This window comes from Solanum dulcamara, chromosome 6, assembly GCF_947179165.1.
Source record: "Solanum dulcamara chromosome 6, daSolDulc1.2, whole genome shotgun sequence".
Taxonomy (NCBI): domain Eukaryota; kingdom Viridiplantae; phylum Streptophyta; class Magnoliopsida; order Solanales; family Solanaceae; genus Solanum; species Solanum dulcamara.
In genome coordinates, this window is record NC_077242.1 from 37,179,902 (window position 1) to 37,324,080 (window position 144,179).

The window sequence follows — 144,179 nt, forward strand, 5'->3', positions numbered from 1 at the left end:
TTGCGTAAGCTACCAACTTGGATGTCCTACGTGATTAAGCTACTTAAGTACACATCGAGCTTAAGTAGCAAGGAGTACATAGGCTCTTAAAGTAATATGAGATTACGAATCCACGAAAGAGGCGGAAGGAGGCATAACACCTACTTGGAAGCAAGTAGGTGATGCACCTACTTGGAAGAAAGTAGGTGATGCACCTGCTTGGGGTAGACCCCATACTGCCATGTGGCAGCATATGAGTGGCCGCATAAATGAGGTGGTGCCTAGGGGGCTGCCACATGACACCCCTAGGGGGATGCCACATGTCACCTTTTAGGGAGGTGTATATATATACTACATGCTGTACTTATCTTATTTCAGCACTTAGAATAAAAGAAACTAAGAGAGAAACCCTAAGAGACTAAGAGAGGGTACCTACGGCCCTAGCCTCTACAAGGTAAGTTCTTCGATTTTTCTCCATGACTTAATTATATAAGGTATTCCTCAACTAAGTGGGGGTGTTTAACAACGAAAATTGATAGTTGGGGAAGCAAGATAGGGCTGCAAATAGCCACCAAAGCTCAACCGCGTTAAGGAGTTTCCGAAGTTAATTTTCAGCAAGTTTGGGAAGCCATTTGTTAAGGTATTTCTTAATTATATTATCCCATATTTTGCTAAAGGTTTAAGAATGTTATGGGTGTGTAAACATGATTCTGAGATGTGAAAATATGGACGTTACGGCTGAAACAAGTTGCAGGTCGTGTAGGGACTATTCTGACGTATTCTAGTGGCTGAAAATATAACTAGTATCATTATTATTGTAGTGTCGTATTTGGAATTGTTTTATGGTGTTGAAGGGATGTAAACAGGTCTAGATATGTGTATAAGTTCTGCTGATTGCAGCCACTTGACACCCCATTTTGTGTGGTTAAGATTTTACAAAATAACGATTGAAAACCATATTTTTGGAGTCGTAGTTTTGAGAAGGCTGTTTGGGACTTGTTTGGTGTGATGTTGAGGTGGTATAATTCTATATATATGCTGATTATTGTTGTTGCGGTTGGGTTCTAATGTTTGGGGGTTAAATTGAAAGTTCGGATAGGGCAAGTTATAGAGGAGATGCTGCCCGATTTCCGTTAACTCCTTAACTAGCTAATAGACTAGTCGAGAAAAGTGAATAAGGAATTGATTCCTATGGGTGATTGGTTGTGGCTTTAGAAGCTGGAAGATCGAAGGTTACTAACATTAGTATTACTTTCGTGTTAAATAGGTTAAAGGAGTACCGAAGCGAGTTTGAATGCGATTAGTCCATAACAGGTATGTAGAGCTATTCTTCTTTTCTTTGGCATGTCTTAGATGTAAGTTATGATTGATATGTATAAGAAATGTGGGGATAATTCTACTTATAGAACCCCAAGTATGATTCATAAGTCTTGCCCACTTCTTGATGTTAGAACTCCTGCAATAGCTGAGTTATTGTCTTTAAGTCTTCTATATGATGAAAAGTAGTACATGTAAAGCCTATCTCTTTGTTCCTTTGGAATGGCTTAATTGTAAGTGAAATTATATATGATATGGGTTTAAAGGTAATTCCAATTATAAGCTACGAGTATAACTCGTGACTTGTAGTCACTTCTGAACATTAAAAGTATGAAAGTAGCTAAACTACTATTCTTGAGGCTCTATATAGTGAATAGTAAGTGGAGGTACTAGCTCCTCTTCCTAAAGGCTCTACAGTGATAATGGTCTTTGATTGCATAAGTTGTGTCTTTGTTTGCATGAGCTATGTGGTATTATCTTGATGCATGTCTGTGATTCCTGAGGCCCCAATTGATGTAATCCCTAATGACATCTAAAGGGCACTTCGAATAATTACTTTCTTGGTCTTCAAGTGATGGTTCACTTAACTATTTCATTGAGTCTTAGAGGGTGACTTAGTTGCATATGGTTTCTCACTACTCTACTCGTGCATGCTATAACCCTTATTTCTCAGCATCTCACGATGGTCCAGATATTATATCAGGCACAACTTTACTACTTCTTTCACCGAGTCTCGGGCCGAGTACGTATAATTCCATATACTAGGAGATGATTCTGTATGTGAGGAATTGTAATATGTTATGAAAATACGATTATTCATCGAGTCCTGGGTCGGGTACGATATATAATGGTATGTGTTGTAATATGATGGTACGTGTGTGATGGTATGTATGGAAAAATAAGGAAGGGGTATCGAGTCCCTCACTAGAGGGCCGGGTACATATTTATATGATGCTGGTACACTATAACATACACCACTTCCTTCACTGAGTCCCTCACTAAATGGATGGATACCTTATGTAGGCATACATATGAAAATATAGTGATACATTTGTGACCCCGAGCCCCGTAATGAATCAGATGTAATGTGATAACAGATACGATAAGATTATACCGTATATAATGATATGATGCCGTATACCATGATGTTATAAAGTGGTATACATGATGATATGATGACATGTTAAGATGATGAAATGATTATGACACCAAGTTCACTAGAGGGCCGGGTGCAGTGTATGAGAATATATATGACTACATGTCCTAAGATGCAGATACAATGAGTTGTTAAATGTTATATTTATTTCCTGCATCTCTGTTTCAGTTATTATCTCAGTTATGTTATCTTATGCTTTATATACTCAATACATATATTGTACTGACCCCCTTTTCTATAGGGGGCTGCATTTTATGCCCGCAGGCATAGATGTTCATTTTAGAGATCCTCTAGCTTAGGATTTCCGCTCAGCTATGTTGGAAGGGCTCCACTATTCTGGAGTCTAGCTCTTGGTGCTGGTTATTTAATGTCGGCATTTGTTTATTCAGGGGTACGATGGGGGCTCTGTCTCGCCATATGTTACCATTTATAACTCTTAGAGGTTTGTAGACATGTGTATGTGGGTTGTTTATAAGTTTGTTTTAGCTATGCCTGTATGTCAAGCTATAAATGTTTTTATATTACAGTAGCCTTGTCGGCTTGCATGCCCTTTCATGATATGGTACGAATGAAAGAGGCTAGAGGTACCTGAAAAAGTTTTGACTCATTGGGATTTTTGTGTATAGTATCACATCATACGTAGTTCAACTTGACTATAGCTTATAGATACGTATACGGGGGTCCAGGTCGGACCCCAGTCGTGGCCTATGGGATTGGGTCGTAACATTTCCAAATTTTCCAAACTAAAACCAAGATGTTTAGAGACTAAAATTAATCCCTTATCAGTATCCAATGAGGTTTTTTCCTCATTAGCACTTATAATATTTTGCAAGCGAGGATTGGAGAGAAGAGAAAATACTAGGGTTCAAGGTTTTCAAGCAAGATCTTCAAGATGCGCTTAGATAATTGACATTCCAGAGATGTAAGGCTAATCATAACATTGTATTAAGTTCGTCCTCATGCCCAACATCTTCATTCGGTTGAGTTGATCTTTGAGTTTTAGTTTCAAGCTTGTTAAATTGAGTTCTTGAATTATCTATGAAATTCCTTATTGAGTTTTTTGTATATATAAATATATTATGATGATTCCCATGAATTGAGTTCTTAAATTGTCATTCATGTCTAATTCACATGAACCCTATTTTAGAAAGTTGCACTAATTAATTTATGCATTGTTTTGAGTTTAAAGAATGATACATTTCATCTTTAATTGAGAAAGAGTTTGAGCATGAGTTTGAGTTCTGAGAAGTCTTTATTCACTATTTTGAGCACGATTATTATTGAGTCTAAATGAGTTGAGTAATAATGAAACTACATATGTATTTTGAGATTGATTTCAGAAATCAACTCATGCTTTTAAATTCATTCATTGAGTTGGTAATATAACTAAATCAACTTATACTTTTAAATGCATTCATTGAGTTGATAATATAACTATCTTAAAGAGAAGAAATGAGTTGAGAATAGTTGAGCTTATTGAGTAAAGTCCAATGTGACTAAATGAGTTATTTGAGTATATACACTCACTTGAGGAATGCACATAATAAATATATTTTGAGAGTAGTATTGTGCATCAATTTGGGTAAGAATATAGAACAACTCGAACCCCATAAAACTATGTATCCAGCATAGGATAGGATCATGCCGTTCATTCAGGCAACTCTTCATAGCCTCATCGAGGGCTTTTATATGCATCCACGAGATGAGTTGCATCCCTTATCCTGGCAAGGTATTCGATAGCTGTGGCAATGACAACAGTTTGTTGTATAATCATGTAGCTCACAAGTGATGGTTGTTGGTTTGAGAAAATCCCCAAGAGTAATATATTATTTTTATACCAAGTTGCATTATTTATCTATGTTTTAAAACATTGTCTAATTCATTGTTGCATTCTTTAATGAATATTCATTTTTTGAGTTGAGTTGAACCTTCTCAAGTTAGTTTCTTTTCATCTATTTTACATATCATAAGTTCCATGTACTGACATCATATGGTGCTGCATAGTTTTATGATGCTGACATAGATGATAAAGATCCTTAATAGGCGCATAGTTAGAGGCTGGACTAGACACAAATAAAGTTGAGTTATTGAGTTTCATCTTTTTGAGTTCATGTTTTTCTAAGCATTAAAATGACATGGTCTATTTAGAGGGAGATTGCATGATGTATGCTATTTTCGGATGACATAGTACGGATTGAAAGGAGACAGAACAGAGTTAATGGTAGGTTGGAGGTTTGGAGATAAACTCTGGAGTCCAAATTGTGTGGTACCAAAATAGAATACTTGGAGTGCAAATTCAGTATTGCAATGGATAAAGAGGGCAATGAAGTGAGGCTTGACACTCAACCTATTCCCAAGAGAGAAATCTTTAAATATATTGGGTCTGTCATCCAGAGTAATAGGGACATCGACGATTATTTTGCGCATCACATTAGGACAACATGGATGAAATAGAGGCTTGCCTCTAGAGTTCTATGTGATAAGAAGGTACTACCTAAATTTATAGGTAAGTTCTATAGAATAATGGTTAGACCGTCTTTGTTATATGGGGTAGAGTTCTGGCCAGTAAAGAACTCAGATGTTTAGAAGATGCATGTTACAGAGATGATGATGTTGAGATGGATGTGTGGACATACTGAGTGACAAAATTAGGAATGTGGTTATTCAGGAGAAGATGGGAGTGGCTTATATGACAGACAAGATGAGAGAAGCGAGACTGAGATGGTTTGGGAATATGCAGAAAAGGTGTGTCAACCCCCTATTTAGAGGTGGGAGTGGTTGGATTTAGGGGTTACATAGATGGGTAAGGGTAGACTGAAAAAGTATTGGGGAGCTATTATTAGACAAGATATGGTAGTGCTTCATATTATTGAGACATGGCATTAGATAGAAAGGAGTGGAGGTCGTGTCTAAGTAAGGGTTGCAAATGTGCGAGTTAGGTTAAGTTTGGGTGGATCATAGTGGGTCAAGACAATAATTGGGTCAAGACCTAACCTAATCTAAATTTGTATGAGTCAAAATGAGTTGGGTCAAAATGGTTAGATAATGGGTTATATAACGGATCAAGATCCAACCCAACCTAATTTTTACTAAGCTTAATTATTTTATTTGTTCTCTTAAACTATTTTAGTACCTAATAAAATTATTGTTTTTCTTTATTATCACTATATATAATATATCAAATTGAAAACAAAGTTTAAAAAAATATTTTAACAATATTTCTCATAAGCCAATTCGGATTATATATCAACCCAATTTTTAATAGGTTGAAACAAGTTGAAATGGGTTGAGCTAATGAATGGATGAGTCAATAACCAAACAAAACTTAAATGGGTTGAGAGGGTTGGGTTTGATTTTTCCAACACTATGTATTAATATAGAAGGCTAGTAGGGGTAGAATGTGGTCTTGCCTTGCGATAGTTTAAGGTTGGTCATTGATCTAGTCATACCGTTATAGTTGTGTTGTTATTGCCTTTTGATCATCACATTAATTTGCTATTAATATTGTTTTTGTCTTGTAGAATTTATATTGCTCTTCATTTTTGCCTCTATGCTATACCTATTATTTTTTCTCTTACTCGGGGCTGATACATTTGAGCTGAGAATCTTTCGAAAATAACCTCTCTATCTCCATGAGGTAATGATAAGGTCCGCATACACTCTACCCTTCCTAGATTCTACTTGTGAGATTTCACTGGGTAAGTTGTTGTTGTTGTAGTATATTTTGATACTTTATTATGAGAAGTGCATTTTTATAAATCTGCATGCCCATCCTGAGTTCTACTACTATGAGTTAAGTCTTCTGCATAGTAGTTAGCTAGGCTAAGGTTTTTCTTGGAAACCAACAATAGTATCTGCATTCCGACCACCCCTAGGGTATAGACTTAAGGCATGCAAAATTTGGTATCAGACCACAAAGTTTAAGAGTCCTAGGACATAAAGACATGTCTAGTAGAGTGCTTCTTATGGGTGTGAAGTACGCCACATCTATAATGGGGAGTCTACAAGACTTAAAGAATTATTTTACTTCTTTCTTACTCTAATTCATGCGATAGAGTTTAACTCTATGAAATCTCCTTCTAATTTGTGTGTTTCACAATTTTAGATCATGTATTCTAAACATACATTGAGCCAGAGGAACATCACCAATGATGAGATCCCACAACCATCATAAATGTAGACCAGAAACCAAACTCAAACCAATGCAAATGAGAATGGAACTGAAGAGGTTCCATAAACTACTCAGCCTTTCATGATGTCTGAGGCAATGTTTAGAGGAGCAATTGCTTTTCTCACATAGTTTATGGCTACTCATTCTGGTCGTTATAGTACCCCAATTCCTAGCTCTAGTTCTCAATAGTTGTCTACTGCTATGAGGATTAGAGACTTTCTGAGAATGAACTCACCAGTCTTTACTGGTTCAGAGTTAAAGATGTCTACAAATATTTATTGATGAGATGTAGAAGATTTTAAAAGCAATGCATGTGAAAATAAATTAAGGGAGTTGAGTTTGTTTCCTATTAGCTGAAGGATGTTGCAAATATTTGGAATAACCAGTTAAAATGGAGCCGTGGTGAGGATGTTGAGCCGGCCATTTGGGATAAGTTTGAAAATGTATTCTAAGACCACTTTTTTCAAAGAGAGATGAGGGAAGCAAAGGTTGAGGAGTTTGTGAATCTGAAGCCAGAGGGGTTGAACATGAAAGAGTACAACCTCAAGTTCATTCAACTATCACATGTGAGAGAAAATATGAGGGATTTGTTTCCGGCCTAAGTAAACATGTAAAGAAGGAGGTCAGGCAGCCTTGTTGATCTCAGATATGGATACCTCTAGACTTTTGGTGTATGCTCAACAAGTTGAGAAGAACAGGAGGAAGGATAGGAAGGAGCAGCAGATCAAGAAAGCTAAGTCTGTAGGCAATGAGACTCAATTTTAGAAGAGTGGGAATGAAAAATGCTTTTTCATTTAGAAGAGGTCTTTGGGATATGCACCATCATCAGCTAGTGCACTTGTATTACCAGAGATCTCATAACAACCAGAATTTCAAAGCGTAAGGCTCTTATTCTTAAGGAAGTATTACTCAATGTTCTTCACGCACGCGGCCTTAAGGTAAGTGTAGAAGAGTTCACTTGGGAGAGTGTCATGATGGCAGTAATGGTTGCTATAAGTATTGCTAGATGGGTCACTTTATGAGGGATTATTTGTCAGATCAGTAGGGTAATAGGGGCAACATAGTCCAATCTTCTTCAACAACACCAATAGGTAGGGGTATTTTGAGAGGTTCTACTTTGGGAACAAAGAGAGGTTTAAACCACCTGTATGGTTTAGCTAGCCTCCAAGACTAAGAAAACTCGCTATATGTTGTCACTGGTAGGCTTTGAGTCTTTACTCATGATGTATATGCATTACTTCATCCAGGTACTACCTTGTATTTTGTGAATCCTTATGTAGCATTTAAGTTTGGGATCTTTCTCGAGTCTTTTAGAGCACTTTAATGTTTCTGCTCCTGTTGGTGAGTTAATTCTATCGAAAAAAGTCTATCAAGATTGTACTATTTCTATCTATCATAAAAACACTTTAGAAGAACTAGTTGAGTTAGACATGATTGATTTTGATGTCATCATTGGCATGTATTGGCTTTATGCCTATTATTCCTTAGTTGATTGTAGAACCTGAGTCGTCAGATTTTAATTTTTGAATGAGCCAATCATAGAGTGGAAGGATAGTCCAACAAAGCCTAAGTTTCGATTCATTTCATACCTTAAGGCTAGAAGTTAGTCTCTAAAGGGTGTATCTGCCACATTGTTCAAGTTAGAGATAATAGTATAGAGGAACCATCCCTTCAGTCAGTTCTAGTTGTGAGTAATTTCTTGAAGTCTTTCTTGAGAATTTACCTGAGTCCATCTCAATAGAGAGATAGACTTTAGAATAGATATTCTTCCTAATACTCAACTTGTCTCTAGTTTGCTATATAGAATGGCCCCAGTCGAGCTAAAATAGTTGAAAGAGCAGTTGAGAGATCCTTTAGATAATGAATTCATTAGGCCGAGTGTCTCACCTTGGGGTGCTCCTGTCTTATTCATGCGAAAGAAAGATGGTTTCGTAAGAATGTGCATTAACTATCATCAGGTTAACAAGGTCCCATAAAGAATAAGTACCACCTTTCCTGAATAGATGACCTATTCGACTAACATCAGGTGCCATTTTTCTCTAAGATAGACCTCTGATCAGGATATCATTAGTTGAAATTGAGAGAAAGTGAAATTCTAAAGATGGCCTTCAGAACCAGGTATGGTCACTATGAGTTCCTAGTTATGTCACTTCATTTTACTAACACTCCTGCATCATTTATGGACCTCATAAATAGAGTGTTCAAGTAGTATCTAGACATGTTATTATCATGTTTATCAATGATATTTTGATCTATTTAAGAAATAAGGAGGAGCATGCCAATCATCTCATAATTGTTCTCCAAACTCTTAAGGACTGAGAGTTGTAAAACAAGTTTTGAAACTTCGTGTTTTGTCTTACATATGTGGAATTCCTAGGCCACATCGTTTCTGGTAGTGGTATTCAAGTTGATTCACAGAAAATTGAAGTTTTAAAGAACTTACCCACACTAATATCTCTGATGGACATAAGAAGTTTCTTGAGCTTGGCCGATTATTGTAGGAGGTTTGTTGAAGGATTTACTTCTATATAAACTCCATCAACTAAGCTGACTCAGAAGAAGACTAAGTTTCAATGGCCAGATAATTATGAGAAAAGTTTTTAAGAGTTGAAAATGAGATTGACTATTGCTCCAGTTTTGTCCCTACCCAAGAGAATAGATGCTTTCGTCATTTATTATGATGCTTCTAAAGTTGGATTGGGTTGTGTGTTGGTGCAAAAAGGTAAAGTTATATTGTATGCTTCTAGGCAACTTAAGATAAACAAGAGGAATTATCCGACTCATGATCTAGAGTTGGCATCTATAGTATTTGCTCTCAAGATTTGATATCACATCACTATGGAGTGCGTGTAGATATATTCACAAGAGCCTGTATATGTGCTTAGTCAAGGAAAATTATGTGTTTTTAGTGTTGATGGTCTTCCATATAGAATAATGGCAGAAGTCCATAACTCTAAAGTTTTAATACATCCAGGTTCTATCAAAAGGTACCATCACTTGAGAGAAGTATAATGGTGGAATTGTATGAAGAGAGACATTGCAGATTTTGTTTCCAAGTGCCTGAAGTGCCAATAAGTCAAGGTTAAGAATCAAAGGACTTATGGTGTAGCTCAAATTATAGAGTTTCTAGATTAGAAATGGGAGATGATTAATGTGGATTTTATTATAGGTCTACCGTGACCCCACAAGAAGCATGACTCTATTTTCTAATTGTAGATGTGATGACCAAATCAACCTACTTCTTACCCGTTAAGGCTACATATTCAACCGCGGAATATGCAAGGTTGTACATTTGAGAGATAGTTTGACTTCATGGAGTTCCATTGTCTTATCATCTCAAACAGTGGTACTCAATTTAGTGCTCACTTTTTGAAGTCATTTCACAAAGGATTGGGTTTCAAGGTGAATCTTAGTACCGCCTTCCATCTTCAGACAAATGGTCTAGAAGAGCGTACAATCTAGACTCTTAAGAATATGTTAAGAGCTTGTGTTATTAAATTCAAAGGTAACTGGGATACCATTTGCCTCTTATTGAGTTTGCTTACAATAATAATTTTCATTCGATCATTTAAACGGCTCTTTATGAGGCACTTTATGGGAGGAGATGTAGATCGCCAATTGGTTGGTTCGAAGTTGGTGAAGCTAAGTTGATAGGGACAGACTTAGTTCATAAGCTATTGAGAAGCTGAAAATCATTCAAGAGAAGTTGAACACCACACAAAGTCATAAAAAATCCTACACTGATGTTAGGAGAAGAGACTTGGAGTTTGAGCTAAGTAATTGGGTGTATCTAAAAGTTTTGCCCATAAAGGGTGGAATAAGGTTCAGGAAGAAGGGGAAGCTAAGTCCCCGATATATTGGTCCTTACCAGATCATTAAGAGAGTTGGCAATGTCTTCTATGAGTTAGAGCTACCATCAGAGTTAGATGTCGTTTATCCAATGTTCCATATTTCCATGCTTAAGAAGTGCTTGGGAGATCTTTCACTTATTGTTCTTGTAGAAAACATTGGAGTGGAATATAGATTTTCCTATGAGGAGATTCCTATCCAAATTCTTAATTGTCAAGTTGGTAAATTAATGACCAAAGAGGTTGCTTCAGTCAAAGTCTTATCGAGAAATTAATTTGTTAAGGAGGCTACCTAGGAAGACGAGGAGGATATAAAAGCCAAGTGCCCGTATCTATTCATTTCTCCTAGTTTCGATGTTGAAAGTAATATTTTTATTCATATCTCAGAGTTTATTACTTTCTTGAGTTTTGAGTATTTGAGTAGTTATTCTTGACTTTGATACTTTGAGTTCTTACACTGTATTGATGTTTTGAGTAAATTCTTAGATTGGTTATCATTTGAGGATGAATAATCTCAAGGGGGGAGATAGTGTAGCACCCCGTGCTATTTTAACTTAGATTAATTATGAGAGCCCTAAGAAAAAGTTGAGAAAAGGAACTGTTAGTTAAACCACGGGTCATTCCACGAGCTATGGAAGCTACCACAAGCCATGAAAATGAGCCGTGAAGCCTTCATCCCAGAACCCAGAGTCCTTTCCTATATGGGCACTTGTACAGCTCGTCAAAAGCACCCATGGAAGTGAACCCAGGACCCCTTTTCTCAGTGACCTTCTACGATGCGTTCCACGATCCGTCGAGAGGCCTATGGACCATAGAGGATTTTGTAGACCATAATCCCCCTAAGAACCCTTAGTGTACCTCTACAAGTAGCATCTAAAACCCATGATTCTCTCTATAGACCATAAAAAGAGTCCAGTAGACCTAACCCTTTTAAGATAAATTTCAGTAGCCTTTTTACGGACACCTTAACGGGCCGTAAAGGGTTGTATGGTCCGTAAAGGTCTCCCGTAGACAGCTTCACATTGTTTTCATGAAGGACATTTCAGTCTTTTTTCACTTTTTCTAAGCTAAAACCAACACATTTTGGGACTAAAATTATTCCCTTATCAGTACCCAATGAGGCTTTTCCTTCATTAACACTTAGAATATTTAGAAAGCGAGGATTGGAGAGAAGAAGTAAAACTAGGGTTCAACAGTTTCAAACAAGATCTTCCGATTGTACTTAGATAATCATCATTCTAGGTATGTAAACCTAATCATAATATTGGACTAAGTTCGTCGTCATGCCCTACATCTTCATTTAGTCGAGTAGAGTTTTAAGTTTGACTTTCAAGCCTGTTAAAATTAGTTCTTGAGTTATCTATGAAATTCCTTATAGAGTTGTTTTCTATATGTAAATATATTGTGATGATTCCCATAAATTGAGTTCTTAAATTATTATTTAATTTGTATTCACATGAACCCTAGTTTACAAAGTTGCATTAATTAATTTTATCCATTGTTTTGAGTTAAAGAATGATATATACTACCTTTTAATTGAGAAAGAGTTTGAGCACGAGTTTGAGTTTTGAGAAGTCTTTATTCACTCTTTTGACCTTGATTATTATTCAGTCTAAATGAGTTGAGTAATAATGACATTAAATATCTATTTTGGGATTGAGTTGAGAAATCAAGTTATGCTTTTAAATACATTCATTGAGTTGAGAATATAACTACCTTAAAGAGAAGAGATGATTAGAGAAGAGTGGAGCTAATTGAGTAAAGTCTAATGAGACTGAGTTATTTGAGTAAATTTACTCACTTGAGGTGTGTACATAATAAATATATTTTGGAAGTAGTATTGAGCACTGATTTGAGTATGAGTATAGAACAACTTGAACCCATAAACTACATAGCAAGTGTAGGATAGAATTGTGTTGTTCATTCGGGCGACTCTTCATAGACTCATTGAGGAATTTTATATGGATTTATGAGATGAGTTGTGCCCCTTCCCTAGCAATGTATTGAACGGTTGTGGCAAAGACAGCAGTTCATTGTATCATCAAATAACTCATAAGTGATGGATGTCAATTAAAGAAACTCCCTAAGAGTAAAATATTATATTTATACAGAGTTATATTATTTATCTATATTTTAAAGCATTGTCTAATTTGTTATTGCATGCTTTACTGAGGTGAGGTTATTGAGAGTATCCATTTATTGATTTGAGTTGAGCCTTCTCGAGTTAGTTTTTTTTCACCTAGTATATGGAATCTGTTTGGAAATGATATTTCGGACTTGATGGTGCAGTCGAAAATCCTATCATAGATGGTTACAATAAAATGTAGGTCCCACCTTTGAATATCAAAATCCACCGAAGGGGTCAAATTGAACCCAGAAGTCTCGAGGACCAAACAAAAGGTCGTTCTCGACTAAACTCGATGTTCCAAAGCTAACCGCTCTATTAAAATTCTCATTCTTGTGCATTTTCCAAGAATATTCACCAAAGTCAACCATAGGCTAACCTTCAAAGTCAAAAGAGCCAAATGACCCCAAACTCGTATAGATTGCCTAGAAACTCATACCGATTATGCTCCTAGACTAATTTGACCATTTGATCAAAAACTAATTTTCTTTGTAGGATAGAGTCGTAGTCTTAGTTAAGTGACGTTGGTTGATGATGGATGGATGAAGACAAACTTAAGGGTACTTTTGTCAAAGTGTCTTTTGTATCAAAGTATTTATGCTAAGGCTACATGACTATAAAATGCAAAATTTATGAAAGGTTGAGGTGAACTATGTTTAGAGAATCTTAGGCTAATTTGTTGATTTAAAATTGACTTAAGCTTAATATGAATTCTTACATCTGATGAACTCCAAAATTTAGAGTGATCCTGCCTGGTTTGAACATGTGCCAATGTGTGGTAAGGTTTAGATATTTTGTGTTCCAACATGATGTCTAGAACTTACCTGGTGTGTGTGTAAAGAGAAATACAAAGTCTTGCTCTGTTAGAATGTGATAGGCCTTCCTTGATATATCTTGTAAAGTTAGCCTATTTAGATAGCGTATCACTAGTTAGCCCTTTTGAGCCAGTAGTTTTTTTGATAGCCATGTAATTTTCTTTATCCATTTTCTTGAATTTCTAGCTTTTACACTTAGCTTCCTTAAGCACTGTAGCATAGATGTATTCTAATTGTTCATCTGAAGAAAAGGGAAAGGTTGAGTGGAACCATTTTAAGCTACAAAGTGATGAAAAAGTCCTCTCGAAAGATTGAAAAAGAAGAAGATACAAATAGAAGAATCATTTGAAAAATAAATAAATAATATGATTCATTCTTGATTAGAGGGGGGTTACTGAAGATATGATTGTTAAGGAGGGGGATGAAACTAAAAAAGAATGAAATAATGGGTAATGAAGTTGAAAAGTGCAAAGTTCATAGGAAAGTGTAAGTCACTAATATATAGTTTTCATACTTATTCCCTAGCCCACATTATAACTCGAAAAATTCCTATTTCATTCTAGTCTAGCATACTAAGTTAGTGGAGCATCACACTAAATGCAAGCCTATGGTTTGTTATGTGTAATGTGTGAATTTGTTTGTAGAGTGAATGTGCAGCTATGTTTACGTCATTTCTTGAAGATATATTGCTATAATGTGAGTGAACATTAGGAGATTATTTTTGTGGTGAGGGTGCATGTTTATTGAAGGATAGATGATCAAGAAGATATATTGAGTAAAGTTTATGGTTGAGTTTGCAAAAAATTGTGAGTTGTTTCTTGCGGTAAACAGGTTTCAATGTAGTTGTTATGTGATAAATATGATGTTATACCTTGTTTGATTTTAAAAATTAAAGGCCTCATTCATTATATTCCGTATTTTTGCATCTTTGACTATTCATGAGCTAATGAACATAAATTCAAGTACTTTTAATTTTGAATTTTAAAATGGCATGAATTGTTTGTAAATGACAAGTTATATGGATAATATATGTGAAGTTAAACACAACTCAAGAAGGACCCTTGATCCAATTCAAAGTGAAAGCCATCAAAAAGATTTTTTTTAAGTCACGTTTTCGGGTGATCTGACTTTAGGAGGCCATAACCCCTTTAGAATTTGAGAATTTGGGAAAACTCTCAAAATGAAAGTTGTATATAATTGAAATAAATTTCCAACCATAGGCCGTGGGTCAGAATGTAACATCGGGATAAGAAGATATGGAAGTTTTAAGTATGATAGGCCAAACTAAATAGTGGATTCAACCCAACCCGATTCCAACTCGGGTTAGGCCCAATACCCATACCATTAAATAGAATTTTTTATCTTTTCCTTCAGATTTTAGACCAAAACATGTCCAGAAATTTCTAGATAGAGTGAGAGAAGAGAACCCTAGAGAGAAACACCAAAATTTATCACAATTGAAGCCTCGAATCTCGAAGCTCATAACGAGGAAAGTATTGTACGTTGCGTTGCCTTTAATTTGAGCTAAAAATTAGCCAAGAAGGAGAAGTTTTAATGTGGTTTATGCATACTTGAGGTAATATTAATGTCTCTTTTTCATTGTTAACAAATTTATTTAGAGTTTTAATAGATTAGAATGGAGAAAATAGCGTTATAAAATCATTTGTTGTTTTGTTGAGATTTATGGATTAAGGGGTTGTTTTAAGTGGATTAAATGGATGCAATTAGCTGTGTGATTATGTATAATAATTGTTGGTATTGTTTTGATATTGTTGATGAGTTGTTGTTCTTGAATTTAGAAGACTAAAGTGTATGAAGATATTGTATATATTTTGGAGTTTTTTGGTATGATATTTATGACTTGTGGTAGAACTTGGTGTAACATTAACATGGTTTTCTTGCATTTAAATGGGTGATATTACTGTCATGGGGCTGCTGTGATATGCCATCAAATTAGATGAAAAGATTGTATGAAATAATGTATAAAAAATTAGAGGCGGTTTGCTTGGCATGTTGTAGGTGTTCATAAGGTTTTTTAAGTATCTTTATGTGGTTAATTAGGGGCTGTTTTTTATGTTGTTATTTTTCTTGTTGAGATTGGAAGATTTATGATAGTTAAGGTTAAATATTGTGTTGTATGTTGGTTGAGTTTTTGTAGCAATGTTTCAATAAAAATGCTAAGACTATGGATCATTAAAGATGACTTTAGATGTAATAGTTGTATGTGGATTTGGATAATTGTTGGATGTTATGAATGTGGGATTCTTTAATCTAGAATAATCTTATGATGAAGAGATTAACTTGTATTAAATTGAATTGGATGTAAGAAAATTTCATGATTAGCATTGGTGTTGGAATGGATAGAATTGGAGTTTCTTGAATTAGATTGGGATGATTGTTGTTGTTGATATTATTGTTATGGATTATGTGTTAAAAGTGATGGGATTGTATATGTTAATATTAGATTTTCTTTGAGGTCGTCTGGGGGAATAATGGTGGATTAATTTCAATTAATATTGTAGCTATTATTGTGGTTGATTATATTATGAAAATGGAAGAATTCGATATGTCAAGTTGAAGTTGTAATTGAGTTAAGGGTTGGTTGTAACGTGTGTCTTCTTGTGTTTAATTGATGGATTAAGTGTAGTTATGATTATTCATTGTATGGTTAATTGTTGTGCTGTTATAAATCATTTTGATAAGTTGTGATGGCTGCACCCTATTCAGAAAAATTCGGTAGCACCATAGTTGTCATGTAGATAATTAACAAAAGTTGAATGTTATGTGAGTTGTTTGGGGTATTTTTGAATATTATCTTGTCTTGTCTTGACATGGCATTTGAATGTGTGATTGTTGATATTGCTTGGTGATTGTATGACTGGTTTGGAAGTGGGGAAAGGTGAGCGGTATAAGGGAGGTGCTGTCCAAATTTTTTAAAATAACCTACTAACGATAAAATATGTTTTATGCCTTTCCCTAGCTTAACCTTAGTGCTTATAATTTTAATATAGGTTGGAACAATATTAGGAAGCATATACATATTATGTGCAAGTGAACGCTAAAGATATGTAAAGCTAAACTTTCTTTCTTTTGGCATAACCTTATCAAACAAACGGAGAACGAATGTATAAATTCCAAAGAAGCTCTTATTCATAGATATACTAGGAGGGCTAATATTCTTGTTTTTCAGAATTTATATCATTATATCTTGACTCATATGTATGATTGCAACCATCCTAGTTGGTAAAATTCATATTTTAGTACGTTCATGCTTCGGTATAATTTATATTTGGCATGATTTATAATGACAATAGAAGAGTACTTGGAATGACTATTGTCTTGGTTTTCAAATGATGATTTGTTTTTCTTATTCCATTAAGTCTCCGATAATGATCAAGTTAGACATGGTTGCTAATGATATACTATTTGTGCATATTGTTATTGTATTAACAACCGAGTCTTACGATAGGCTGGGTATGTTATCATGTATGGATTCCACTATATTATTCACTGAGTCCCTTACTAGAGGGCCGGGTATGTGATATGATAATATGATGTTATGATGATATGATGATACAATTATGGCACCGAGTCCCATGATGAGCCGGGTACGATATACGTGTACATGACTTTATTCACCAAGTCCCATAGTGGGTTAGGTACGACATATGATCACGATATATATGACCTTATTTATAAAATACAGGTACACTAATTTCTTGGTTTTTATACTTGCCTCCTGATCCTCTATTTCAGATGTGATCTCCTTTATGGTATTTTATGCTTTATATACTCGGTACATATTTCGTACTGACCCTCCTCTCTTTAGGGGGATGCATTTTATGCCCACAGGTACAGATAATCATTTTGGGGATCCGCCAGCTTAGGATTTCCACTCAGCTATTTTGGAGTGCTCCATCATTCTGGAGCATAGACTTTTGGTACCGATCTCTTATCTAGGAACCTCATAATTATAATATGCAAGTATTATTTGTAATGATGAAAGGCCAATACTCACATTACAATTATGATATGAAATGAGCTACTCTATGATTTTTAAAACCTATGATCATGTCTATGATATATGTTCATTATGATTTCTATGCTATGTTATGTATTTCATCGGATTTGACTTAGCACCTAGCGGACTTGAGGTGGGGGTCCTACCAAAAGTTTTAATATCAGCCTCAAGTTCCTTAAATTATGTGCCACCATAGGTTTGCCTTCATGTCTTATCTAGTGGATCCATATATAGCGTATGTACGTGACCCGCCTAGTAGGGTAGAGTATACCTTAACAAGAAGATTACCCTTTCTTATGTTGTATGGGGAAACATTAAGATTCTATGATATATCTCAGATGGTATTATTATCGGTTATGGTTTCTATTCCACATATATATATGCTCATCATGTTATTTTATGATTTTCAACTGTCCCATAAATGCTTTTATCATCATGCTGTTATCATGGCTTTAGTGAACCTCTTTATTATGTATGTTCTTATGCATTGCATCTTATGATTCATATTACATATCATGCCAACATACTTAGTATATTCAAACTTACTAACACATATTTGTTTCCTATATTATCTCATAAAGTAGGAGTTGAGGTTGAGGATCATATCCATACACGTGACTAGTTCTTTCTTATTGACAGAGTTGTGGTGAGACACCATCTATTGAGGACTATTTGTGACTTATTGTTTCTCACTTCAAAATACTTTGTTATGTTCTATTTTGTGGGTGAGCTAGGGACATGCCTTTATCTTCGCCCATTTTTTTATTAGTAGACGCATTTGTTGGAAAGAACATGTAGAGTCTATGTGGTTAGATTATATTCCCTTAATGTGTTATGTTAGACTATTTCTTTTGCTATGTTCCATTTTATTTTACCTTATGAATGCTTATGATATGTCAAGAGGATTGGTTGGAGCCCTTCGGGGTTTCGATCGCTGTGTTACGACTAGGATCTAGGTCAGGTCATGACAAACTTGGTATCAGAGCACAACATTTAAGATGTCCTAGAGTGTCCAACATGCCGCATTACGTAGAGTCTTATTCATGGATTTGCAGCATGCCACATTTATAAATAGGAGCCTATATGGAGTTTTAGGAATTCTCACTTCTTTCATGATCTATGTCATGCGATAGAGTATGTTCTAAGACTTTCTTTCCCTAACATTTTCCTTTGTGATTTTCAGAAAAAAATGCCTCCAAAAAGACCACCTTTTTCAAGAGGGATCAATGCTAATGAAGCCCAAGCTCCTCCGGCTCCTCAAGGCAAAGGTCTTTTGATCAATGAAGTGACTAATGCAGAGTTTAGGACCACTTTTTTCCAGGCTACCCTAAGTAGTGGCTAACTAAGGGGTTACGACTCCTCCTAATATTCCTATACCAGCTTCTAGAGTGAGGGACATTGGAAGGATAAACCCTCCCAAGTTTTATGGTTTCAAAGTTGATAAGGACCCAAAGAGTTCGTTGATGAGGTTTATAAAATAGTGAGTATCATGGGGGTTACTTCGGAAGAAAAAGCGGAGTTGAAGGCTTACCAACTCAATGGTGTTGCTCAAGTTTGGTACACTCAATGGAGGTTGGAGAGGGTAGATGAAGTTCCTATTGAATGGAAAGCCTTCAAACTTGCTTTCCTTGATCGTTTTTTCCCTCTTTATCTAAGGAAAGCTAAAGTCTTGGAGTTCATTAATCTTTGAAAAGGCAACATAGGAATGAAGGACTATGCCCTCAAGTTTACTAAGCTATCCAAGTATACTCCTTTATTGATTATCGATCCACATGCCAAAATGAGTCAATTTATATAGGGGGTGTCCGACTTGGTTTCTAAGGAATGTCGTACCACTATTCTTGTTAAGGATATGGACATATCTGAGCTCATGAATTTCATCAAACAAATTAAAGGAGAAAAGCTCAAGGAGATGAGGATGAGGGATTCTAAGAGGGCCTGATATGAAGGTGAGTTCTCCAATACTAAGACCTGTGGTGGTAGTAGTGGCCGCTCTCAACAAGTATAAGGTTTAAGGAGGAGGTTTGCTAAGGATAGGGTGCCATATCCTAAAGTTCAAGGAAGAGGAGGTGTGAATGCTAGTAGCCCTTCTTTTCCTAAATGTGCAAAGTGTTGAAAGAATCTTGGAGGGAAATGTTGTATGGGAATGGGTGCTTGTTATTTATGTGGCAAGATGGGCCATAAGAAATCTGAGTTACTTCATGTTGCCAACAACGGTGGAGAAAGTCATCATCAAGGAGTCCAAGTGCAATAAGGTGCGCAAGCTCAATCTAAGGGTGGCCAACACAACAACTGATTCTATGCTCTTCAAGCTAGGCAAGATGTGAATGAGACTCCCGATATGGTCACGGGTATGTTATGGTTCTTTAACTTTGATGTTTATGAATTGCTTAATATGGGTGCCAACTTGTCTTTTGTTACTCCTTTCCTTGCTATGAGATTTGATGTGTGCCCCGAAGTGTTATCAGAACCTATTCTAGTTTATACTCCCATTGGTGAGTTGGTCTTGGCCAAGAGAGTTTATAGAAATTGTCCCATATTGGTCCTGCACAAAGTTATTCCATGTGATCTTGTTGAACTTGACATGATCGATTTTTACATCATTCTTGGTATAGATTTTTTACATGTCGTTTATGCATCTATTGATTGTAGAACCCCTAGGGTCAAGTTTTAATTTCCTAATGATCCTACTCTTGAATGGAAGGGTAATGATTTGGTGATTAAGGGTCGATTCATCTCATGTATTAAGGCTAGAAAATGATTTTCAAAGGGTGAATTTATCATATTGTACGATTTAGGGACATTGATTCCAAAACTTCTACTCTTGATTCGGTCCCTATAGTTAATGAATTTTTTGATGTATTTCTTGATGACTTGCTCAGTGTTCCTCCTAAGAGGGAAATTAATTTTGACATAGATCTCCTTCCCGATACCCAACCTATTTCTATTCCTCCTTACCATATGGCTCCGGTAGAACTTAAGGAATCGAAAAAGAAATTGAAAGATTTGTTGGATAAGTATTTTATAAGGCCAAGTATATCACCATGGGGTGGTCCCGTGTTGTTTGATAGGAAGAAAAATGGGTTACTGCGAATGTGTATAGACTTATAGACTACTGACAATTGAATAAGGCACCGTAAAAAACAAGTATCCAATTTTGAAGATAGATGACTTGTTTGACCAATTACAAGGAGCAAGTTACTTCTCAAAGATTGATCTTCATTCTGATTACCATCAACTAAAGGGAAGGGAGTGCGATATTCCTAAGATGATATTTCAAACAAGGTATGCTCATTTTGAATTTGTAGTCATGTTGTTTGGGTTGACTAATGCTCCCACTATTTCTATGGATTTGATGAATTGTATTTTCAAGACATAGTTGAACATATTTGTAGTGGTGTTTATTGATGACATCTTGATTTACTCTCGAAATAAGGAGGACCATATGGATCAATTGAGAATTGTGTTGCAAATATTGAGATATAAGCAACTATTTTCCAAGTTTAATAGGTGAAATTTTTTGCAAACCGAAGTGGAATTTGTTGGACATATAGTGTCCGATGATGGATTAAGGTTAATACAAAGAAAATGGAGGCGGTAAATGATTGGCCTAGACCATTGTCTCCTTCGGACATTAGAAGTTTTTTGGGCTTGGTTGGATACTATAGAAGGTTTGTTAAAGGGTTTTCTTCAATTACTTCGCCTTTGACTAAGTTGACCCAAAATAAAGTGAAATTTCAGTGGTTGGAAGAATGTGAGAAAAGTTTTCAAATAATGAAGGATCATCTTACGTCGGCTCCTATTTTGACGTTGCCCGAAGGTTCGAAGGGGTTTGGTTTTTATTGTGATGCCACATATGTTGGTTTAGTTTTTTTTTTTCATGAAACATGGTAAGATTATATCTTATGCTTCTAGGCAACTTAAGGTAAATGAAAGAAACTACCCAACCCATAATTTTGAACTTGCGGCGGCTGTGTTTGCTTTGAACTCTAACTTGAAAAGATTATGACATGAGTGTAGTATACCATCCGAGTAAGGAAAATATTGTAGCCAATGCTCTTATTCAGTTGTCCATGGATAGTGTTATGGATAGTGTTGCATATACTGAGAAACATAAGAGGGAGATTGTTAAATGTGTCCATAGATTGGCACGTTTAGGTATGCATTTGGTTGACCCCAATGACGGAGGTGTTCTTGTACATAATGGCTCAGAATCATCTCTTGTGGCGGATGTTAAGACCAAACAAGTTGTCATGACCCAAGCCTAGGGCCTAGACTTGGGACGGCGAATGCGATATCCAGAGGTACCTCACCCAAGCCTCTTAGCATTCATTAAGAATTTCATTGGTAATGATAAATAAATCAAATAGCAACATAAGGGATATAGGGACTAAGGGTCTTCACATAATATGAGTCAAAGACAACGTAACATCCTTCATTATTTCCAACAATATCTTCTACATTAAGACTTAGCAGGCGCTAAGATATGTCCCTAGCTCACCCTCAATATTAAGTCAAAATACCAAACTTGATTTAAATGTCTAAACATAACATAAGCAAGATAAGATAGGAGTGTCATTCCTGGAACATGGAAACTCACCAAGGTGGTAACCTTCAACGCTTAACTTAGCCACGGAGAGGAGAGTGTGGAGCGACGCCGGTCCCTACATGGTTATATCATGTAGGCAAAATTATGCGTTAGTACTTTGAATGTGCTAAGTATGTGAGTATGCTATGAAATGAAGAACATAAGAGAGAGACATGCATAGGCAATATGCATAAGTGAATGCATGCATGAGAAATCATCATGTGAATTCTTAAAACATTCATTTTTTGGGGAAGAGACCATAACCGACATTTAAGATAATATGAGCTATTACATGGAATCCAACATAACCCCTACATTGGCATAGAGAGACTACTTGCCGGGTAGAACTCCATCAACTTTAAGCATTCTTTAACTTTAACTTTAATGGATAATCGTGGATCCACTAGCCTAAAATAGCCTACAAGGGCCCTTATGATGCCACATAGTTAATGCAACATGAGACTTTACTTAAGGAACCCTTCGGTCGATCCCTCATCTACATGCTACATTCGGTGTTAGGTCAAGTCCCACAGAATAATATTTAAACATTAATATAACAAAAGCATTATATAACTTTAATATTAAAACATCAATTGGTGGAATAGCTCATTAAAACCTTTCATTTGATTCAATGCAAGAATTGTCCTTTCACATTGAAACCTTACTTTAGCTAAGAATCCCTTCATCAATCAATCATTTCATAAAGACTCCCTTCCATAAGCATTTACTTCATAACATTCGTTCGAAGTCATATTTCATTTCAGCTTTGCTTTATCATAAGAAACTAGGTAGGTTCATTTTGTAAACACCCTTCAATGCCTTTAAACAATTCTTGTGCATGAGAGTAATGGAAATGCATAAAATACACATTCTTAAAGTAACCTACCATATATGTCTTAAAACTCTTTTCAAGCCTTCATATAGAAACTTTAATAACATCATAACTTCAAGAAATCAATAGTCAATATCTATCAATATTTGCAAAGAAACTTAAAATATATCATAATCTATGCATTTAAAGACATCATGTAAAAGGCCATAAGATTTCATTATCTGGAATTGAAATGCTTAGTTCAAAAAACATTTGGGCTCCATGGGTGAAAAGACCTATGGATTAAAACCCACATACCTTTAGGGAAATCAAATCCGTAAGAATACTTGAGGAAGAAAGGAGACTTGAATGCCTTGAATTTGAAAAGCATAGTCTTGGCTTGAAGCTATTAGAAGAACTTGAGAGGGGAGGATTTGTGTTGGAGAAGTTAGAATAAAAGAAATGAGGGCTTTGAAGAGTCTAGGGTATTTACATTGGTGAATATTTGCCCTCAAAATGATACCACTTTTGGTTATAATTCGGGAAAAGACCAAAATATCCCTTTAAAGATCTGGCCATAAGAGACTTCGCGGGGACCCTTGACGGTCCATTGTGCTCATCACCATCCATTGTGGGGTATCGTGATAAGGGACTTAGAGAAATTTAGAAAAGGGACTTGTAGGATAGACCCTGAAGTTTCTTCACGGACAACTTGACGGTCTGTGAAACACATCACGACCCATCTAGGGTGACCGTGGTATAGGTACTGTAGAAGGTCTGCAGAAGTGGACACCACAGACTACTACACGGTACGTGAAATCTTCACGGCGAGTGGTGGTCGTCCGTGGACCCTTCCTTGGGAAAATTCTTGAGGACTTTGGAGAGGTCTCACCACAGATGGCTTCATGGCACATGGTACTCAGAATGGTTCATTGTCCTCCATTGTGGTTCATCCTCTGTAGACTGAGCCTCTGAATCTCTATCATGGTTTCACACCACGGCTTGTGGTGCCTACCACAGTCTGTGAAGGCTTTTATGGTCAACTTTTGGTGCTAGTTTTCTGTGCCTTTTCTGAGAATTCATCCTTGGTTCCTTGGTTTAGGACCTTTCACATTATCAGGGTCTTACATTATCTCCCCCTTGGAATATTCATCCTTGAATGAGAATTATTGACATAGAAAAGGATATGACACGATGAATAGAAACCCAACATATATACAATGACACTTGAAATGCATCAACCATGAGATCTTTTAACTTAATCATAAAACATAACTTTAAAATTCAACTTCATGAACATGCATGCATATGAATACTTAAGAAAAACTGAAACATAAGATCTTAAACATTTGAACATGAATGAATTATTACCTTAGGCTTTAGAAGAATGAAAAAGATGATGATAACGTTTCATCATATCCGCTTCCATTTCCCATGTAGAACTTTTGACTTGTTGATTCCTCCGAAGGACTTAAATGGAGGCAACTTTTTTGTTACTCAACCTTTTGACTTGCCGGTCCAAAATTACAACTGGGACTTCTTCATAGGTCAAATTCTCCTCAACATTCACTGCCTCCAAAGGCAAAATGGAGTTAGGGTCTCCCACACATTTCTTCAACATTGACACATGGAACACCGGGTGAATCATGGTTATTTCCGAAGGTAATTCCAACTCATACGCAACTTTTTCAACCCACTTTAGGATTTTATAAGTCCCTACATACCTACGACTCAATTTTCCTTTCTTAACAAATAGAACCACACCCTTCGTGGGTAAAACCTTCAAATACACCCAATCACATATATTAAATTTAAGATCTCTTCATCTAGTGTCAGAATACGACTTTTGACGACTCTGAGCCATATTCAACCTTTCTCTAATGATCTTCACTTTCTCCAAAGAATTAAGTACCAAATTGGGACTTAACAAGGTCATCTTGCCTGCTTCAAACCAACCAACTGGGGATCTACATCACCTCCCATAAAAATCCTCAAACAGCCACATCTCAATACTCGAGTGGTATCTATTATTGTAAGCAAATTCAATAAGCAGTAGGTAATCATCCTAACTACCTTTGAACTCCATCACACAAGACCTTAACATATCCTTTAGGGTTTGAATTGTCCTTTCAGCTTGCCCATCGGTTTGAGGATGGAACACGATGCTTAACTTTACTTTATTACCGAGGCCCTTTTTGAATGATCTCCAAAAATGAGAAGTGAATTGAGTACCACGATCCAAAATGATTGAAAATAGCACACCATGCAATATCACTATCTCCCGAATATACAACTTTGCATAATATTTGGCGCTATAGAAAGTCTTAACCTATAGAAAGTGAGTCGACTTAGTTATTCTATCAACAATCACCTAAATAGAATCATGTCACTTCCGAGTGTGAGGCAAACCCACTATGAATTCCATATTCACATCTTCCCATTTTCAAGTAGGTATTTCAATATCTTGGGCTAGACCACCCGACCTTTGATGTTTGGCCTTCACTTGTTGACAATTTGGATATTCAAACACGAACCTTGCTATGTCCTTCTTCATGCCACCCCACCAATACAACTTTTTCAAGTCTCGATACATTTTTGTTGAACCGGGGTGAATGTAGTATGCAGAATTATGTGCCTCCATCAAGATCAAACTTCTTAGGCCATCCACATACGAAACACATAACTGACCATTGTAATATAACACCCCATCAACCCCTTGTGAAAATACCTCTACCTTCTTTTCCTTCACCAACTTCTTTAACTCGACAAGTGTTTGGTCAAGGTCTTTTTTTGACTTGACATTCACTACCAAAGAGGATTCAGACCCTTTTTGGACAACTATACCACCACGATCAGTACCGCGCAACTTTACCCTTAACCTAGATAATTGGTGAACATCTTTCACCATCTCTCTCTTTTCTTTATCAACATGGGCCACACTCTCCATAGAATCTCTGCAAGTGCATCAGCAATCACATTGGCTTTACCCACATGATAATGCACATTCATGTCATAGTCCTTGAGGAGATCTAGCCACCTTTTTTGTCATAGATTGAGGTCTTTTTGGTTGAACACATATTGATAGTTTTTATGATCGGTATACACATCTACATGTACCCCATAGAGGTAGTGCCGCCAAATTTTCAAAGCAAAAACCATGGCTGCCAACTCAAGATCATGGGTAGGGTAGTTACGCTAATGCACTTTTAATTGCCTAGAAGCATAGGCTATGACCTTACCGTTTTACATTAAAGGACAACCAAAACCAATCATCGAAGCATCACAATAAACCACAAACCCTTATAATTCTTTTGGTAGAATTAAAATAGTAGAGGAGGTAAGTTGATCTTTCAAAGTTTGGAAACTCCTTTCACACTCATTTGTCTATATGAATTTTGCCTTCTTTTGAGTCAACTTTGTCATAGGAGATAAGATGGAAGAAAACCCTTCGACGAATCTTTTATAGTAACTGTCTAGACCAAGAAGCTCCTAATATCCGAAGGAGACAATGGTCTAGGCCAATTCTTGACCGCTTTTATTTTCTTAGGAACTACCTTGATCCCCTCGCCGGACACCATGTGACCAAAAAAGGCCACCTCCTACATCTAAAACTCACACTTGCTAAATTTTGCAAATAATTACCTAGCCCTCAACGTTTGGAGAACAACCCTCAAGTGATCCTTATGTTCTTCCTTACTCGGAGAGTAAATCAAAACATCATCAATGAACACCCAATTCATTAGGTCCATAAATACCGCTGGCGCATTCATCAATCCAAAACTTATTACCACAAAATCGAAGTGACCATACCATGTCTGGAATGTTGTCTTGGGAATGTCACACTCCCTCAACCTTAGTTGGTGATAGCCAAACCGAAGGTCGATATTGGAGAAGTGACTCGCCCCTTACAGTTGATCAAACAAGTCATTTATCCTAGGAAGTGGATACTTATTCGTAATAGTCACCTTATTCAATTGCCGATAGTCTATGTACATTCGAAGAGACCCATCCTTCTTTCTTACAAATAGGATGGAGGCACCCTACGATGAAATACCTGGCCTTATGAACCTCTTTTATAATAAAACCTTTAATTGTTCCTTCAACTCCTTCAATTTCTTCTAGGCCATTCAGTAAGGAGGAATAGAAATATGTTGGGTATCGAGGAGGAGATCGATACCAAAATCAACTTCTATTTCGGGAAGGACACCGGGAAGATCATCGGGAAAGGCATCGGGAAACTCATTGATTATGGGACCTGACTCAAGAGGAGGACTTTCAGAGTAGACATCCCTAACTCTCTCTATGTGGTAAATACAACCCTTAGCAATCAATTTTTAAGCCTCGAGACAAGAAATGAATCTATCCTTCACCACCAAATCACAACCCTTCTATTATAGAACAAACTTATTTGAGAATGAAAACTTGACTCAATGAGCCCTATAATCTATGGTAGCATAAGATGCATGTCACAAATCCATCCTATGGATGACATCGAAATATATCATGTCAAGCTCTATAAGATCAAAAGGAATGACTTTATGCAAGATGGACACGGGCTAACCCTTATAGACCTTTCCAGCCATAACCGACTCACCCATGAGGGTAGACACCAAATAAGGCTCTACTAACATTTCAAGCAATATATCAAACTGATTAGCTAAGAATGGAGTAACAAATGATATATTTACACCTGGATCCAATAATAGATACACATTAAAAGTAAAGACCTTCAACATATCGGTAACAACATTTGGTGCTTCCTCAACCTCTTGCCTCACATGAAAAACATAGAAACAGTTGGTGCATTGGCCACCTCCTTGAGCTGGTTGTCCTTGAGAAACTTGGCCTTTAGGCCTATTACCTCCACCACCTTTACAATCCTTAGAATGGTGACTCAGTCCTGATTTATTGCATTTGAAGCATGCATTTGAGCCCGCCAAACACTCCCCTTTGTGGGTCCTCTCACACTTATTATATGAGGGGAAAGCTTAGGTGCCAACATTCTCTCTTGGAACCATTTGGTTGGGACCTTTGTCGTTATTGAACTTGGAAGGACGAGTATTGGTGGAACCTTGTCCCATAAACCATTGCCTAACTTGACTATTTCCATTGCTACCATGACCAGACCTTTGAGGGTTGGGCCCTCCACCATCCACTCTTTCTTTCTTGAACCCTTTAGACCTCTCCTTCAAATTCTCGTCTTTGATTTGTTTGACAAAAGTCATCAACCAGGAGATTTCCATCTCTTTAACCAACATGGCTGTTTTGCATTCCTTGGACACCAAGCTTGAGACGCTAGAAAAGAACTTACTCATCCTTGCTCGGGGGTTGGAGACCATAAAGAGAGCATAGTTGGATAGTTTTGTGAACTTAAGGGCATACGCTATCACACTCATACTCCCTTGACGGAGGTTGATGAACTATTGGATTTTGGCCTCCCTATGATCCAATGGAAAGAAATGGTCTAGAAAGGCACTTTGAACTCTTCACATTCTAGTGGTCTCCTTTCTTCATTCCTCTCAACAATTCATTTCTCATACCACACTCGAGCCACACCTTTTAGTTGGTAAGTCACTAGTTTAACCTTTTCATTCGGTGAAACACCCATGATAGCCACAATCTGGTACACCTCATTGATAAACTCCATAGGGTCCTCATCTAGCTTAGAACCATCAAAATTGGGTGAATTCATCCTTTGAAAAACTTGAATCATGGAGGTTGGATTTTGCACTTGAAAAGGAGGGATACCTTGATATCCTTGGTGGGTTACAACTTAAGCCAATAATGTGATGATATTGTGGAACTCGATATGAGTTACCCCTTTCTCATGATGTGGGGTATGCAGAATTAGAGAAGCTTGGTCCTCATCATCAATCCTTGCTCTTGGAGGTTCTTTTCCACTAGACATTATCTAAATAACATAAAATCAGTTGTTAGTTAGAGGAAAATAGGACACTCTAGAAGAAGACATGAATTGAAGGAAGTGAAGACTTTCCTGAATGTCCCGTAGTCTTCTATTCAAAGTTGTGGCCTGCTTTACAATCATGAACAGTGTCCTATTTGACGAGGTATGTTGGATGCCAAAGACCATTTCAAAACCTTGTGCTCTAATACCAAGTTTGTTACGACCCAAGCCTAGGGCCTAGACTTGAGACGACGAAGGAGATACCTAGAGGTACCTCACCCAAGACTCTTAGCATTCCTTAAACATTTCATTGGTAATGATAAATAAATAAAGTAGCAACATAAGGTATATAGGGATTAAGGGGCTTCACAATAATAAGAGTCAAAGACAATATAACATCCTTCACTATGCCCAACAATATCTTCTACATTAAAACTTAGCAGGGGCTAAGATATGTCCCTAGACCACCCTTAAGATTAAGTAAAAATACAAAACATGATATAAATGTCTAAACATGACATAAGCTAGATAAGATAAAAGTGTCGTTCCCAAAACCTCACCAAGGTGGTAGCCATCAATGCTCAACTTATCCATGGGGAGGAGAGTGTAGAGCGACATTGGTCCCTACATGGTGATATCATGTACGTAAAAGTATGTGTTAGTACTTTAAATGTACTAAGTATCACGACCCAACCCCGTAGGCCGCGACTGGGGTCCGACTTGGACCCCCTTATGCATATATCAACTACACTTAAGTTGAACTGTGTGTGGTGTGATACTATATACAAACTCCAGTGGGTCAAAAACTTTTTTTCAAGAACCTGTAGCCTCATTCACCTATATCACAACAGGAAAGGGCACGCGAGCCGATGAGGCTGCCATACCAAAAAAATATTTGCAATACATCGTAGGAGCACAACTGAAACAAACTTACAAATAATCCACATACACATGTCTACAGACCTCTAAGAGTAATAACTGCATCATATGGTGGGACAAGGCCCCCGCCGTACCCCTGAATAAATAAATATGTATATTAAATAATCAGTATAAAAAATTAGGCTCCAGGACAGTGAAGCACTTCCGACATAGCTGAGAGGAACTCCTAAGCTGACTGATCTCTAGATGAACATCTGTACCTGCGGGCATAAAATGCAGCCCCCTGAAGAACGAGGGGTCAGTACGACATATATACTGAGTATATAAAGCATAACATATCATAACTAAAACAACAACTGAAATGGGGATACAAAAAATATGTATAACAGTTAACAGATTATTGTACCTGCAGATTAGGACATGCGGTCATATACCTTATCATACCCTATACCCGGCCCTCTAGTGAACTCGGTATTAATATCGTTTCATAGGACGTGGTGAATGATCATTGCATCATATATCATGCCTGGCCCTTCATGGGAGGCGGTGAATTTATCATGCCCGGCCCTTTATGGGACATGGTGAATTTATCATGCCCGGCCCTTCATGGGATGCGGTGAATTTATGATGCTCGGCCCTTTATGGGACGTGGTGAGTTTATCATGCCAGGCCCTTGATGGGACGCGGTGAGTTTATCATGCCCGGCCCTTCATGGGATGCGTTGAATTTATCATGCCCGGCCCTTTATGGGATGCGGTGAATTTATCATGCCCGACCCTTCATGGGATGCGGTGAGTTTATCATGCCCAGCCCTTCATGGGACGCGGTGAGTTTTTCATGCCCGGCCTTTAATGGGACGCGGTGAATTTATCATGCCCAACCCTTCATGGGATGCGGTGAGTTTATCATGCCCAGCCCTTCATGGGACACGATGAATTTATCCTGCCCGGCCATTCGTGGGACGCGGTGAGTGACGTATTAACAGCCTGCACGAGTAAAGTAATAATGAACCATATGCAATTAGTTCATCCTCTGAGATTTGGTATAACAACCGTCATGGATTATCATTTGAGGATCAAAACTATCATCGTCTCACATATCCTCTAACTTCCATTAGGGGCCACATCGACGGAGTCTCAAGAGTCCTAGGCTTTTATTAAGGTAATACCAAACGACATATGCAATCAGAGACACTTGTCATTTTAGAGTTCTTAGGCATGATATCTCATACATTCAATTAGTATTCATCATATAGGGACTCGAGGGTAGCAGTTCAACTACTTCAAGAACTTCAATATTAAGAAATGAATAGGAGTTATAGTTCATGCTTCCCATGCATCTGGTTACTATTTCCTATATAGAAGGCTTGAGGGTGATAGCTCAGCTACCTTAATAGCCTTATCATTTAGAAGTGAACACGATTCAATAGGCTCTACATATATTACCTTTTATCCTATAGAAGCCTTAAAAAGGCAATTACTCAACTATTACAGGAGTTCTACCATTACGAAGTGGATAAGAATTATGGACTGTACTGGGAGCTTTACGAATGGAACTATCCCCAAGTTCCATATACAAACCATTTATAACTTATATCTAAGACATTCCAAAATAAATAAGAATAGCTTTACCTACTTATGCCAAAAACATGCCAAAAGAAAGCTTCACATACCTGTTATGGGTTAGTCTTTGTCCCGGTCGCCTTGTCGTCCCGTGAACCTAGGTAATATGAAATAAATACCAACATCAAACTTTTTATACCTTTCAGCATCTTACATTACTTAAGAGTATTCATAAACCCCATTTCCTCGCTCGCCTTCTCTACTAGTTCCTTAACTAGTTAAGGTATTAACAAAAATTGGACAGTACCTCCCCTATAATGTGCCCTATCCAAATTTCCAATCACGTCCCTAATATCTACAGCCAACCAACAACATAACCATCAGCTCGTATATATAGAAAACTTTGCAACATTATACATTACAACCTCCGAATAACTCGCTCGAAATTACGATATCCAAAATAGGGTTTCTAGTTTCTATTTTGCGAAACCTTTAATCGTACGAAGCGTGGAATCATGTGGATGCAACCAGAAACTTCCACACCTATTTTAGAACACATTTATACCCTTCCAAATATACCACCCAACCAGCAGCAGCCTCCAAACACACCACGCCTCATTTTGACTACAATTTAACTACGGCGACTTCAATTTAGATTGTTTCTTTCGCTGAGCATCCCCATGATTTTTCCATAATTAAAGCAGTATAAAAGGTACATAATACACTCCATAACAAACTCATAATGTAAAAATTTAAAGGAGAAACCTTACCTTACCCGAAATTGGCCAAACTAGCCAAAATCGCGCCTCGGAACCCTTCTTAGCGTGCTGAAACTGTGTGGACTGGTTGCTGTCCGTTTTGGCTGTACCAAGCCGTTATTTTATACTTATAATACCTCCATATCATCGTGGTATATTCTAGATAATTAATTTATGGAATGAAATTGGGACTTACCTCTTTTTTCCCTCCTAGCCGTCGCTAGTTTCTCTCTAAACTAGGGTTTTGTTCTTGAGTTTTTGAGGAAGTTTAATGGATCAGAACTGAAGTAAAAGACACATATACATGTATATATGTGGTCCTAGGTGGTAACACGTGTCATCCCCATATGGTGACATGTGTCTAGCCCCTATTAGGCCATAGATCCATGCCTTACCCCTAGGCTGCTACGTGTCCTTGTGGGACCGACCTCCCAAGTAGGTGGGTAACCTACTTGACCCTAAGTAGGTGGGTCACCTAATTGACCCTAAGTAGGTGGGCCACCTGCTTGCTTGATGTGCTGCCAGGTGTCGCTCCTCCATTGGCTTCTACGTGTCATCTTTTCCCCTTCCTCGTGGATTCGTAATCTCGTCTTATTTTAGGTGCCTATGTAATCCATGCTACGTAAGCTTAGTATGTCCTCAAGTATCACAAGTATGTAAGACCTCTAAGTTGGTAGCTTACGTGGGTAAATCTTGTCCTACGACTCGTTATTTGGCCTCCAATTCCTTCCGGATTCTTATGACTCTATTTTCAACCTTCTCTACTATGGGGTAACACATTCTCCTTTCCTTAGAGTCATTTGATAGTGTCGTAGCTTATCCGGCTCACATGATAATGTCTAAAGAACTTAAGAGACATTCTGAGCTCGAGAGTGTGGGGTGTAACATCCTTCCCCCTTTAGAACATTCATCCCCAAATGTTGAATAAAACTTCCCTTAAGACTTTATACAAACTGTAGGGAGATTCCTTTCTATTGCAATCACATACATTTTCATCCACGTAATTAATATATGAGTTCCAGGAGTGGGGGTTTACCCGTAGGCATTTGGAAATAGGTATGGATACTTGTGTTTCATGTCCTCTTCAGCTTCCCAAGTTATTTATTCATGATTCTTATTCCGCCATGGCACCTTGACAAAAGCTACGTCCTTAGTTCGCACTCCTTTTAATCTGCCGATCCAGAATGGCAATAAGTTGTCCCTTATAGGATAACTCCCTATTACATAGAGCTCCTCTCCGGGAAATATTCTGGGAGGGTCATTTATATACTTGCAGAGCATTGATCTGCAAAAACTGAATGTATTACTTCAAATCGGACAGTAGGTCCCACTCATAGGCAGCTTTATCCATTATAACCCATATAAACTTATACTTCTATAGAGTGTGAGGTTATCTTGGACTATAACCTACCTTAATTTCCTTCAATTTCTAAGTCGGGATTCCCATCCCCCGTAACATGCTATCAAGCCTCTGATGCTCCACTTTGTTTAAGCTATTATACAATTTCTCTTAATTCAACCTGTAACACCTTAGGTATGCTATCTTGCTCTTTTACTCAGATCTTCTTTCCAGTTTTATTACCAAACATTATGTTGTAATTCTTACACAAACATGTGTAGGTACTCAGAGAAATTCAAAAAATGCCTTAGCGTCGCTATACTAGCGGCTTACCTCCTTTAGTCGAGGTCAGGGCTCCACTATGACGTTTGTCCTTAATATCGATTATATCTTACTAGTTCTGTCTCGAACCATCTTACACTTTTCCTTAATCGATTCTATATGTGGCCATCACATTGCTATTACCGACTTCTTTTTATCGAGTAATCCCTTGATCTTACTCTTAATATGCCAATGTTCGTAGGCCGCACAACTATTCCTGTGCTATTTGCATGAAGTGCGTTCCATTTTAGTTTTAATCTTTCCTGCTCTTTGCTTACTCTACTCTACATGTGTCATTGTACTACTGCGCACTTACAATCTCTTTTGTCATACTTGTTTTGTTTCCTTTTTAATTTCCCAGGGGATCACCCATCCCAGTGCTACTCTTACCCAAGAATGCTTAACTTCGGAGTTTTGCCAAAATCTGATGCATTAGTGAGGGTATGATTGTGTCCATCCCCTATGGGGTCTCATTTAAAGTTTAAGCGTTCCCATTTACATACGATAGCGTTGGTTGATTTTCTCTTACGCTTGTACTTCTATTGTCCACTTCCCCCCTTTTAGGGTGTACCCATGTCATCCTCCGTTTATTTCCAGCTATTCACACGCAAATGATTCTACTCCAACCTATTTAACGTGCCGCACGATATCTACATTTTTTGTTAAATCATCGATACGTTAGGTTGCCTTTATAGGAAACCCTAGTACAACCATAAGGTGCTTTAGTCTTCGGAATATATCCTATAAAATCTCATCTAATAGTTGATACTCGAGTAATATTCGTCATGTAGCAGTGCATTCAAAGCCTCATTCCATTCATCCCAATCAGTAATTAGCTCGTGCTCATAATTGGTTCAAATTCTCCAATTGGGAGTACTCATACTTTGATGATCCGTGTTTCCAGCTCCGCCATTATACTAACCTTATTCTAGTGGATACCACTTATCCTTCTAATAACCTCGTAATACAGTAGTTTTTCTGCAAATCTTTCAACTATAACTTGTCATAGTTTATCCCTATATATCAATTCAGGTGATGACTTACTATATTATTTTATCCCGATCGATCAGTCTTCTCTAAGTCGTCTTCTTTGGTCTATATGTCCTTCCCAGCTTCATTCTATTATACCCATATCGACCTCCTAGTTTTTATTACCATTAATTAAGCAATTAACTCATTTCTCGAGGTCAACCATACTCATTTAGTCAAATCTCATCATTGTTGTGAGCACAACCTTTCAAGACATACTACAACCCTGTATCTTATTCTCTTTTTATTTCTACGAAAATCTGGGCAGAGTTTCCTCTGTATTTCTTACTATCTCAACACCTGCACTCAGAAAATACCAACAATGTCTCACAGGGCACACATATATATATATTCATATTGTATAACATCTCAGCCACACAGGGAACATATATATAGTCATATAATCTCATATCACAGCCGCACAGGGCGCCCATAATTAGCAGTATGAAAATGGACTTACCTCATATGTCCACTCGAACTGCACCTATTGCACTTTCCTGTATACTTTTCCTTTTATTTTTCAGCTTTATATATCAATCGTATTGCAACGCCTTACCTGACATAGGTCCTTCATGCCTTTGCTTACCTGCGTGCTTTGTAACTTTCAATATCGTCAGTTACTTTCTTCTATCGATATTGTCTTTCTGCTGAAATCACAAGTTAGTATGAGGAATTTCATTTCCTATGACTCAGCTCTATCGCACGATTCTAGATATGAAAGAAAGTAACATCCTAAATGTCCTATAGCCTCTTGTTTATAGATGTGGTGCACAACACACCGATAAACAAGACTCTACTAGACACGGTCTGTAGACATTCCAAGGACGAACTGCTCTGATACCACTTCTGTCACGACCAACCCCATAGGCCGCGACTGGGGTCCGACTTGGACCCCCTTATGCGTATCTATCAGCTACCCCAGTGGGTCAAAAACTTTTTTTCAGGAACCTGTAGCCTCATTCACATGTATCATAATAGGAAAGGGCATGCGAGCCAATGAGGCTGCCATACCACGAAAATATTTGCAATACGTCGTATGAGCACAACTGAAACAAATGTACAAATAATCCACATACACATGTCTACAGACCTCTAAGAGTAATAACTGCATCATATGGCGGGACAAGGCCCCGCCGTACCCCTGAATAAATAAATATGTATATTAAATAATCAGTATAAAAAATTAGGCTCCAGGACAGTGAAGCACTTCCGACATAGCTGAGAGAAACTCCTAGCTGACCGATCTCCAAAATGAACATCTGTACCTGTGGGCATGAAAAGCAGCCCCCCGAAGAATGAAGGGTCAGTACGATATATGTACTGAGTATATAAAGCATAACATATCATAACCGAAACAACAACTGAAATGGGGATACAGAAAACATGTATAACAGTTAACAGATTACTGTACCTGCAGCATAGGACATGCGGTCATATACCTTATCATACCCTGTACCCAGCCCTCTAGTAAACTCGGTATCAATATTGTTTCATCATAATCATGACCAGCCCTTCATGGGACATGGTGAATGATCATTGCATCATATATCATGCCTGGCCCTTCATGGGACGCGGTGAATTTATCATGCCCGGCCCTTCATGGGATGCGGTGAATTTATCATGCCCGGCCCTTCATGGGACGTGGTGAGTTTATCATGCCCGTCCCTTCATGGGATGCAAAGAGTTTATCATGCCCGACCCTTTATGGGATGCGGTGAATTTATCATGCCCGGCCCTTCATGGGACCTAGTGAGTTTATCATGCCCGGCCCTTCATGGGACGCGGTGAGTTTATCATGCCCGGCCCTTTATGGGACGCGGTGAATTTATCATGCCCGACCCTTCATGGGATGCGGTGAGTTTATCATGCCCGACCCTTCATGGGATGCGGTGAATTTATCTTGCCCAGCCCTTCATGGGACGCGGTGAGTGACATATTAACAGCCTGCATGAGTAAAGTAGTGAAGAACCATATGCAATTAGTTCATCCTCTGAGATTTGGTATAACAACCGTCATGGATTATCATTTGATGATCAAAACTATCATCGTCTCACGTATCCTCTAACTTCCATTAGGGGCCACATCAACGGAGTCTCAAGAGTCCTAGGCTTTTATTAAGGTAATACCAAACGACTTATGCAATCAGAGACACTTGTCATTATAGAGTTATTAGGCATGGGAGCTCATACATTCAATTAGTATTCATCATATAGGGACTCAAGGGTGGAAGTTCAACTACTTCAAGAACTTCGATATTAAGAAATGAATAGGAGTTATAGTTCATGCTTCCCATGCATCTAGTTACTATTTCCTGTATAGAAGGCTTGAGGGTGATAGCTCAGCTACCTTAAGAGCCTTAGCATTTAGAAGTGAACACGAGTCAATAGGCTCTACATATATTACCTTTTATCCTATAGAGGCCTTCAAAAGGCAATATCGCAACTATTATAGGAGTTCTACCATTACGAAGTGGATAAGAATTATGGACTGTACTATGAGCTTTACGAATGGAACTATCCCCAAATTCCATATACAAACCATTTATAACTTATATCTAAGACACGCCAAAATAAAGAAGAATAGCTTTACCTACTTATGCCATAAACATGCCAAAAGAAAGCTTCACATACCTGTTATGGGTTAGTCTTTGTCCCGGTCGCCTTTTCATCCCATTAACCTAGGTAACATGAAATCAATACGAACATCAACCTTTTTAGACCTTTCAGCGTCTTACATTACTTAAGAGTATTCATAAACCCCATTCCCTCACTCGCCTTCTCGACTAGTTCCTTAACTAGTTAAGGTGTTAACGAAAATTGGACAGCACCTCCCCTATAATGTGCCCTATCCAAATTCCAAATCATGTCCCTAATATCTACATCCAACCAAAAACATAACCATCAGCTCGTATATATAGAAAACTTTGCAATATTATACATTACAACCTCTGAACGACTCGCTCGAAATTACGATATCCAAAATAGGGTTTCTAGTTTCTATTTTGCGAAACCTTTAATCGTACGAAGCATGGAATCATGTGGATTCAACCAGAAAATTCCGTACCTACTTTATAACACATTTATACCCTTCCAAATACACCACCCAACCAGCAGCAGCCTCCAAACACACCACGCCTCATTTCGACTACAATTTAACTACGGCGACTTCAATTTAGATTGTTTCTTTCGCTAAGCATCCCCATGATTTTTTCATAATTCCAGCAGTATAAAAGGTACATAATACACTCCATAACAAACTCATATAGTAAAAATTTAAAGGAGAAACCTTACCTTACCCGAAATTGGCCAAACTAGCGAAAATTGTACCTCGGAACCCTTCTTAGCGTGCTGAAACTGTGTGGACTGGTTGCTGTCCGTTTTAGCTGCACCAAGCCGTGATTTTATACTTCTAATACCTCCATATCATCGTGGTATATGCTAGATAATTAATATACGGAACGAAATCGGGACTTACCTCTTTTTTTCCTCCTAGCCGTCGCTAGTTTCTCTCTAAACTAGGGTTTTGTTCTTGAGTTTTTGCTGAAGTTTAATGGATCAAAAATGAAGTATAAGACATATATACATGTATATATGCGGTCCTAGGTGGTGACACGTGTCATCCGCATATGGTGACACGTGTCCAACCCCTATTGGGCCACAGATCCATGCCTTACCCCTAGGCTGCCATGTGTCCTTGTGGGCCCCACCTCCCAAGTAGGTGGGTGACCTACTTGACCCTAAGTAGGTGGGTCACCTACTTGCTTGAGGTGCTGCCATGTGTCACTCCTCTATTGGCTTCTACGTGTCGTCTTTTCCCCTTCCTCTTTGGTTCGTAATCTCGTCTTATTTTAGGTGCCTATGTAATCCATGCTAAATAAGCTTAGTATGTCCTCAAGTAGCTCAAGTATGTAAGACCTCTAATTTGGTATCTTGCGTGGGTAAATAGTGTCCTACGACTCATTATTTGGCCTCCAATTCCTTTCGGATTCTTATGACTCTATTTTCAACCTTCTCTACTATAGGGTAACACATTCTCCTTTTCTTAGAGTCATTTGATAGTTTCGTAGCTTATCCGGCTCACATGATAATGTCTAAAGAACTTAAGAGACAATCCGAGCTCGAGAGTGTGGGGTATAAGACTAAGTGTGTGAGTATGCTATGAAATGAAGAACATAAGAGAGACACATACATAGGCAATATGCATAAGTAAATGCATGCATGGTAAATCATCATGTGAATACTTAAAACATTCATTTTTTAGGGAAGAAACCATAACCGACATTTAAGACATGTGAGCTATTACATGGAATCCAACATAACCCCCTACGTTGGCACATAGAGACTACTTGACGGGTAGAACTCCGTCAACTTTAAACATTCTTTAACTTTACCTTTAATGGCTAATCGTAGATCTACTAGCCTAAAATAGCTGACAATGGCCCCTATGGTGGCACATAGTTAATGCAACATGAGACTTTACTTAAGGACCCCTTCGGTCGAGCCCCCATCAACATGCTATATTTGGTGCTAGGTCAAGTCCCACAAAATAACATTTAAACATTAATATAACATAAGCATTATATAACTTTAATATTAAATCATCAATCGGTGGAATAGCTCATTAAAACCTTTCATTTGATTCAATGCAAGAAATATCCTTTTACATTGAAACCTTACTTTAGCTAAGAAGCCCTTCATCAATCAATCATTTCATAAAGACTCCCTTCCATAAGCATTTAATTCATAATATTCATTTGGAGTCAAACTTCATTTTAACTTTGATTTATCATAAGAAACTTGGTGGGTTCATTTCGTAAACACCTTCAATGCCTTTAAAGAATTCTTGCATGCATGAGAGTAATGGAAATGCATAAAATACACATTCTTAAAGCAACCCACCATATATGTCTTAAAACTCTTTTCAAGTCTTTATATATGCACTTTAATAATATCATAACTTCAAGAAATCAAGAGTCAATAAATATTAATATATGTAAAAAAACTTCAAATATATCATAATCTATGTATTTAAAGTCATCACGTAAAAGTCCATAAGATTTTTTCATTTGAAAATGAAATGCTAGGTTGAGAAAACATTTGGGCTCCATGGGTGGAAAGACCCATGGATGAAAACCCACAAACCTTTAGGGAAACCAAATTCCTAAGAATACTTGATGAAGAAAGAAGACTTGAATGCCTTGAAGTTGAAAACCCTAGTCTTGTCTTGAAGCCATGGAAGAACTTGAGAGGGGAGGATTTGTGTTGGATAAGTTAGAGTGAAATAAATGAGGGCTTTAAAGGGTCTAGGGTCTTTAGATAGGTGAATTTTTGCACTCAAAATGACACCACTTTGGGTTAAAACACAGGAAAATACCAAAATGTTCCTTTAATGATCTTGCCAGAAGAGACTTCACGAGGACCCTTCACGGTTCGTGGTTCTCACCACGGTCCATGGGGGGCCCATGATAAGGGAATTCGAGAAATTTAGAAAAGGGACTTGTAGGGTAGTCTCTGAAGTTTCTTCACGGACACCTTGAATACCTGTGAAATGCATCACGGCCCATGTAGGGTGACCGTGGTGCAGATCCTGTAGGAGGCCTGCAGAAGTGGCCACCACGGACTACTACAAAGTCCGTGAAAGTCTTCATGGCCCGTGGTGGTCTTTCGTGGACCCTGCCTTGGGAAAATTCCTGAGGACTTTGTGGAGATCTCACCACGGAGGGCTTCACGGCCCGTAGTTCTCACCATGGTCTGTGGTCCTCTATTGTGGTTCGTCCTTTATAGACTGAGCTTCTGAATCTCTAGAACGGTTGCACACCACGGTTCGTGGTGCCTACAATGGTCCGTGAAGGCTTCCGTGGTAAGCTTCTGGTGCCAGTTTTTTGCAACTTTTCTGAGAACTTGTCCTTGGTTCCTTGGTTTAGGAGCTTTCACATTTCTGGGGTCTTACATAAATCAATGATCCACTGTTGGTTAAATTGAAGAAATCGGTGTTGACACCCATTTTTGACCATCTACAATGCGAATTACTTATATGAGAGTCAATTTTGCACATTTTGAAATAATTAGTTTTTATAAAAATTAAAATATTTTCAAGTTATTCTTAACTAATTTTGTCTTCTTTTATTTTACAATTTTAGGATACTATATATATTTCTATATAATTATGTCCCTGATTACTACTTTTAGATTATTCGAAAATCTTCTCAAATTGTTTTTATTTTTAACTAAATATTATGTTAATTAGGTTAATTTAATAATAGTTTATATATTAAAAATAAATTAGTTTATAGCTAAAAAAAACTAAATATTACACTTCTCCCACATCAAAAATCTTTGAAGAATTTGGGGTTTTTGGAGTATATAAAAAGGATCATATTCTCTTTGAGAAGAGGGGAAGAAGAGGAACGTTTTTGGCAACCCCAAAATTAAAAAATTTCTTTACTTGGCTAATATTTTGGACTCTTTCCCTAGTCTAAACGTTGTGAAAATTTCTAGCTCTCAATCTATATTTTTTTTCAGAGGAAAATAGGAGTTTGAAGTCGAAATTTATGCTAAGAACAAAGTTCTTATAAAGTCAAAACCACGAAGGTTTGAGTATAAATTTTCAAGTTTTCTTTTGTGTATTGGACATTTGTCGATCTCTTGGATGGTGGTGAAGTCGTCTTCAGCTCGTCGTCTTCAATCCCGCTGCCCGAAAAAAGGTAAAATCTTTTCTTGACTTTATTTTATTTAGTGTATAATTATTTCATGTCTTTATTTAGTTGATTCATAATCTTGGTTTTGTTAGCATGTGTTAGAATTAATTAGGATTAATAGTTGATTCATAATCTTGTTTTTAGTTATCATATTATTTAGATTTCATATTCATTATAAATGCATACTATGTTTTTCGTTAGATAATAATAATAATAAAAAATAAAATAAAAAAATTAAGTAGTAATTTGTTTCATAAATGATAATAGTTAAGTGTTCTTTATCTTATTTTAGAATCATATCTTCACCTCATTTGTCCTTCTCTGCTCACTACTAACAGAGCATATCCTTTGATTATGATGCCTAATTTGCTTGATGTAGGTCTGAATGGAGTAGTCATTGTTTAAAATTAGCAATGACTAATTAACCCTAATGTGATTATTTTGAGTGGTCTTAGTTGGTATGTTCAAAAATTTGTATTTGAGTCTTAAGTTTTGGTTGATATTAATTCTAGCTATTTGGTTGCCTCCTATTGATATTAAGTTTTGATATGTGCTCATCTCTATTTTAATAATTTTATATTTTAAGTTGATGAGTTGTTACTTATGTATTTCATTTGGCTGTGTTGCATGTAAACACTGGTGGAGTCCATTGGATTCAACTCTTCTTTGCACATTTTGGGTTGTTTGAAACCTAAACCCTTATGGAATCATCCTTGATCTCATTTGGGTGGAAAAGGAAGCTGATATAGGTGTAAGGGATGTTGATTTACAGGTCGTTGGATCTGAAAATAGGTTGTATACACTGTATATATAATCCAAATATATAGCAAAATGCTATTGTATACATTAATATATAGTGTATATACAACTGCGATATATAGATGAATTGGGCCTAAGGCCCAAAATGGTGATAGACCAACAGGTTTGTCCAAGCGTACAAAAACTAAGTGTCGTGCCATATTTTCATGTGTTATTTACTGTTTATTTATATTGATTCGGGTTGTAATAATTTAATTGCTTATGTTATTTATGTTTGCTTAGATATTATTTTTACTTTGATTTAACTTAATTAGATTCCCTCAAAGATAAATCAATTCATATTAATTTACTCTTTAAATAATTTTCTACCTTTACTTTGTCATTTGATAAACTTTTGTTTTTTTCATATGTATATTATTTCCAATGTTTAAGTTTGATCATTTTTTCAACATACTGTTAAAGTCTTTATTATCTTTTAAATTAATATTTTCAAAACTTAATCAAATAATTTTTTAAATAGTCGGATAACCACACGTTAGCAATCACTTTGAATACTAACACCTTCTCAAAGTGGAAATAAGAACCTCTTACCCATTTTCTCTAATTTTTTAAGACTTAATCTGTTAGAATCTTTTAAATTAAGTTTTCTTAGTTTCTTTAAAAAAATTAAGTGGCGATACTTTTTCTAAAATTGATTTATTCTCTAAAAGTTGAAATTAATTTTAAAACCGTCTCTTATCGACATAACAGAAATGACGACTCCACTAGAGATTTAATTAGTTTCTAACCATTAGATTTGTCTGACTTATTTGACTAACTATTTGAGAATGTAATAATTAGTAATTTATTTTTAGTTATTTGCATTTTATGTATTTAAATTACGAATATTAAATTTTTATTGTATGCATAACATCCCTTCCGTCATTTGGCCTTTTATTTTCTTACTTAAATGACGGTTATGGGGTCGCAACTGTTGAATCCAAATGTTCCTAGGGGGTATCCTGGCGAAATGATTTGGCTACTGGATGGTCAACGGTCGCTAACTTCCCCCATCCCAAGTTGTCCGCTTAGGTCACCGGTCCACTTCAAAATAAAGCCCACTCTTAGTCAACTAGTGTAGAGCGAAGCCAAAACCTTGATTTAGCGCATTGGCCTAAGTTAACCCCAACACCCAAGGCGTGTTGGGCCCATTAGAAAGACCACCTTGATTCCGAAATGACCCTCGATCAAAATGGACGGTCATACATATATGTTTAAATTTGAAAGGTTGTATACCTCATTTGGCAAATCATTGTCACTTAGGGTTGAAGAAGGGTCTTCACAAGCTGCTACTTCATCCAAAAGTCATTGGCATTCAGAGATTTCATGAAGTCAAAAATGAAGGTTCTTTCATGGAGGAATAATATAGGATCGTACCCTGGCGTGAGACTAATTATTTATATCTCATTTTCCCTATTATGTATTCCTATTCAGTTTATTCATAAAGCTTGTATAAATATGATTTTTGGGGTAACGTAATGTTTTAAATGAAGTCATACATCATTCAAATCATTAGGCCTAACATTGGCACAAAGGAACACATATCTGATTAGGATGCACAATAATTGTTTATCTGCTATATGTTATAACTATTTGAGTGAATGTGTTGCTTTACTTGAAGACCTTCTAGCCCACTTGTTTTTCTAATTTCTTCTAGAACTCCCAAAGAACAAATATCAAGTCACTAATATTGTGCATCCAAATACTTCTTGAGTTTTTAGTTTTCCAACAAAATTTGAGCTTCGCTCTCAAATCCTAAATCTTACTCTCTTCTCACAAAAGGTTTATTTATCATCTGAAGTTGAAAAGAGGTTCAAGTTGGTCAAACTATGTAGGACCTGAATTCTCCTTTGTGAGATACGTAGGTAGCCTTTCAAAGCTCGGTTCCTCTCTTTGAAGTTTTTAGTTTTTCCTCATTCTTACAAAGAAACTAAAAGCTTTGTCTACATCTAAGAAAAATGAGGTGCAAGAAATCCTTGATTCAATGCAAGTCAACCCTTCTGACACACATTGAAATGGGAAAATTCCTGTTTATATAGCCTTTTTTCACTGGTGGATTAGCTTATCTTCAAATAAAGCAAAACTTATGTGTGTAGTTCTTTGTGTGATATTTTCCATTGATTATTACAAAAATAAACTAATACTTTTATTTTTGAGTTATTCTTCTTTTTTTCAGGGAGAGATTGGTTTGTGTCGGAAATTAAACCTGCTTACTTCTAAAAGATCGAGGCAAAGACACTTTCAAATCCTCACAATCTCATCATTGTCTATTCAGACCATTAAAGACTCATTTCAATATGGATCTCAATCTGGTTCACAGAGTTTCTTTAGTTGATTCAATCTTCACACACTTCATTACTTCGACGAGGTGCCTTATAGGTTCAGTCATATTCCTTGGAAGTTTCCCATCTTCTGTTATGATGGACACTAGACATAATTTTTGAGAGGATATCACAAATTCTATAAAGAAGATGACATTTGATACAAGATTGAATTCAAGAGGTTTTTGAGAAATTGAGGCAGATTGTTTTGAGAAGATCTCAAAATATTCCATACCAGCTATATCGGGATTCATAAAGGAGCTCAAAAGTTCTTCAATATCCTATGTAGATTTTGAGGAAGGTCCTAAAAAAATCCCACTAAGCCGCACTTTGAGGCCGAATAAATTTGCAAATCAAATGCAAGAAGGAGAAACAATACACCAAGGCAAAGTCCTTACAAATAAGTCTCTCAAACTAAGAATATTTCTTTGAATGTAGGGTTCAACAAAATTCGATTCTTTTTCCCTTTGCAGAGGCTATTATCAAAGGACATTATTTAATAAACAATTGGATCTTAATTTCGATAGGTCAATATCTTTTCTCTACACTAAGAAGTTTTCTTTGTATGCAGGAGAGACAATGTTATTTGTAGAGAGGCAATCGCAGCAATCCCAAATCGAATGCAATATTCAGCCACAAACTCTAACCCTAATCTCTTTCAATTCTTTAATCTAAGAGGAATCATAGCCCTTTCTCTTATGGATTTTGTAAGGGCAAAGAGTTCATGGAAAATAGCGTTATGGCCTTGAATTTCACAAGACACCAAAACACAGTCTCAAAGATAAATCAGGGGAGTCTTTGACTATGAAGTCTTACTCCTATATTCTGTTACTTATTTTTTTTATAATGGCATCGCTTTCACACTATTCTCATATCTTTGTAGGAAAATCATCCCTGATAATAATTGGTGATGGTTATAACAATGTATGGTTCTCCTGAATATTTGAAAGAACTCAAGTTATAAGAGACAATCTCCAAAAAGAACACAACAATAATTGATTCTGGGAGTAAATTGGAAGACCACACCAATGCATAATCTCTGAAGAATATCTGAAAAATAATACAATGATAGGTGTACTCACCGATAGTTGAAATAACACAAAATGTATTGGTGAAAATAGTCAAAATACACTCTTCAACTGAAGATGTCAACAAGCACTAGACTTACAAGACGTCACTCTGAGTTTGGCTAAATCTTTAAATTATTTTATGCATTATCCGTAAGAACTACGCACACATGATTCTCATCTCAATAAGATACGTAGGCAGTCCTTCTTAGATTTTGTATTCCTTTTTCAACAAAATAAAAATAAAACAATAAAAAATATGTTTTACACACTTTAAGAGTCATTTTTTCTTGATTGGGATGAATATAGTTAGGAGCATATGAAATATTTGGTATGATGAAAATGATTAGCTTTGTGATAAACCATACACTCTTTTAGTACCTTTTATTTATAATTTTAAAATGCTTAAAAATTCTCGTGCAGACATTCAAGATAAAAATAAAACCAACTTCATGGATTCATGTGCATTGTGTGGTGAGCTTTAGATTAAAATTTAATTACATCGTATTGTTGATCTAGAACTTGACCTGAATGTTTGTTGAGACGAAATCCTATGTAATTTTTGATTTGGGAAATGATCGTAGGTTTTCTTTGACCCGATTGTGCCTTTCAAAATCTAACAAATAACATTCATTCCTAGTTTTCCCCATATTTAGCCTAAAGCCTTTTGTTTGGACAACCACATCTTAGACCTTTCCTTTTTAAGTGCTTACATGCACTACCCCTCTATTGGCCCAACCTTCTTGAGTGCACCGAAGACGTGTAAGTTATAGAAGAAGATCCAACTTTGAAATTGCCAAAGAAAAAAGATGCAATGTCTTCATATTCAAGAAAGTGAATACAACTTCTATAAAAAAATAATAAGTACAAAAATATCCCTACAGTTCAATTAGAAACAAGCAGGAAAATTGTCACGGCCCAACCCCATGGGCCGCGACTGGGGTCCAACCTAGACCTCCATATACATATCTATCAGATGTAACAATCAATATAAGAACTATACATAAGAACCCAGTGGGTCATAATATTTTCATATACCTGTAGCCTCTTTTATTTGTATCCTATCATGAAAGGGCGTGCAAGCCGATAAGGCTTCAATAGTATGTTAATATTTACAATACATCATATAGACATAACTGAACAAAACTTACACGTATAACCCACACACATGTCTATAGACCTCTAAGAATATTAACAGTAACATATGGCGGGATAGGTCCCCCACCGTACCCCTAAATAAACAAATATATACATAGGAGGTTTGGAACCATGACTCGGCTCTGAATCAATGGAGCTTCTTCCACACTTGCTGAGTGGAATCCTAAGCTGGCGGACTCTCAAAATTTGTGGTTGTACCTGCGGGCATGAAATGCAGCCCCCGAAGAATGGGGGATCAGTACAATATATGTACTGAGTATATAAGCATAACATAACCGAGATAACAACTGAAATAGGGATACATGAAACCAAGCATAATATCTAATAGGGTGCCGTACCTGCACCTCACAAAATAAATTCATGTATACCATTATCACGTATCGTATCCGGCCCACTCGAGGATTCGGTGTTACAAATACATCATGTATCATGATAGCCATATATATGCCATTAGTGCTATAGAACGTACAGCCCGATCCATGTATATGGCAAGTAAACGCTGAGGAACAACGACCCAATCCACATATCGTACAATAATGTCGAGGAATGATGGCCCAATCCGTATGCATACATATCATTTAATAGTGTTGAGCAATGACGACCCGATCCACATATCACATAACAATGCATATACATGCATGTAAGACTTGGTAACATATTAAACATCCCCCAGGTATCACCATAAAGTATGTTCAAGAGCTCCTAGGTATAAGAGCTTACACATTCCATCACTATTCAGCCTATAGAAGGCTCGAGGGTCGTAGTTCAACTACATTAAGACTCTTATCATTCAAAAGTTAGTACAACTCATGAGTCACATCCAGAACCTATAAATGGAACTTTCTCTAACTCATATTATACGTCGTTTCACTTATATTAAGCCATTTCAAGAAAAGGGAGTGATAGGCTTCACGTGTATTACTTTTTATCACGTAGAAGGCTTACAAGACCATAACTCAATCATCGCGGGAGTTCTAACATCAAGAAGTTAATAAGATTAATGAGTCATGCTTGGGGTTCTAATAATGGAACTAGCTCCACATTACATATACCAACCACTTATGTCCAAGATATGCCAAGAGAAAAGAAGAGTTAAGCTTTACATACTCGTCCCTTCCTAACGTAAGGAAGGCTTAAGAAGCCCTAGTTTAATTACTGTAAGAGTTCCATCATCAAGAGGTAAATAATAACTATGAATTATTCTTGGCATATATGAGTGGATTTACCCTTAAGCTCCTATCATTCATTACTTAACTGGAAGACATGCCAAAAGAAAGGAAAGACAGGCTTTACATACACTACTTTTCAGTATATAGAGGACTTGAGGAATAAGAGCTTAACTACTTAAGAGTCTTAACATTCAGAAGTGAACACGAATTATTAATCATGAGTCATGTTCAGAGCTCATGAATAGAATTACCCCAATCTTCATACACATATCATTTGTAGCTCGATTGTAGTCTAGCTTGTTTTGTTTCTCCTTTAACCTATTTAACATGAAAGTTATAACAAGATTACTAACTTTCAACTTTAAAGCTTCCAAATCTATACTCAAGTATTTATAGGCACCATTTCCTTACTTGCCTTCCTCGACTAGTCTATTGGCTAGCTCCGAAGTTAACGGAAATCGTGCAACATCTCCCCTATTACTTGCCCTATCCGAACTTCCAATTTTAACCTCTAACCTTAGAAGACACACCAAAAACAACAAGAATCAGCCATACACCCTCAAATCACTATTGTATCAGGAAATACAAGTTCCACACAACTCACCCAAAACTATGATGCTAAAGTAGGGTTTTAGCTCTTTATTTCGCAAAACCTTAACCATATGAAATGGAGGATTAGGAGGCTGAAAAAATCGGCCTATATAATCATATTTAACCATGTTCCATACCTACAACATGGATAAAACACCTCCAAATACAACACCTCGCTAACGACAAGATTAGCCAACTTTAACTTGCTAGAATAGCGTCAAAACAGTCCCTACGTGACATGCCACATCCTTCACTGTAATGTGCATATGTTCACGTTTAAAACTCATATTTATACACCCAAACATGTTTAAACACTTTCCCAAATGTGGGAGAAGGGAGTCAAACCATACCTTAGCAAACGGGCTTCCAAAACATGTCGAAAATCGACTTCAGAGATCCTTGACGCGACTGAACTTTGGTGGCTGCTAGCTTCTCTATCTTGCTGACCCTAATGATAATTTTTTGATATTAAACACCGGTATATAACCATAGGATACATTAAATAATTAATTTATGGATCAAAAGTTGGAGGCTTACCTTAAATTAGCCAAACCCGTGGCTGCCCTTCTTCCCTCTCTCACGTTTTCTCTCAACTCTTTTAAGCCAAGATGAATATTTGAAGTGTAAACTGAAGTTTACTCATATTTAAATGTGTATATACACTCCCTTAGGAGGTGACATGTGTCATCCCCTAAGGGTGACACATGTCAAGCCCTTATTGGGACACCTCAACCATACAACCACCCCTAGGCTACCACGTGGTAGTGGGGTCCACCCCCAAGTAGGTTTATCACCTACTTGGTTCAAGTATGTGCATCACCTACTCAGTCCAAGTAGGTACATCACCTACTTAGTCCAAGTAGGCGCATCACCTACTTGCTTCCGAGTAGGTGCTATGCCTCCTTCCGCCTCTTTCGTGGGTTCGTAATCTTGTCTCACTTTAAGAACCTATGAAATCCTTGCTATGTGAGCTCAAAATTTACTCCAATAGCTTGAGTATGTAATACATCCAAGTTTGTAGCTTACACATATAAGTCGACTCCCACGACTCTTTATTTTCGCCCCCAACTCGCTTCAAATCCTTATAGCCCTATTTCCAACCTTCACTCCTATGGGGCATCATGTCCTCCCTTCCTTATAGTTATTTGATAATATTATAGATAATCTAGGTCATAGGACAATTTTAAAGAAACTTAAAAAGACATTTCGAAGCACAAAGGTACGGGGTATAACAAAAATACTCCAATGAAAAAGGAGATAGGGGTAAAAAGAGAAAAATCTCTAACAAGTAAAATAAACAAAAAGAGTTCAAACAAATAAAGAGATGAAAAGAGGAAATGCACCATCGAATAAGTACTCAAAAGAAGTTAAAATCAAAGAAAGGAGTAACAAATGGATCCGACGACAAAGGCGTATCAATTGTCAAAACCACCAATTCGGTGTGATGCTGAAGGAGGGACTAAGTCATTTTTATCCCAAATGAATATCCTATATGTCCACAAATCCATAATACAATCCAATGACAAGCCCTACATGATCTTATTCTAAATATTCTCACATCAGTGGAGACTTACATACAGGCCAAGCATATGATATCATAGTTGCATGCGTTGAACATTCATGAGAGTGTGAGTGCACTTTGAAAAATGTCCTAAAATCAAATACTTCAAATATGTGTGAAATATGACTTTGTTTATTGTGAGGGCACTTAAAACATTAGGATTGGTATAATTCTAAACTTTGGTTTGAAGCAAGATGAATAAATCTTATCGACACTCAAGTATGTTTGAGGTACCACTTGAAACTATATAAATTATCTCGAAGTCAATCTCAATTATAAGAAATAAAATGACAAAATCTTTATGCAATCCTAATTGTTGGTACCAATTGTAGTCAAAATTTGACTGTCTCTTTACATTCTTTATTTCTTAAAAAAATACAACTTTCCTTTGAAATTGGATGGTTTTCTCCAAATAATGTGGCATTAGGCTAATACCTCCGGTCTGAGATGCCTATTTTACTTCATTGGATCGTCTATCTCAAAGGGTGGCATATCTCTTATTTTTAAGCGGTCAATATTGCAAGGAATACATCTTTTCATTTCATTGTGCTCATATTACACATCTGTCTACTGATGATCTTCTCTCAGATTTAGTAGTATTGATCATCCACAGTATTGACGCTATATTTAACCTGATTCCTCCACCAATAGGATATGTAAGCGCCATAATGGCTCAATCATGTTTTCCATAAGATTTCCATTTCTTCCTTACAATGAAAACTAGGACAAATTTTTTGAGAAGATCTCAAAAATTCACAAGAATAAAATATCTTCATCTAGTAAAGATTGGAGATCATGTCAGTATAAGCAACTAGAAAGACTTTGAGAAAACTCAAAAATTCCACAAGAGTATCAAAAGATCTAACTAGGACAAAATTTTTCAGAAAGACCTCAAAAATTCCATCAATTATTGTCAGAAGTTCGAAGTCAATATAAATGATCTCCAGTATCGCCAGAAAAGAGCAAATACAAATTCAGGATGCGAGCCTCTTATACATTTTCAGCAAGACATGAGTCCCAATGAACACAAAGTGTTCAAGAGAAAAATAAAGGAAAATATGAAAGCATCGAGAGGATGAAACTTTTACAATCGTCAATCCATCCACCTCGTTACAATGGACAATTATCGAGCCATCCACCTCGTTACAGTGGACAATCATCCAGCCATCCACCTCTTTATAGTGGACAATCATTGAGCTATCCAGCTCGTTATAGTGGACAATCATCGAGCCATCAACCTCATTTATAGTGGACAATCATTCAAATCATCCAAGAGGATGACATTTGCATATTTAGTTGTCAAGAGGGCTATTTTATTATATTGCATTGCCAAGAGGGTTGTGCATCATTCAAATCATCAAAGAGGATGACATTTGCATATTTATTTGTCAAGAGGTCCATTTTATTTCATTGTATTGTCAAGAGGGTCGTGCATTATTCAAACCATCCAAGAGGATGACATTTTTATATTTATTTGCCAATAGGGCCATTTCATTACATTGCATTGCCAAGAGGGTCATACATGATTCAAATCATCCAAAAGGATGACATTTAAATATTTATTTTCTGAGAGGGACATTTTATTACATTGCATTGCCAATAGGGTCGTGCATCATTCAAATTATCCAAGAAGATAACATTTGCACATTTATTTGCCAAGAGGGTCGTGCATCATTCAAATCATCAAAGAGGATGACATTGGCATATTTATTTACCGGGAGGGCTATTGTATATTTGATCTTATCGAAGATAAACATCAATATTTTTTAGCGTTATAAATAATTGAAGGGCATACGTAAGACACATAAAATATCAAAGAAGATTTTATATTCACCTTGCTCAATATACATTGTCATGCTGTAAATCGACGAGACATGGAAATTTAAAGGATATTCTTCAGTCACATTAATACCAGATATTGCAATGTGCAAATGATATTGAAGCCGCACATCATCCTATAGATAGAGCAGCGTATATCTTACCAATGGATCATCATCCTCCCGATGGAGCAGCATGGATGAGTCATCTTTATTCTTCCTACCGATGGACATGCATTTATTTTGTGAAATATCCTATCAATATTTCATCATCATATTGATGGAGAAGCATATATCCTAATAATGGATCATCTTCCTATGTATGGAGAAGATATATCCTACAGATGGATCATCTTTATTCGTCTTATCGATGGATATGCATTTATTTTATAATGTATCCTAGCATAATCATCATCCTATCGATGGAGCAACATATATCCTATGAATGGATCATTATCCTACCAATGGAGCAGCATATATCCTATGAATGGATCATCATCCTACCAATGGAGCAGCATATATCCTACCAATGGATCAACATCCTACTGATGGAGTAGCATATATCCTGCAGATGGATCTTTTTTATTCTTCCTACCGATGTACATGCATTTATTTTGCTAAGTATCCTATAATGTATCATCATCCTACCAATGGAGCAGCATTATCCTATAGATGGATCATCTTTATTTGTCCTATCGATGGACATGCATTTATTTTGCGAAGTATCCTATCAATGTATCATCCTCCTACCAATGGAGCAACATTATCCTACAAACAAATCATCTTTATTCGTCCTACCTATGGAAATACATTTATTTTGCCAAGTATCCTAACATAATCATCATCCTATTAATGGAGAAACATATACCCTATCAACTGATCATCATCATACTTATGAAGAAACATTATCCTACCAATGGATCAATGAAGATTTTCAACATTCAAAGAGGATGAAAAGAAAGTACCATAAGAGATGCCACCCTTTTCTTTCATTTTGCTTATAGTAATCAATTTTATCTTAGTTTTTTCGAGAGCATCCAAGAGGATGAATTATCTAACAAACCATAAAGTGCAAATGATGTCAAAGAGGATGCAGCACAATGTGGAATCTTTTCTTAGCAGCCGACTAACACACAATTTGAAGAGGAATATCAAACTCATATGACACTAATTCCACCACAATCAAACCATACCCCTATCAAAACGCATGTGGTATTTCAAGGTCCGACCATAATTTCAAAATCCATACCAACCCCCTTTTCAGAAAGATGAAGATGGAGTCGGACAAAATTAGATTTATCAATTTTGTTTGTCCATGATCTCTTTCATCAACCCTATCCAAAGAAAGGGACAATTATTGACACCCAATTTTGAACTTCCACAATATGAATTAGTCATATGAGAGTCAATTTTGCACATTTTGAAATAATTAGCTTTTATAAAAATTAAAATATTTTCAAGTTATTCTTAACTAATTTCGTCTCTTTTTGACAATTTTGGCTACTATATATATTTCTATATAATTATGTCCTTGATGACTACTTTTAGATTATTCGAAAATCATCTCAAAAAGATTTTATTTTTAACTAAATATTATGTTAATTAGGTTTTGTTTAATTATAGTTTATATTTTCAAAATTAATTAGTTTATAATTAAAAACAAAATTGAAAATTGTACTTCTCCCACATCAAAAATCTTTGAAGGATTTGGGGTTTTTTGAGCCTATATAAAGGCTCATATTATTTTGAGAAGAGGGGAAGAAGAGGGGGATTTTTGGCCACCCCGAAGTTAGAAATTTCTTTACTTGGCTAGTATTTTGGACTCTTGTCCCCAGCCTAAAAGTTGTGAAAATTTCTAATTCTCAATCTATATTTTTCTTTTTCGAGGAAAATAGGAGATTGAAGTCGAAATTTAGGCTAAGAACATAGTTCTTATAATGTCGAATCCACGAAGGTTTGAGTCTAAATTTTAAATTTTTCTTTTGTGTATTGGAGCTTCGTCGAGCTCTTGGGTGGTGGTGAAATCATCTTCAGCTCGTCGTTTCAGTCTCCCTGCCTAGAAAAAGGTAAAAAAAATTCTCAAATTTATTTTATTTAATTTATAATTATTTCATGTCTTTATTTAGTTTATTCGTAATCTTGTTTTTGTTAGCATGTGTTATAATTAATTAGGATTAATACTTGATTCATAATCTTGTTTTTAGTAATCATATTACTTCGATTTTGTATTTATTATAAACGCACACTATGTATTTCTTTAGTTAAAAAATAAAATATTATTATTATTAATAATAATAATAATAATAATAATTAAAAATAATTTTAAAAATAAAAAATTAAGTAGTAATTTGTTTCATAAATGGTAATGGTTAAGTGTTCTTTATCTTATTTTTGAATCATGTCTTCACTTCATTTTCCCTTCTCTATTCAGTACTAACAGAGCATGTCTTCTGATTATGATACCTAATGTGCTTGATGTGGGTCTGAATGGAGTAGTAATTGTTTAAGATTCACAATGACTAATTAACCCTGATGTTATTACTTTGAGTGGTCTTAGTTGGTATGTTCAAAAATTAGTATTTGATTCATATGTTTTGGTTAATATGAATGCTAGTTGTCTGGTTGCCTACTGTTGATATTAAGTTTTGATATGTCCTCATCTCTATTTTAATAATTTTCTATTCTAAGTTGATGAGTTGTTACTTATGTATTTCATTTGATTGTGTTGTATGTTAACATCAGAATCCATTGGATTCAACTCTTCTTTGCACATTTTAGGTTTTTTTGAAATCTAAATCCTTATGGAGTCATCTTTGATCTTGTTCAGGTGGAAAAGGAAGCTGATATGGGTGTAAGGAATATTGATTTATAGGTTGTTGAAGCTCAAAATAGGTTGTATACACTGCATATACAGTCCAATATATAGGAAAATATTGTTGTATACATTGAATATCAATGTATATATAGAGGAATTGCGCCTAAGGTCCAAAATTGAGATGACCCAACAGCTTAGTCCAGGCGTACAAAAACTAAGTATCGAGCCATATTTTCATGTGTTATATACTCTTTATTTAGATGTTGGTGAAAAGTATCCTTTGAACTTTCTGGGCTCTCTCTTCTCTCTTCTCTCTCTTCTTTCTCACTCTAAGTTGCTGCTAACTATACTAATCTGAAGGAGTCTACAAAGAGTAATTGTCTCTAACTCTGTGGTATTCGAGATCTGAGTTGTGTCTTTCCACCGATGCTCTTCCTTTTCCTACTTCATTTGCTGCAGGCATTCATTTTCTTTTTTTTTTGTAGTAATGATTTTAGGGATCGGTTACTTCACGACATTTTCTGCAGTTTTTGCTGATGTATTTGGTGTTTATTTCTCTCTGTTTGTCGATGAAATGATGTTTTTGTAGTTAATGCTTTAAGGACTTAAATTCCTTGTTCATTTCCATTTTTTATTTTATTTTATTTTATATTTTTGAAGTTTTTTTGTTTGAAAATGATTTTGTTTCTTCAGGTGAGGATCGCTTTCTTCACGACATTTTTTTTCCTGATATTTCTTCTCTTCTTCTCCGACAACTTTTGCTTTGTTCTATTTTATCTTTGATATTTACAGGAATAAGAGTATTTGTTTCCTCTATAGTTTCTAGCTTATTGGGTGTGGGGTTGTTTTGAATGCACCCCATCTGTTTGATAAATTATCTAAAAGGGAAAAGAGCTTTTTGGTAAGCCGAAGTGAATGGTAACTCCGATGTGAATAGTACTTCCGAAGTGAATAGTGTTTTTCTGCGGCAATTAGGTTCATTTCAACTGGAGTTGGTACCTCTGGTTTCCGATTTCCATATCTTCCCATATCTATTCTTTGTTTCTTACACTTGTAATTATATTTTGCTAACTTTAGACCTTAGAATAATTTAGTAGTCCTTAAACATTTTCGTGGCTTTGGATAGTGATGGTAGAATAGGGTCATGTTCTCACTCAAAGATGGGGATGGGGACGAGGGTAAGGAGGGGTAAATGGGTTAAAGTAGTGTCTACACTGATATTAGGTTCTTGGAACATTGGGATGTTAACGGCAAAATCCATAGAACTAGTTAAGATTCTTAAGAAGAGGAAGATTAATATAGCCTGTGTCCAAGAGACCAAATGGGTAGGTTCTAAAGCTAAGGAGATAGACAGGTATAAGTTTTGGTTATCTGGTAGATCGAAGTATAGGAATGGGGTAGGAATTTTAGTAGATACCGATTTAAAGGATCAAGTGTGGAGGTTAGGAGAGTCAATAATAGGATGATGTCGATTAATGGTCATTAAAGGGATCACGTTGAACATTATTTGTGCTTATGCACCATAAGCTGGCTTAGACGAAGAGGTTAAGAGGTGCTTTTGGAAGGATTTGGATGAATTAGTTGGAGGCATACCACCTACTGAGAAGCTTTTCATGTGAGGGGATTTCAATTGGCACATTGGGTCTATTTTGGGAGGGTATGATGATGTGCATGGAGGCTTTGGCTTCGGGGACAGAAATGGAGGTGGAGTCTCACTTTTGGATTTTGCAAAAGCTTTTGGGCCAGAGATAGACAATTCGAGTTTCCCAAAGAAGGAGGACCATTTGGTAACCTTCCGTAGTTCGGTTGCTAAGACCCAGATAGATTTTCTACTCCTTAGAAAGGACGATAAAGGTATGTGCAAAGACTGTAAGGTCATTCCGATCGACAACCTAACAACCCGATATAAGCTCTTGGTGATGGATTTAGGGATCGAGATGATGAGGAAGAAGAGGGTCGGGGATGACTGACCTAGGATCAATGGGGGAGTTTGACCACGGCTAGTGCCCTAGAGATGGGAGAGAAATTGAAGGATATGGGGGCCTGGGATAGTAGTGGGGATTGTAGTGGGGATGCGACCAATATGTGGTTAAGATGGCCAGTTGTATTAAGGCTGTAGAAAGGGAAGTGTTAGGAGTCTCAACAGGTAGTCGTAGCCGGCATCAAGAGGACTAGTGGTGGAATGGAGAAGTGCAAGGGAATATGAAAGCAAAGAAAATGGCGTATGCAAAGTTGATAGAAAGCAAAGATAAGGTAGAGAAGTGGATGAATGGGGAAATTTATAAGATAGTGAGGAAGGAGGCGAAGTCAGCAGTTTCAATCGCAAAATAGCAGCTTTTGAATGCCTTTATGTTGAACTAGAAGAAAAAGGCAGAGATAGGAAATTATTCAGGCTAGCCAGGGTGCGGGAGAGAAGGGCAAGCAATGTGGATCAAGTTAAGTGTATTAAGGAAGAGCATGGAGAAGTATTGGTAGAGGAGACCCTCAGTAAATAAAGATGGCAGTCCTACTTCCATAAACTCTTCAATGAAGAAGGGGACAGAGACATTCTGTTGGGAGATTTGGAACATACAGGGAGGAGTTGCAATCTTGGGTGTTGCAGGAGTATTACGGTCGAGGAGGTTAAGGATGTTGTTCGTAGAATGCATCGGGGTAGAGCGACCGGACCCTACGAGGTTCTTGTGGAATTTTGGAAGAGTGCGACCTTGGTAGGTTTGGAGTGGCTAACTAGGCTATTTAATGTCATCCTTAAGATAGCAACGATGCTCGAAGAATGGAGGTCAAGCTTAATGATCTCCCTATACAAGAATAAGGGGGATATCTAGAGCTGTAATAACTATAGAGGTATCAAGCTTCTAAGTCATACTATGAAAGTATGGGAAAGAGTGGTGGAGATGAGAGTGAGGAGAGGAGTGTCTATTTCAGAGAACCAGTTTGGATTTATATCGGGTTGCTCAACTACATAAGCCATCCATCTTATGAGGATCAGCTCTCAGTCCATTTTATTTTCCTTGGTGATGGATGGATTGATGTGATAAATTCAAGGTGAGGTGCCATGGTGTATGCTTTTCGCGGATGACGTAGTCCTGATCGATGAGATCCATAGTGGAGTTAACGCTAAGTGGGAGGATTGGAGACATACCTTAGAATATAAAGGGTTTAAGCTGAGTAGGACCAAGACAAAGTACTTAGAGTGCAAGTTTAGTGAGACACTTCAGGAGGCTGGCGCGGAAGTTAGGCTTGGAGACCAGGTCATCCAAAAGAAAAGTAGTTTCAAGTACCTTGGGTCTATTATGCAAGAAAGTGGAGAGATTGAAAAAGATGTCACACACCGTATTGGGGCAGGGTGGATGAAATAGAGGCTCACTTCTGGTGTGCTATGTGATAAGAGGGTTCCACCATAACTTAAAGGCAAGATCTACAAAGTGGTGGTTGGACCTGCCATATTATATGGGGTGGAGTGTTAGCCAGTTAAGGTCTCCCACATTTAAAAGATGAAAGTTACCGAGATGAGAATATTGATATGGATGTGTGGGCATATCAGGAGAGATATAATTAGGAACGAGGCTATTCAGGATAAGGTAGGAGTGGCCTCGGTGGAAGACAAGATGCGGGAAATGCGACTGAGATGGTTTGGGCATGTGAAGAGGAGAGACACAGATGCCCCAGTGCGAAGGTGTGAGAGGTTGGCCGTGGATGATTTCAAAAGAGGTAGAGGTAGGCCGAAGAAATATTGGGGAGAAGTGATTAGATAGGACATGGCGTAGCTGTAGCTGACCGAGGACATGACCTTAGATAGGAGGGTATAGAGGAACCACATTAGGGTAGAAGACTAGTACATAGTCACGGTTGTCTATCATATTAGTGGACGCTTTAGCACAGTATAACGTCGTGCTCTCTAATGTCTGCTATTATATATTACTTTCCGTACTTCCCGTCCTTTGATTACTCTATTTTATTTTTAGCGTCCCCATTATGTGCCTTATCATATAGCTTTGAACTTATTGACCTCTTCACTTTTTAGCCTTATCTAACATCTTTTATGCTTTATTGAGCCGAGAATCTCTCAGAAACAGCCGTCCTACTTTTGTAGGAGTAAGGTCTGCATACAATTTACCCTCCCTAGATCTCACGTTGTGGAATTACACTAGGTTGTTGTTGTTGTTGTATTTACTCTTTATTTATATTGATTGGGGTTGTAATAATATATTTACTTATGTTATTTATGTTTGCTTAGATATTAATTGTAGTTTGGTTTAACATAATTAGATTTCCCTAAAGATAAACCAATTCATGTTAATTTACTCTTTAAATGATTTTCTACCTTTACTTAGTCATTTGATAAACTTTTACTTTATTTTTTATATATGTATATTATTACCAATGTTTACGTTTGATTATTTTTTTCAAAATAATTTTAAAGTCTAAATTTCCTTTTAAATTAATATTTTCAAAAGTTAGTCAAATAATTTTTAACTTGTCTGACCTTTTTCTATGCTTTTATTGAGCCGAGGGTCTTTCGGAAACAGCCGTCCTACATTGGTAGGAGTCAGGTCTGCGTACACTCTACCCTCCCCAGACCCCACGATGTGGGATTTCACTGGGTTGTTGTTGTTGTTGTTGTAGTCAAATAATTTTTAAATCGTCGGATAACCGCGCATTAGCGGCCGTTTTGAATGCTAATACCTTCTCAAAGTGAAAATAAGAACCTCTTACCTATTTTCTCTAATTTGTTAAGACTTAATCTGTTAGAGTCTTTTAAATTAAGTTTTCTTATTTTCTTTGAAAAAAATTAAGTGGTGACTCTTTTTCTAAAATTGATTTTTTCTCTAAAAGTTGAAATTAATTTTAAAACCGTCTCTTTCCGACATAACAATCGGTTGTCAAAAAATCCATTGAAGCTTTCTTCCAAGGGGGAGATGGGGTGGTACGTTACCAAGGTTGTCTAATGTTGATGGATTAAGGGAAATAGTATTGAATGAGGCCCCTAGTTCTCAGTATTCAACTCATTCGGGATCCACGAAGATGTATCGTGATTTGAGGGAAGTGTATTGGTATAATGGCATGAAAAAGATTATATTGGATAGAGGTACTCAATTTACTTTATGGAAGTCATTTCAAAATGGTCTTGGTACAAAGGTTAATATACGTACCGCTTTTCATCCTCAAATTGATGGACAAGCCAAAAGAATGATAAAAAATCTGAAGAATATGTTGAGGACGTGTGTGATTGTCTTTAAAGAAAGTGAGGATGATCATATGCCATTTATTGAGTTTTCCTACAATAATAGTTATCACTCTAAAATCCAAATGTATCCTTTTGAATCCTTATATTGAAGAAGATGTAGGTCCCCGGTGGATGGTCTTAACTGGGTGAGATGGCATTGATTGGTCCTGATTTTGTAGTTGATGCAATGGAGAAAGTAAGGCTCTTAAGGGAATGATTAAAGACAGCTCAAAGCTGTCAAAAGTCCTATTCAGAGATTAGAATAGAGAGCTTGAATTTGATGTGGACAATTGGGTATTTTTGAAGGTTTTACCTATGAAGGGTGTAATGCATTTTGGTAAGAAAGAGAAACTGAGTCCTAGATATGTTGGCTTATGAGTTAGACTTTCCATTTGAGTTGGCTATGGTTCATTCAGTATTTCATGTATCGATGTTGAGAAAATTTATGGGTGACCCAAACTCTTTTTTGCCATTAGAAAGTGTGAATGTTGAAGAGAATTCACTTATGAGGAGGTTCCGGTGGAAATCTTAGACCGGCAAGTAAAAAGATTAAGAAATAAAGATGTTGCATCCGTCAAAGTGTTATGGATAAATCAACAAGTAGAGAGTGCTACATGGGAAGTGGAAGTAGATATGATAAGTCGTTTTCCGTATCTCTTTCCTTTCACTTAAGCCTAAGGTACTAAATTGCTCCTGATCAATTCAATTAAAAACTTCTACATTTCAGTTTCACATGTCATTCATATGCATGCATATTATTGAAAGTTGATTTAAAAGTCATGGTTTATGCGAAGATTGAAAATCCCATGGTTTATGTCTTTCTATGAGTCATCCTATTCATGTTGGATTGCTAGTCCTCGTTCCACCTATTTTCTATGTTAAGTTAATCTCATTCGAGGATGAATTTTACCAAAGGGGAGATATTGTAAGGCTCCAAAAGTTGAAAAGTTGAAAAAACGAGAATTCAAGTTCATGAATGAGTTTACGACTCATAAAGGTTCTTACGTGTCGTAAAGATGACTCGTGGGAACTGAATCTTAAGTTGAAAATTTAATAAAGAGAGTTTGTGGGTCTATATGTTATTCGACCACTCATAAGGAAGTCTATGACTCGTAGACACCATTCGTAGTGCAGGGTTTGAACACCTACAACTACTGAACCTTAGGACTTCATCTAGAATTAACAGGATGAGTCTTAGAGAATATTACAACTCATAGAAATGAGTCGTATAGACAATTAAAGGTGCATGAGCGTAACTACCCTACCCATGACCTTGAATTGATGGTCATTGTTTTTTCTCTGAAGATTTGAAGACATTACCACTATGGGGTGCATGTGGATGTATATATTGATCATAAAAGTCTTCAATGTATGGCAAATGAGGTGGCTAGAACTCCTTAAGGACTATGACATGAGTGTGCACTATCATCCGAGTAAAGCCAATGTGGTTGTCGATACGCTTAATAGAGTGTCTATGGGGAGTGTGACCCATGTGGATAAAGGAAAGAGGGAGTTGGTGAAAGATGTTCACCGATTGGCTAAATTAGGGGTGAAGTTGTGTGGTACTGATGATAGTGTTATGGTTGTTCAGAATAGGTCTGAATCCTCTTTGGTAGTGGATGTTAAATAAAATCAAGATCTTGACCCGGCGTTTATCAAGTTAAAGAAGTCGATGAAGGAAAAGAAGATAGAGGTCTTTTTCCAAGTGGGATATGGGGTGCTATACTACCAAGGTCGGCTATGTGTTCCGGATGTTGATGGTCTAAGGAGTTTGATCTTGATTTTTTACATAGTCTATTTATCCAGTTCGACAAAAATCTACCGAGACTTAAAATAAGTTCTATTAGTGGGGTGGCATGAAGAAGGACATAGCAAGGTTCATGTCTGAATGAATGAATTGCCAACAAGTGAAGGTCGAACATCAAAGGCCGAATAGCCTAGACCAAGACATTGAAATCCCTACTTGGAAGTGGGAAGATGTGAATATGGATTTTGTAGTGGGTTTGCCTCATACCCAAAAGCGTCATGATTCAATTTGGGTAATTATTGATAGAATGACTAAGTCAACTTACTTCCTATAGGTTAAGACTTCCTATAGTGATGATGACTATGCCAAGTTTTATATTCGGGAGTTGTTAAGGTTGTATGGTATGCCACTATCCATTATTTTAGATCGTGTACCCAATTCACTACTTATATTTGGAGATTGTTTCAAAAGGTCTTCGGTACTAAGGTAAAATTGAGCACCGCATTCCATTCTCAAATATATGGGAAAGCCGAAAAGACGATTCAAACAGTAGAGGATATGTTAAGGGCTTGTGTGTTGGTGTTTAAAGGAAATTGGGATGATCATCTACCGCTTATTGAGTTTGCCTATAATAATAGTTATCACTCAAGTATTGAGATGACGAAGTTTGAGGCTTTGTATGGGGGATGATATAGATCCCCGATTGGTTGGTTCGAAGTAGGTGATATGACCTTGTTGGGACCCCATTTGGTACTTGATGCTTTAGAGAAGGTGAAGATTATTAGAGAAAGGTTGAAGATGGCTCAAAGTCATCAAAAGTCCTATTCCAACACTAGAAGAAGGGATCTTGAATTTAATGTGGACGATTAGGTGTATGTGAAGGTTTCATCCATGAAAGGTGTGGTTCGGTTTGGTAAGAAAGAGAAATTGAGCCCTAGGTATGTAGGGCCTAATAGAATTGTGAGATGTGTTGGCAAGGTTGCATATGAGTTGGAGTTGCCATTAGAAATGGCCATGGTTCATCCGATGTTCCATGTGTCTATGTTGAGAAAATGTGTTAGTGATCCTAGTTTCATTGTTCCTTTAAGAGTTGTGAATGTTGAAGAAAACTTGAACTTTGAAGAAGTTCCGGTTGAAATTTTAGACTAGCAAGTTAAGAGATTGAGGAACAAAGAAGTTGCATCTGCTAAAGTCCTTTGGAGGAATCAACAAATCAAAAGTGCTACATGGGAAGTGGAAGAGGATATGATTCATCGATACCCTTATCTTTTTCCCTCTACCCAAATCTAAGATATTAAGTTGTCCTTACTCAATTACTTGAAATCCTTGGATTTCAACTTTTCTTGTCATAGGCATGCAAAATTATGAAATATGTTTCGAACAACGTTTTAAATTGCACTATTGCATTAATGATGGGTTATTAGTTTACACTCTACTCTACTCAATCTAAGCCTTTCCTCATTCGAGGATCAATGTTCCCAAAGGGGAGATAATGTAACAACCCCTAAAAACATTGTATATGATGTTCCAATTCTCAATGAAAATGATACAGCTTATGTATTTTCGTCATACCTTTTCATAGGTGGTTCAAATTAGGTGGTTAAAATTTCTGAATAACTCCAACATCATTACCTACAATTTTTGTGAAGACCATATTTTATGTTTTGGAGGTTAAGTAGGTTAAATAACTTAATTGTTGTAAGACATAGTGCTGTGATGAAATAGAGTATGAGTAGAAGAAAATGTATATCTCAGTGAAGGATGATCCAAATTGATTGATTCTTGAATGACATGAAAGTAGACTTCTAGTTCAACAATTTATATGAGACACCAAATCCTAATGAGGAAGTATCTTGTTCAAACACAGATCCAAAAAAGAGTATTCCGTTAAAAGAAGGTTCATCTCACTAACCATTGAAAGATCTAGATCCATTTGACATCACTCATGACATCAATAGTCCTCCATTTGATATCACCCATTACATCATAATCTTTCATTAAATTTTTAGATTTTTATTTATAATTATTTTAATTATTTTTAGGTCCCTCCTTCACACCTATAAATACCCACCTTATTTCATCATTTTATTCATCAAGATTTCTCAAGCAACTCTTCTCTGTATGCACTCCTTTACTCATTCTCAAAATATAGTTTTAGTTCTTAGTAGTATAGAAATACTATTTCGGTGATTCATATACTCCAGATAGTACAAAACTACTCCGGCGAGGAGAAAAGGTTAGGATTCAAGAGTGTTCATTAATTCCTTCGATTCTGAGTAACGCTTCATATTCCAGATATGTAAGGCTTCAATAAGAGTATTCCTTCCACTCTCATGCGTAAAGTATTTTGATTATATGATAAATTGTGTTTATTTTCTTTAAGCTTTATTCTAAGTTATGTGGGTATTGATTCATTGATTCTTTCATCCATGAAGCCCAAATGAATTATCAAAGTCTTCTATTTAATTCAAGTATGAAACTTTATGGGTTTTCATATCATAATTCCAAATCTATAGAATATTAAGTATTTGAAGTTTAATTACCTATCTTATATTAGCGTATCTAAGGTTTCAATGAGAGTATTCCTTCCACTCTCATGCCTAAATTATTTTGATTATATGATAAATTATGTTTATTTTGTTTAAGCTTTACTCTAAGGTATGTAGGTGTTTATCCATGGGTTCTTCCACCCACGGAGTCCAAAACTCTTTCAACTAAATCTCTTGATTTCAAATAAGATTCTCTTATGGGTAATTCTTATTTCTACTTAATAGCATGAATCATGGTTAAACTAAAGATTATTGGTCTATTTTGATGCAAAATGATTTCATATGCATGAATTGATGGTTTGCAAGTATTTTCTCTATTTAGCTCTTTAAAAGTTCTTGAAATTCATGCTGGGTTGTTAAAAGCATGATTTTTAATTGATTTATTTTAAAGTATTTATGTAGAATTTCATTTACATTCATGTTTGAAAGTTGAAGTAATTTGAATCCACCTAGTTTTACTATGTTTTCAATAAAATTTGACTTGAAATCTTTGACTCCAAATAAATATTTATGAAAGTAATATCTATGATCTAAAGGTAGTCTTATGAAATAAAAGAATGATGAGATGATATGAATGATGAATTCTTTATGAAATAAGGACAATTCTTGCATATTTGAATTACCAAATATTTTAATGAGCTATTCTACTGAATATGATATTTTGAATTCTCAAGCTATATGTTATGACTATTTTGAAGTATTAAACTATTCCGTGGGATTGATTTAGCACCAAATGGGTCATTGAGTTAGGTTTCGATAAGGGAATCTTAGTAGCAATCCCTTGTCTCATTAACTATTGCCAACATGGAGCCCTTGTAGGCTTAGGCTAATGGATCCATGATAGCCCTTAAAGTTAAAGTTAAAGAAATGAATAAAGTTGATGGAGTTCTACCCGGAAAGTAGTCTCCCCGGCCAATGTAGGGGATTATTTTGGATTCCATGTAATAGCTCACATGATCTTAAATATTAGTTACAGTCATTTTCCATAAAATTAATGTTTTAAAGGATATCTATATTATTGATTATGCATGCATTGCATTATGTTTCATATTATATAAATATTTTAATGTTTCCTTAATGTTCATGCATTCTTAAATACTTATTACATTCAAAGTACTAACGCATTCTCTTTTGCCTACATGATATCACCATGCAGGTATCGATGCTCCTCCTCGTTCTCCTCCACGTGGCTAGTTGAGATTTCATTTGAAGACTACTTTTGGTGAGTTCCTATGTCCTGAGAACAATAGTCATTTATCTTTATAGCTTATGATATGTTGAGATCTTTAGAAACTTACTATGACATTTCTTTCTATTACGATTGAGGGTGAGTTAGGGACTTGTCTTAGCCCCATTAAATCTAAAAGTTAGAGGTATCATTGGACATATGTAAGTTGAAGATTTAGTATTATAATTTCTGCTTGTTTATTTATTGTCATTACCTATGAAAGGCTAAAAGAATGCTAAGAGGCTTGTTTGAGGTACTTTTGGGTTCGTTATTGGCTATGTCATGTCTAGGCCCTAGGCTTGGGTCGTGACAATGACTTAGCTCCCTGTAGACCATAATAACATACTTGGGTTTAGTATATTGAGCCTTACTTTAGGCATATCCTTACCTTTGGCAGTCCTCTACCCTTTCTCTCTCATCTTAGGACTCGTTCATGGATGATTTGAACTTTTGGGCCTCGCTTGATGATTCAGAATTTGGGTACGGTTTGAGCTTGAAGTGTTTGGTTGATTATCTAAAAGTGGATATCGCTCCATGATTATTTTATGATGAAGGGATGATATTATATCACTTGGAAATTATTAGCATTGAAGATGTAAGCTCTAGTTATGTTGCTCCCTTATCCTCTAAGGAGATGATTCACCTGGCTTCAGACTATTGCCCCTTTGAGATACATCCATATATAGAGGTTTGGGCACTGGACTTCTTAGTTGGGTTTTCCGTACTTGAATATTTGGATACAATAATCGATTTTCCCCTTTGAGACATATTTATGGTTCGAAGTTCAGGTGTTGGACTTTTTACCCGAGCCATTACTGTTGGTTACTTGGAGGTTATCCATGGTTTGAGGTCCAACCTATGCTCTTCTAACTCTGGACTTACCATTACCATTTCTTAGTAGTGTTATCAATTCTGTGTACTCCTTGGTTTTATGGGGGTTTGGTTTTGTTTTACATAAACTTATGTACGAGTGTACCTTCTAGCTTATGAGGGCCAGTCAGGTTTAGTTAGCTATACTTAGTTCCATTATTTCATAAACTTATGTGAATTACCTTTACCTTCTGTTGACTTTGTGTATCTTAAATTCAATCTTTTGTTACTGCTTTGAATTTTCAAGATCAGTCGGCTTATGATGCCGACTAGGTGCATGTTGTTTTTGGTACTCATACTTTACTCTACATCTATTTTTGTGATGCTGGCTCGAGCACTAGTTACCAGCTTGATTGGGTGAGTTGCAGTCTATATTAGAGGCGAGGGTAAGCACTTGACATTTTGGGTTCTTTTTATCTCTATCTGCATATAGTTGACCAGTCTTTTTCTTTTTAGATAAGTCTTTATTTCTGTCGTCCACTTTTGTGTATTGTTTCTATTTTGTTACAACTTAGTAATAGTGACTTACAGGTTCTAGGAAGGACCTTCATGTTTTTTTATATATATTTGATGTTCTTCCACTTATTCATGTTATTCCTACTATTGTTTTATTACTGGTTAGTTTTTACCCTTAAATCCCATTGCTCGCTATTTTGGGATACAAGTTGGCTTACCTACGAGTGGGTTATAGTAGGTGCCATCATAACTCGAGGAATCGGGTCGTGATAAGTTGGAATCAGAGGCCAAGGTTCACCGGTTTCACTAGCACATAGCTTATATCTAGTAGAGTCCTGCGGATAGGTGTTGTCTGTAACTTATCTTCTAGAGGCTACATGATGTCGTTAGGAACATGTCCTCTTTTGTGTCATTTTCGGGCAATGTGTCTTATTAGTTTCATGAATCTTACTTATTCCATTTTTTATAGGAAGTCTCACTGCATGGTACTACGGCTAGGGATGATGCAACCAGGCTCTTTGATAGAGACCTAACTAGGGGTAGAGGCCAATATGAGTTTTTTCTAGGGCTGTAGCACCAACTAATGATGGAGAGTAAATTCTAGAGGAGGAGGAAGAGCAACATATAGATCCACTTCAACACTAGTCGGTGGGTCTGGGGCCAGCCTTGAAACCACTGCACCATTTATGGCTCTTGAGCTATAAGCGGCCATTGCTCAACTATTGATAGTACTAGGGGGTATCTAGTAGTAGGGACTAGTTCCAGCCATATTCGTGCCAGTACAGCGGTTAGCCTGCAGTAGCAGCTCTAGAAGTTTAGTGGCCACCAGCCCCTGCTGCCGATCAGCCAGTTATAGCGGATCGGGCCATATCTTTATGAAAGGATAAGATGCTCGGGGTGTTTTAGAGGTTGTCACCACAAGATGTTTTAAAGCGATAAAGGAGGATACCTAGGAGTTGTTTATGACTTTCTAAGAGAAGCTGCAGTCCTTGGGTATTATGGAGTTGAGAGGAGCCAAATTTAGTGCTCACTAGTTTTGCAGGCTAGCCAAGCAGTGGTGGTGCTAGTACTTATAGAGTAGGCTAGCTGGGTTGCCACGATATCATAGGATGAGTTTTCATACACCTTCTTGGTCAGGTAGATACCATAGATCGTCAGGGAAAGGCTTTGTGACCAGTTTTCTAGGTTGAAGTAGGGATCCATGACTGTCTCAGAGTATAAGGCAAGGTTCCATGAGCTATCCCATTATACCACCATGATATTACCCACCTAGGAGGAGAGAGTCTGTTGTTTCATGCGTGCGTTAAGATTTTAGTTGAGGATTGAAACACAGCCTATAACATTAACATGGCAATTATTTATGGATGTAGTTAATCATGCCTGCACCATGGAGCATATTCATCATAAGCTCCATGGGGGAAGTGAAAATACGGCTCACTACAGGGAAACTACAGCTGGTCCCGATCTATGCTCAATGACTCTTATGATAGGTCTCATCCCAAGTTTTAGTAGGGTCAGTCTTGCCGTCCCGTTCAAGAAGCAAGAAGCATTACCTACTTTAAAGAGAAGCCAATAGTGTATGAGTGAACCTAGCACAGGCCCAAATTTGTGGGAATCAGGTTTAAGTTCTACAGACTGCGGTGGTTGATTTTATGTGGTTCGTTCCTCCAAGGTTACTATGATTGTGATGAGTTAGACCACACATCTTGGGATTTCCCCCATCATAGGATAGTTTCTCCCGCTCGTCTTGCAGCTATCCTACTATAAACAGTACCCCCTCTAGCTAGAGGTGATGGTCAAGATCAGGATTTTCGAGGCAGCCGATACGGTGCTAGAGGTACAGCATGGGGAGCCAAGTTAGGCAGTAGATTAGATGCACCGAGTAGAGGTATGATGGGCCATTTTTATGTATCCTCAGTGAGGGCGGAGGTGGAGACATCTGATAATATCTTTATAAGTACGCTTCTTTTATGCCATCAGCCCACCATAACTTTATTTGATCTAAGCTCTACATTTTCATATATATATATATATATATATATATTATGCTCCCCAATTGTGTATGAGTTCATAGCCCTTGGCAGAGCTGATTCGTGTTTCGACCTCGGTGGGAGTCCTTAGTAGTGGATCGGGTATTGCAATATTTTTAGTAACTATCCAGGGTTATGACACTCTTGTTGATCTTATGTTACTAGGCATGGTAGATTTTGATGTGATTCTAGGCATGGACTGATATCCCTCTACCATGTGGTCTTACATTGCTATGCTATGACCATTACCTTAGCCATGCCTGACATTCCTTTTATGTTGTGGCAGGGAGCTTATAGTGGCCACCTACAAAGATTATCTCTTTTATTCAGGCTCAATGGCTGGTTGCTGTTGAGTATTTAACTTATTTGTCCTAAGTACGAGATATTGGTTGGGATGACCCTTCGGTTGATTTGATTCTTATGGTTTGAGATTTTGTAAATATGCTTCCTATTGACCTACCTATCCTATCCCCATAGTGTCATATTGATTTGTCCATAGACTTAAAGCCAAGCACCCATCCTATTTTATGCCAAGTTCTCAAAGTGCTGATTTTGGCTTAATTATATAACATTCTTACGACACATGGTGTCCAAGGATGGAATCATGGTAGATCCGATGAAGATTGTGGCTACTCAAGATTGTACCAAGACCACCTCTGTTACTGAGATTCTTAGCTTCGTCAAAAAACAAGTTACTATTATAGCTTTGTTGTGGGATTCTCTACCATTGCAAAAGCATTGACTCAGTTGACTCTCCAAGATATTCCATTTGAGTTTTCTGAAGAGTGTGAGTTGAGATTTTGGAAGCTTAAGGAGATACTTACAACCACTCCCATATTGACTCTTCTAGTTGAGGTCGAGGGCTTCACGGTATATTGTGACATATACGATATCAGTTTGAATTGTATATTAATGCAGCATGGCCGGGTGATAGCATATGCATTGAGGAAACTTAAGCTGCATGAGTGTAACTACCCTACTCATAGATTGGATTTGGTGGTGATAGTTGTTGTGCTTATAATTTGGAGGCATTACCTATATGCAGTTCATTGTGAGATCTATACTGATAACATGACCCTTTATTATATATTATGTGCCAGAGGGACCTTAATTTGAGGCAGCTTCATTAGATTTATTTAGTACCTTTAAGAAATATAATTATTCACCGTTAGTCAGTAATGTGGGTTGGTTGTATTACTTAGTATTGCATTCCTAGGAAGGAAGCGCGCTTTGGGATGCAGAGGGGCTATTATCATCCAGCTCCATAACCTAAAACGGCATCAGGTTTGGATCATAGGGAATTGTAGCACGAGAGGACATCTAATCATTTTTCCACCACAAGGTTGGCTAATCATACGCAACAGGCTTAAATACCCCTTGTTCTGGAAGGCATATGAGTCTGAACGCTATGTTGGATGTGCAACCTTTGGCTTTGAATATTCAGTCCTTGGCCAATAACATGATTTGGCTTGATATTTTAGATTCCAGGCATGTGCTAGCCTTTGTGGGAGTTAAGTCATCTTTATTAGATCGGATTCATCATCGATAGTTCGAGGATAAGGAGATTGTAGCTCTTTAACATTGAGCTTTGAGAGGTGATGCTAGTCAGGCTACCTTAAATCTAGATAAGGTATTGAGTTTTGATGGTCTTCTATGTATTCTATGAGTTGGGGGTTTTATTTTGTTGATCTCTAACAAGGACCTAGATTCCATATACTCTATCCATTCGGCATCGCTGAGAGGTATCATGAATTGAGGCAACATTACTAGTGGAGTGGTATGAGGAGAGATATTGCATACTATGTGTCTCATTGTTTGAGTTCTCAGCAGGTGAAGGCTAAGCATTTGAGGCATGGTGGTAAGTTTCAGATATTACCTATTCCTGAGTGGAAGTGGGAACATATCCTTGTGGACTTCATTATGGGGTGGCTTTACACTTCTAATGGTTTTTATAGTATTTGGGTCATCGTTGATTGATTGGATAAGTCAGCACACTTTCTTCTCATTCATCCTTCCTTCAGTGCTGAGAGATTGGCTCGTATCTATGTTTGAGAAATGGTTCTTCATCATGGTTTGCCTGTATCTATTATCTCATATCGGGGCTCATTGGGCATCCATATCGACCTTAGCCTAGCTTTTCACCCACAGATTGATGGTCAGTCAGAGCGCACTATTCAGGTTCTTGAGGATATGTTTTGGGCTTGTGTTTTGGATTTTGGAGGTCAATGGGACCAGTTCTTGCCATTTGCAGAGTTTGCATACAGCAACAACTACCACTTTATTATTCAGATGGACCTATTCGAGGCCTTATATAGTAGGCATAATTGCTCTCTGGTTGATTGGTTAGAGTCTATGGAGCCTAGGTTGTATAGAACATATTATCATGTGAGGGTCATTTAAAATAGGCTCAGGATGGCTCAGAGTAGCCACCAGAATTATGCTGATCGCAGACATCGGTCATTGAGATTTGTTGTTGATGACAGAGTATTTATTCGAGTATCATCTTTGAAGTGCGTGATGATATTTATGAGGTGCGACAAGCTTAGCCTCAGATACATTGGGCCTTTTGAGATTTTTATGATAGTTGGTAGTGTTTCCTATGAGTTAGCCTTGCCTCTAGCATTCTCAGCTATCCATCTTATTTTCTATGTCTCGATGCTTATGATTTAGATAAGTTGCATGTGGTCCAGTATGATTCAGTTGAGTTAGATGATCGTCTGACCTTTGTTGAGGAGCTAATTCCCAATCTAGCTAGAGATGTGTGGTTGCAATCTAGAGCCATTCCTATGGTTAAAATTTGATGGAGGCCTTTTCCTATCCAGGAGGCTACCTGAGAGACCGAGCAAGAGATACGGGAGCAGTTCCCTAGCTTATTTGAGCCTTCAGGCACTTCTTGACTATTACTTTCCGGACGTAAGTTCTGTTAGTAGTGGATGTTGTAATGACACTTTAGGATATTTTAGTGATAATGCATTCTTTTAGTCGTTTAGAGCATTCTTGTAGTGATCCCAAGTCATTTATGACTTGCTAGCACTAGCTGTTAGGTTACATGGTCATTCATTTTTGATTTATGCCAGTTTCCCTATTTTTGTGCTTTTGAGACTTGAAAAATTGATTTTGGTCAAAATGTCAGGTAAAGGACCTCAAAATGGAATTCTAATAGTACCTATCTGCTCTAGAATGGTCATTTTAGGTTAGTAGGATAATCAACATGAGTCCCGATACTTTCAGTGTGAGTTTGGATATTAGACGTTTTAGCCTTTGAATATTGACCTAAGTTTGACTTTGGTAATTATTATTGGAAAATGCACTCAGATAAAAAATTTGTTAGCTTAGTTAATTTTGGAATGTCTAATTTGGTCTAAAATGGTCTTTTATGCGCTTTCCAAGGATTTCGATCGAATCCTAAGGACCATTATGGTATTGGCTGAAAACAAACTTGAGTATGGGACCCTCTTTTTCTCAAAATGACCTTGTATGTAAATTTTTATTGTGCTATTTAGTGTGGAATGTCGAATTCGGTAAGGTAGGATATCTCATTTGTACTCGCACGGGATTCCGAACTCAAGCACCCCATTGTAGAACTTGGGAATTCCAAAAACACCTGTTGCAGCATGTACTAGTGTAGGCCACCCTTGGCCTTTGCATTAACGAACCTTCTCTGTTGCATTCATGATGCCTGCTCACCTAGGCCTTCATGTTCACAAGGTGACCTCCATAGTCAGAAGGGTTAGGCTAGTTGAATTTCTTTGATCATGAGTCTCCCTCTTTGATCACGAAGAGAAATATTCCATTGGCTTGTGATCGCATGCCTTGGGCTCCGCAATTGCGATGAGCAATTCTCTGGTCTTCTTAATTAAGACTCAAGATGGGATCAACTCATTCTCTAAATTTTAGAAGGTGATTTCTCTCTCGATATAGCTCTGAATTTAGTGATTTCAAGTCTTGTGGGTTCGGGAAGGTTCTGGGTGATCAGCTAGGGAGTGTTTATGAGGCTTTGATTGAGGTATTTTTTAGTGTTTAGCTTCTTCTATATCTCCATTTCTTATCTTTAATGGTGATTTATGTATGTCTCTTTTGGGTTGTTCCGAGCCTGGAGTTGTGTTTTGTTTTGGGACACAAGTTTGGGGAGGTAAATTAGACCCTTTCATGGAGTCAATTCTTGATTCCCAAAGTGGGTTTCACATTCCCTTTTTTAACTCCAAAATTGGCGCGTCTATATTTTTAGTAATTTTATTGTCTAAATGATCGTATTGACATTGTGAACTTATTTTTAATAGCATGGCAGCATTGAGAGCCGTTTGGAAAAGGGAAAGCTCTAGTACCTTAATTTTAGAGCGCGCGTGATCAGCCTTCAAGTACGCTACTGTAACATTCCTCAATTATGTTCACAAGATCTTTAAAAATGCCTTGCAAAAGGTCGCTTGCGTAATGCATTCTCCTTATCTTTTTTGGAAAATTCGAGTCCGAAATATCAATCAGGGATCAAAACCTCCAGGAAAATGGTTTCGGTGGATTTTTAGAACTCGTGTATCGAAAGATGAATTTTTCAAGAATTGGATAAAATAGTAGGGGGTGCTGCAAGTCTGCATCGCGGACTTGCTCCCCCATAGTTCAATTTTATCAGAAATCTGGCCAAAAATCAGTTTTAGAAAAATTAGGAATAAATCGCATGTGATGAATGCGAATTACCTTATATTTCACAAAATGCATTTTCCAAATGTGATTTACCTGTTTCCAAATTTAGATTTTTGTGGGGGTACTTTAGACATTTTCTATATTGTTAGTTAATGAACCTGGACGTTTTTAAGACCTAATTCATCCCTATAAGCTAACCTACACCTATATTTTCATTCATTCTTCAACAATTCACACACTTAAATATTTCTCTCTCTACAAAAGACTCTCAAGGACTCCATTGAAGACTTCCAAGAAATTCACTCAAGCTCTCCATCAAAAACTCTCAAATTCTTTCAAATTCTTTTGTCTTTTCACGCAAGGTATGTCCTATGGTACTTTCACCAATAGAGCCCAACAAACTCTCTACTTTTTCAATCAATTAAAGTATGTATTTTATGGTTGTTATGATCTCTATTCCAATTACATAAAATATGATTCTAATCATGATTATGAGTCTATTCTAATATAAATTGATGGTTATTTCATTGAATTGAAGAGTTGTTCCATGATTTTCCTATATTGACCTTTAGGGTTCATGATATGAATTGTGGGTATTTTCAATTATACTTCCAAAGGATATTATCTTTGTGATTTACATTTGTGCTTATAAAAAGTATATGATGATGCATGTTTCCAAACCTATTTCATGGTGTTCAATCAAATTGATTATGTCTATGAGTTTTACTCTAAATTAAAGTATGAAATATAATCATGAATTACAAGTATGTTCAAGTATGAGTTTTCATACAAGTGCTGAGAAAGGTGACTTAGGGACCTATGTGGTGTCCTATGGCCTAATGATATGAAATATGCAAGATGATTTGTAATCTGGATGGACAATACTCACATTGCACTTATGTTATAAATGATCTATTCCTATAATATGTTTACAATTATGTTATGATATGTATGACATTCCGATATGCCATACAACTTTTGAATTTTTTTTCTAAAAGTGGGTCCCGATTAGTATGGTAATCGGAATAGCATCAATGATTGTGGATCAATTTTCTTTTAAACCAAAGTTCATTAGTAGTATGGGAATTGGGTATGGCAGCCATGATTATATATGTTATTATAAGATTTCTATCTGTTGTAAACCTACATTATGATTATGATATGTATTCCGTGAGATGTCAACTTAGCACCGAGTGGACTTGAGGTGGGGCCCCTACCAAAAGCCTTAGTAGAAGCCTCATGCCTCTTCAACCATATGCAAGTTGCCTTATGGCTTAACTAGTGGATCCATATATAGAATATGTAAATCACTCTCCTAGATGGGTAGATTCTACATGGCAAGTAGATTCTTCTTTCTTCCGGTGTAGGGGTAACATCAGGATTCCATGTTATAGCTCACATGATCTTAATGTTGGTTATGGTTATATCCCACATATGTAAGGTCCTTTTTATCTTTTAAATGACTAATCCTATCATTTACTTTATATTGATCCTTCTTCTAACTACATATGATATTTACTACTTTTCCTATCATGCTATTTAAAATGGTCATTTGCACAAACATAATTTACTATGCATTGCATTGGCTACATACTTAGTATATTCAAACTGTCATGACCAAACTTTGTAGGTCGTGTCTAATGCCCGAGTTGGACACCCATACGTACCCTTAGCCCCACCTAGCATGTTAGCAGAACAAACAAAAGTAGAAATCGAAAAGGGGTCGCTAGAGAGCGCATGAGAATAGATAGAGCACAAGAGGACCGTTAAGGCCATCACGGAACACAAAGCCCACAACATATGTACATAACCCACATCACTAGTCTACAGACCTCTAAAAATGATAGCCTAGTCATATGATGGGACAGGGCCTCGTCATACCCTTAACCAATATATACAAATGTACAACAGAAAAGTTAGTACCAAAATAAAGCTCTAGACAAAGGAGCACTGCCAACCAATAGGATGGATGTCCTAGGCGAGTGGATCAGCAAACCAAGCATCTGTACCTACGAGCATGAAACACAGCCCCCCGAAGAAAGGGGGTCAGTATGGAAAATGTACCGAGTATGTAAAGCATGGACTATAATAAATAAAGTCGTTACCAGAGCAAAATGTGCAAAAATGAGAAAAGTATCCAGAAATATCAAAATGCTTATCATAACCACATATAAGGTATGCAGAAAAACATATGCCATATTCGTCCCCATTAAGGGACTCGATGAATAAATCGTGGTTGCCGTCCCATCACCGATGCCACAGCACATCATAACTCCAGAGTAGGGAATATCTCCGTAACAGATCATATCATATCAGATGGTCATATCAGATCATATCATATCTTATGTGTACATGGAATATCATAACTCCACAAATCCCATGTACAGGTCGTACCTGCTCCTCACGTCGGGGCACAGAGAACAATGTAGAGAAGTACACATGATAATAAATCCTGCTCTGGCTCAATGAAAAAAGCATTGAGGCATCCACGAGTGAAGTAGTGAGAAACAAAATGCAATATAAAATACAAAACATTTCCATAGACTCGAGAGCATAACTCCGGTGATAAGTCATATAAGAGAAATTGAGCGATAATCATAGTGCATGTCTTTCAGATGTCACAATGGTCTATGTCTAAATAGTCTTTTCGAAATCATTTCCATATTTCAAAATATATTATGGGGCTCAGTGGAATAGTTAAAATAAGCTATCGTTCAAAATTAAGACAAGAGTCATATCAAGCACCTTTTGAAAGTCGCTATGGATTATATCAAAATAGAACTTGTGGAATCATATACTCGTATCCAAGCGTAATAAAATATCTTTTGAAAATCAAGAAATTGGCCATCCTAGTGGCTCTAGGAATAGAAACTTCCTTGGAATCATATAAAATTCATATATTTTATTCATAAAGACCATGCCAAAATAAAGATTAGCTTTTCATAGTTATGTCAAAACATGCCAAAAAAAGGAAACGTTAGCTTTACATACCTCTTATAGATTACTCTTAACACGTTCGCCTCATTGTTTCTTGAACCTATTTAACATGAAAGTAATTCTAATGTTAGTGACCTTTAACTTCCCATCTTGTAATTCTACCACCACTTACCTATAGGAACCAATCCCTTATCCATTTCCTTAGACTAGTTCATTACTAGTTCCTTAGTTAGTTAAGGAGTTAACGAAAATTGGGCAGAACCTCCCCTATAACATGCCCTATACGAACTTCAAATTACACCACTAATTACCACATACAACATACAACAACAAACTTCAGAACATATATACAAGTAATTTACTTCAACATTACAAGATACAACTCCAAACTGCTCGTTCAAAACTACGATACCAAAATAGGGTGTTTAGTCTCTATTTCATTAAACCTTTAACCCTATGAAATGGAGGGTCATGTGGCTGAAACAATAAGAAACTACACCCCTTTTAGGACACTTTCCATCCCTGCAACACACAATCAAACCACCTGCAAGCATAGAACAACAACCACAACACACTACTCGACTTCGGTTTACCTATAACGACCTTAGTTTAATTTGTTTCTAACGTCAATCATCCTTGTGAAACTTCTATACTTACAGACACATCTAAGACGTGTGATAAACTCCGTAAACAAACCATAAAATCCAAATTGAAAGAAAAAACCTTACCTTACCCGAAATTGGCCAAAGCTTGCCAAAACTTACCTCAGAAGTTCTTCTAATGCGGCTGAAATATCGTGGCTGTTTGTTGTCCACTTTGTGCTTATAAAAACCTTAAATTTACATTATTAAAACCCTAATAAAATTTCTAAACCCTTACCAAAACGTGGAAGAAGATAACCAAGCCATACCTTAACAAATAGCTTCCCAAACTATCTGAAAATTAACTTCGAAAACTCCTTTACGCGGCTGAGCTTTGGTGGCTGTTTGCAGCCCTATAATGCTGCCCCAAATAGTTAATTTACATCCTTAAAACCTCAACTTAGTCGAGTAATACCTTAGATAATTAATTTATGGAATGAAATAGGGGCTTACCTTTCACTTTGGCCAAAGCCGTCGCCCCTCTCTCTTAACCTCTTAGGGTTTCTCTTTTTGTTTCTTTTGTTCTAAGTGCTGAAATAAGATATGCAGAGCATGTAGTACATATATACACCTCCTTAAGAGGTGAAACATGGCATCCCCCTAGGGGTGACACATGCCAGCCCCCTAGGGCACCAACTCAATCATGCATCCAATCCAAATGTGCCACGTGGCAGCGTGGGGCCCAACTTAAGTAGGTGTGTCACCTACTTGGTCCAATTAGGTGCATAAACTACTTAGTCCAAGTTAGCTTCTGAGTAGGTGCTACACCTCCTTCCATCTCTTTCGTGGGTTCGCAATTTCATCTCATTTTAAGAGCCTATGTATTCCTTGCTACTTAAGCTTGATGCGTACTCAAGTAGGTCAAGTATGTAAGACATTTAAATTGGTAGCTTACGCAAGTAAGTTGAGTCCTATGACCCATTACTTGGCCTCCAATTCCTTCTAGATTCTTATAACCCTATTTCCAATCTTCCCTAATATTGGGGTATCTCATTCTCCCTTCTTAGAGTTGTTTGATAGAGTTATAGATTATCCGACACACATGATGACTTCTAAGAAATTTGACGGCCTTCCAAGAAACTTAAGAAGCTTAAGAAGCGTTCCAAGGTACCAAAGTACGGGGTGTAACATCCTTCCCCCCATTAGAACATTTGTCCTAGAATGTGAACCAAAACCTTCCTCCGGATCTTATACCGACTATATGGAGAGGTCCTCTATCCTGTTTCCATAACATATACTTTCATCGAGCAATCAATATCAAAGTTCCAAAGGTTAGGATTACTTATAGACGTAGGGAATAGGTATGGATACTTGTATTTCATTTCCTCTTTTGCTTCTTAGGGGGTCACCCATCCTAGTACTACTCTCGCCCAAGCACGCTTAACTTTAGAGTTCTGATGGGATCCCGTGCGTTAGTGCTGGTATGATCGCATCCAACCCTTATGGGATCTCGTTTGATGTTTAAGAGTTCCCATTTACATATGATAGTGTCAGTTGATTTTCTCTTAAGCTTGAACTTCTCTTGTCCATTTGCCCCTTTAGGGTGTATCCATGTCACTGTCTGTTTATATCTAACTTTTCAAATGCATATGAGTCCTTTCCAACCTATTTAGTATATTGCGCTATTTCCATATTTCCTTTATATTACCTATACTTTAGGTTACCCCTGTACGAAACCTTAATACAATCATGAGGTGCTTAGAATCCTTAATATACAATATCAACTCCAGTCTTGAACACTGGTACTGGAGTAATATCCTTAATGTAGTAGCGCATTTAAAGCCACATTCCATTCATCCCAATCAGTATGTCACTAGTGCTTATAATCGTGTCCGATTGTCCATTCGAGGGCACTTATACTCTGATGACACGTGTTTCACGTTTTGTTATCACCCTTTTGTTTGCCAAAGGATACCACTTGTTCCTTTGATAATTTCGCAGTGCCTCAGTTGTTTTGTAATTTCTATTCCCTATCCTCTAGGGATCCCACTATTTTCCAAGGTGGAGGTACATATACACAATACCCCTATCTGCTACATGATCTTCCATCCTTATCTTTAACGTGGATACAATCTTTCAAGATATATTACAACCTTATATCTCATTCTCTTTCTATTTCCAAAAAAACAAAATCGGTAGAGTTTCCTCTATATTCCTTACTATCTCAACACCTGCATGCAGAAAATGCCAAAACTGCCTCATAGGGCCAACATATATATTCATATCGTATCATACCACAGCCACACAAGGCGTCCAATATCAACAACAATAAAAATGATGGACTTACCTCATATGCCCAACTCAAACTGCACCTGTTACCTTGCCCTATCTACTTTTCCTTTTCATTTTTAACTTTACATGTCAATCGTACTTCAATACCTCACTTGACATATATCTTTCGTGTCTTTGTTTACCTGCGTGCTTTGTAACTTATAATATCATCAGTCACCTTCTTCTATCAATGTTGTCTTTCTGCTGAAACTAAAGGTTAGTATGAGAAATTTCATACCCACGGTTTGTAGACACTCTAAGGATGAACTACTCTGATACTACTTCTATCACGACCCAACTCTATAGGCCATGACTGGTTCCCAAGTTGGGCACCCATAAGTACCTTTAGCCCCACTTAGTGTGTTAGCAGAATAAACAAAAGTAGAAATCAAAAAGGGGTTGCTAGAGAGTGCATGAAAATAGATATAGCACAAGAGGGCCATTAAGGCCATCACGGAACACAAAGACCACAACATATATACATAACCCACATCATAAGTCTACAGACCTCTATAAAATCATAGCCTAGTCATATGACGAGACAGAGCCCCATCGTATCCTTAACAACATGTACAAATGTACAATAGAAAAGTTAGTACCAAAATAAGGCTCCGGACAAAGGAGCACTGTCAACCAACAGGGTAGATGTCCTAGGTGAGCGAATCAGCAAACCAAGCATCTGTACTTGTGGACATGAAATGAAGCCCCCTAAAAAGAGGGGGTCAGTACAGAAAATGTACCGAGTATGTAAAGCAAGGACTGTAATAAGTAAAGTCATTACCAGAGCCAAATGTGCAAAAATGAGCAAAGTATCCAGAAATATCAAAATGCTTATCATAACCACAAATAAGGTATGCAGAAAAACATATGCCATAAATGGCCCCATTAAGGGACTCGGTGAACAAATTGTGGTCGCCGCCCTATCACCGACACCATAGCACATCCTAACTCTAGAGTGGGGAATATCTCCATAACAAATCATATCATATTAGATAGTCATATCATATCATATCATATCATATGTGTATATGACAAATCATAACTCCACAAATCCTATGTACAGGACGTACTTGCCCCTTACGTCGAGGCATGGCGAATAATGCAGAGAAGTATGCATGATAACAAATCCTAGCCCGGGCTCAGTGAAAGAAGCATTGAGGCATCCACGAGTGGAGTAGTGAGAAATTAAATGCAATATAAAATATAAAACATTTCCAAAGAGTCAAGAGCATAATTCCGGTGATAAGTGATATAAGAGAAATTGAGAGATAATCATAATGCATGTCTTTCAGATGTCATGATGGTCTATGTCAAAATAGTCTTTCAGAAATCATTTCCATATTTCAAAATATATTATGGGGCTCAGTGGAATATTTAAAATAAGCTATCATTCAAAATCAAGAAAAGAGTCATATCAAGTACCTTTTGAAAGTCGCTATGGATTATATCAAAATAGAACTTCTGGAATCATATACTTGTATCCAAGCGTAATAAAATATCTTTTGGAAATCAAGAAATTGGCCATCCTAGTGGCTCTAGGAATAGAAACTTCCTTGGAATCATATAAAATTCATATATTTTATTCATAAAGACCATGCCAAAATAAAGATTAGCTTTTCATAGTTATGTCAAAACATGCCAAAAGAAGGAAACCTTAGCTTTACATACCTCTTATGGATTACTCTTAACATGTTCGCCTCATCATTTCTTGAACCTATTTAACATGAAAGTAATTCTAAGGTTAGTGACCTTCAACTTCCTATCTTGTAATTCTACCACCACTTATCTATAGGAACCAATCCCTTATCCATTTCCTTAGACTAGTTCATTACTAGTTCCTTAGTTAGTTAAGGAGTTAACGGAAATTGGGCAACACCTCCCCTATAATATTCCCTATCCGAACTTCCCATTACACCCCTAAATAACACATCCGACCAACAACAACAACCTTCTGTACATATACAAGTAATTTACTTCAACATTACAAGATACAAACTCCACATAACTCGTTCAAAACTATGATACCAAAATAGGGTGTTTAGTCTCTATTTTATAAAACCTTTAACCCTATGAAACGGAAGGTCGTGTGGATGAAACCAGAAGTAACTACACCATTTTTATGAACTTTTCATCCCTGCAACACAAAATCAAACCACCTGCAAGCACAGCACAACAACCACAACACACTACTCGACTTTGGTTTAACTATAACGACCTTAGTTTAGTTTGTTTCTAACGTCAATCATCCTTGTGAAACTTCTATACTTCAAGCCACATATAAGATGTTTAATAAACTCCTTAAAAACACCATAAACTCCAAATTAAAAGGATAACCCTTACTTGACCCGAAATTGGCCAAAGCTTGCCAAAACTTGCCTCGAAAGTTTTTCTAGCGCGGCTGAAATGTCGTGGCTATTTGTTGTCCACTTGGTGCTGCTAAAAACCTTAAATTTACATTATTAACACCCTCATAAAATTTCCAAACCCTTACCAATATGTGGAAGAAGAGAACCAAGCCATACCTTAACAAATGGCTTCCCAAACTTGCTAAACATTAACTTCGGAAACTCCTTTACGTGGCTGAGCTTTGGTGGCTGTTTGAAGCCCTATCATGATCCCCCAAATAGTTAATTTATGTAATTAAAACCTCCACTTAGTCGAGGAATATCTTAGATAATTAATTGATAGAATGAAATCGGGGCTTACCTTTCACTTTGGCCAAAGTCGTCGCCCCTCTCTCTTAACCTCTTAGGGTTTATCTTTTTATTTCTTTTGTTATAAGTGCTGAAATAAGATATTTACAGCATGTAGTACATATATACACCTCCTTAGGAGGTGACACGTGACATCCCCCTAGGGCGCCACCTCAATCTTGTATCCAATCCAAAGTGGCCACGTGGCACCGTGGGGCCCACCTTAAGTAGGTGTGTCACCTACTTGGTTCACGTAGGTGAATCACCTACTTAGTCCAAGTAGGTGCATCACCTGCTTGCTTCCGAGTAGATGCTACACCTCCTTCCGTCTCTTCCGTGGGTTCACAATCTCATCTCATTTTAAGAGCCTATGTATTCCTTGCTACTTAAGTAGCTCATGTATGTAAGACATCTAAGTTGGTATCTTACACAAGTAAGTTGAGTCCTATGACCCATTACTTGGCCTCCAACTCCTTTTGGATTCTTATAACCCTATTTCTAATCTTCCCTAATATTGGGTATCTCATTCTCTCCTCCTTAGAGTTAGCGTTATAGATTATCCGACTCACATGATGACTTCTAAGAAACTGAAGAGCCTTCCAAGAAACTTAAAAAGCTTAAGAAATATTCCAAGATAACAAAGTACGGGGTGTAACACAAATGTACTAACACATACTTTTTGCTTATATTATATCACAATGTAGAGGCATATTCTCCACACTTTTCCCATGGCTAGTTGGTGTTCCATTGAAGATTATTGTGGTGATTCCTCATGCTTTGAGGGAAACAGGAGTCATTCTTTCCTTTATTGTTGTTTTTAAACTATGATGATGTGTAAAGACTATTCTATATTGTGTTATTACTTTCTTTGAGTGTGAGCTAGGAACATGTCCTAGTCCCCACCTATGTAGTCATGTAGAGGCATGTTGGGAATATATATAAGGAGTTTATGTTGTCTTGATTCTCTCTAGTTATGATTTATCTTTTGGACTTTTATGAATCTCTCCTTATTGTTTACATTATGTATGCTTATGATATGCTAAGAGGCTTGGTTGAGATTTCTTTGAGAATCATAATCACCATGTCACATCTAAGCCCTAGTTTGGGTCGTGACAACTATGGCTTTCCTCTCCTTAGATTGAGCTTGTTTGTGTAAAAGCATGACGATTACTTTGAATTTGGGTTTGTTAGGTGCCTTATCATGTCTATTAGTGTAGAAATCCTATTTTGGGCTATTTTCGGGTAGTACCTAGTACTTGTGAGCATATTCTCATATTTAATGTGATCATCCGTACCTAGTGGCTTTGCATATTAATATTTTATTTTGATATTGAGCATGTTGGCCTTAGTCTATGCTTAGACTAGTAGTTGCCATAGACTTGCGATAATTGGAACCTTAAGGCCTTTTTTTTACTCCAAAGTTGATTCAGATGGGTTAGATCCCTGTAGACCGGAATAGCAAACTTGAGCCTAGTGGTTTAAGCCATAGTTTAGGTGTCACCTCAGCTTTGATGGCCTTATAATATTTCTCCCTCGTCTTTAGGCTCGTTCATGGAAAATTTCAACTTTTGGTCCTCGCTTGATGATTTGGGATTCGGGTGCGGTTTGAGCTTGGAGGGTTTTGTTTATTTTCTGAGAGCATAATCAAGGTCTGGTCATGCTTTCCTCTACGGAGATGATTCACCTATCTTCAGACTATTTCCCCTTTGAGACATATCCACGATTCAAGGTTCGGGCGCTGAACTTGTTAGCTAGGTTGTCTATACTTTATTATTTTAAGACTACAATTGATTTTACCCTTTGAGACACATCCGTGGTTTGAGGTAGGGGTACTGAACTTCTTATCTAGGCTGTTATTATTGGTTATTTGAAGGCTATCTGTGGTTCGAGGTCCAGGCTATGATTTTTTGGCTATGGACTCACCATTTCACATTCGTAGTAGTTTTAGCAATTCTGTGTACCCAATGAGCTTATAGGGGCTCGCTCGGATTTTACTTAAACTTGTGAACGAGCGTACCTTTTAGGTGTATGGGGTCCCATTCAGGTTTAGTTAGTTGTACTTAGTTCGTTTAGTTCTTGCGCTCGTGTGCATTACCTTTACCTTTTGTTGACTTTGTGTTTACTAAATTCTATCTTTTCTTATTGCTTTGACTTTTCAAGCTCAGTCGGTCTATGATGCCTACTAGGTACATTCATTTTTTGTACTCAAACTATATGCTGCATCTAGTTTTGTGATGCAGGTCCATGCACTAGTTAGTAGCGCTGATTCAGGCCAGTTGGAGTCTACATCCGAGGAGAGGGTGAGCACTTATCATTTTGGGATATTCCTATCTCCATTTGTATATAGTAGACTAGTCTTTGGCTTTTTGAGACAAGCCTTTATTTTTGTGGTCCACTTTTAAGACCTATATCTATTTTGTAACAGCTTTATACTTGTGTCTTTCAGGTTCTAGGAGAGATCTTCATGTTTTGTTGTATATATTCAATGTGCTTCTGCTTATTCATGTTATTCCCATTATTGTTTTATTATTGATTAGTTTCTACCCTTAAATCCCATTACTCATTGGTTCGGGTGCTGAACTTGTTAGCTGGGTTGTCTATACTTGATTATTTTAAGACTACAATTGATTTTCCCCTTTGAGACACATACGTAGTTTGAGGTCTGGGCACTGGACTTCTTAGCTAGGCTGTTATTATTTATTACTTGGAGGCTATCTGTGGTTCGAGGTCCAGGCTATGCTTTTTTGGCTCTGGACTCACCGTTTTACATTCTTAGTAGTTTTAGCAATTCTGTGTACCCAATGAGCTTATAGGGGCCTGCTTGGATTTTACTTAAACTTGTACACGAGTGTACCTTTTGGGTGTTTAGGATCCCAGTCAGGTTTAGTTAGCTGTGCTTAGTTCCTTTAGTTCTTACGCTCGTGTGCATTACCTTTACTTTTTGTTGACTTTGTGTTTCCTAAATTCTATCTTTTCTTATTTTTTTGACTTTTCAAGCTCAGTTGGTCTATGATGCCTACTAAGTACATTCATTTTTTGTACTCAAACTACATACTGCATCTGGTTTTGTGATGCAGGTCTGTGCACTAGTTACAAGTGTTGATTCGGTCCAGTTAGAGTCTACATCCGAGGAGAGGGTGAGCATTTATCATTTTGGGATATTCCTGTCTCCATCTGTATATAGTAGACTAGTCTTTGTTTTTTTGAGACAAGCCTTTATTTTTATGGTCCACTTTTGAGACCTGTATCTATTTTGTAGCAGCTCTATACTTGTATCTTTAAGGTTTTGGAAGAGATCTTCATATTTTGTTATATATATTCAATGTGCTTCTGCTTATTCATGTTATTCCCATTATTGTTTTATTATTGATTAGTTTCCACCCTTAAATCCCATTACTAATTGTTTCGGAATACGAGTTGACTTATCTATTGGTGTGTTATAATAAGTACCATTATGACTCGAGGAATCGGGTTGTGAAATTTAGTGAAGGATAAGATGCAGGTAGTTAAGTTGTGATGCTTGGGGAATGTGAATAAGAGATGCAAGGATGCACCAGTGCGGAGGTGTGAGAGGTAGACTTTGGATAGCTTTTAAGAGAGGTAGGGATAGACCAGAGAGTATTGGGTGAGGTGATTAGATGAGATATGACGCAATTGCAGGTTACCGATGACTTGACCTTATATAGGAGGGGGTGGATAACTTAGATTAGGACGTAATTTTACCCCCCAAAAGATTAGGGTATCGTAGGTAGCTCTGTGTTATCTTGTTGTCCGGTCATATTATTGCTCTTGTAGTTTCTTGTGTTTTAACTTTTATCTATTGATTCCCTGTACCATAATTATGGTATTATTTTGTTGTAGTTTCTATTCCTCTACTATCTATTATTTTATTGTTATCTATTTTTTCTTCTACTCCTGATACGTTTTTGCTCCAGCCAAAGGTCTATAAGAAAAAACCTCCCTACCTTTGAGGTTGAGGTACACTCTACCCACTCTGAATCCACTTTATCGGACTATAATGGTACGACGTTGTTGTTGTTGTTGTTAGAAATAAAATTGATTTTCTTTCACATTCCTTGACTTAAATGATTTTATAAAATGTATGAAAATTAAGCATTTAATTTCTAGAAATTAAAAAAGCACAACATGATGAAGATTGTTATAAATACACCATATTGTAGATTTCCATTACACAGTTTATTGAACAAGTTTGCAATTGGTTGCACCCGGACAAGCTTGCAATCAAGCTGGTAGTTTGCAAGTAACTTACCTAGCAAATTTTGTTCTTCCATAAATAGGAAGTAAATTATGTTCATTTGTACATTTACAAGGGGTCCTATTTTTTATCAAAGAAATGGTACAATTGAATTTATATGAGGTCAAGTACACACGTCTTAGCTTAACTCGTTAGATTCGATTACGATACAAAAATTCATCACTAATTATTCATTTTTTGTTAAAAAATTACATTTCGTATTAAAATGCATGGGGACAATACTTTTAGTGACGAAACCTATAATTTTTTAGCAAAGTTTTGTTCATTAAAATTTTCCACCAAAAACTAATTTGGCGTCATTATTAAGTACCATTAATGACTAATATTAAGTTATCAATGACACATTATTTTATCACTAATAATGCATTCAATTTATGACAAACTATTTTTTTGTCTTAGATTAGTTATAATTTTGGAAATGAAAATTTTCGTCACTAAAAATAAGTTATTCAAATAGAGACAAATACGAGTTTGTAGTTACATATTGTAAGCTTTAGAAACAAAATTTTCTATTTAGTTGTGACCTTAGTTTTCGTCACCAATAATATAATCAATTAGTGACAGACATTTCCTTGTGTTTAATAAACCTGTGACTTAGTGACAACATAATTTTATCACAGAATATGCAATATTCTAATACAGATGATTTAAAATTTGTAGCTAAATAATTTAACTATTTTCTACATCTTTTTAAAACTAAACATAAAATAATCATGGATTACACTTATATAAGTTGCGAGTGATAATTGAAAAATAAATTTTTAAGTGCTCTCTATAGGTAACACCAAGATGAAACTATAAAATGTTATGATAATCCCGAACTATATCCTAAAAAATTGAAATGACAATGCTATCATAAAACCTAACGTGAGTTGGGGTTGTGATATCACAAAGATCAATTATACGGAGATAATGTCGACTGTAAATCTATATTTTCCAGAAGTTTTAAATGTTTCATTGATTTTTGAATAACTATTCTCCACCACTACTTAAAATAAGCTTAATTGTGGAGGTTTATTTGTGGAGGTCTTAAGAACCCCCACTAAATGATCATTTTATAGCTTTTAGTTTAACCTATATTTTTTTTATGACGCTCTTATGGTAGAGTTTGTGATAACCTTCACAAAATATATTAAATTGCAGAGATTTGTCAATGTCACTGCAATTTTTGATAGTTAATAATCCCCACAATATAGGATCACTTTTAAAATATAGTTTAAAAATCGAGGATCAAAATAGACGAACGCGCTGTCATGATTCTGTCGCATCGTGAGTGGACCCCATACAAATACTCCAGTAAGAGAGCCATTACTAACCCAAACTTTATCATTGTAATCTTTCAAAATCATGCATTTAAATAAGTAGAAGCAGTTAAAAATAAGTAAACCTGAGTTCTATAAATTCAGTTAAGTTTAATAAAACATGTGGAATTTCAATTTCTAGATCTGAAAGTCATTGTATTAAAACTCTTTCAATGGTCTAGAATATAGGAATGCAACCACAAGAACCATGAGCATAAACTAAAGAGTCTAAGATTGTCTGAGTTCGAGAAGAAAGGACTAAGAACCAAGCGGAATCCATGGCAGCCTAAAAGAACTGACTCACTCTTGAATTTGAATGACCAAGTATCTCTAAGGTCTTTCAATAGTCGCCTAAATATGCCCTGTACTCAAGAAAGAAAGAGCAAGTATTGTATCAGTACATAACAATAATGTATTGGTAGAATCAAATGATCATTTTCAATGAATGATATATGAAGAAGATAAGAAAACTTAATAAAGCATATAATACACAATCACATTATATTTAAACAACACCAGACTTCAATTTCTTATGATTTAATATACACAATGAGCATGCTCTATCATATCACAACAATAAAACACAGTCCTATCATGGATTTATACCCAAAATGTTAGTGTACCGACATGGTATTCATTCCATAGTCATGTACCAACATGGTACCCATTCCAAATGTACCGGTGTGCTACCCCTTCAAAATATACCAGTATGGTACCTGATCCAACTGTATCAGCATAGTCCCTGATTGATGAGTCGGAAATTTTGACTCATTTAGGGATTAAAATTCAATGAAATTGTGTCCTCTTTGACTATATTGTATCCAATACTGACCTTAAAGTGTTTGTTTGCAAATGTGAGGAGTCAAGGACAAGGCATGTGCATTATTTTGAAGAAAAGACATAAAAAGTGGAAAACATGGATAAAACATACACTGAACCTCGCAAAGAGCCCTTGGCTACTCGCCAAGAGGGCTCCAAGTTCGCGCAAATACACTGAAGTCCAAGGCTAAGTGCCAAGGTAAGTGAGAGAGCCAATGTACAAAATGGTGACTCATTAAACCAGAAAGGCAAGGCACATCATGCTCGCCTAAAGAAGTTGAAGACTTGGCTTTTATGAAGGCCAAAAATGGAGATGTTGAAATGAAAAGTGTGACTTACCAACTTGAAACGAAAGATCGATTGAGCTCGCCTAAAGGCTCCAAACTAACTAGAAACTGAGCAACAAAAGAGCAAAGAAAAGTTGCAAATAATGACTAGTTAAGAGACTAAAGAACCAATGTGATGAGAGAAACTTATGCATTTTCCAACTCGCAGACCACTTCAGCGGGCACGACTTACATCGGAGAAGTGGTTGGCGCATAATATTTTGGCCTGCTTTTGGAGAAAGTATAATTTGATTTTCAAAGTTAAAAAATGATACTATTTTGCATTACTGAGAATCTTAGAATACAGTATTCCATTTTTCTTGGGGTTTTGAGCTGGTTTTTGGGATAATTAGTGGGATTTGAAGCTTGGGAATTCAGAGTTTGAAGTAAAACTTTGTTGAACTCAATGGAAGACAATTATTTTTGTAAAACCTATTTTAATATTTCAATGTGTAGCTAAACCCCATCCTTCTAGGGGATGCTTATGTATTTAACTTGTTGTTTTGAATTGGGTTTTTTAGTAGCTCAAGATTTGTTAATTCAATATGTTTTTTTAATTTGCATGTATTCATTTTTAAATTATGGTTGCAAACATATTTCTATGTTAGATCTTCATCTTAGCTTGAAAATGAGATGTGAAGTTGTTGAATTAACAAATAGCCATTGATTTGTAATCTCTCTCCCGAGAGGAGGTTTTTCTAAGGATCGGGTTAGTTTTGTTGGTACACATGTATAGGCTCAAAAGTGCTTGCATGGATAGACGAATAGTGGTTGAAAAATGCTTTTTGTATGATTGTTTAACCTTGCCTATACATTGATAATTACCAATATTGAGCTGTGAAATTACCCTTATTCGAACAACATATTATACTACACACCTACCCTAGAAGTGTCCTAAAACTTATTACAACTCAGTTGTTATTGATTGTGCTAACATTAATCTAGTTAACTCTTCTAACTTAATATATTAAAACTGTTGATATCACTTATGTTCTGATTCAATTAATTTTCCCCAACAAAAGTCTAAAACACTCTCTTACTTCTTAATCAAATTCTATTCCAAATCGTTCCTTGAGGTATCGACCCCAACTCATCATTGGGTTTATAATTGATTAGCAACCGTCTACACTTTGAATTGTGAGAAGTGTAGTTTGAAGGTTATAAAAAATATCACCATTGTCAAGGAGCGATGATTAGATTTCTCTTATTAAAGTTGTTTGTGATGTAGTTATTTATAATAGGATTCCCTTACTATCCTTTTCTTTCTTTGTTAGGTGAAAAAATGAGCGTTCATAGGAGTAATTTGGGAACATAAATAATGACATTGGGAACATAAGTAATGTCAATGTTGACAAAATGGGTAGTGCCTGAGCTATAAGGCTACCCCCAACTATAGCTAATGCCAACTTCCACGTGACCTGTACTATGCTGCAATTGCTTAAAATCAAGGGCTTCTTTGGAGGCCTTGCTCACAAGGATCCTCAAGACCATAACAGGAACTTCATGGATCTGTACAACCGTTTCTCTTTCAAAATTATCTCACATGTATCTATTCACCTACAGTTTTTTCCCTTCTCTCTTATGGGGGAGGCAACCAAGTGGTTAGAGAGCTACTGAGGTATTCCATCACCTCCTAGGATGAGCTCATGACAACATTTTATAAGTTGTTTTACCCACCTTCCAAGATGCTCAGAATTGATATATGAGATTCAAAACTTCAAGATAGTTAATGGGGAACCAATACATGAGACTTGACTTACGTTACAAAAGATGCTCTTGCAATGCCCTACTCATGGGCTACCAGACAATGTGTTGCTATAGTATTTCTATGGTAGCCTTGAAATGGTAAACAAAGGTGTAGCATATCAACTTATTAGGGGTGGGATCATGCGCCAAGCCTTTGCCATTACTTCGATATTACTTGATAAAATGAAAAAACTAAGCCGCACTTGGCACACTTGAGAGGACCACGTGTCTCCTCTTCATGCTAGGATGACTGTTGCATCCAAACACATACATAAGTGTACGTGGTCTCAAAAGTAATGTAGTGATCCATTTTAAGAGCCGGATATTGAACACACAAGAAAGCTTAATTAGGCTTTGGCTTGCTTTCAATGAATTAAATTATTCATGCTTGTTGCAAAGAGTTCAGTTTGTTTACATCTAAAACAATTATATCAAAAATGATATAAGGAAATGGTTTAAAGATATTAGAGAGATTTGATCAATTCAAGGGAGAGTTACAGGGTTGTAGCACTTATAGATTTCAGTCTAACATTCTTCACTTTGGTGTCCAATGGGTCTTTTGATTACTGATTTATAGGTTTGATTTTAGAATTATGCTCTTCCAATCTCTAATTGACTACTTTTGTTGACAGTCAAACTACATTGTTGAGCAGGGATAAGCATGAACCATCAAAAATACATTAAACTTATCTTCCTATTTAGTAACCAAACATGGTGTATAGGTATGTGTCACAAGCATCTTATACATGAATTATCTTAGGAAATTCTAGAATAAACATGCTACGTATATTGTAGTATTCTATATCCTTTCCTTCTTTCGAGTTTTGAGTAGACAATAATTTTTTCTAATGGCGATCAAGCATTATAAGAATAAAAATACGAATATAGGAGTAACCACATACAAAAACCCATTTTTGACCAAAGAAAATAAGATTTAAACCTTTATCTTGTGGCTACAACCCAAGAACAAGGGGGTTTAGCCACTCATAGTTTGTAACATAATTACATAAACCATTAATGACATAAAAACTTGAATTCAATTGAAAGAAAAGAAGAAATATCACCAAAAAGTAGTTCTTCCTTCGTCTCCTTCAGTCCCAATCCTACAATTTTATCTAGATCTATAATAAAATATAGAAAGGTCTATTTATAGAACCTAAAAATATGGATTTAAAGTAACCGCAATGAAGTCCGTGATGCAGACTTGTTTCAGTTCATTGCAATTTTGCATTAAGCTTTGTCGGTGAAATTTGCTCTATACAGAACCTGCTCTGCGATGTATACTTGGCGTGTACCATCCTATTATGTCAAATAAATTCTAAGTTTTGGAATTAAATTACTGAAACTCAGTGTGCGGCGAGGACACACTCCAAGATGATGCATTTTCTCCACATTTGTTCCCAACTTTTCCTTTGAGCTCCACTTTCAATCTGATCATGTTTTGAATATCCATTCTTTCTCAATTAGCCCTGAAAGTGTCTAATCATGTTGGTTGGTTATAACAATACATAAATATGCTAAAATATGAACTAAACTCTAGGAATTATCTCTCAACTTGACTATAGATTATGAGTTTTATTTGCTATTGGGCACATAAATGCACCCAAGATCACCACCCCACACTTATAGCTTTGTTCTTCCGCGAACTAACTCCCAGTCTTATTCATTAAATTCCAAACACAATATATATAAAATAGTTCTACCAAACCACAGTAATTGCACAAGTAGTGTACATTACACACACATGTCTAATTTTGTTAACTCGTCTGACTAACTCAACACTACATAAACTCAAGAGTTGACTCTGTAATGGAGCAAACTCATATGGTTTATTAAATTAAAACTCATGTAGAATTAACATTTCTTCATTAAACATGTGCTCTCATCAAGAAAGAATTACCCATACTCTCACAGTTACATTCCATGTCAAAAATAATGGGTATTTAAACAAAATTCGGTCACTCTCTCAGATGAAGACAAACGTTGCTCAAGATGAACTATAGGCTTGCCTTTACTGTATTATGCAGTTCAATTAAGGTAGCTAAGACTTAAGGATCACTTAGGAATTTTTTGGGTTTGTAATGTAGGTTAGTGGACGGGTAGGTATTTATCTGGACATGTATAGTGACTTGGTTCCCAAGCAGTTTCAATACACTACATTAAGTAATTCCATGCAAGTACTTCATATCCTTATTCTCACCACCTTGTTCTTTCTCTAGCTTACCTTTCAATTCATTTATTTGTGTAGGGGATGTCTTCTTATCCTTACTCTTTACAACCATAATGTGATTGGCTTTATTTTTCACTTTTAACTTGCTTCTCTTCCCTAATACAAGATTTTATTCAATTATTTACACCAATGGTTTTATTTTGAGTAACACAAGGTTGTAACCCTCCATTTCTCCGCTTATTCTTTCCTAAAGCACTTGGATTTTTTTATCAACATTATGGTCTCAGAAAAAAATAGGAATAGGCTCCAAACTAGGGTACCAAAGAATCAAGTCAAAGGCTCAAAAGGGCTTACTATGGATTTGCATTAAGGTGGGTATGACAAGTGGTTTTAAACTGAGGTTACCAATGAATTGCCTAGATCCCTTTCCTAAGTTCAAAACTCCCTTTGTTTTCACAACTCATACACATGGAGCAAGTTATAGCAATCAAGAGAAACAAGAATTACACAATTAGGATACCCATATTGTACATGTTTAATTTCAGAATGAAAATTCTTCTGATATTTGAACCACAATCACATAAATTCAACATTATTCAAAATCTAACAACAAAGTCTTAGGTGTCTCAATTTAGTTAGTTCTATTGATTCCATGCTTTTCAAACATTTCATTCGCTACTTTTTTAATCTTGTAGTTTAGTAAAACACTTTATATATTTTACAAATATCTAGCTAAAATTCTTTTTTATACGGTTCAAAGGGACTATCCAAGGCCAAAGAACTAAAAACAAATGTCATGAAACCCAAAATCAATCAATAATAATAATAAAATATTTTGGAAAGACATCAAGTAGTCAAGATAAACCAATCCTGATATACCAAAATATCAATGATGACAAAAATAAACAAGTAAACCAGTCCAGATAAACCAAAACATCAATGTTGACAAAAATAAACAGATAAACCAATCCAGATAAACCAAAACATCAAACTGACAAAAGTAAATATAAATAGTTAAATAAAATAGATATTCCACCCCATACTTAAAGTTGGGCACCTTCCTCAAGGGCACAAAGTAGTAGACTTCCCTGTCTAGTCATCTATCAGTCCTACAGTAGCTGGATCCTCAACCGCCAAAGGGTCAAACTACGCAGACTCCAAATCTGACTCCACATTTGAGCTTGTCCTCCTTCTCTCCTCATCCATAGGGATATCATCTTCAAACAGCTCATAGAAATTAGGACCAAGTCCTAGTACAACCATAGCGTATTCGTTTATTGGATACTGTCTTTCTACCTCACAAAGTTCTTCAGTTGAGGTGCGTCCTCCAGTGTTGTGTCAGAGCATCTCCAGGCCAAACATACGAGCTGTTACCATATAATCATGATTTGCGCGCTCCTTTGTCGTGAGAACTAGACCATACGTAGTGTCTGGGCCCTTAATGTTTGTTACATCATAAGACTCCGAGGTAAGGTAGGCTATATAATAATATTGGTCCTTAGGGACCCCAGCCCTTTAGCATATCTCTATAATGAGGCCTCCAAATTCATACCCTCTTCTATGATGGACTCTGCACTTACGGATTATTGATTTGATAATAGCACCAACATTTACTTCTATACCCTTCATGAGGGCATATACCGAACTCACCCTGTCCCTTGATATTTTAGTGTAGTGGAGACCTGGGATAAGGCTGTGCATAATGATTTTCACCCACACTCGGGCGTTTTTGTTAAAATGGGCATATGGAAATGTGTTATGGTAACCTCGTAGCCCATGAAAGACCCACTTAGCTATTGATTTGGGCCTATACAAAGTATAACGGACATCCCCATAAGGTGGTTGAATATTCAGCTCTGTCAGGGCTGTGGTAGGTAACTCAGAAGTTCCCAATATCTTATTGATTGCTATTGGAGATAGAGGAACATCAACCCCTCAAAGTGATGGCCTCGACCCATTTAGAAACTAATCAGCTACCACTAGTATATACTGATTCCCATAAGACGATTGGAAGGGACCCATAAAGTCTATTCCCTACACCTAAAAGATCTCTACCTCCAGGATGTTATTTAATGACATCTCATGCCTTCTTAAGATGGTGCCCATCCTTTTTCATTGATCATAACTCTTCATGAAACCTGCAGCATCTTTAAATAAATTAGTACAAAAGAAACTTGATTGCATGTCACAACCCAACCTAGGGACTAGTTGTAACACGGCGTTTGAAACCCCGAAGGGTTCCAACCAATAATCTTGTTCATATCATAATCATATATAAGTAAAAGAGAAAACAGCATAATAGAGTCTAAACTATGAATAGTAAATGAAGAATGTCACCCCATAACATAGACTCAAAACATTTATCCAAGTAGATGCCTTTACTCATGAACATGGGCGGGAAAATACATGTATCTAAATCACCCTCAATATGAAACATAACAAAAGTCTTTGAAAAGAATAATCAACTAGATGACTAGTCCCCGATAACTGAGGACTCACCAAAAATATCGCCGGATAGAAAACCTTAACTAGCCATGTGGATGAATATGATATTCAACCTCAACCCCTATATTATGGGACAATGTAGGCAAAAAGTATGCATTAGTATGTTGGAATGTACTAAGTATGAGGGCATGACATGCAACATAAATCATGGGATACAATGGTCTAGTAAAACACATGATAAGATGAGATAGGTAAAGTCATGAGAAAATCGTAATGAATAAAGCATTTAAAAAGCATAATTGAGATCATGAAAATACATATGAGATCATACATATATGGGATAGGAACCAAACCGACAATAAGACCTTGCGAGCTATAAAATGGAATCCTGTTGTCTCCCTACATAATGAATAAAAGGGGAATTTAGTTGCCAAGGTAGACTCTACCCCGCTAGGTGGGTCATACATACACTATATGTGGATCCAATATCTAGGCCATGAAGGCAACCTATGGTGGCACATAGTTTAAGAGACATGAGGTTGCTACAAGGGCTTTTGGTAGAGCCCCCACCTCAAGTACACTTGGTGCTAAGTCAAATCCCACGAAATACATACATATCATAGAAATCATAATGACATATATCATAGTCATGATTATAGGTTTGAAATGATAGAATACTAATATTCTCCATTTGCACAATAGAATTTGGATCAGCCACAAACTTCCCTCAACATTGATAAATAAAATACCAGATGAACCAATAGAACTTTTGATGACTTTGAGCCGTCTTCATTCTTTCTCTTATGAGACTTACTTTCTCCATTATATCAATTACCAAATTTGGACCAGTCAATGCCATCTTCCATACAAGGCTTCAAAAGGGGCCATTTGGATGCTAGAGTGATAACTATTATTGTAGGCAAACTCAATCAATGGAAAATGCTCATCCCAACTTCCTTTAAGATCAATAACATATTCCCTTAACATATCCTCTAATGTTTGAATCATTCTTTTATCTTGTCTATTTATTTGAGGATAGAAAGCGGTACTTAGCTTGACTATAGTAGCAAGACCTTTCTGAAATGACTTCCAAAAATGTGAGGTGAAATGAGAATATCTATCCGATATAATCAACAAACTACACCATGAAGTTTCACAAGTTCACGAATGTACAACTTAGCATAGTCTTTGGCACTATAAGATATCTTGACCAGTAGAAAATGTGCAAATTTGGTCATTCGGTCCACAATAACCCTAATATAATGATTATGTCTCTTAGTATGAGGACAACCCATTATAAATTCCGTATTCACATTTTCCCACTTTTAAGTAGGGATTTCAATGTCTTGAGCTAGACATCTCGGCCTCTGATGTTCAACTTTCACTTTTTTGACAATTAAGATACTTAGATACGAACTCCACTATGTCCTTCTTCATGCCATTCCACCAATTTTCCTCAAATCATGATACATCTTAGTGGATTCCATATGAATTAAATACTGAGAACTATGGGCCTCATTCAATATCAACTCTTTTAATCCCACAATATTTCGAAAACACAAATGACCTTTGTAACGTAATACCCCATCTCCCCATAGGGAGAAATCCTCAATGGCTTTTTCGGCAACCGATTTATTCAATTCAACCAAAATTGGATCATTGTCTTATTTAGCCTTGACGTCTGGCGCAAGAAATGATTCTGAATCATTATGTATAAGAATGCCTCCATTATTGGAATCAACCAAATGCACACCTAAATGTGCCTATATTTGGATCTCTTTAACCAACTCCCTCTTACCTTCCTCAATATGTGTAACAATATCCATAGACAACCGAGTAAGAGCATTGGCTATAATATTTACCTTACCCGAATTATACAATACGCTCATGTTATAGTCTTTTCAGAGTTCAAGCCACCTTCTTTGCCTAAGGTTTACGTCCTTTTGGATAAATACATATTGCAAGATTCTGTGATCGGTAAACACATCAACATGCACACCATAAAGATAATGGAACCAAAATTTCAAAGCAAATGCAACCGCCGCGAGTTTACGATCATGGGTTGGATAATTTCTTTCATTCACTTTAAGTTGCCTAGAAGCATAGGGCTATAAATTTACCATGTTGCATCAAGAAACAACCCAAAAAGCATCAAAATAAACAACAAACCCATATGAACCTTCGGGCAATGTCAAAATAGGAGCTGACGTGAGACGATCCTTCCTTATTTGGAAATTTCTCTCACATTCATCCGACCATTGAAATTTCAGCTTCTTTTGTGTCAACTTAGTTAAAGGTGAAGAAATAGACGAAAACCCTTCAACAAATCTTCTGGAGTATCCGGCTAAGCCAAAAAATCTTCTACTTACCAAAGGAGATAATGGTCTAGGCCAATTCTTAATCGCCTCCATTTTCTTTGGATCTAGTTTAATTCCATTATCGGACACCACATGGCCAAGAAATGTACCTTTCCTCAACTAAAATATCGCACTTACTAAATTTAGAAAATAATTAATTCTCTCTCAAGGTTTTCAACACAGTCCTCAAGTGACCCATATGATCTTTCTTATTTTGAGAATAAATCAAGATGTCATCAATGAACACCACTACAAACATATCTAAGTATGGCTTGAAAATATGATTTATAAAATCCATGAATATCACGGAAGCATTAGTAAAACCAAATGACATTACTACAAATTTAAAATGACCATACCTTATCGAAAAAGCTATTTTGGGAATATCACATTCCCTTACCCTCAATTGATGATAACCGGAATGGAGGTCAATCTTTAAAAAGTAGCTTACTCCTTATAATTAATCAAATATTCAATTGCCAGTAGTCTATACATAATTGGAGTGACCCATCTTTCTTCCTACCAAATAACATAGAAGTATCCAATGGTGAAATACTCAGTCTTATAAAACCCTTATCTAAAAAATCCTTCAATTGTTCTTTCAACTCCTTAAGTTTTGCCGGAGACATACGGTAAGGAGGAATAGAAATAGGTTAGGTATCAGAAAGGAGATCTATGCCAAAGTCAATTTCCTTTTTGGGAGGAATATCGGGTAAATCCTCAGAAAACACATCGAAAAACTTATTAACTATAGGGACCGACTCAATAGTAGGAGTTTTGGAATCGACGTCCCTAACTCACACAATATGATTAATACACCCCTTGGAAATCATTTTCTGGGCCTTAATACATGAAATAAATCAACCCTTAACCACCGAATCATTACTCTTCCATTCAAGAATAGGCTTATTACGAAAGTGAAACTTAACCACACGAGTCCTACAATATATAGATGCATAAGTGGCATGTAACCAATCCATACCAAGAATGATGTCAAAATCGATCATGTCAAGTTCAACAAGATCACATGGAATAACTCTGTACAAGACCCATACGGGCCAATTTCTATATGTTCTCTTGGCTAATACCTAATCACCAATAGGTGTATAGATCGAAAAAAGTTTGAATAACACTTTGGAGCACACATTAAATTGGATAGCAAGGTAAGGAGTAACTAAAGAAAAGTTGGCACCCAGATCAAGAAATGCATATACATCAAAGTTAAAGACCCGTAACATACCCGTGACCACATTGGGAGTTCATCAACATCTTGCCTAGCATAAAGAGCATAAAATCAGTTATGGAGTTGGCCACCCTTAGGTTGAACTTGGGTGCCATGTTGTACTTGGCCTCCTAGAGGAAGACACTCTCCACCCTTATTGGCAACATGAGGGCACTCGGATTACTTATGGCCTATCTTTCTGCATCCATAAGAAGCACTTGTTCCCATCAAGCACTTTCCTTTATGATTCTTTCCATACTTTGCACACTTAGGATAACAAGGGCTACTAGCAGTCATACATCCTCCTCCTTGAGCTTTAGCGTATGGCACCCTATCCTTAGAAAACTTCTTCCCTAAGCTTTGGCCTTGTTCAGAGCGTCCACTACTACCACCAGTCCTACCATTAGAGAACCCACCTTCATAATGGGCCCTCTTAGAATATTTCATCCTCATCTTCTTGAGCTTTTATCCCTTAATTTATTTGGCAAAAGTCATGAGACGAGATATTTTTATCTCCTTAACAAGCATAGTGGTATAACATTCCTTGGCAACCAAGTTGGACACCCCCGATATGAATTGACTCATTCAGGAACATGGATCGGCAAACATTGAAGGAGCATACTTGGATAACTTAGTAAACTTAAGGGCATAGTCCCTCATCCTCATATTGACTTGTGAAGATTTTTGAACTCCAACACTTTAGCCTCTCTTAACTCAAGAGGGAAAAAGTGATCAAGGAAAGAAAGTTTGAAAGCCTACCATTCAATAGGACCTTCATCCACCCTCTCCAACTTCCATTAAGTGTACTAAACTTGGGCAACATCCTTAAGATGGTAAGCCGCCAACTCTACTTTTTCTTCCAAAGTCACCCCAGAAAACTCACTATCTTGTAGAACTCATCAATGAGCTCTTGAGGATCCTCATCAACTTTTGAGCCATGAAAATCTGGAGGATTCATTTGTGCAAAGTCCCTCACTTTTGAGGTTGGAATAGGAACATTAGGAGGAGCCGCAATCCCTTGGTTGGTCTCCATTTGGGCTAGCATAGTCATGGCGGTTCAGAACTCCATATTAGTCACTTGGTCTGGTAGAGGACCATTATTTTGAGGAGCCGAGGGATCTTGGGCTTCATTAATATTATTTCCCCTTGGAAACGATGGTCTTCTTGGATCCATTCTTCTGAAAATTTCAAAGAAAGACCATTAGAGTAAGGAAGTCTTATGGTAAATTCTATAGCTCGACATAGATCATGAAAGAAATGAGAATTCATAAAATGTCTTATAGCGTCCTATTTATAGATGTGGCATGCTTGACAACCATGAATAAGATTCTACTTGATGCGGCATATTGGACTCCCTAGGACACTTAAACCATGTACTCTGATACCAAGTTTGTCATGACCCAACCTAGGGCTTAGTCATAATACAGTGGTCAAAAACCCAAAGGGCTCCAACCAAGACTCTTATACATATCATAAGCATACATAAGTAAAGGAGAAAACATCATAAGAGAGTCTAAACCATGAATAGTAAATGAAGAATATCACCTGACAACATATACTCGAATTATTTGTCCAACTAGTTGCCTCTACTCATGAACATGGGCGGGGGTTAAGATAGCCCCTAGCTCACCCTCAATATGCAATATAACAAAATTCTTTGAAAAGAATAACCAACTTGATGACTATTCACCAATAAATGAGGACTCACTACAAATACCACCAGATAGGAAAGCTTATCTAGTCACGTGGATAAATATGATCTTCAACCTCAACCCCTACATTTTGAGACAATATAGGTAAAAACTATACATTAGTACATTAGAATGTACTAAGTATGAGGGCATGACATGCAACATAAATTATGGGATGCAATGGTCGAGTAAAACACATGATAAGATGAGATAAGTAAAGTCATGAGAAAATTATAATGACCAAAGCATTTGAAAAGCATAATTGAGATCATGAAAATACGTACGAGATCGTACATATATGAGATAGGAACCATAACCGATAATAAGACCATGCGAGCTATAAAATGGAATCCTGTTGTCTCCCATACAATGAAGAAAAGGGGAATCTACTTGCCAAGGTAGAATCTACCTCGCTAGGCGGGTCATATATACGCTATATGAGAATCCAATAGATAGGCCATGAAGGCAACCTGCGGTGGCACGTAGTTTAAGAGATATGAGGTTTCTAATAGGGCTTTTGGTAGGTTCCCCACCTCAAGTCCACTCGGTACTAAGTCAAATCCCAAAGAATACATACATATCATAGAAATCATAATGACATATATCATAGTCATGATCATAGGTTTGAAATAATATAGTAGCTCATTTTTTATAACATAAGTGTCATGCGGGTATTATCCTTCCATATTAGAAATCATACATATATAGTTCATATCATTAGGACTTAAGGTACCACATTAGGCCCTAAGTCACCTTTTTTATAATTTGCATGAAAATCATAATTTGAAACATGCTTATAGTCTATGATCATAATTGAAATACATAATCATAATTCATACTTGAAAGTTAGGATAAAACATGAATGCTTGATCAATTGACTTGAAAATATGCATCATAATATACTTTCTATTAGCCCATACATAATTCATAAGTTAATATCATTCAGAAGTATAATTGAAAATACCCATAATTAATATCATGAACCCTAGAGATCAATATAGGAAAATTCATGGAAAAACTCTTCAATTCAATGAAATAACCATCAATTTATATTAAAATAGACTCATAATTATAATTTGAATATAATTCATGCAATTAGAATGGAGATCATAAAATCCATAAAGTACTATACTTTAATTTGATAGAAAACTTGAGAATTTGATTGGCCTTCATGGATGAAAGAATCCATGAAGCAATACCCACATAACTTGAGTGAGAAAACCAAATAATTTGGAAGAACTTGAGAGTTTTGATGGAGAGATTGAGTGTATTTCTTTGAAATCTTCAATGGAGTCCTTGAGAGTCTTTTGTAGAGAGAGAAATATTTGAATAGGTGAATTGTAGAAGATTGAATAGAATTAGAGGTTTAGTGTAGTTTATAGAGTAGAATTTGGCCCTAAAAACATCAGGTTCATTAACTAATAATTTGGGAAAAGCCTAAAGTGCCCTTACTTAAAAACTGAATTTGGACAAAAACCATAGCCCAGGTCTGCGATGCGGAGGTGTTCCCTAATAGGCCAATTTTGAGCGAAGGAGATTTTTGGCTAAATTTTGAGTAAGGGAAAACTTCACTGAACGGAAGAAATTCCACGATGCAGAGATGTTGCGCACTTCATTTTTTTGTGCAGTTTCTTAAAAAATCTATCTTTCGATATACGGGTCCTAAAAATCTACCGAGACTATTTTTCCATAGTTTTTGACCCCCTGATCGATATTGTGGACTTGGATTTGCCAAAAATATTAATGATAATGCATTATGTAAGTGACCTATTCCCAAGGAATTCTTAAGGCACTTGTGTGCGTTTTGAGGAATATTACACTGCAATATCTTATGAGTTGTTCGTTCTCCTTTATGATGTCCACCATTTGCAGATGAATGGAAACTGTGTAGAACTTGAGATTCCGGCACACATCTCTTTATCATCTGATCAACACCTTTCTTGAACAAGTAAGGTTCATCCCATATATAGAACTTTTCTTCATATATTAGCCTCTGCTTTCGTTAGGAGTTTGCTCTAGAGAGGAGGGGGATACTATACTCACTATGTAGTTCACAACATCTCCATACCATGGGAGTTCTTGTACCTCTATTTCCAATAGTTTCTCATCCATAAACTCTTCCTTTATCAACTTTTACGCTCCTACATGGGATGAATCCTCTAATATTGACAGGTGGTCTGCTATTTGATTTTCACATCCCCTCATATCTTTGATTTCAATATCTAATTCTTGGAGTAGTAAAATCTATCTGATTAATCTCGATTTCACATCCATCTTATTTAAATTTTACCTAAGGGATGCATGTTCAGTATAAATAATAAATTTTGTACCTACTAGGTAAGAGTAAAATTTATCAAATGCATAAACCAATGCCAGCATCTCTTTCTCTATGACAGTATAGTTGACCTGAGCTGAGTCAAGATTCTTGCTGGCATAATAGATAGAGTGAAAAAATTTCTCCTTCATTTATGCCAACACTGCTCCCACTACTGTGTCACTTGCATTGCACATTAGCACAAAAGGTAGCTCCTAGTGAGGAGCTATCAGGATTGGGACTTTAATCATCATCTTCTTCAAGAGTTCAAAGGCCTGCAAATATTTATCATTAAAAATAAATTTTACCTCCTTTTTTAACAAGCTACTGTTATGCCCCTCAATTTTGGTACATGGAAACATCTATCTAGATTCTCTAGAGCTATCATGCGATCCATATTATGTACAATATTATCAAATAACTCTAAGGAAGAGAGAATGTGATGCCCCATAATAGTGAAGGTCGTAAATAGAGTTATAAGGATTTGAAATATGTTGTAGGCCAAGCAACAAGTCGTGGAACTCAACTTACTTGTGTAAGTTACCAACTTGGATGTCCTATGTAATTCAGCTACTTTAGTATACGTCAAGCTTAAGTAGCAAGGAATACATAGGCTTTTGATGTAAGACGAGATTATAAATCCACGAAAAAGAAGCAAGTAGGTGACAAGTAGGTGAGAAGTAGGTGATGCCCCTACTTGGACCAAGTAGGTGACCCACCTACTTGGGGTGGACCCCACGTTACCACATGGCAGCTTTAGATTAGGAGCATGGATGAGTTGGTGCCCTAGGGGGGCTGCCATATGTCACCCTAGGAGGATTCCACATGTCACCTCCTAAGGAGGTTTATATATGTATGCTATGCTGAAGTATATCTCATTTTTAGCTTTACTTAACCAAAACAAAAGAGAGAAAACGTGAGAGAGAGAGAAAAGAGAGCCACGGCCAAGAGAAAACAAGGTAAGCCCTCCGATGTTGCTCCGTGAATTAATTATTTAAGGTATCCTACAGTTATCTAACGGTTTTTAATAACATAAATTAAGGGTTTGGGTCAGCACAGAGAGTTAAGGGAAGTTCATCAACTTTCGGCAAGTTTAGGAGGCCTGTTTGTTAAGGTAAGGTGTTATTCTCTTTTCCCATATTTTAGTAAGGGTTTGGACATGTTATGAATGTATAAATATGGATTGGAAACATGAAAATATGCAAGTTATGGCTGAAGAACATTGTAGATCATGTAGGGGCTGTTTTGATGATATTCTAATGGGTTAAAGTTTGGCTAGTGTCATTGTTATTATGGTGTTGTATTGGGAGTTGTTTTGTAGTGTTGAAGGGATGGAAACATGTCTAAATATGGGTATAATTTCTTCTGGTTGCATTCATATGATACTACATTTCCTGTGGTTAAGATTTTATGAAATAAATATTGAAAACCGTATTTTGGAGTCGTAGTTTTGAGCGGGCTGTTTGGGACTTGTTTTGTGTAATGTTGAAGTGGTGTATTTATTTATTGGATGCTGGTTATTTTTGGAAATATGGATTCTAATATTAGAATTTGTATAGGGAAAGTTATAGGGGAGGTGCTGCCTGATTTCCGCTAACTTCGGAACTAGGAATAAATTAATCGAAAGAAATGATTCCTATGGGTACTTGGTTGTAGATTTGGAAATTGGAAAGTAAAAGGTTATTAATCTTAGTATTACTTTTATTTTAATAGGTTAAGGAGATATCGAGGCAAGCGTGGTTAAGAGTAATCCATAAGAAGTATGCGAAGCTACCCTTTCTTCTATTTTGGCATGTTTTAAATGTAAGTATTATGTATGTGCAATTGGGAGTTATTCCATTCTTAAAGATCTAAATATGAGTTAATACTCATGTTCACTTCCTACTAATTACAACTTCTGTAATAAGTTGAGTCATTACCTTTCAAGTCTTCCATGTGATGAAAAGTAGTACATGTAAAGCATGTCCTTTCCTACTTCTAGAAAGACTAGACTATAAGTAATATAGGACATGGATTTGGAGGTGACTCCATTTATAAGTTCTGTGTATAACTCGTCACTTTAGTCACTTATGAATATTAAAGGTATGAAAGTAGTTAATCTACTATTCTCGAGCCTTTTATATAATGAAAGTAAGTAAAGATACCAGCTCCTCTTCCTAAAGGATCTACAGTGATAAATGTTTCCGATTGCATAAGTTGTGTCTCTGATTGCATGAGTTATGTTTCTGATTGCATAAGTTGGGTCTTTGGTTACATGAGCTATGTGGCATTGTCTTGATACATGTCTGTGATTCCTGAGGACCCAATTGATGTAATTCCTAATGACATCTAATGGGTACTTTGGATAATTACTTTCCTGGTCTTGAGGTGATGGTTCACTTGACTATGTCATTAAGTCTCATAAGGTGACTTAGTTGCATATAGTTTCTCACTACTCTACTTGTGCATACTGTAACCCTTCTTTCTTTACATCCAGGCTGGGCCGGATATTATATCGGGTGCAACTTTACTACTTCTTTTACCGAGTCCCGATCCGGATACGTATGATTCCATATACAAGGAGATGATTCCATATGTGAGGCGTGGTATATGTTATGAAGATATGATTATTCACCGAATCCTAGGCCGACTGTACTATGATGGTATATGTTATAATATGATGGTATGTGTGTGATGGTATGTGTGGTGAAATAAGGAAGGAATACCGATTCCCTCACTAAAGGGCTAGGATATATATGTATATGATGTTGGTATGCTATAGATGTACCTCACTCCCTTTCACCCAGTCCCTCACTAAAGGAATGGATACTTTGTGTAGGCATGCATATAAAAATATAGTGATACATTTATGACCCCGAGCCCCATAATAGACCGGATAATATATCATGACATATACCATAAGATTATGCCATATACGATGATATAATATCGTATATGATGACATGAGGAAGTAATATACATGATGAAAAAAGATGATGACATGATGATATGATGATATATTGATATGATGAAATGATTATGACACCGAGTTCACTAAAGGGCCGGGTACAGTGTATGATAATGTATGTGACTACATGTCCTAAGATGCAAGCATAGTGATTTTTAACTGTCATATTTATTACCTGCATCCCAATTTCAACTGTAATTTCTTTATAAGGTTTTATGCTTATATACTCAGTATATATATCGTACTGACCCCCTTTCTTTGGGGGGCTTCATTTCATGTCTGCAGGTAAAGACACACGACTCGAGGATCTGTCAGCTTAGGTTTCCACCCAGCGAGTTTCTAGAATAGATCTATTGTATCAGAGCCCATCTTTTGGTACAAAAACCTTGAAGTATATATTTGTTGTTTAAGGGTACGGCGGGGGCCCTGTCCCACCATATGTCAACATTACTATTCTTAGAGGTCTATAGACATACATATGGGTTATATAGATGTGTGTGTGAGTTAAGTGTCTATGTATTTTATTTGTGCCAATATGTGAGCATACAACAGTTCTAGGGTATACGCGAGTGTCTGGCTTGGGCACTCATCACCGCCTATAGGGTTGGGTCATGATAAAAGTGGTATCAGAGTAGTTCATCCTTAGAATATCTACAAACCGTGTCTAGTAGAGGTTTGTTTATCGGTGTATTGTGCACCACATCTATAAATAGAAGGCTATAGGACATTTAGGATGTTGCCCTTCTTTTTTGTCTTACATCGTGTGATAGAGCTATGTTATCAGGATGATCCCTCACTGACATACCATTATGTTTGCAATAATGCCTCCAAAAAAGCGATAGCTGCCCAGAAGGGTAAGTCAATAGTGGATGAAACAAGTCTTACCCCGGGAGTTATTAGAGCTCAATAGGTGACCCACCTACTTAAGGTGGACCCCACGCTGCCACATGGAAGTTTGGATTGGGTACATGGATGAGGTGGCGCCCTAGGGGCTGCCATATATCACTCTAGGGGGCTGCCGCATGTCACCTCCTAAGGAGGTGTATATCTGTATGCTATGCTGAATTATATCTCATTTTCAGCTTTACTTAAGCAAAAAAAAGAGAGAAAATATGAGAGAGAGAAGAGAGCCACGACCAAGAGAAAAAAAGGTAAGCCCTCCGATTTTCCTCCATGAATTAATTATTTAAGGTATTCTACGGTTATCTAACGGTGTTTAATAACATAAATTAAGGGTTTGGGGCACCACGGAGAGTTAATGGGAAGTTCATCAACTTTCGGCAAGTTTAGGAGGCCTATTTGTTAAGGTATGGTGTGCTTCTCTTTTCCCACATTTTAGTAAGGGTTTGGACATGTTATGAATGTATAAATATGGATTGAAAATATGAAAATATACACTTTACAGCTGAAGAACGTTGCAGGTCATGTAGGGCTATTTTGACGATATTCTAACGGGATAAAGTTTGGCTAGTGTCGTTGTTATTATGGTGTTGTATTGGGAGTTATTTTGTAGTGTTGAAGGGCTGGAAACATTTCTAAATATGGTATAATTTCTGCTGGTTTCATCCACATGACACCCCATTTCGTGTGGTTAAGATTTTATGAAATAAAGATTGAAAACCGTATTTTGGAGTCGTAGTTTTGAACGGGCTGTTTGGGACTTGTTTTGTGTAATGTTAAAGTGGTGTAATTGTGTATTGGCTTCTGGTTTTTTTTTCTAATATGGCTGATAATATTAGAATTTGGATAGGGCAAGTTATGGGGGAGATGCTGCCCGATTTCTGCTAACTTTAGAACTAGTAATAAACTAGTCGAAGGAAATGGATAAGGAAATGATTCCTATGGGTACTTGGTTGTAGATTTGGAAATTTGAAAATGAAAGGTTATTAATACTAGTATTAATTCATGTTAATAGGTTAAGTAGATAACTAGGCAAGCGTGGTTAAGAGTAATCCATAAGAGGTATGTGAAGCTACCCTTTCTTCTCTTTTGGCATGTCTTAGATGTAATTATTTTGTATGTGAAATTGGGAGTTATTCCATTCTTAAAGCTCTAAATATGAGTTAAGACTCTTGTTCACTTCCTACTGATTAGAAGTCCTATAGTAAGTTGAGTCGTTACCTTTCAAGTCTTCCATGTGATAAAAAGTAGTACATATAAAGCTTGTCCTTTCCTACTTCTAGAAAGACTGGACTATAAGTAATATAGAACATGGATTTGAAGGTGACTTCATTTATAAGTTCTGGGTATAACTCGTGACTTGAGTCACTTCTAAATATTAAAGGTCCGAAAGTAGTTAAGCTACTATTCTCGAGCCTTCTATATAATGAATAGTAAGTGAAGATACCCACTCCTCTTCCTAAAGGCTCTACAGTGATAAATGTTTCCAATAGCATAAGTTGTGTCTCTGATTGCATGAGTTATGTTTCTTATTGTATAAGTTGTTTCTTTGGTTATATGAGCTATGTGGTATTTTCTTGATACATGTATATGATTCCTGAGTCCCCAATTTATGTAATTCCTAATGACATCTAAAGGGTACTTCAGATAATTACTTTCCTGGTCTTCAGGTGATGGTTCACCTGACTATTTCATTGAGTCTAAGAGGGTGACTTAGTTGTATATGGTTTCTCACTGCTCTACTCGTGCATTTTTTAACCCTTTTTTCTTCGCATCCCACGATGGGCCAGATATTATATCAGGCGTAGCTTTACTACTTCTTTCACCGAGTCACGGGTTGGATACATATGATTCTATTAATGAGGAGATGATTTTGTACGTGAGGTGTGGTATATGTTATGACGATATGATTATTCACTGAGTCTCGGGTCAGCTATTCTACGATGGTATATATTGTAATATGATAGTATGTGTGGTGAAATAAGGAAGGAATACCGAGTCCCTCACTAGAGGGCCGAGATATGTATATATATGATAATGGTACACTATAGATGTACCCCACTCTCTTCACCGAGTCCCTCACTAAAGGGCTGGATACTTTATGTAGGCATGCATATGAAAAAATAGTGATACATTTGTGACCCCAAGCCCCATAATAGACCAAATAATATATCATGACATATACAATAAGATTATGTCGTATATAATGATATGATGAAATATACAATGACATGAGAAAGTAATATACATGATGAAAAGAGATGAAGACATGATGATATGATGATATGTTGATATGATAAAAAGATTATGACATCGAGTTCACTAAAGGGATGGGTACAGTGTATGATAATGTATATGACTACATATCCTAAGATGCAGGCACATTTATTGTTAACTGTCATATTTGTTACTTGCATCCCTATTTCAACTATAATTTCTTTATAAGGTTTTATGCTTACATACTCAGTACATATATCATACTGACCCCCTTTCTTTGAGGGGATGCATTTTATGTCCGCAGGTAAAGACACGTGACTTGAAGATCCGCCAGCTTAGGGTTCCACCCAGCGAGTTTGAGAAGAGCTCCATTGTATTAGATCCCCGCTTTTGGTACAAAAACCTTAAAGTATATATTTGTTGTTCAAGGGTACGACAGGGGCCCTGTCCTGCTATATGTCATTGTTACTATTCTTAGAGGTCTAGAGACATATATGTGGGTTGTATATACGTGTGTGTGAGTTAAGTATCTATGTATGTTTTTCGGTTGTGCCAATATGTGAGCATACGACAGGTCTAGGGTATACACGAGTGTCCGTCTTGGGAACCCATGACGACCTATGGGGTTGGGTCGTGACAGCTACACCTGGGTTTGGCGATCTTTGAAAAATCCTTGATGAATCGCTTATAGAATCCAGAGTGACCTAGAAAAATACAGATACCATTTACCGAAATCGGTGGTGGAAGCTTCTTTATTACTTGAATTTTAGCTTTGTCTACTTCTAAACAATCTTTTGAAACTTTGTGCACCAACAAAATCCCCTTATTTACCAAGAAGTGACACTTTTCCCTATTTAAGACTAGATTTGTTTCCTCACACCTTGCAAGTACTTTCTCTAGATTATGCCAACAAAGATCAAAAGTCTCTCCAAATACTTAAAAGTCATCCATGAAGATCTCTATGAACTCTTCCACCATATCATGAAATATAACTATCATGCACCCCTAAAAAGTGGCAGGAGTATTATAGAGACCAAATGGCATACGCTTAAATGCATATGTCCCATACGGGCATGTGAACATCGTCTTTTTCTAGTCCTCTGGTGCAATGGGAATCTGGTTGTAGCCTAAATATCCATCCAAGAAGAAGTTGTACTCTTTGCCTGCTAACATGTCAAGCATTTGGTCAATAAATGACACTGGGTAGTGATATTTCCTTGTGACTTCATTTAACTTTCTGTAGTCCATGCATACATGCTAAACAATCGCTGTTCTTATAGGGATTAACTCATTCTTCTCATTAGTCATCACGGTCATACCCCCTTTCTTTGGTATACACTGAACTAGGCTTACTTACTTACTATCAGAGATTGGTATATTATGCATGCATCTAGCCACTTGATTATCTCTTTCTTAATTACTTCTTTCATGATAGGGTTCAACCGGCATTGTGGTTGTGCACTAGGCTTATGTTCTTCTTCCATGAAAATCCTATGCATGCACAAAGTGGGGCTGATACCATGGAGATCCTCTGTTAGCCATCCAATTTCCTTCTTGTGCCTTTTTAATACCTCAAGTGTTATTGTGACCTGCATCTCAGACAAAGTGGATGAAAGAATGACAGGTAAGGTATTATTCAATCTAAGAAAAGCATATTTGAGATGTGATGGAAGTTACTTCAGCTCCAAGTTAGGAGATTCTTCAATACATGGCTTGAGTGAATGATCCAATTCTCTGCTCTAAGGTTCTACATTCATTTCCATAAGCTAACATTTGGAATATTCAGCGCACTAACTAGCTCTTTAGCTTCCATATCCTCTTCAATATCTTGATCGATCAACACTTTTTCTAAAGGATCTTTTGCTAAAATGCATTGAGATGGTACTTCTTTATCGATGACTGTTATAGCAGACAACTCTTCATAGACTACAGATAATTTTAGTGCCTTATATATATCGAACACCTCCACTTTGTCATGTTCTCTCATAGTCAATCTACCTTTAGCCATATCAATAAGTGCACCTCCTGTTACTAAGAACGGATGCCGCAAGATCAAAGGAACCTCTAGGTCAGGCTCAAAATCTAATATAACAAAATCAATAGAAAAAATGAGGGATCCTACTTGAACTAACACATCCTCACTAATACCATCCGGTCTAGATACAAAATGATTAGCTAATTGTAACAAATTGGTGGTTGATTTAAGTTCTCCCAGACCTAATTTCTTAAGCATAGATCTAGGCATAAGGTTTATACTAGCACCTAGATCACAGAGATATCTTGCATTACTGCACTTACCAATAGTTACCTATACCGTGAAACTACTGGATCTTTTTTTTAGCTCGAAGCTTAACTTTGTTCAAGATTCTTGAACTACACTCTTTAGTGAGTGCCACTATTTCAAATTTTGCTAACTTTCTCTTATTGGCCATAATATCTTTGACAAACTTGGAATATTTAGGAATGCTCGGCAAAACATCAATAAACGGTAAGTTAATTTATACTTGTTTAAGCATATCTATGAATTTTTCAAAACATTCTTCCTCTTTTTTAAATATTTGTAGGAATGGGGGAGGTTGTTTTGTTTTTGGATCTTACTTCATATGTGGTTTGCTAGATTCACTAGCTTCAACCTCCAAAGATTTACCTTTACCTTCACCACCTTTTCTTTGTGGTGCAAGCTCAACTAGGGCTCGTCCACTTCATGTTCTCACAATATTTACCTTCTTAGGGTTAGGATCAATGTTAATTTGTAAACTATCTTGTGGAAAAGAATTTTGAGAACTTACTAGTTGTCCCACCTACTTCTTTAAATTTTAAGTATTTATTTCATACTGACAAATGTCTTTAGCCAGCTTAGCTTGGTCATTCATGAGTTTTTTAAGCATGTCTTCCACATTCATGTTTACTGCACTGCTTCATTGTTGGCTACTTTGGTCTTGCTTATTATAGTGTTGGCTTTCTCCTTGTGGTCTATATTGACCTTGGTCTTGATTGTTGTACTATTGCCTACCTATTTTTGGTCTGAATTGGGTCTGCTCTTGATGTTGGTTTTGCTGATATCCACCCCATGAGAAGTCGGAATGGTTTCTCTAATTTTGGTTGTAAGTATTTTCATAGTTCTGATTACCTCTACCCCTAGGTGCATTACCCAAAAAATTCACCAACTCAGGATTAGCTCTACAATATTCTGCCACATGTTCACTACTGCCACGCACCTCGCACCACATATGTTTTGGATGAACCTTATTCAGCAGAGCTTGTTGTTGTCTTATTGATAACGTGTTGAAATGCATTTCATCATATTCTACATTGCTGCAACCTATGTTGTCAATGCTATCACTGCATCAACTTTCAACATGCTTGCTTGTTTTTGAATCACAAGTCTAGAGTTTCCTTTTTTCCACTCGGGATTTCCATGAGATATGCGATTAAGCAATGTATAGAGCTCATCATATATTTTTTCTAGTGTCTGTCCACCTACTGCAGAGCAAAGAAGAATTTTGCTTTTATTGGACATACACCTCATTAGCTTTAGCATGGTGAGGACAACTAATGAGTAAATATTTAAACATGTCCCAAGATTGGTACAAATATTTTCCAGATTTTTGTTTAAAGCTTAAAATTTTAGCCCTCAACTTAGTTGTCCTCCCCGAGGGAAAGAACCTGATAAGAAACTTATGAATCAAATCATTCCATATAGTAATTGAGTTTGGTGGTTCCGACTTTAACACCTCTTAGCTTCACCCAACAAAGAAAAGGAAAACAATATTAGCGTCACATAATCAGGAGATACCCCATTTGGTGTATAAGTGTCTCTCATCTCTAAGAAGTTCTGGATGTGGACTTGGGGAACTTAATGAGGCAAACCTGTACCGTCCATTAGAGTGCAACAGCTGCACCATATTCTATTTTAGTTCAAATCTTCCTCCATCTAGCAGTTTCTAAATGCTGGAGGTGACATTCGCTGTGAGTGGGACTTCCACATAACATACTATCCCGCCTTCCATTTCCATAGGGACCTCTAAAGGCACTTCGTTAGTATTACCTAGATTTACACATAGAACGAGATATAGAACAGTTGCTCTACTTCTTTGCTGATGTAGAAATCTTTCAGACTCAGCTAGCGGCTCTACAATTTCCCACTTCTATTCAGTATGCCTTTGTGAATTCTCCTTTAATAAATAATAGCTAAGATCAAGTTGTTAACATGAACACAAATAATAAAGAAACTTTAGAAAGAAAACTATTGCCAAATTTAAAATTTTTCCTGGCAACGGTGATAAAAACTTATTGCGTCACAATACACACGCAAGTGTACGCGATCTGAAAAGTAATATAGTGACCTTTTTAAGAGCCGGATATTGAACCCACAAGAAAGCTTAATTAGGCTTTGGCTTGATTTTCAATGAATTAAATTATTCATGAGTGTTGCAAAGAGTTGTGTTTGTTTATATCTAAAATAATTAAATGAAAAATGATACAAGGAAATAATTTAAACATATTAGAGAGATTTGATCAATTAAAGGGATAATTCCTGGGTTGTAGCACTTATAGATTTCAGGTCTAATATTTTTCACTTTTGTGTCCAATGGATCTTTTGATTACCGATTTATAAGGTTAATTTTACAATTATGATCTTCCGATCTATAATTTCCTACTTTTATTGAAACCCTAACTACATCATTGAGTGGGGATAAGCATGAACCAACAAAAATGCATTAAACTTATCATCTTGTTTATTAACCAAATGTGGTGTATAGGTATGTGTCACGGGCATCTTATACACGAATAGTCCTAGGAAATTATAGGACAAACATTCTACCTATATTTTAGTGTTATCTCATTTCCGTCTTTTGAGTTCCAGGTAGACAATAATTTGTTGTAAGGGTGATCATGCATTAAAATAATAAAAATAAGAATATAGGAGTAATCAAATACAGAAACTTATTTTCAACCAAAGCAAATAAGATTTAAACCTTCATATTGTGGCTACAACCCAAGAATAAGAGGATTAGCCACTCATAGTTTATAACATAATTATAGAAATAATTAATGACAAAAAAACTAGAATTCAATTGAGAGAAAAGAAGAAATATCACCAAAAAGTAGTTCTTCCTTCATCTCCTTCAGTCCAAATCCAACAATCTAATCTAGATCTATAATAAAATATGTAAAGGTTCTATTTATTGCACCTGAAATTGCGGAGTTGAAGTAACTGTACTGAACTCCGCAATGCGAACTTATTTCATTTCAGTGCAATTTTGCATTAGCTTTGTTGGTGAAATTTGTTCTATCCAAAACCAGGTCCGCATCGCGGCCCTGGCGTGCACCATCCTATTACATCAAATAAATTCCAAGTGTTTGAATTAAATCACTAAAGCTCAGTGCATGACACGGATGCAATCTAAGATGATGTATTTTCTCCACATTTGTTCCCAACTTCTCATTTGAGCTCCACTTTCAATCCGATCATGTTTTAAATGTCCGTTTTTCTCAATTAGCCTTGAAAGTGTCTAATCATGTTGGTTGGTTACAACAATCCATAATCATGCTAAAATATGAACTAAACTCTAGGAATTTTTTCTCAACTTGACTATGGATTATGGTTTTATTTGATATTGGGCACATAAATACACCCAAGATTAATGAATAAGGAATAAGTTGAGAAAAACCATAAACGAGATAAGAACATGGCAAAAATGATGACCCAACTTGATTTTTTCTCCAAACATATTATGGGTGGATGATATAAAATGCTGAATGATGCATGCAAAATTTGGGTTGAATATGAAAGATGTCAAGTTTTATAGCATGTAAATTGAAGTAGTTCAATTTCTAGCAAATCAATCAGGGGTTCCCGTCCGATCTATCCAAGTCTGGACTAAGGATTGAAAAAGCGATTGGAAAGAGAGGGGTTGGCACGACCAAGGTAATACTTGGAGGGAAGGTCATGGTGAATGAGATAGATATTTCCCTCATAATCAAAATCCCAAGGAGTCGAATAGCGACCCTATAAGATTTCAAATAGAGGACAAGCTTGCTAGGATTCTTAACAAGGATGAGGTTCATATAAGGTGTGAAAAGAGATTAAATATGATTTCTCCTCACTAAACCAAATATTCACTTCACATTCAGTGTCAATTACACAAATTGAGGCTCAAATGGGCCAAATCTCAGTCCACTTAAATCTGAGGCCTAAACATGGTCTCGCAAGTGATACAATGGCGAATCCTAAGAACGATAATGCAAAATGTATAGCTATATTAACTAGGAGTTGAAATGTTGTTGGTAATGAAATACCAAATGATGAAGTGGCTACATCAAGCAAGGGTAAGGTCATTGTATTCGAAAATGATGAGTTAGCCAAAGCTCTAAACAATGAATGATGCACCGATGGTTTTTAATTCTGGTGTGATGCAAAAATATATTGTGGGAGTTTCTCCACTTGCAGTTCCTACAAAGACACTTCCCAAGGTAAAATCTCCATTCCCTCAATGATTGAAAAAGAAAGATGAGGATGTCAAATTTTAAAATTTCCTTTCTGTCTTCAAGACTCTTTCTATTAATCTTCCATTGGTTGAGGCACTGATGGAAGTGCTTGGGTATGCTATGTGTATAAAGGAATTGGTGGTGAAAAAGTGTAGAATAGACTTTGAGACTATTGAGGTGTCTCATAGTTGAAGCGCCATCATGTCAAGTAATTTTGTGGTGAAGAAATATGATCCTAGGGCATTTACTATCCCATGTACTATTATTGGGTTGTATCAATTTGCTAAAGCACTTTGTGATTTGGGCGCTAGTATAAATTTGGTGCCCTATGCTATTTTCAATAAACTTGGTTTGGTTGAGCCCAAACCAACCACAATGTGGAAACTTATGGCCGATCATTCTATAAAGCATTCCATTGGCATTCTCTATGATATCCTGGTGAAGGTTGATAAGTTCATATTTTTTGTCAATTTTGTGATTCTTGATTGTGAGATGGATGTCGAGGTTTCTATTATTCTTGGTAGGCCTTTCTTGGCTACTGCTAAAGCACTTGTCGATGTGGAGAGTATTAAATTAAAGTTTTGGGTTAATTGTAAGAAAGCCACCTTTAATGTATTTAAGTCTATGAAGCAACCGAATGACCTTCATGTAATATCGATCATTGATATTATTAATGAGGCGGTTGCAAGTGTACAAGAGGTTTGTAGTGTCGGGGAACCATTGGTGGAGGTGTTATTGAACTTTGAAAAAGATTCCTTATTATAATGAAGTGGTGGCTGCTTCTTGCGTATTGGGTCTTACCTCAAGAATCCCGTGAGGTTTTATATTGACTTGAACCATCTTTTGATGAACCATCAAAGCTTGAGTTCAAGGTACATCTTTCTCACCTTCGATACATTTACTTGGGGGAAAATGGTACTTTGCCCATTATTATAGCTACTAATTTGGTTGATGAGAAAGTCAAAACTCTTGTGACCGTGTTGGAAATATTTATTAAGGCTATCGGGTGGATAGTTACCAATATTGTGGGCATGACTCTCGGTGTTAGGTATCATAAGATACATTTGGCTACTGATAGCAAGCCGAGTATTGAGCACCAACAAAGGTTGAACCCTCCTATGCAAGAGGTAGTGAAGAAGGAAATCATCACGTGGCTCGATGTAGGCATTGTCTATCTCACTGTGGATAGTAAATAGGTGAGGCCAGTGTAATGCATCCCTATAAAAGGTGGCATGATGGTTGAGCTAAATTAAAATAATGAGTTCAAATCTTACATCTTCTTATAGGTCGTGTTTGGTACTGATTTTTGGATGGGTATTCCGGGTATAACTATTTTTCTATTTCTCCTAAAGACCAAGAGAAGACTACTTTTATGTGCCCATATGACACTTTTGATTTTAGGCAGATACCCTTCGGTTTATGCAATGCTCCTACAACTTTCAAAGATGCATTCTTTCAATTTTTGCTGACATGTTAGAGGATACAATGGAGGTCCTTATGGATGATTGTTTGATTTTAGGATACACATTTGATGTGTTCCTTGAGCGTCAAGTTTTGCAAAGGTGTATGCAACAAATTGTGTACTCAATTAGGAGAAATGTCATTTCATGGTAAAAGAAGGTATAGTGTTGGGCCATAAAATCTTGGGATATGGTATACAAGTTGATCGAGAAGAAGTTATTGCTCAGTTTTCCCCTCCTATTTCGATAAAGGGTATCTAGAGTTTCTTAGGACATATCAGGTTTTACCAAAGATTTATTAAAGACTTCTCTAAGATGGACTATTCTTTGGACATATCAGGTTTAGATATTTTTCTTGGACAAAGGAAAGGAAATTTATTTCATTCCATCTACTATGCTAGTAAAATGTTAAACATAGCCCAAAAGAACCATACGATATTTGAGAAATAGTTATTGGCTATTGTTTATGCTTCTAAAAAATTTCGTGCCTATCTTTTGGTTACTAAGCTGGTGATCCATACCGACCACACTGAGATCCCATAATTGATGGGGAATAAAGATGGAGAACCTAATTTAATCTGTTGGGTGCTATTGATATAAGAATTCAAATTTGAGGTCAAGGATCGTAAGTTTTGTGAAAATTAGGTGGCTGATCATTTATCAAGACTCAAGTCTCACTTGGTGGTATCTGGAGAGAAGGAGATTGATAAGGCCTTCCAGAATGAGTCATTGAGGAGAGCATCTAATAGCTCTCCCCCATGGTATGCCGATTTTGCCAAATTTGTAGCATGTGGGATCCTTCCCGATGGTCTGAATTTTCACCAATGCAAAAGCTTTCTTTTTGATAAAAAGAAATACTACCGGGATGAGCCATATTTGTTTAAAGAATATGCAGACCATATGATCCAAAAATTTATGTTTCGAAAGTTGATGTTGAGGTGATCCTTCTTGCTTGTCATGCATCATCAGTTGGTGTCCACCATAGTACGGTACGAACAACAGCTAAATTCCTTCATAGAGGCTATTATTGTCCTACCTTATAACGAAATGCCAACTTATTTGTCAAAAAGTGTGATCAATGTCAAAAACAAGAAGGGGTGTGTCAGCGACATGGATTACCTCTCACTCTGATTTTAGAGATTGAATTATTTGATGTATGGGGAATTGATTTCATGGATCCTTTTGTGAGTTCTTATAGGAAAATGTACATTTTGATTATGGTTAATTCTGTGTCGAAATGGGTAGGGGCGGTGGCCTTACCTAACAATGAGGGAAAAAACGTTGTTCAATTTCTAAATAGGTTCATATTTACAAGATTGACACTCTGCGTGCTATTATCAGTAATGGTGTGTCTTATTTTTGAAATCATGTGTTCGCGACACTGGTGAGTAAGTATGGTGTCAAACTTAAGGTTACTATTCCCTATCATCCATAAATGAGTGGGCAAGTATAAGTTTCAAATTAGGAGATAAATGTCATCCTATCAAAGAAAGTGTATTTGAATAGATATGATTAGTCTTAGAGGTTGGAAGATGCCTTATGGGCTTATAGAACTGTTTATAAGACAATGATTGGCATGTCTCCATATCAATTGGTGTTTGGAAAGGCTTGTCACTAGCCGATAGAGCTTGAATATCAGGCCTTGTGGGTATTGAAGGGTATGAATTTAAATTTGGAAGTTGCATCGAAAGATAGATTGGATCAACTTCATGCATTGTAGGAGTTTTGATTCCGAGCTTATGAGAGGTTAGCTATTTTCAAGGAGAGAATGAAAAATTGGCATGATGCTTAAATTATTGAAAGGGACTTTAGAGTTGGTGATTATGTGTTGCTTTTCAATTCTCACCTCCAACTTGTTCCCAAAAAGATGAAATCAAAATGGTTCGTCCCTTTTAGAGTGACTCGTGTGTTTTAAAGTTAATTCATTGAAGTTGAGACTAAAAAGGGTTCTAAATTTAAAGTTAACGAGCAAAGACTAAAGTAGTACTTCAGAGAAGGCCTGGGTGTGGGAAAGATAGAAGTGGTGTATTTTGACAACACTTGAATGCCTGTCCACATCATGCCATGATGTAAATTAAGGTACTTCTTAGGAGGAATTCTAAATAACTTGTGTTTGATGTAGGTTGAAGTTTGAAGTCACTAACAAAGAGAAATAGGCAAGCAACTAAAGAAATGCGCGAATTGCCAAGTGTAATAATTTGCAAGCCCGCATTGGCTCACCCAAATGTTAAGCTCTTGAAGTAATATAACAACGTATGATTAGGTGAGCTCAGCCATACTTGGCTATACACCAAACTGCCTAAGCGAGTATTCTTTGGATCGCCTTCAATTTTCTCAAGTGGGTAAATTTTCCCCGAAAGATCTGTGATATTATGAGAGAAAAACCTCAATTTGGCATATTGCAAAAGGTTTCAGCAGGGTTCCCTCACCTCGCATTTTGAAAAGACAAAATGTATCTAGAACAACACAAGAAAAATATGAGCTAGACAAGAAAGGGAGACTCGCCCAACTTGGTTGGTGAACTCTAACGAGATCGACGACTCCATTTGAACCACACCTCCACTCAACCATCATGTTTGGCGATGTGAATCACATAAGGTGAGTCGCTGAATTCTCCGTGATATTAGTACCTCTTTATTGATCTTCACCACTTGAAAGGAGTTAAAGTGTCTTTTGTTTGTTAAAATGATGGACTCTTCAAATTTCGCTCCTTCTTCTCCCTTGCATTATTCACCTTCTTTCTTTTCTTTATTTTGAAGGGGAGCCTTGGAGTAACTGGTAAAGTTGCTGCCATGTGACCAGGAGGTCACGGGTTCAAGCCTGGAAACAGCCTCTGGCAGAAATGCAAGGTAAGGCTGCGTACAATAGACCCTTGTGGTCAGGCCCTTCCCCGGACCCTGCGCATAGAGGGAGCTTTAGTGCACCGGGCTGCCCTTTTTTTCTTTTCTTTATTTTCATTAAAATTTTGTATTTTACCCTATTTACTTGTGTAGTTGTGTGGATTGCGTCTTTGTGTTCCTTCCATTGTCCTCATCATCTAAGTCCACTTGAAATGTTAGACTTCATGATTCTTCTTTGCCCATGCTAATGTGTTTTTTGATTGCACTGTGCGATTGCAATCTTTGTTTTGCCCATTACTATTGTGCATAATGCCTTGATCATAATGTACTATTTTAAGAAATTCTTGATCTATCATGATTTTATGATGGGTTTTTGAATGGTATATAGGGATTGTTCTTTGAATATGTTGTATCCTCTCTTAGAATCCCTATTTTTCTTTAAAGTTATTTGGGTATGTGAATATTTGTTGGAAGGTGTTCCTCACTGTGGGTGTTCATTAGACATCATTTGCGTCTGAGTAATATATTTTTGGGTGAAGTGTAGATAACCCCATACCGATGAAATACATAATTTTTTCCAATGATAGATAGGTGAAGCCATTCTTAAGGGTGAATCTATCATTTTGTGGTGTTTCGATTAGTCTCGTAGGGAAGTCTGAGTATCTATATTAATGTATATCATCTGGGTTGTTGATATGATTACATAAATTATGCATTTTTAGCTATAAAATTGTTGTTGGTATGAAAAAATTGAAAAATTAGTTTGAATCGAGAAATTCAGTGTTTCTGCGAGCATCTTCATGCTCGCCTATAACCAAAAAAGATGTCTTCATTGTCCTTTTGTGCTAAAAATACCAGTCCTTTTAGGACCTTTTGGCGAGCTATTGATGGCTCACCGAAGTCATTGGGAGACTTACATTTCTGGAAACCCCTCGCCCCTTTTCCCCATAGATTACTATCCTTGGCTTATTTTTGATCTATTCATTTTGGTGAGCTCCTGCAAGCTCACCGATGGTACCGGTGACTCGCCTAACAATTTTTCTTCTCGTACTTTGCTAAAATCTAAGGTTCACATAAGTTGGCAAGCTTGACTGAGCTAACCTTTTCTCTTCCGCAGCTTGTTATTTCATTCGACAAGCCTCATCTAAGTTCCTTCTTCATGCAACCCCTTTTTAAAATGTTAACGGTTTTTGGACTTATCCTTCATCCAATTCTCTCTAGGTGTGTGTGTCTAATGTGTAGATATGGCTTGGGACAAACATCTGATGCGATGACGTATTGATGAATATGGTCAACTGCCTCGAAAAGGGCTCGAGGAATAACCATTAGTGAGCCTATTGAACCTCATTGAACCACTCAACACCCACCACATCGAGTGAGAGAAAAGGAGAATAATAAGGGCAAAGGGAAGCAGAAAGTACTTGAAGAGTCAAACTCCAGCGATGACTGATTTTGGATGATGATATTCCCGAATGAGGAGAGAGTGCTACTACACCAATCCACACACCCATTATTGAGTCCCAACCTCTTCTTCTTATTGAATTACCAGTGTATGATAACTCAGGGATCGAGATACGCTCTAAAGCTATCCACGACCTATTAGCTAATAGGGTGCCTCGAGTAGTTCCCATTGTCACACCTTATTCGATGAATCATTTAAAGGCAGATATGCTTTGCACCATCCTTGAGGAGAAATGACTCTTTACTAATATAGTAGTCAATAGGTATGCCGATATTTTGAGGACTATCCAATATCACCAATTCTAATGGTTCACTAGAGATTGGATACCTTATGTCTTGGCTTGGGTATGTGAGTTCTATGAAGCATATGCCAAATTGATTTTAAAAGGGAAGAAGAAAGCTAGCACATCAGAACTTATTAAGGTTGTAAAGGTTCAAGGAAAGGAGTTAAATGCAGTAATACAAATATCAATAAGGCTTTGGGATGTACAATCTGGATTTGTCATTTGTTGGTGGATAAAATCAAAAATAGGAGATTGCCTAAATTGAAAGGTTGGTTCACACCCCTGATTTTTGATATTACCTCTCCGTGGATTGAAGAAGAAGCTATGATATAGAAGAAGGACATCAACATTGCTGTACAGCACTGGTTTTGATTCATCAACAGCACACTCAAGCCTTCACAGAATGAGTCTCCCCTCTACCACACCAAAGCAGCATTGTTGGGGTGTATTATTGATTGGAAAATATTTAATTGGGTTTGATCACCATGCCAGAGATTTTCTTAAGGGATCGGCAGTAGAAGACTTCATTGCCATTCCCTATGTTGAGTACTGATCTTTGTGAGTGGGCTAGGGTTCCATTTATTGGTGCGACTAAATATTTTGGGTCCTTTGTATCATCTAGTGATATCCATCGGATTGAGGCTAACTATTTAAGGGATGTTGAGGCCCGAAGTTGAAGCTGGTTGATATGAAGCTAGTAGTAGATATTGAGTCTATGAAGGGAGTCACTATACCTCCCACTCCAACTATGCCAGGTATATCTACTCCTACTTCTACATCTACAGTCCCTCCCACTAGTACCACATTCTTGCCTCTACTTACACAAGCCATGCTTTATTAGATGGCAACCTTGCCCACTAAGAGGATGTGAGGGCATCAAGACATCAGACTTTTTCCCCCACCATGATTGCCATAAATGTTGAGGCTTTCATTTCCCCCTTATGGGTAGAAGGGGCGAGAACATGTTCTATTTTGAGAGAGATTGCACTATGGTTAGCTACTTTCATTGCTTGAGTTGAGTAGCAAAAGATAGATGAGGGTAGCTTTATTGATTTGGAGGCTATAAAGACTGATATTAAGGACATGAGCAGAAATATGGATGATCTTTGATACACAAAGATTTTTATATTGTGCGGTGGTGTTGATGCCCCTGAGGGTCTAAGCTCAGAGGTGCCCCTAGTCAATAAAGTCATTAATTTGTGAGGCCCCTCTAGCTTTTATGATCGGTGTTAATACAGATGCAGTTGATCATGATGAGCCTCCCAACAATAACAAGGATGACTTTGTTAAGACTGAGCATCATGTCGTGGATACATATGACGGATTTGTTGATTTAGAGGATGTCCAACTCTAGGTGACTATTGAGCATTCACTTATGGATCCATATCCTATTGAAGCCACCTCTTGTCCTTCCTAGAGAGACACCAAGCATTAATGCCCTAATAGAGGACATGTCAGTGATCTAACGATCTCCTTAGGCTTAGCCTGACAGGGGGATCCCTATCTTTATCTCCGTTTTACTTTCATGTCTTTATTTTTGCATTGAGGACACTACTTTTTATTTTTGGTAGAGTGAGGGTACCTTATGTTACACCCCACACTCTTGACCTCGGAATGTTTCTTAAGCTTCTTATAAGTTATCATGTGGGCCAGATAATCTACAACACTATCAAATAACCCTAAGGAAGGGAGAATATGATTCCCCATAGTAGAGAAGGTTGGAAATAGAGTCATGAGAAGTCGGAAGTAGTTGGAGGCCAAGTAATGAGTCGTAGGACTCGATTTACCAATGTAAGCTATTAACTTAAAAGTTTTACACACTTGAGCTACTTGGGAAATATACTAAGCTTGCATAGCCGGGACTACACGGGTTCTTAAGTTAAGACGAGATTACGAACCCACGACGCAGAGAAAAGGATGACATATGGCAGCAAGAGGAGGGTGCCATATGGCAGCAGGAGGAAGTGTCATGTGGCAGCAGCTGAAGCAAGGAGGTGACCCACCTGCCTTCTTGGCGCAGGGGGTGGACCTCACTGCCATATGGCAGCCCCTCATTGGTTGCATGATTGAGGTAGCTCAATAAGGGCTTCACACGTATCACCCTTAAGGGATGACACATGTCACCTCCTAAGGGAAAGTATATCTATTCTATTTGATGACTAAGTCATCATATTAAACTTTTCCAAGGTAGAAAGTGAGAGAGAAAGAGAGAAAAATGCTAAGGAGAGAGAGGGAGCAGCCACGGGGTTTGGGGCAAAGGAAAAGGTAAGGCCCAATTTCTTTATGTGAATTAATTATTTAAGGTATCCTACGGTGATATGAAGGTGTTTAATAACAAAAATTTTCATTTTGGGGAAGCAAGGAAGAAATACAAACAGTCCGCTACTTTTCAGTATGTTAAGAGAACTTCTAAGATAAGTTTTAGCAAGTTTTAGCAAGGTATGACTTGGTTCTCTTCTCCCACATTTTGGTAAGGGTTTGGAAATGATAAGAAGGTATTAATAATGTAAATTTTCTGTTTGGATAAGCATCAAAAGGGTAACAAGCAGACATAAAATTTCAGCACGTTAGAGAAGTTCTGAGGCGCAATTTGGCAAGTTTTGGCAAATTTTAGGTAAGGTTTCTCCTTCCAATTTAAATTTTATGTTGTTCTTGTAGGGTTTATTATACAATTGTATGCTTCTGTAAGTGTAAGAATTTCATAGAAATGCTCGACGTTAAAAACAAACTAAATTAGAGTTGTTATAGTTAAATTATAGTCGAAATGAGGCGTTGTGCGTGTGGGGTGCTGCTGCAGGTGTGTGGTGGTGTGTTGCAGGGATGGAACATGGACTAAAATATGTGTGGGTACTTGTGGTTTCATCCACCCGACCCTCCATTTCGTATGGTTAAAACTGTTGCAAAATGGAAGCTAGGAACCCTATTTTGGTATTATGGTTTCGAGCGAGTCGTTTGGGGTTTATGTTGTATAATGTTGATGTGAATTGCATATATATATTCTGCAGGTTATTGTTTTTTGTTGGCTGTAGTTATTAGGAGTATAATTGTAAATTCGGATAGGGCGTATTATAGGAGAGATACTGTCCTATTTCCATTAATCCCTTAACTAATTGAGGAACTAGTCGAGAAGGCGAGCGAGGAAATGAGTTCTATGAATACTCGTAGGTATTCTAACATGCTAAAAAGTCTAAGGTTGTTGATAATTGCATTTATTTCATGTTAAATAGGTTTGGAGGACGACGACGTGAACGTGGTTAAGAGAAGTCCGTAAGAGGTATGTAAAGCCTGTCTCTCTTTTCTTTTAGGCATGTCTTAGATTTAAGTGACAAATGATATGTGTATGAAGCTTGTGGTAATTCCATTCATAGAACCCCGAGCATGATTCATACATCTTATTCACTTCTTGATATTAGAACTCCTACGATAGTTGAGTTATTCTCTTGTAAGCCTTTTACGTGATGAAAAGTATTATACGTTAAGCCTATCCCTCCCTTCTCTTGAAATGATTTAATGTAAGTGAAACTATATGTGATATGAGTTAGACATAGTTTCATTGATAGATTCAGGATGTGATTCTTGACTTTTATTCACCTTTGAATGATAAGGGCCCTAAAGTAGCTGAACTAAGACCTTTGAGCCTTCTATAGGATGAATAGTGATCGGATGCGTAAGCTCCTATACCTAAGGGCTCTTGAACATACTTTGTTGTGATACTTGGGGGATGTTTGATATATTACCAAAGTTTACGTGCATGTATATACATTATTATATTATATAGGGATTGGGCCGTGCGTTCCTCGGCACTAACGTATTATATGTATAGGAATTGGGTGGTACGTTTATCGGCACTAATATATTATAGGTATAGGGATTGGGTCATACGTTCCTCAGAACGAATGTATTATATGTATGGATTGAGAAGAACACTCCTCGGTATTAACCTAATATATATATGGATCGGGTTGTACGTTCCATAGTGCTAATAGTATGCATATGCTTACGATGATAAAATAATGCATTTGTTACACCGAGTCCCCGAGCGGGCTGAATATAGTATGTGATAATGGTATACATGACCTTATCTTGTAAGGTGCAAGTACAATACTCTGTTAAATTTTATACTTGTCCCCTACACCCCTATGGTAATTGTAATTTCCTTATGATATTTTTTACTTTACATACTCAGTACATATGTCGTACTGACCCCCCTCTCTTTAGGGTCTGCGTTCATGCCCGCAGGTACAAATACAGGTTTTGGGACTCTGCCAGCTTAGGATTTGGCTCAACCAGTTTTGAAGAAGCTCCATTATACCAGAGCCAAGATTTTGGTACTTAGTATTAGATGTATATGTTTTCTTATTCAGGGGTACGGCGGGGGCCCTGTCCCTCCATATGATATGGTTTCTATTCTTAGAGGTCTATAGATATATGTATGAGGGCCATTTGTAAGTTGTTCCAGTTGTGCCTATGCGGTGTGTTGTAACATTATTACACTACAGCAGCCTTGTCAGCTTGTATGTTTTCTTATCTATTGGTACACTAAGAGTTGAACAGGAAACAAGTTTACTTATAATTGGCAGGGGTACACACGTGTGTCTAGTTTGGGCACCCATCATGGCCTACGGGGTTGGGTCGTGACAGAAGTCGTATCAGAGTAGTTCGTCCTTATAATGTCTATAGACCGTGTCTAGTAGAGTCTTGTCTATAAGTGTGTTATGCACCACATCTATAGACTAGAGGCTACAGGACATTTAGGATGTTACTTTCTTTCAGATCTAAGATCGTGCGATAGAGCCGAGTCATAGGGAGTGAAATTTCTCATACTTAACTTATGATTTTAGCAGGAGGAAAACATCGATAGAAGAAAGTAACTGACGATATTAGAAGTTACGAAGCACGTAGGTAGGGTGTTGAAATACGATTGACATATAAAGTTGAAAAGTGAAAGGAAAGGTAAACAGGAAAGTGTAACAAGTAAGTCCCTTTTCATACTATTAATTATGGGCGCTTGTGTGGCTGCGATATGAGATGATATGACTATATATATGTGTGCCCTGTGAGGCACTATTGGCATTTTCTGCGTGTAGGTATTGAGATAGTAAGAAATACAGAGGAAACTCTGCCAAAATTTTCCTAGAAATAAGAAGAGAATGAGATATAGGGCAGTAGTATGTCTTGAAAGGTTGTGCCCACAACAATGATGAGACTTGATTAAACGAGTATGGATGACCTTGAGAAATGAGTTAATTGCTGAATTGATGGCAATATAAACTAGGAGGTCGATACTGGTATAGTAGAATGGAGTTGGAAAAGACTTATAAGCCAAAGAAGATGATTTAGAAAAGATTGATAGATCTAGATGAAACGATATATTAAGGCATCGCCTGAATTGATACATAGGGATAAACTATGATGAGTTATAGTTGAAAGAAGTAATAGTATGATTAAGACAAGAGTGCAAGGGAAAAAGTACTATGATGGAAGTGAAGTGTTAATAAGACATCTTGTGAGATATTAAGGACAAGACTAACTAAGAAGGGTAAGTAACCCATAGTAAGAATAGTGAAGAAGGTCAAGCAATGTTATACTATGGGACTAAATGCGAACATGATACCATGTGAATATAACGAAGGTCATTATGAGAATAAGTAAAGCTTAGTAAGGAAGTTCTAATAGAGGTACCCAAGATGGACTTAAGTAACTAAATATGAGGACGGAATGAAAGGAGAATGTATATTTATAAATTTAAAGGGATAGTACAATAATATGGTTTTAAGGTAGACCTATTATTGAGGCAATCTCGATATACTATTGAGAAAGTGAGCATCGGGTGCACGACAAGGATAAAAGCTCATTTGGCAAAAAGAAGAATCATGTATGCGTGACTCGAGTACAAACAATTAGACTGGATAAGAACCTCATGGTTATGTTAAGATGTTGTACATGAGCAACCAAAGGTATGGATGATATAAAGGAAGGCGTAGATATGGTGCAGTATACCAAATGTGTTGGAAAAAAATCATACGTATTTGAAAATTTGAAATAAGGGCGTAAGGTAGAACACAAACAGATAGTGATATGGGTACACCCTACAAGGGGGAAGTGCTTCAAGGGAGATACCATACTAGCATGAGTTAACAAGATCTAAAATCCAGTAATGAATGGATAGAATCTATGATACCAGAGACAGTATTGAGAATTATTAGTAAGGACCTTGAATAGTATAACATCAAAGGATGGGTGCATACAAAGGGGATGAATACGACAAGAGAACCACAATAGGAACTTAAAGAGATTATGAGGGATAACCAGGCTACACTTGACTAAAGGTCAGGATGTTGGTAACAGATTTACTGGCCACTGGCATTGTGAGATACAAGTAGCCAAAGAGAAGGGATAAAGAAATCTCTCCTATACTAGAATATGAGAAAACTTTAGAGTGAGTGAAGGAAGCTAAACAAGTATGACAAAAAGGCTAGTATAGCAATGCTAAGGCATTTTCTGGACTGCTCTAAGCACCTATACACATTTGTATAAAGATTACACTATGATGTATGATAAACAAACTTGAGGGAACATCTGAGTAAAAGTATAGTATAACATGCCTAAATTGTTACAAGCTAGGTTAAGAGGGATTGTATAATAGCTTAAACAAAATGGAGCATTAGAAGCTTGATATCCTATTACATGGCATGGAAACCTCGATTCAGAAATGGAAAATAGTTAATATGGATTATAGTATAGGTTGACTTTGTATTCTAAGGAACTATGAATTCATATGGGTTATGGTAGAAAGACTGAAAAAATCAACCTATTTTCTTCCAGCTGGGAAGGCATGTTCAGCTAAGGGTTATGCGAGATGACATAGCAAGGGGATAATTAGATTTCATGGAGTTCCCACATCTATTATCTCAGATAAGGAAGTTCAATTTACAGCTAACTACTGCAGATCATTGCGGAACGGAGTGGGGACATAGATGAATTTTGGTACAACATTTCAGCCCTCGATTAATGGACAGACCCAGATATGATCCAATAAGTATTGATAAAGTACAGTTTATTCAGGGAAAACTATTAACAACCCAAAGTCCACAAAAGTCATGCGCAGATAGTCGACATCGACTTTTTGAGTTGAAGTAAATGAATGAGTATTTCTGAAAGCGTCACCAAGGAAGGGTTTAATAAAATTCAGCAAGAAAGGGATACATTGGCCCTTATCGGATCATTCATAGAAAAGGCAAAGTTGCCTATGGGTTGGACCCTACCATTCGATTGGAAGCAATATATTCAGTTTTGACAGATAAATGCTCTGCAAATATATAAGCAACCCTTCAAGAATATTCTCTGTGGATGAATCCCATATAAAAGAGAAGTTATCCTATGAGGAGCGACCTATCGCCATCTTGGGTCGGCAAATTAGAAAGTTGCAAACTAAGGACGTGGCTCCCATCAAAGTATGTGATGAGACAAAGATAGAGTAGAAATATCTGTATGGGACCCTACGTCTACACATAATCTAAACTCCTAAATCAATGATGTTGACAAGTAGGAGGCCTATGGGTGAAAACTAATATAGAGAATTTCCAAAGTCCTGGTAAGACCTTATAAGATTAAACAACATTTGAGGACGAATGTTCTAAAGGGGGAAGTATTTTACACCCCACAATCTTGAGCTCGGAATGTTTCTTAAGCTTCTTAGAAGTTATCATGTGGGCTGGATAATCTACGACACTATGAAACAACCCTAAAGAAGGGAGAATGTGATTCCCCATAGTAGGGAAGGTTGGAAATAGAGTCATGAGAAGTCGGAAGGAGTTGGAGGCAAAGTAATGGGTCGTAGGATGCAATTTACCTATGTAAGCTATTAACTTAGAAGTTTTACACACTTGAGCTTCTTGAGTATATACTAAGCTTGCATAGTCAGGACTACACGGGTTTTTAAGTTAAGATGAGATTACAAACCCATGAGGGAAAGAAGAGGATGAGACGTGTCACCAATAGGAGAGTGCCATATGGCAGCATGAGGAAGTGCCATGTCGCAGCAGCTGAAGCAAGGAGTGTGACCTACCTATCTGCTTGGCGGAGGAGGGGTGGACCCTACTGCCATGTGGCAACCCCTTATTAGTTACATGATTGAGGTAGCCCAATAATATTATGACCCAACCCCGTAGGCAGTGACGGGTGCCCAAACTGGACATATGCATGTACCCCTACCAATTATAAGTAAACCCATTTCCTGTTTGACTCTTTGTGTATGAACTAATAAGAAAACATACAAGCCGACAAGGCTGCCATAGTGTAATAATGTTATAACATGCCGTATAGGCACAACTGGAAAAACTTACAAAAGACCCACATACATTTATAAGTTTTGCCATTCCCCTGAATAAGCAAATATATACATCCAATACAAAGTACCAAAAACTCGGCTCCGGTACAATGAAGCTTCTTCCAAACTGGCTGAGCATAATCCTAAGCTTGCGGACTCCCAAAACCTGTGTTTGTATCTGCGGGTATGAACGCAGCGCCCCAAAGAAAGGGGGGTCAGTACGACATATGTACTGAGTATGTAAAGTACAAAGCATCATAAGGAAATTTGCAGTTACCATAGGGGTGTAGGGGACAAGTATAAAATTTAATAGAGTATTGTACCTGCACCTTACTAAATAAGGTCATGTATACCAGTATCACATACTGTATCTGGCCCGTTTGGGGACTCGGTGTAACAAATGCATCATTTTATCATCGTAGGTACATGCATACTATTAGCGTTATGGAATGTACAGCCCGATCCATACAAATATCAGGTTAGTGCCGAGGAGAATTCGGCCCGATCCATACATATAATACATTAGTGCCGAGGAATATATGGCCCGATCCCTATATATATAATATGTTAGTGCCGAGAAACGTACGGCCCAATTCCTATACATATAACATGTTAGTGCTGAGGAACGTACGACCCGATCCCTATATAATATAATAATATATATACATGCACGTAAACCTTGGTAATATATCAGACATCTCTCGAATATCATCATAAGATATGTCAAAGAGCCTCTAGGTATAGGAGCTTACATATCCAATCATCACTCAGAATGCAGAAGGCTCGAGGGTCATAGTTCAACTACTTTAAGGCCCTTATCATTCAAAAGTGAGTACAAGTCATGAGTCACACACAGAACTTATAAATGGAACTATCTCTAGCTCATATCATGCATCGTTTCACTTACATTAAGCCATTTCAAGAAAAGGAAGGGATAGGCTTCACATATAATACTTTTCATCACTAAGAGGCTTTCAAGACAATAACTCAGCTATCGCAGGAGTTCTAATACCAAGAAGTGAATAAGATTGACGATCGATACTCGTGGTTCTATGAATGAAATTATTCCCATATTATATACACAATCCACTTAAGAATAAAATATGCCAAAAGAAAAGAAATATGTACTTTACGTATTCCTCACTTCCTAATGTATGAAAGGCTTGAGAAGCCCTAGTTCAATTACTGTAAGAGTGCTTTCATTAAGAAGTAAATAAAGGTCATGAATTGCACTTGGAATTTATGAGTTGATTTACCCTCAACCTCATGTCATTCACTACTTAACTTGAAGACATGCCAAAAGAAGGGAAATATAAGCTTACATACTTATGCCAAAAACATGACGAAAGAAGGAAACGTTAGCTTTACATACCTCTTATGGATTCTTCTTAACCGTACTTGTCTCGTCGTCCTCTGAACCTATTGAACATGAAAGTAATACTGATATTAATAACTTTCAAATACCCATCCCCCTTAATCCAAAATCAAGCATCCATAGGAATCAATTCCTTATTCGTCTTTCTCGACTAGTCTCGACTAGTCTAGTAGTTAGTTAAGGAGTTAATGAAAATTGGGAAGCATCTCCTCTATAACTTTACCTATCCAAACATCAAATTTAACCCCCAAACCTTAGCAGAAACCAACAAAAATAATCAGCAGCTCATAAACAATTAAAATATGACACATTACGCAATACAAACTTCCAACAACTCGCTTAAAACTACGATACCAAAATAGGGTTTTTAGTCGTTATTTTGTAGAATCTTTAACTATACGAAATAGAGGGTTGTCTGGATGCAACCAGAAGCACCCACTCCCTATTTATACCATGTTCCATCCCTGCAACACACCACCACACACCTGAAGACGCACACCACAAGCACAACACCTTGCTTCGACTACAAATTAACTATAGCGACTCCAATTTAGTTTGTTTTAAACGTCATCCCTATGAAATATTTATACCTACAGACACATACACATCATATAATACACTCCATAACCACACCATAAACTCAAAATTGAAAGGAAAACCCTTACCTTACCCAAAATTGGCCAAAGCTTGCCAAAATTTGCCTCGGAAGTTCTCTAGTTGCGGCTGAAATTTTATGGCCGCTTGTTACCCTTTTGATGCTTCTCCAAATAGAAAATTTACATTATTAACACCTTTATATCATGTACAAACCCTTACCAAAACGTGGGAGAAGACAACCAAGCCATACCTTGCTAAAACTTGCTAAAACTTATCTCTGAAGTTCTCTTAACATGCTGAAAACTAGCGGACTATTTGTATCTATTCCTTGATGCCCCAAAATGAAATTTTACGTTTTTAAACACCTCTATATCACTGTAGGATACCTTAAATAATTAATTTATAGAACAAAATCAGGCCTTACCTTTTTTTTCCTCAAACCCGTGGCTACTCCCTCTAGCTCCTAGCGTTTTTCTCTTTTCCTCTCTCACTTTCTAAGGTTGTAAAAAGATTAATATGATGACTTAGTCATCAAATGGAATAGATATACTTTCCCTTAGGAGGTGACATATGTCATCCCCCAAGGGTGACATGTGTCAAGCCCTTATTGGGCCACCTCAATCATACAACCAATGAGGGGCTGCCATGTGGAAGTGGGGGTCCCCCCAAGCAAGCAGGTGGGTTACCTCCTTGCTTCAGCTGCTGCCACGTGGAACTTCCTTATGCTTCCATGTGTCATCATTTTCTTTCCCTCGTGGGTTCATAATCTCGTCTTAACTTAAGAACCCATGTAATCCCGGCTATGCAAGCTTAGTATATACTCAAGTAGCTCGAGTGTGTAAAACTTCTAAGTTAATAGATTACGTAGGTAAATCGAGTCCTACGACTCATTAGTTAGCCTCCAACTCCTTCCGACTTCTCATGACTCTATTTCTAACCTTTACTACTATGGGGAATCATGTTATACCTTTCTTAGGGTTGTTTGATAGTGTCGTATATTATCTGGCCCACATGATAACTTCTAAGAAGCTTAAGAAATATTCTGAGCTCAAGAGTATGGGATTTAATAAATAAGGGCTTGACACGTGTCACGCTTAGGGTATGACACATGTCATCTCCTAAGGTAAAGTATATCTATTCCATTTGATGACTATATCATAATATTTAACTTTTCCAAGTTAGAAAGTGAGAGAGAAAGAGAGAAAAATGCTAAGGAGAGAAAGAGAGCAGCCATGGGTTTGGGCAAAAGAAAAGGTAAGGCCCAATTTTATTCTATGAATTAATTATTTAAGGTATCCTATGGTGATATGACGGTGTTTAATAAAAAAAAATTTTATTTTAGGGCAGAAAGTAAGAGATACGAACAGTCCGCTACTTTTCAGCATGTTAAAGGAACTTTCGAGATAAGTTTTAGCAAGTTTTAGCAAGGTATGGCTTGGTTCTCTTCTCTCACATTTCGGTAAGGGTTTGTACATGATATGAAGGTTTTAATAATATAAAGTTTCTGTTTGGAGCAGCATCAAAATGGTAACAAGCAGCCACGAAATTTCAGCACGTTTAGAGAAGTTCCGAGGTGCAATTTTGCAAGTTTTTGCCAATTTCGGGTAAGGTAAGATTTCTCCTTCCAATTTGAAGTTTATGGTGTTGTTTTAGGGTGTATTATACACCTTTTACGCTTCTGGAATGTAATAATGTCATAGAAATGCTCGACATTAGAAACAAACTAAATTGGAGTCGTTATAGTTAAATTGTAGTCGAAATGAGGTGTTGTGCGTGTGGGGTGCTTCTGTAGGTGTGTGGTGGTGTGTTTCAGGGATGGAACATAGCCTAAAAAAGGTGTGGGTACTTCTGGTTTCAGCCACCCGACCCTCTATTCCGTATGGTTAAAAGTGTTGCAAAATGGAATCTAGGAACCCTATTTTGGTATTATGGTTTTGAGCGAGTCGTTTGGGGTTTATGTTGTATAATGTTGATGTGAATTGCATATATATATTCTGCAGGTTATTGTTGTTGGTTGGCTGTAGTTATTAGGAGTATAATTGGAAATTCGGATAGGACGTATTGTAGGGGAGATGCTGCCCGATTTCCGTTAATCCGTTAACTAATTAAGGAACTAGTCGAGAAGGTAAGCGAGGAAATGAGTTCTATGAATACTCATAGGTATTCTAAGACACTAAAAAGTCTAAGGTTGTTTATAATTGCATTTCTTCCATGTTGAATAGGTTTGAAAAACGACGACGTGAACGTGGTTAAGAAAAGTCCGTAAGAGGTATGTAAAGCCTGTTTCTCTTTTTTTTGGGCATGTCTTAGATTTAAGTGATAAATGATATGTGTATGAAGCCTAGGGTAATTCCATTCATAGAACCCCGAGCATGATTCGTGCATCATATTCACTTCTTGATATTAGAATTCCTATGATAGTTGAGTTATTGTCTTATAAGACTTTTACGTGATGAAAAGTATTATACGTGAAGCCTATCTCTCCCTTCTATTGAAATGATTTAATATAAGTGAAATGATATGTGATATGAGTTAGAGATAGTTCCATTTATAGAATCTGAATGTGATTCATGACTTGTACTCACCTTTGAATGATAAGGGCCCTGAAGTAGCTAAACTACGACCCTTGAGCCTTCTATAGGTTGAATAGTGATTGAATGCGTAAGCTCCTATACCTAAGGTATATTGAACATACTTTATGGTGATACCTAAGGGATGTTTGATATATTACAAAAAATTACGTGCACGTATATGCATTATTATATTATATAGGGATTGGGTCGTACGTACCTCGGCACTAACATATTATATGTATAGGGATTGGGCCTTAGGTTCCTCAGCATAACGTACTATATATATAGGGATCGGGCCGTACATTCCTTGGTACTAACATATTATATGTATGGATCGGGCTGAGCGATCCTTGGCACTAACCTAATGTATATATGGATCAGGATGTATGTTCCACAGCGCTAATAGTATGCATATGCCTACGATGATAAAATGATGCATTTGTTACATCGAGTCCCCGAGAGGGGCAAATACAGTGTATGACAATGGTATACATGACCTTATCTTGTAAGGTGCAGGTAAAATACTCTGTTAAATTTTATACTTGTCCCCTGCAACTCTATGGTAACTGTAATTTCCTTATGATGTTTTGTACTTTACATACTCAGGACATATGTCGTACTGACCCCCCTCTCTTTGGGGGCTGCATTCATGCTTGTAGGTTCAAACACAAGTTTTGGGAGTCCGCCAGTTTAGGATTCTGTTGAGCAAGTTTGGAAGAAGCTCCATTGTACCGGAGCAGAGTTTTTGGTACTTAGTATTGGATATACATGTTTTTTTATTCAGGGGTACGACGGGGGCCCTGTCCCTACATATAATATGGTTGCTATTCTTAGAGGTCTGTAGACATTTATATGTGGGTCGTTTGTAAGTTGTTCCAGTTGTGGCTATACAGCGTATTATAGCATTATTACACTACGGCAGCCTTGTCGGCTTTTATGTTTTCATATTTATTGGTACACTAAGAGTCGAATAGGAAATGGGTTTACTTATAATTGGCAAAGGTACACGCGTGTGTCCAGTTCGAGCACCTGTCATGGCCTACGGGGTTGGGTTGTGACACCTTAGGTACCTAGCTATTTACTTTTGGTTATTTTGATGTCTTGAATTTTTTGGTTGTAAACATTACTTTCTTATGTTGATGTTTTGACATTTTGATGGATTGTATAGATTTGGTTTTTGAAATTATACTTTTCTCCTCCTTAAATGTTATGGTTGTTTCTAAAGTTCACTTGTATATTTGAGAATAGATCATGATTAATATCGATGCCTTGAGTAGTTCTCTTGATGAACGTCATGATTGTGTTATCCCAATGAGGCCAAAGAGGCTGCTTAAGTCTGGTGTGAAATCTCAGCATCTCGGTGTGACTAATCAAATGTTAATTGTTAGTATTATAATGATCGTTCAATGTGAGCTTAATTTGTAGAGTTATATTTGATGTCCGTGTTGGATTGCCATATGTGTTTAGGCTTACTTGAAAGATATACACGAGGACACATATAACTTTCCCCGTTGGTTCAATTGATTAGGATTGGTGATTGAAACAAATGATCTTAGGCATGATTTTTTAGACCAAACCTATTTGTTATAGCTTTTTGTGATTCCCTTTTAAGCGAGTGAACCTAATTTGACACACTTTTGAGCCTACCCTTTTCCTTGATCGAATCATGAACTCGATTGTTAAATTGGTGTTCGGAATTCCATTGTCCTCCCTGCCTATAACCTTCTTGGAGCATTGGGTGTTTTGAATATCCAACTTAGGCCAAATTAGGGGTGTGGTAAAGATGAAAATAATCCAGATAAAAGGTTCATTAAAATCACTCATGGGCATGAATAAAAAGTAGAACTCCTCCATATAATAAAAAGAGAAAAGAGAAGAAAAGAATTGAAAAAGAAGAAGGATTAAATCAACTTTTTGTGGTGTTTTATTTTGGAAATAAAAGGGGTATCCAATGGGAAATGTGATATGTCAAAGATCATGGCATACTATGAATGGAAAAAGGGTTTTTTTGAGCTTGACAAATGAAAGAAAAGGAACAAAAATGAAATTAAGCCATGCTTCAAGAAGGAAGAGTAACTAATCCTGAACGATCATACCATACCCTCAACCCCATTACAAGCCTTAATAGATCTTTTTGATCTTGCATGATCCAATTGATGTGTTGGATGAAAAATAAGGGCAAGCCTATGGGTGAAGTTATGCATGTTTTTTGTCTGTGTGAGTATGAGAGTTATGTTTGATTCCATTATTATAGTCTTTGAATAACTTTTTAAGAGAATAAAATCACTTATTTGATGTGAGAGCATTCTAATATATGCATTGAGCAAAATTTTGCATTTTGAAGCGAGCATGTGTGAGCATGAACTCTAATTGAATTGGCTACTCATTGTTTGAGGCCTTGAGTACATAATTGAACATAGCTTACTGAAATTGAACCTTGATTTCACTTTTGTGTTGGTTCTCAATGAGAACTATTTGTAGATATTAGTTTTGAACTGGTTGGTTTCTTTATTTTTCTTGAGGAGAAGCAAAATATTAAATTGGGTGTGTTGATGATTCGGGAATTTTGACTCATTTAGGGATGAAAATCCAATGAAATAATGTCCTCTTTGCCTATATTATGTCCATTATTGACTATACAGTGTTTGTTTGTAGATGTGAGGACTCAATGACAAGGCATGTGCATTATTTTAAAGAAAAGAGCTAAAATGTGGCAAAAATGGGCCAAACATACACCAAAGCTCGCAGAGGGATAGTACGACAAAAGTTTTTTGAGAATTAAAGAGAAGGTCACAATGAGACGAGCCATTTATCATTTCGTCAAGTATGTAAATCATACGATTCTGAGGATTCTACTTTTCACATTCATTCTATAGGACCAAAACAAGTCTTACTTATGCTGCTTCAATAATGCTTTGTCACCCTCTGCTCGCTCTAGACAGGAACGCCAGTGGATACGGAGATGGAGCAGACAAGCTACTTTATTATTCTAGGATAGGAAGATCCTCTAGCTATTAGTATACCCGTACCGGTAGTTAGACTAGCACTCTCTCTCAAAGTGGGATAGGATCTAGCCTTTGGGATTAGTTCAAAGTTCTGCCTTCTAGGCTTCTTCCAAATCTAAAGGGAGGTAGAACCTCTGAAGAATGAGGAAAAGGCATAACCAGAAGAATTATGTGAAATAAGTGAAATTATCCAATTGAGGAATTCTTTATTGATTGAGACAAAGCGATTCGCTCAATACAGCTTAAATTTGTAGTTGGATCGATGCTTTGCCTCATCCTTCTCTTTGGAGACCTTCACTCTTCAATAGATTAGATTCATCTTCACTTAAGAAAAGTGGTACTTTCTTTTTGCCTTCCCATCTTTTCTCAGTGGATCGGTCATTCACTTGATTTCCTCGGTGGCTCTGCTACCCATGGATCAAGATATCCTGTGTGCCTATCATGACAAAGGCACTGCTAGTGGATATTCCAAAGATGCCCTAGCTCTAAACCGGGTATGATTAAGATCTCAAAAGAAATGTAATTCTTTTTCTTTTGATTTTAAATCGGCAACGGACCATTATCCATTGAGTATCATAGGCAATTCACCAAAAGGGATTCAAGGTTTCCCAAATACATGAAAGGTCAAGGCTAAGTTCCAAGGAAAGTCAGTGAACTAATGTAAAAAAGGGTGACTTAGCGAACTTGAAAGGTGATGCACATTGTGCTCGCCTAAATAAGTTGAAGACTTGGCTTGTATGAAGGACCAATAGGGTGATGTTGAAATGAAAAATGAAACTAGCCAATTAGAAAGGTGAGCTTGACTGAGCTAACCTAAAAGCTCTGAACCAACTAGAAACTGAGCAACAAAAGAGCAAAGAAAAGTTCCAAATGGTGACTCACCGAACGTATGTGCGGGATGGGGTGTGCTCGCCAACTAGTCAGCCCAGAGACTGAAAAACCAATGTTCCTAAACACTTGAAGCTTATGCATTTGGTGACTCACCGACAACTTTGGCGAGCATGACTTATGTCACTGAAGTTTTCCATGTGTGATGTTTTGTCCTTCTTTTGGAGAAAGTATAAATTGATTTCCAAAGTTCAAAAATGATACTTTTTGCATTACTGAGAACCTGAGAATAGAGTATTCCATTTTGCTTGGGGTTGACATTGTTCTTGGGGTAATTATTTGGATTTTAAGCTTGGGTATTGCGAGTTTGAATTGAAACTTTGTTGAACACAATGGAAGACAATTATTTTGGTAAAACTTCTTTTGTTCTTCCAATGTGTAGGTAAACTCCATCGTTCTAGGGGGGTGCTTATGTAGTTAACTTGTTGTTTTGAATTTGGGTTTTTGTAATAGCTCAAGATTTTTTAATTAAATATGGATTTTTTTAATTTGGTATATATTCATTTATGATTTATGGTTGTAAAATATTTCTATGTTATATATTCATCTGAGCTTGAAAAGGTGATGTGAAGAGATTGAATTAACAAATAGCGATTGATTTGAATTTATCAATTGTAATCTCTCTCTTGAGAAGAGGTTTTGCTAAGGATTGGCTTAGTTTTGTTAGTACACAAGTTTAGGCTCAAAACGGCTTGCATGGATAGATGAATAGTGGTTGAAAGAAGCTTTTCATATGATTTTTTAAACTTTCCTATCCATTGAAATTAACAACATTAAGCATTGCAATTACCCTTATTCGAACAAAATGCCTACCTACGCACCTACCCTACAAGTCTCCTAAAACTTGTTATAACTCAGTTGTTATTGATCATGTTAACATTAATCTAGTTAACTCTTCAAAATTAATATCTTAAAAATATTGATTTCACATATGTTACGATTCACTTATGTTTACACTACAAAAGTTTAGAACACGCTTGTACTTCTTATTTGAATTCTATTCCAAACCATTCCTTGAGGGATCGACCCCAACTTATCGTTGGATTTATACTTGATTAGTAACCATCAACACTTCGACTTTTAAGTAGTGTAGTTTAAACATTTTCACAAACCTACTGCTACAATGATCCGTCAGGCACTAGCATAAAGGTACACTATGCATAACAAGCCTTACTGGAAGCTACACCTATCTCTAAGGGTGGTACATCATATGATAAAGCATCTAAGGCTGAAACCTAGACTAAGGCCATCAATATAAATCCTATAGAGGATAATACTGCTAAGGCAATACCATCAATGAGTCGCAATGCCTAAACTAAGGATTTTAAGATATTGTTCTAGTATAATTCTCAACTAGAAACCAATAAAATGGAATAGGAGGAAAAGAACTCTAATCTTAGAACATACTAACCTAAATCACATTTAATATATATTAAATAATGTCTAATAAAGCTCAGTCAAAGTGTGAGACCATACCTTAACTAGAAGCCAATCACGCGCGATCTGAGTCCACCAAATTGATGTTTTCCTCCTCTGAATGACCTTTAATTGCCGCTACACTAACAAAATATTGATCATGACATCAATACAGATGTTTTGATACCAATATTGGATTTTTTTGAGACACACCCAAAATTGAGTCTAAAACAACATTGTGGGACCCATATTGAGAATCCCAAAATCAACTCTGTGAAAAGGTTTATTTGAGCTTATTATACTTGTGTTCCAAAATATAACATAATTTGATGCTCGAAGCCAAGGAAAATAACCCATGCATCAATTTACAACACCATTTGGGTATGAAATTACCTTAATATAATTACTTCTGAAGTCCCCTGAACACTCTATAGCATAGCCATGATTGAGAACAATAAATAGCACTTGGAATCGCTCATTTGGAGCTTCCTATCTCTTAAAATTGCAAAAATACTTAATAGAGTCGGGTTGATTCACGACTGGTCTTTATTTAAAAGACTTATCCCAATAAGACTTACGATCGCGGAATCCAAGGCTCGTGATAGCTGACAAGAAGAGATTAGATTTTTGCAATCATAGAAGGCATCCTTGAGAACGTGCAGGGTCAACAGATTTGAACCTCGCAATCATGGATTGAACCTCGCGATCACGTAGGCCTGGATGAATGGGCTTCATGAACACGTCCCCCAGGGCTTGCAAATGTGAAGGGCAGTTGTATCTATACTAAGTGTATTGTATCTTTTGGTATTGGCGAAGATGAAAAGAACCAATGAGGTGCCCAAAATGTTTTTGGAACCCGTGTGCACAAACAAACTATACTACCCCACTAAATTCAGCATTTCAGACTCAACATCGCACTTAGAATTACCAATTGAGGTAATTTTGATTAAAAATATGGGTCAAACACCCAAGCACCATTTTAAGCCAAAATCCACAAAGAGGATTGGAATGAGAAAGAAAGCTTCGAGAATCATACAAAAGGTCTTTCCAGACCAAAATCGACATTCTAGAGCTAACTGCATGTACAGAGTTTTCGATTCGAGCATGTTTATTCAAAATATTGACCAAAGTCAAACTTAGGCTAAAGCTCAAAGTCTAAAATACCTAATGTCTCAAACTCGCATAGAAAGCCTCAAGACTCGATCAAAACTTGGTCCTAGTCTAAAATGACCATTCTTGAGCTGATGGAATCATCAAAATCCCATTCTTGTTATAAAACAAACTAACTTAGAAAAATAAGAAGGAGAGAGTAAGAGAAAAAGAGAGGAGAAGATGAGAGAATTTTGCATGCATTTCGTATTTTTTGTGTTCTTACATGCCAAAGAATGGCAATTTTTATAGCAAAAAAAAAAAGAAAGCAAGTTGAGCAACTTTCTTAGTTGGTCCATAAAAATGGACATCCACTACTACTTTTCATAATACTCCCCTTTGGATGTCCATGTGGAAAAAGAAATCTTAGTGAAACAACAATTATACATAGTTATCCTGAACATCTATAGAAGTTGTGCCTCGTTAAAAGCTTACTAGGAAAAACCAGTGGGAAAAAGCCTAACGAAGGAAAAAGAGTACACACATCTGGTTGCCTCATTAAAAATCTTACCAGAAAAACCAGTGGGACAAAACCTTGGTTAAGGGAAAAAGAATACAATGTGTATTTTACTCCTCCTGATAAAAACTTCATTTGATATTTTGGAGAACACGCATTCCAACCTTTTATATTAGCTTCTTAAAAGTTGATGTTGGTAATTCCTTCGTGAATAAATCTGTAAGATTATCACTTGAACGAACTTGTTATACACCAATATCATTATTCTTTTGAAGATCATGTGTGAAGAATAATCTTGGTGAAATATATTTCATTCTGACTCCTTTTCTGAAGCCACCTTTCAATTGTTCTGAAGATCATTGTCTTCGAATATAACTGTGGGTATATTGACATTATTTTCCTGGCGGCAAATTTCTTTAATGAACTAAATTATTGATTTTAACCACACACATTCTCTACTTGCTTCATGAATTGCTATTATTTCAGCATGATTTGAAAAAGTAGCAACAATAAACTGCTTTGTAGATCGCCATGATATAGCAGTTGCTCCATGTGTAAATAGATAGTCTATCTGAGATCAAGCTTTATGTAGATCTGATAAATAACCTGCATCTGCATTACCAATAAGGTATGTACAACCTTTGTTAGTATAAAACAAACCCATATCAATGGTATCATTTAGGTATCACAAAATATGCTTGATACCGTTCCAATGCCTTCGCGTTGGGGATGAGTTAAACCTTACTAGGAAATTAACAAAAAATATTATATCAGGTCTGGTTGCGTTAGCAAGATACATAAGTCCACCAATAGCACTGAGAAATAGTACTTCAGGACTAAGAAGTTCTTCATTCTCTTATAGGGGTCAAAATTGATCTTTTTCCACTTCAAGTGATCGAACAACAATTGGAGTACTTAGTAGATGTGCTTTGTCCATGTAAAATCATTTAAAGATTTTCTTAGTGTAGGTAGATTGGTGGAAAAAGACTTTGTTTGCTAAATGTTCAATTTGTAGACCTAGAAAAAGTTGTCTTTCTAAGGTCTTTCATCTCAAATTCTTTCTTTAGATATTCAATCGCCTTTTAGACCTCTTCAAGGGTTAGATTTATGTCATCAACATAAACGACGAGTATAACAAACTCTGATTCTATTTTCTTAGTAAAAATATGTGGACAAATGACATCATTTATATAACCTTCATTTATCAAGTACTCACTAAGGTGATTATACCACATACGCCCTGATTATTTTAGACCATATAATGATCTTTCCAGTTTCATTGAGTACATCTCTCGAAATTTAGTACATGCTTTAGGCAACTTTTATCATTTTGAGATTTTCATGTAAATTTCATTATCAAGTGAACCATAAAGGTAAGCTGTAACTACATTCATTAGACGTATTTCAAGATTTTTATGTACAGCCAAACTGATGAGATATCAAAAAGTTCTTCCATCCATAACAGGTGAATATGTTTTTTCACAGTTGACCCCGGGTCTTTAAGAGAATCCTTGTGCAACAAGGCGTGCGTTGTATCTTCTAACTTCATTTGTCTCATTTCGTTTTAGCACAAAAACCCATTTATAGCCAACTAGTTTTACACCTTCAAGGGTTTGGACTACAGGTCCAAAAACTTCATGTTTAGCAAGTGCGTATAATTTTGATTGAATTACCTTTTGTCATTCTGGACAATCATATCTACGTCGACATTCTTCAATGGATTTAGACTCAAGTCTTTCACTATCTTGTATAAGGTTAATTGCAATATTATATACAAAAATATTATCCACCGTAATTTTCAACCGATCTAAATTTATCTCATCACTGGTAGAACTTATTGAAAGTTCTTCATTCACTTGAGTCTCGGGTTCACTGATTTCTTCAGAAATATCGGGATTACTAAAATCTTGACCTTCTTTGGGAGGTTATTTTGTTGTATAATTTTTGTTATTCCTTACCTTTCTCTTTCTAGGATTTTTATCCTTTGAACCCAATGGTCTACCACGCTTCAAGTATGTTTGAGATTCAGAAGCTATGATACTAGTAGATAGTCCTTGTGGGAATTCAATCCGTATAGGCACATTCACTGTAGGGATATGTGACTTAGTTATCCGTTTTAAATCAGTAAATGTATCTAGCATTTGATTTGCTATGTTCTGTAAGTGGATGATCTTCTGGACCTCCTGCTCACATGTGCGGGTACGTGGATCAAAATGAGATAATGATAAAAACTTTCATGCAATTTCTCTTGCAAGGTCCTTTTTCTCTCTCCCTAATGGAGAGAAAATTATTTTATCAAACCAACAATCTGCAAATCGAGCAATAAATAAGTCTCCTATAACCGGTTCAAGGTAGAAAATTATGAAGGGTGAGTCAAACCCAACATATATGCCCAACCTTCATTAAGGGACCATCTTTTTACGTTGTGGTGGTGCTATAGGCACGTATACCGCACAACCAAAAATTCGTAGATGGTCTATATTTGGCTAATGACCAAATACTAGTTTTGATGGAGAATATTTATTATAATATGTCAGTCTGAGACGTGTAAGTGCTGCTGCATGAAAGATAGCATGACCCCAAATAATAATTGGCAATTTTGTTTTCATTAGTAGAGGTTTGGATATCAATTATAGGCGCTTAATAAATGACTCTACAATGCCATTTTAAGTATGAACATAAGCAACAAGATGTTTAATTTTTATCTCAATTGATAAGAAATAATCATCAAAATCTTGAGATGTAAATTATCCAACATTATTAAGATGAATGGCCTTAATTGGATAATCTGGGAATTGTGCCCTTAATTTTATTATTTGTGCTAACAACTTCGCAAATGTCAGGTTGTGAGATGATAAGAGGCACACATGAGACCATTTAGATGATGCATCTATTAGGACCATAAAATATCTAAACAATTCACTATGTGGATGAATAGGTCCATATATATCTCCGTGTATATGCTCTAAAAATCTAGGAGATGCCAACCTTCAGGGTCGATGGTCTGACAATTAATTTGCCTTGATAACAAGCAACGCATGAAAATTCATCATTCGTAAGAATCTTCTGGTTCTTTAACGGATGTCCAGTTGAACTTTCAAGGATTCGTCTCAATATTATTGATCTAGGATGACCCATTCGATCATGCCATAGCACAAATGTATTTCGATCCGTAAACTTCTGGTTTACGATCATATGTGCTTCAACTACACGAATT

At 36.8% G+C, this 144,179-nt stretch overlaps 1 pseudogene; it reads right to left on the reverse strand.

Moving 5' to 3' along the window:
• Positions 1–78,254: 78,254 nt before the first annotated feature.
• Positions 78,255–78,376, reverse strand: LOC129893651 (5S ribosomal RNA; annotated as a pseudogene).
• Positions 78,377–144,179: the final 65,803 nt, after the last annotated feature.